This window comes from Stomoxys calcitrans, chromosome 2, assembly GCF_963082655.1.
Source record: "Stomoxys calcitrans chromosome 2, idStoCalc2.1, whole genome shotgun sequence".
NCBI lineage: Eukaryota > Metazoa > Arthropoda > Insecta > Diptera > Muscidae > Stomoxys > Stomoxys calcitrans.
The window spans coordinates 136,671,372-136,815,550 of NC_081553.1; the positions used below are offsets into that span (position 1 = coordinate 136,671,372).

At 39.4% G+C, this 144,179-nt stretch overlaps 3 protein-coding genes across 10 annotated transcripts; 2 read left to right on the forward strand and 1 right to left on the reverse strand.

Moving 5' to 3' along the window:
- Nucleotides 1-5,759: 5,759 nt before the first annotated feature.
- Nucleotides 5,760-57,031, reverse strand: LOC106093444 (protein phosphatase Slingshot). Its single transcript, XM_059362257.1, has 9 exons — nt 56,339-57,031; nt 30,742-30,785; nt 26,750-26,939; nt 26,074-26,663; nt 15,125-15,190; nt 14,864-15,058; nt 14,525-14,794; nt 9,438-12,215; nt 5,760-5,997 (listed from the first exon to the last, which is right to left on the reverse strand). The coding sequence occupies exons 1-9, from the start codon at nt 56,399-56,401 to the stop codon at nt 5,907-5,909; spliced, it is 4,287 nt and encodes a 1,428-aa protein (XP_059218240.1). The 5' UTR covers nt 56,402-57,031; the 3' UTR covers nt 5,760-5,906.
- A 3,871-nt stretch (nt 57,032-60,902) lies between these two features.
- Nucleotides 60,903-70,975, forward strand: LOC106093445 (nicotinamide/nicotinic acid mononucleotide adenylyltransferase 1). Of its 8 annotated transcripts, none has more exons than XR_009397136.1 (7): nt 60,903-61,064; nt 61,168-61,380; nt 61,440-61,846; nt 65,691-65,792; nt 65,956-66,107; nt 66,430-66,659; nt 70,506-70,586. XR_009397136.1 is itself a non-coding variant. In XM_013260494.2 (7 exons), exons 2-7 carry the CDS (start codon nt 61,275-61,277, stop codon nt 70,775-70,777), a joined length of 1,188 nt encoding a protein of 395 aa, XP_013115948.1. In that variant the 5' UTR covers nt 60,903-61,064; nt 61,168-61,274; the 3' UTR covers nt 70,778-70,975. The 8 variants fall into 8 exon arrangements, 5 of the variants coding, with proteins under 5 accessions (XP_013115948.1, XP_013115950.1, XP_059218917.1 ...); XR_009397137.1 differs by having other exon boundaries at nt 70,495-70,513; XR_009397138.1 differs by lacking the exon at nt 70,506-70,586 and adding an exon at nt 70,288-70,356.
- A 41,101-nt stretch (nt 70,976-112,076) lies between these two features.
- LOC106093442 (uncharacterized) lies at nt 112,077-124,123 on the forward strand. The gene is made up of 6 exons (XM_013260492.2): nt 112,077-112,501; nt 112,569-112,814; nt 112,871-112,980; nt 113,045-113,185; nt 123,269-123,475; nt 123,540-124,123. The coding sequence occupies exons 1-6, from the start codon at nt 112,143-112,145 to the stop codon at nt 124,025-124,027; spliced, it is 1,551 nt and encodes a 516-aa protein (XP_013115946.1). The 5' UTR covers nt 112,077-112,142; the 3' UTR covers nt 124,028-124,123.
- The last annotated feature ends 20,056 nt before the right edge of the window (nt 124,124-144,179 follow it).

The following is a 144,179-nucleotide window of genomic DNA, read 5'->3' on the forward strand; positions in this document are numbered from 1 at the left end:
ACTATCTTTTAAATTCCTCTTTAAAATGTCAATGTAATACTTATGATCCATTACTCCATTAATAATTTCAAGATTTCCCGCTCCTGAAGCCGCCATACACCCCCAAACCATTAAACCACCTCCACCATGTTTTACAGTAGCAACTGTGTTTCGTTCTTCAAGCTCTGTATTTGGTTTTCTGTACACTATGACCTTTCCATCGCACCCAAAAAGATTAAACTTGCTCTCGTCTGCAAAAATGACTGTTTTCCAAAATGATTCGGGCTGTTTTACATACATTTTTGCGAAGTTTAGCCTTTTCACTCGGTTTATTTTATTTATAAAGGGCTTCTTACGTGCAGTTCTTCCTCTGTAACTATGCCTTTTGAGTGTATTTCGAATTGTTTGTGTAGTAACTTCCTTCCCTAAATATTCCATAGTGTTTTTACGAAGAATGGTCGCATTTGTCTTCGGAGTTTTCTGAACTTGCCGCACTAGCCAACGCACATCTCCAACTGAATGTGCTTTTGGTCGACCAGATCTTGGTTTATTGTCAACAGTTTTCGTTTCTGTCCACTTTCTGATGATGGATTGTATAGTAGATCGTGGTCTATTTAATATTTCACTGATAGTTTTTTGAGTTAAACCATTCCTGTGGTGTTTTATTATCAAAACTTTTACCTCATCAGAAACCTCGTTTTGCTTACGACCCATTTTGACAAAAACTATATTTTCAATAAAATTAAATATTTGCTGTCAAGGGCAAAGCCTCCTTTACTAAATAAAACAGAAAAGGGGGATTCCCAAATAATATTTGAATTTGACTTTGATGATAGCACATCAATGATGAATACTTTTTTTGTTCTGTTTTTGGTGTTATTATATAAAATTGCATTTTTTGCGCTAATTAAATTTATTTTTTGAATTTATTTTAAAACATATTACGAAAAATAAACTATTGCATAAAACTGCATTATTTGTTTACTTTAAATTTTCTTCAATTACCCAAAATAAGTGAATTTATTATCAATTTTGCTAATGATGAATACTTTTTTTGACCGCTGTAGGTAGTGGCAGTTGCCCAACAACAAAATATTGAGTACACTATCTGTCGAAATCAGTGATTAGTGCAACTCTGATTTTGTGTATGTCGCGCCATTATGTTTGTGTGTGTTATGGTTCTTAACTAGAATGCACACAATCGTTATTACTTCGTACAGATTTATTGCAAAAGGTTGCTATTAAAGAAACATTTTTTTATTTTTTTATTTATTTTGGAAGTATACTTTTTATATTTATATACAAATTCTTTCTTATTTATGCATCCACAAATGACAAATTGTTTTCCATTTGACTTAGTTACACTTAGTTACAATTGAAGTTTGGCGACTTATTTATTTTACGGGTTTATTTTACGTAAGAAAACGGCTTGGTGCGCAGCGACTGTGTTTGTGCTCTTTTTGGGCATCGAGAAATGTAAAAATTCCCTTGATGAAAAAACAAGTTATAGCGAAATGAAAACTTGTCATCAATATTTTCCACAAATTTTTTTATAAACGAATGTAGTACCAACGTTTATTTAAAAAAAACCTTTTGTAGCCCTCTTATTGAAAACCTTAATATATAGTATTTGTGTTTTTATTGCTGTTTTTGTGAAATTTGAAACTTAAGGCCTGGTTATGCTCTCGTAAACATACAGTAAATGTAGAAAAAATGTATCGTAAATGTAAAGAGGCAATTATTCTTATTACAAACATTTGACGTTTCAAATAAACAAAGTATAAATTTATCAATATTATGAAAAATAAGGACGCGAGACCGATTCCGGAGAACTTTAATGGCGCAACAACTGCATACCTCAAGGGCAAGTAGGAGGAGCACGCGATGACCCGGATATTGATGGAGCATTTTACAACGTAGAGTTGGGTCGATAGTTACCACTTTAGACCGCTGGATGTTCAACCGAGTTCCTCTGCTACGTGGCAGGATTATCAACCAGGACTTCGGAGATAGTATGGTCAGAAAGCGGATGAAAAGGTAGGTATATTCTCGCCAATTATCTGGAACCTAGTGATAAACCAAATTTTGAGAGAGATGGTGTGAATATGATCGCATCAGCGGGAGACGTCGAACTGCGAAGCAACTTTCTGTCGACTATAAGCGATATTATGGAAAGTTCACTAAGAAGACTATCGAGATGGACTAAGGCATGAGTTGAGAATGGCTCCAGGAAATATAGAGTTGGCCCTCTTAACTCCGAGATATGAGTTATCGGATTTTAGACTCCAGTCTCGACGGGTTCAACATTCAGTTGTCGAAGAAGGCGAAATATCCGTGCCTAGTAGTCTATTCGAGAATACGGATGAATCAGGCACTTGTATGGTGGAACACTGTGAGACCTCGGTTTTCACAGATTGCTCAAAGATGGAGTTAAAGACTTGGATTCTTTCAGGCAGAGGTCTGTGCCGTAACGATAGCCGCAAAATACATTCTGATTGAAAGATAGTCTCTTGCGCCCGATCCTCTTCTTGTACTTTCTTCTTATATTCTCACATATATCTCACTTTTTCTTTTCTTTTTCATCCACACTTCGTTTTCTTACTAGGGCATCAATTGGCCAGACTGCCCTCGGAGAAAACTAACGCTTTCATTATGGTCTACACATTCAACCTTTACCATTAACAATTATTGAAAAGGACTAGTTGTTTTGAAAATAAAAATTTTTGGTTTTGAAATTTGTTCAAACTTTAAATTTTAACAGCTGGCACGTAAACGGAACATAGAATTTTATTTTTAATAAATTCTAGTTTCCGGTTGCGGTTGACAGACGTTCGCTAATCGTTTGCATGTATATTCATAAGGCAAAACAAAACAGCTGACACGTTTTTCTACATTTACGGTATGTTTACGGGAGTATAACCAGACCTTTAAATTTGTTTTTTTGTTTATTAATAAGCATTTGCTGTTAACTTTGTAACATAGCTCTGTTAGTATGACAGCATTACGCTTAAAGTTGAATGGGTTTGTGTGCCTACTAGTTAAGCAAGGCGAATTTACTAAGGTGGTCTCAAGTGAACAGCTGTTAACAGTCAGCCAGGGTTGACGGTATTGAGATGACAGATTTTTGTTTGCATTCTCTTTGTTCTTATCTTGATTCTCGCATATTCTCTGCTCATGTACGCACACGTATACACAAATTTCTTTGGTGTGTTAGCAAAAAGGTCGCTCAGCTTGATGGTGCTATATGATTGTGGTTGTTGTACTAATGAGACCACCTTAAATTGCTTCGCCATGCTAGTTAAACCTAGTACTGACTTCATTCACAGCAAAAAGGCATATTAAATTATTGCGAAATGGGACGGACCCTTTTCTTTTTCAGAACATAAACAAAAGGAAAACAACAACTTACAGCAAAGGCAACAGAATTGATTGGACCCATTTCGTGAGCTTTAATTTAATTTGCAATTAAAATTGTGCGAAATTGATATGATGCAGCGTCTTGTCGCTACTATTTTGCTCTTAGAACTCAATACCACCAATATATATTTCTATATATATATATATGTATATATATATATATATATATATATATATATATTTGTATATTTATATATATATTGTATATATATATATATATATATATATATATATATATATATATATATATATATATATATATATATATATATATATATATATATATATATATATATATATTTGTATATATATATATATATATATATATATATATATATATATATATATATATATACATATATATATATATATATATTTATATATATATATAAATATATATATATATATATATATATATATATATATATATATATATATATATATATATATATATATGTAGAAATATATATTGGTGGTATTGAGTTCTAAGAGCAAAATAGTAGCGACAAGACGCTATATATATGTATATATATATATATATATATATATATATATATATATATATATATATATATATATATATATATATATATATATATATATTTATTTATATATATATATATATATCTGATAACTGACAGAAGAAAGAATGCAATTACAGAGTCACAAGCTTTGAAAAAATTTGTCAACGCCGACTAAATGAAAAATCCGCAATTACTTTTTGGGCAACCCAATATATATATATATATATATATATATATATATATATATATATATATATATATATATATATATATACATATATATATATATATATATATACATATATATATATATATATATATATATATATATATATACATATATATATATATATATATATATATATATATATCCTTTCATCACAAAATTCTTCTCAGGATAAATGATAAAACTCATATATAAATATATAAAATAATTAGGGCCTTAAAATAGGTTTATTTGACAGTTCTACAATGAAAATCTTTCAAATAAGCCTATTTTAAATCTACATTAGGATTTGTGAATAGCGGTTTTAACATTTAGTTATTTTGCTCCCAAAAAAATTATTCATTTCTTTGTAATTTGCTTCACAAAAATTTCTTGGAGGCCACCATCGCGCAGAGTTTTGCATACCCGCCTATGAAATCCTGGCGAGAATATAAAAAAAAATCAGCGGTGGTTATCTCCTAATACAAGCGACATTTGTGAGGTAATTTGCCATGTAAAAACTCCTCCCCAAAGAGGTGTCGCACTGCGGCACGCCGTTCGGACTCGGCTATAGAATGGAGGACCCTCATCATTGAACTTATACTAGAATTGGACAGCATTCATTGATAAGTGAAGTTTACCCTGTTTCTAATGGAATGTATGTCTAAGCCTACAAAACTACCGAGGAAAAAAACCTATTAAATTTTGTAGAACCTTCGTGGAGAGCCCTCTCAACCGATCTACCCTTTTTGTCCCTCCCTCATTTTCAGGTCTATTAGTGTTTTAAGTAAAAACGATGACAGAAAGATTGGCTTTTATCTAGTGTTGATAAAACTTTATTCGATACGTCAGCCTACTCGATAACGCATGCGATAATTAGGATACAAAGGAATCCACAGGTTGAAACTTTCAGCACCAATCTGTGTGGTGTTCTTCGTTGCAGGCGCAGGCAATCAGCGGGTGGCACGGCTATTGCTTAAATACTGAGTGCCTTCGATGCTCGATACGACAAGGTGTTGTTAGTGGCGCTTTTAAAAGACCAATGGCCACTGTCTTCCCGCGGCGATGGATCCATTGGACCGGAACGAGGTTGCTCACCTACAGGAGCTTGACGAGGATCGCCATCTCCACACGCAAGTGGATACAAAAGAAAATACACTTATTAAAAATTTTAATTTTATATAATTTATTTTTTTATTTTTTAAAAACCATTGGTTTCATACAAACATAAAAATAGAAAATCTTACAATATTTACAAAAAAATTATTGATTTTGTTTAATTATTTAGAGCTAAAATAGAGTACTTTTGTATAGTTTGCTGTTGTATTCTCTTTCTTTTGTTTTTTTTTATCATTTTTTTCAATATTAAACTAAAAATATAATAATAAATCATTTAGTGTGGTATAATTTACTTGTATCGTATGCAACTCAGTAGACAAAAGAAATAGCTTTTTGTTTAATACGTATGTATGTATTTAGTTGTTGTTGTTTGTTTGTTTGTTAAATAGAATCTGTTTACAAAATTGTTTTTCCGATTTATAAATGTCCTATAAAAAGTACAATCCAAAAAAGGTTAAATGTAAATGTAAAAAAAAAAAAAATAAGCATAAGCATAGTAAAATATAGGGTAAAGATAATGGATAAATAGTTGTGGGAATTGTAAAAGAAGGGTGAAGGGTTTGGAAAGTTCAAAATGAATTCGAACAGAATTGATCTGAACTTACTAGCCGAGGTTAATAATAATTTTTGAACATATTATAAAAAAAACATATTTTTTGGTGCTATTGTTGGCTGTTGGTGTGGTCGTTGCAATAGCATATGATGTTGGTGTAATCAAAGGAATACTTGACGGAGCGCAACATGCGAAAAAATCTGCAAAAAATAGTTGATTTCTTGTGTATAGAAAAATAGACGTGTGGTTCAATTTTTGTTTCTTTTTAAGACAATAAATACAAAATTAAATGTTTTGCGGTTAATGTGTAAACAAAATGCATTTTGGAAAAAGGCGATCTATGTTGGTGACGGAAGTTCCAATCATCAAAGTTTAATGGAATGATTAGAGTCAGCATTTTTATGCAAAATCGAAATTATATTATTTGGAAAATGCGTTGATATTTTGCAATAAGTTTTAATTTTGTTAACATATAATGACTTATGAACTTCGAAAGGCTAAATATTATGACACAATATCACCGTATTTGCCAAATAATAGATTGTAAAATTAAGATTTTGCATAAAAATCCGGACTCTAGAAATGATGGGAAGATATTGACTGGTACATATATTTCCATTGAATATACGCGATACATTCAGAGTAAAAGGTCTTTGGAGGACATCACGCACACGTATAAGAATGTTGTATATCTATCCAATAAATCCAAGTTTGAAGTCTTAGTGCAAACGAATTTTGTCAGTTCTTTTTATTCCGTATGGTAAAATTCACAAGAGATTGTTCTTTTTTAAAGTAATGTTTATATATAATATAAATTTTTCCGATTTTTTTTTGGAAAAAGAGATGCCTCTCTCATATTGTCCGATTGAAGTTTTAGCTCAATGATAACGGACCTCCGTTTTATGGCAAACGGCGTGCCACATAGTAACACCATTTCGTAGAGATTCACTTCAGATCGGCAGGAACTAATGGCTGTTATTTTAGGTTAGACAAAGACCAGTCCCGATAACGTATTCCAAACATTTGTTGAAGTCTATTGCCGTTAAATAAGTTAAAGCTTTATTTTCTGCTGCATATGCCTATGGAGAACAATCGTATGCCTCTTTAAAAAACATTCTTAATAGCGGAAACTATTGCACAAAGCATATAGTTGGGTCATAAATAAATGCATACTCCATGCCAAATAGATTCTGTGAAATTTCGATACTAGACAACAAATGACCGTAAACTATGGCATAAAATAGCCCATTTCTTCAAATTAATAAAAAGCCAATTCTTATGGCTTCAAATGCTTTACGAGAACTATAAATGACGGCTGGGGGATAATAGAAGAATTTATCAATCCCAGTAGTGGCATTAACCAAAACGCGATAATATCCCTTAAGAGATAAAAAGAAGTCCAAGTAATCAATTTTCGATTTAGGCAGTCTCTCGACAAATAAACCTCATGTTGTTGTTGTTGTTGTAGCAGTGTGCTGTGTTCTATCTTCCGTTGGGTATCCAGATCCAAATCTCTGCGACTAAGATGGGGTGCGTCCACAGGGATCTGAGTCTGAGACAAGTGGGTCTGGCTGGGCTGTTAAACAGCTGACGTGTGTCGTGTGCTCCCTGGTCACAATTGGGACATGCATCCTGCATGTTGGCATCAATCCTTGCTCTGTAGGAATTGAAGCGGCGGCATTTGCCGGATCGTAATTAAGCCAGAACTACTCTGGATTGCCGGGGAGGTCAATTTCTTCAGGTGCAATGGGAGGTGGTCGTTCTCCAAGAACCACATTCACCTTGTAGATATTCACCGCATGTGCTATCGTATCTGCATGAATGTTGTCTAGGCCCGCTTGATCTAGAGGTTCTCTCTTGTAGCGCTGGACCTCAAGGTCTAGATCATATAGATCTACCTTAAGGTTTCTGGGCGGTGGAATGGAGGATGGGTAGAGCTTAAACTGTGCCGAAGATATCACCCCGCCTTGGGGAACTCCAAGTTTAACTCTACGGTGTTTCGATTTCTTATCCCAAAATTTTACAAATGACTGGCGACCACACGGATAATTCGCACCCCAACTTTTAATGGCTGCGAGGACGTATTGGCGATGTCAATTCGATTGTGCGTTGATGGCATGCAAAGCAATTGTTGCGGTATGCAGTCTTCGAAATCCATACTGATGCTCGGTGAATGGAAATTCTCCAACAAGGCTCGAGAGGCGTGGTCCCTCAAGCGTCTTCGCTATTGGTGAGAAAAGGGAGATCGGTCTGTATGGCTCCCCCTTACTCTGGTCCTTTCCAGGCTTCAGTAGCTTTGTCAGGAGATAAACCCATGAAATAAAAATTAGTATAAAGTGGGAAATTGTTGTCAGTTTCATTCAATGCCAGTGGGTTGTAGTTCCGCTACTAAATAAATTGCAAACATGTTGGCAATTCAATACAGATATGGAAATTTCTATAACAAATTTGCCTTTGGCAGCGCAACCGAAGTTGGGTTGCAATCCATAATCGACCCATTCATCGGAGCGTTCGTTGATAGGCGAGTTCACCTGCAGTTCCTTAATAAACAGTTCATGAGCGAATTTGGGTTTGCATTTTCATTTCTGATAACTCTATGTAAAATGCATTATATGACATTGGTTGTATCCTTTAATCTTCCATAGTTCATTTCACCAACGCAACTGAAAGAGGATATGGTACAGAATAACCAAAGAAATAGGAAACCTGAACAAAAATTCTGAAAAACTTAAAACCTAGTATATTCAATTCTTTTCAGCAATGATTACTATGGGCGCACTTATGCAGAATTGTACATTTCGTCCACAAATAGTATTTGGTGGTCCAGATTTAAAAAGAAGTGTGGGACAGCAAGAGCCCTCATTGAAAATTTCGAAATTACAGTTCGTTTAACAAAGGAATGTAAATGCTACGTTGTGTTAAATTTCTGAAGAAACGTCTATAAAGTGATTGCCAAAAGGATTGCCAAAACGAAAAAATGGATGAGGAGAATTTTATAAGAGCTGTAGCTTCCATTAGTTTAAATTTATATCACAAACGCATCTTCTAAAATTTCTCCAAATGAGATTGTATGCATGAATACATTGTGACAATTCACTTTCCTTAACACAAACACCATTATGATCACAACCAATGGCCAGAAGGAACAATATAAACAATTCAAAACAGATTGAGACAGCACAGACAGACAACGGGTAGAGGGTTGGTAGGGAGGAAGTTGCAGGAAGATAAATTATATAGCAATATTAATAATACAATAAATTTTCATTTTGTGAATGTAATACGATGAGAACAAAATAGGACAATATATAAATAATAACACATAACACTTGTTTATAATTACGATGATGAATGGTGGTTGTGGTGGTGATACGTACGTAGCGAAAGAAGTAAGCGTTATTTTCTGAAATTATGAAATGCGTCATGATATTGTTTGTCTGAATTGTGGGACTGTGTGGGTGTAGTTGTGTTCAATATTTGATAAACGTTTGATGCTTTCTAGTGATTGTGGGTGGTTCAATTGAAAAAATGACGATCAATGAGTATGTGGTGATTTGTTTGAAAATGTGTTTGTTTTTTCTTTGAGAATTTGATTTGATTCGATATTGGTTTGTTGCTTGTTTAATAAGATGATGATTACATGGTATTGTAAGCGGCTGCATTGAAGCTTTGCTTTGGTAGACTTAGCCTAGCGAGTGGATGAGTTTTCCCATGCTGTTGCAAACGTCTTTGCTGTGGTGGTTGTTGTTGTTGTTGCGTTAGTATGCCCTCTGTCAGATGATGGGAGGCATTTAATGTTGCGACTTTTTGCGGCGCTGGCGGTGGTCGGCTTTCGCTGAATTCATGGGGTTTGCCGGACATCGACCTCTGTTGTTCGTAGTACGACCGTGGTCTGGGTTTATATATTGCAGAGTTCGCAGTGGTTGAACTTGGTGGCTGGTGTTGGATAGTTAACTTAGTCGGCATATTTGCACTTGTCGAAGATGACGTTTGATATTTATGTACCAAGCCTTTTACATTTCTATCTGTTTGATCAGATGATAAGGAGGTTGTCATGTTGGCATGGGCTTGGTTTGATGTTAGGCTTTGTTCTAGAAATTGTGGTTTCATGTGAATTTGTTGATTATGTTGATGATCGACATGATGCTGAGCCACTGGCGATGATGGCAGTGATTGATGACCTTTGGATGGCTTATTTGTAGCAAGATTTCCCGTTGTTGGGTTAACAGGTGTCTGATTAGAAATACCCGAGTGGGATCCTGGAATTGCCGCGCCACCTGCTTTAGCTTCAAAATTCTTCTTAAGAATTTGAACATTGCCAGAAACTCTTTGATCTTCTGTGGTGGCCATCACTGCTGCTTGAATGTCACTTCTTAAAATAACATTTTCCTCGTCACTACCGCTTCCCGATACCGTGTTTTTATTTTCAATATCCGACATAGTATAGGCTTCGGGCGCTGATACCGAAAATAAATCGGATGTTGCGCAGCGGCTACCTTCACTGCGCCTTCCTGGAGACAACTGTGTTGTTTGAAACATTACACCACCGCTACAAACGCCTATTCCGCCCCCACTACTCGGTACAATTTCTTCACTATTACATCGCTGAGCAAATCGTGTACGCGTTCCAGCTGCAGCGGACGCAGACCGAAACAAGTTGGAACTGCGTTTGGGATGAAACGATTCTAAGCCTTCATCCGCAGCGTTAATAGTAGTGGGGCTTTCCGCTTCGGTGCCATTCTCTTGACAGAGCTTTTTGAGGTTCGTGGATTCTTCAAGCTTTTGTTTGGTCCGCTTAACGGTGCCGAAATGATGTGGAAGCTGTTGTTGAGTTGTTCGGAATTCGGCGGAAACAGTCTTATCACTCGTAGATAGCTCATGAATCTGACCTTCAAAAATGGCATTAGCATTTGCATGTTGATTAAAGTTGTACTGGCAACTGTTGCGGTTTGTATCAAACGCTCCCCAGGAGCTGTTACGTATTGGCATACCGCAGCGATTATCGCCGGACCCCCAGGAAGCATGTCGAGAAGGCAGTTCTCTTTGGCGGGAACGTGTTTTCACAATACTTTCGTATGCGGGAGCTGTTGAAATTGCCGCAGGTGCAGAAGTTTGAGTTGATATTGAATCGATGCTGCTGTTGGAGCCCAAAGCAGAAGTATCCATAATAATACCGCCACTAGTTGCAGCCCATGATTGAGTTTTGCGGTTATGTTGGCGTTTCTGAATGGCCTCTTCTCGATTAAGAGACGTACTAGAATTAATGTTAGAAGTTTGAGTTATTAACTTCGAGGATGATGTCCACACAGGACTACCCATTTTTGTAACAGTAGTAGTTTCACTTCCTGATCCTGATCCTGATGCTGATGATTGTGGTACTTCAGCAATTTTTGCATAATCATCGTCCTCCGCGGTTTTTCCAAATGGCAAACTTAAAGATTTCCTATCCTCTGTAACTTTTCGGTTTGGATCATTTATTTGGTGGTTTTCCAAATCGTGCACGATTGTTCGCACTGATGTGGCGGCCGGTGGCGATGTATGCATCTTTTGCACTTCATTTACTAAGACCATAGTTTTACGTTGTGTCATCGACGCAGCGTCTGACGGTGGTGTGTGCTTTTGTATGTGTAATACTTGATTTTGTGTTACGCTATAATTTTCTCCATTGCTCCCAGGAAAGCGCATGTTTTTTGGTTCTTCTGCTATGCTACGATCCGGAGTTAAATTCTCCAAACTCTGTGACTGTTGTTTCATAACAATAATGGATGATATTGGCGTCTGGATTGTACGTGGGGAAGTGCTACTTGATCTCCTTAATAGACGTCTATTTTTATGTTCCCCACGTACGGTCGGTCGAGCTAGTGTTACCATGGCTGGCACTGCCATAGGATCCAAGGCGGCGACACTCACATTCACTTCGACATCATTGCTATCCCCTCCGGACTTAGATTTCGACTGGTTCAGGGCCTGTATCAAGGGTGTTGGCTCACTGCCCGGCAAAAGTCGGGCATCTTTTGTGCTCTTCAAATTAGTTTCACTTTTACTGCGCTGCAGTTTCTCTTTGTTTTTCATGGCATCTAACATTCCCCTATAAGTTTCCAATTGATTCAAGAAATTCTTATTGGGTTTTATACAGCTTCGTCTTTCCTTTACATGTTGCAAGGCTTTTTGAAATTCCCAATTGTAGGCTTTCATTGCATACGCTATTACTACAGACGCCGAACGACTGACACCCATTTTGCAGTGAACTAAGACTTTGGAACCCTCAGCTTTTGCTCTGGTTATATAACGGAACGTGTTGTCCCAGTGTTTAAGTAAGTTGGTTTTTTCATCGTCGTACACGCGAATATTCAAATAATCGAACATTCCCGGAAAAAAGTTGTCTATCTCACGGGTCACATTTAAAATATGGCGTACACTGTAAAAAGAAATAATTAATAGCAATGTGCACATTACATTTTTAAACTAATGTATAGAAATATGATGTAAATAAAAATAATAAATATAAAATATATATATATGAATCAATTCTAATTACTATTACTAAATTTCCCATGAACATTCTATATCTGAACCGAATTTTACCAAAATTGATAACGTTCGTCTCTGAGGGCTAAAAAAAAGTTGGCGATGATCGGCTTTCGCCCGAACAACTGCAAAACGCATTTTAAAAAATGCATGCAAAAATGCCACTACATTCCCCAAAGGTGGTACCGAGTTCTATAAGCAAATAGTAGCGACATGTTACTGCGCCAACACAAATTTCGTTTCAATTAATTGCCAATGTAATTAAATGCTCACGAAAGGGGCACCAATCAATTCTGTTTATTTATCATTGAATGATGTTGTCTTTATTGTGTGTTATTGTTTGACTTTTTTTTGTGCTCTGTCAAAGATTAGAGCCCGTCGGTTTCCCAATAATTTAATGAGCATTTACGCTGCGAGTGAAATCAGCACTAGGCTTTAATAAAAAAAACAATAGATGGACTATCAGCACAGAAAGGATATGCGAAGAGACGGAGATTGCTAAGCCGCCGAATTAGCCAACTGGCACCAACTACACATTGGATCACTGCCACCACTGCCAGTGGTGCAGGGTAGCTACAGTTTGTACTTTTGTAGCAGTTGCAGCTACTCTGTATATGGAGTTCGGTAGCTCCCAGCTGAGCTTCTCGTGAGGGCGATGAATACCACCCAATTCCAACACACGTGGTGCTCATAGTCCAACACACGTGTTTTACATTACTGAAACAAGCTTTCTTTTATCTAGAAATCGAAGCAGTTTTTTCTACACGGATGTAACATGGCTAACGATGAAAAACAGTTTCCATGGCAGATCCCATGACAGCCGGTTGTACGTATCGGATTGACCCGATGAAGTTATTCATCGGCAAGGGCTGCTACAAAAACAACAGTTTAAATGAGGTATAAATTCATTTTGTTATTATAATGATAAATAAATTATTGACTATGGCCATGAAGCGTTTAAAGGTTTTTCCAACAAGAGGTGTTATTTTAACATTTGACAAATTGAAACTACGCCGTTATTAAACACATAACTATGGCTCTTTGACAACGCATTCAAATTATAAAAATTGTGAAAAACTTGCAGTCACAGTTCGCATTGAAACACCCAGAAGCCTTCTTCAACGTGCGGTAAATGGCCTCGAAAATGAGGATGGATCAACAGTTATGGTGAATGGATTGCACTATCAAGAAATAATTAATGAATTTTTATGGTCGGAATTGGTATTTATCTGGACAATGTTTAATTTTCATATATAAATAATAAAAAAATGACCATCGAAGTCTTGTGATTTAACACCTTGCGCCTTCTACCTTTGGAGCCACATACAAGATAAGATGTACGCCAACAGCCCAACTCCGATTCAAGAATTCAAAGATAAAAATGTCATGAAAAGGATATGGTACTGAAAGTGTGATCGTGGTGTCCATTTGACTGATGTCCTTTTTCCTCTTTAAGGGCATAAATAACTTGCTCTTTTTTGTTAAATAAACATCCGATAATTTATCTCAAAAAATTTAATTTTCTTCGAATACCAAAATAACATCTCTTATTGGAAATCCCTATATATTTAAATGAAATGAATAAAAAATACGTAAATAAATAGCCTATATACTGGACAATTTTAAAAAGTACTTTCAGGGGTCGAATAACAGGATACGTGATCCAGCACGCTTTCGTATCGAATGAAAGTTCATTTCGTATTTAGTGGATGTTATACCACTTTTTTATGAATATGGTCGATTTAAATGTTTGCGTTTTTTAATATCAAAAATTCGCTTTCAATAAAGAAATCAAAATTCACAATAGAGAGATTTCGAACGGTTTTACTCATACACGTGTGCGGTAATTTGACCACAGTATATTGCATAGAACTATAAATTTATACAGAAGGAAAATACTTTTGATATTACTATTATTCTAAATATTGGGTTGCCCAAAAAGTAATTGCGGATTTTTCATATAGTCGGCGTTGACAAATTTTTTCACAGCTTGTGACTCTGTAATTGCATTCTTTCTTCTGTCAGTTATCAGCTGTTACTTTTAGCTTGCTTTAGAAAAAAAGTGTAAAAAAAGTATATTTGATTAAAGTTCATTCTAAGTTTTATTAAAAATGCATTTACTTTCTTTTAAAAAATCCGCAATTACTTTATGGGCAACCCAATATATAGATAAATATTAGAGTTATTTAAATTTTATACCCATTCTTTTGCAATTCCTCCAAATTACTAGCATTCCATTCTGAGCCCAAATAGACGTGGTCAAATATTTCGGTGGGAGCATCCATCTGTCCTAATATCATAAGCATTTCTTCGTCAATAAATGATTTGTATTCACCCAAATCCATATCCAAGTGTTCCTCTAATCGACTGCGTATGTATTTTGAGGTAACTTCATCTAAATCCACGGACATCATTATTTCTTTCAGTTTCATTTTAATGACTCCCTCCGTCTCTTCTTTTGCAGTGGGTCTGGAAACAAAATAAGTTATAAAAGGGAAGCTGGTTGATGTTAATTTGTGCATGCGATTGGGAACTAACTTGTTTCGTATGGCATCTGGTGAAGGGGGTCGACGACTCTCCAGTGAATCCATAGCATTCCATTCGTTCAAACATGATTGCTCCGATTCTATGCGACTTTCGTAAAAAGACAACCAATCATGCGATGGGCCACCAGGATAAAAATTATTCTCACGAGCCTTTTGGGAGACTTTATGTAAAGTTTGCAACGCCGACCTACAAAAAAACACAAAAAAGTGTTAAAACACAAAAGTTTTATGTATGATTTCAAATTAGACCTACCACATTGCTTGCACTGAAACTGGCTTAAAAATATGAGTCTTGCCGTAAACAGACACGCTGAATCCACTGTGGTTAGAAGAAAACAATTAGTTTATCTCTAAGCTTAGTTAGAGTGATTAACAAAATTTACAAATAAATAGCAATATTAGATTTTTTCATAATCTGAAATACAGTAATATCTCGATTTACGTCATCTCTGTAAAGTGTTTCAAACGACGCTAAAGTTGAAAAAAAATTTAGAAGAGGACATAGGCTATCCGAAAAATGTTGGTCTATTTCTTTAACCCGAATGACTCAGTTCAATTTAAACGATTTTTCGAATATAAATGAATCCAAAAACGACATACGGTTATTTGTTTGATGGACACACTTCCCACCTTCAAAAACATGCAGATCAGAGTTACTTCATAATGTCAAACCGTTGCAATTTCAAACTAAAAAAAATATAAAAACTCATAAAAAGTTTTCCGTTGCTATATGGCAACACCAGTGAGATTGACCACTATCCCATCTTTTAAGGGCTTTTGATCTTACAACACAATTTAATTTAGATTTTAAGACAGCAGTAAGTCTCAGTTGTTTCAAAGCAAACACCGGTCGATGCGTTTTTTAGTTGTTCTCGATGTTTATTTGTTTGCGAACGTCCGGAATCGCAATTTTACACGACTTTTTTTTTGTTCATTTTTGTGAATTCGTGTTAAAAATCATTTCAACGAGGTAAAGAAGTGTCGAAAAGTCGGAAAATCTTTGTTGATTTGACCGTTGTGGGATAGATTGCTTTTGATATTGCCCAATACGTTGGGCTCGACACAGAAAACAATATAAAAAATTTGGAATAAAATTGTTCTAAGAAACTTAGCAATATGAATACTTAATTGGTTGTTGTAGCGGTGTGTTGCACACTGTGGCAGCAGCCCTTGCCAATGGAGAACTTCATCGGGTCACTCCGGTGCGTACAACCGGCTGCCATGGGATTGAAGACTTAAATTGTATTTGCAAAATACAAATACATAGACGAATAGCATTGTAGAAAAATTGCCATCCAGATATTAGGAGACGATGGCGTATTGATACAACTACGAGACTTTGGCTAGATCTATCAACAGTAAGTTTGTTGTGAAGATTTTCAAGAGCTCTGTTATACACTGCTTTATGCATCATTAAAAGTGTTCTAATGTTAAGTTGATCTCCAAAAGCTATAGCATGCAAATTTTTTGTGAATCAAGCGACACGTTTATATCTTTGTAGTCCTTAGACGTATCTTATTATTGCGTAATATGCTATTTCTAGTTGAGTTTTGCTCTTCGTCATATAGGATTACAGGCACTAGATACGATCTCGCTAGAAGTGATCTGATATTCTGTGGTGTGTATAATTGCGTTTTATACAATACCCTTAGCATTCCAAAAATTTTACCAGTTAACGATATGATATGATCCTTCCACGTTATGTTTTGATTAATAATTATTACAGGATTTTTTGCTTTGATACCTGTTTGATGTTATTATTGCCAATCTGTACGGGGTATTCCCAAATTACTTTCTGGAACCGGTTTGTAAAAAGAATAAAACTAGTTTTGTTCGGATTTACGAGCACCTTGTTTTCAACAATGAAATCATTCCCTCATCTAAGCTCGCTCATATTCCCTTGGTTACTTCAATCAATACAGTTGTCGGCTATGCTTTAGTGGAAAACCAGACTGTCTATTTGAAAGAATATCGTGTGAATTTAAATATTCATATATTTGCTGATTATTCGTTCAAAGACCTTGAATAGGAAAGGTGAGAATCGTTTGTAGACTTAGGAATTGGAATAATTTTGCCATATTTCCCAGGATATTGGCTTGTTGTTAGTATTGCATGAAAAATGTGCGTTACAAATGGTAACATGTAATTTAATATACTTTTAACAAACTTTGGGTGTATGGTATCTAGTCCCACTGCATCCGACTTTACAGACACGCAACATTTTGCTACATCACTGGGTAGGACACATGAAAATTCGAATGAGGAGAACTGTGGAAATGTATTAGATATGGAGGTCGCTGGATTTTCTATGTTACTGGTAATCAATGATGAATTTTACGTATATAAATTAGATGACGTTCTTATAAAGGCTTCATTAATTTTGTCGGGATTATCAATTATTATTGGAGGAGTTTTGTCGCCAATTTCTATTTCCCGAATAGTTTTCCATTTCTTTTTCGAATTGGTAGCATCTCGAAAAGTATTGCCGCAGTAGACTCTTTTAGTCCTCTGTATCGCTCTGCTGTGAGCGAAATTCTTCGTGCAAGTGAGTAATTTTAAACATTTTCCATCTTTTAAAAGCAATATCTCTTTTATTTATCAATTCGTGTATTGCAAGGATAAACCAAGAATTATTTTGTCTATTGCTGGCACAATTTTGAAGATATCATATTTTATCGCTTAAGAATTCAAGTTGGTCATCAAATGACACCATGACGAAAATTTCGTTCCAATTTTTTTCGTAAAACTCTCTTGCAAAGGTTTCGTAACACATATCTTTAAAATGTAATATCTTGTTGGTCCTTCTTCTTGTATGGGTAAGCATCACAAATTAAGAAAATGAGTTCATGTTTTGAAAAACATGGTTCGCAGAGCTGATCGTAAACTAAAGCTTTTTCAGTATTGCCGACGAGGAAAAAATCTAGGAGACTGTTTGTTGTTGCAGTGAACTGGTGTTGTGTTGACTGATTGCAGTCCTATTGCATTAAATGAGTCCATGAGAGTAGTTTCTCGGACAATGTTCGAATTTAGATCACCGCCAAGTACAACATCATCATATTCTAATGACATATCAAGCAACATATTTATTTTTGAATTGTACGATATAGATTTATTTTTTCTATTAATGCATCCGAGTAGCAATTTATATGTGTTTACTACCGCTTCCATAAATATCGACTCAACTTTATCATCTCTGTACGATTTTAGTATGACCTTACATGGGATAATGTTCTTCACGTAGATAGCTACTCATCCTCCTAGGGAACATCTATCGTTTCTAAAGGCCTTATATCCATGTGCACTAATTATGCTATCCGCAACGGAGACGTTAAACCAAATTTCAGACACAAATAATGTCGGCTCCTGACATTTCATCAATTTTTTTGAGTAAGCTCTGCGCATTTATGTGGCAAAAGTTTAGACCATTATTTAGCTTGACGAGAATGCGAATCATGTTCCTCAATCCGTCTCTGGAACTGTCTATTTCATTTATAGATAATATTTAAATAGATTTGGGCAAGGCAAGATATTTTAGATAGAGTATGAGCATGAATTTCTATAAAAAAATTTGTAGTAATAATATAAATAGTGGCAGGAACTAAGTGATCATTTAGAATAAATGTGTACTGTACCGCGATTCAGTGTTTGAACGAAAAAAAATTTTCCAGTTGAGAAATGCTTTCAACTAGTATAGACTCTCCATTGGTTGTAGCTTTTACATAGATAAAGCCACGATACGAATAGGTAAATGCAATCACGTTTCGCTTTCTCAGTTTTATGGGAGATTGTAGTATTTTAAAATTCATCAACGTGAGATTCTCTTTTATTTGTATTGGATGGTGTGATGGGTAACCAAAATGGTGTAAAAGTAATGGACCATTGTTGTTTCTTTTGAATTGAGACAACGCCCCAAGTACATTATTCCTCATATAAGGTATAAGTATTTGTATTATAATAGTGGTATCCTTTAGATTTCTTTGCAGATATCATCGAATATTTTGCACAAGTTTTTGGATTCAGATCGCATGCAACAGATAAATTATCCTGTCTCTGTATTATTTCCTCTCCCATCTTTTTTATTTATTTTTTGCATTCCCTCTCTACCACAGACATTCTTTCACACAAAGTTTTTATTGTTTCTTCACTTGTAGTTGACGTCTTGCATGCTTACCAAATAAGCTTCAATTTCATCAACTCTCTTGTTGATGTGTGAGACAACTCTCTCCTCGCTTTCCTTTAGCATTATTTTTATCAGTTGAATGTGTTCTGAATGTGTGTTGAAGCGGGTGTCGACAACTTTGGTGTTTTTGGGATATTCTCCGACAGACGTGAATCTTCTCTCGCCCTTTTGGCCGAAGCCGTTAGTTTCTCCATGATTTCTTCATGTAGCTTGTTGTTTCTCTCATTAATTTCAGGGAGTATTTGGCTGTGCATCTGATTTATAGGAGAGTGATGCTTTATTTAAATTGGGTGTGTTTGTGTTACTTAGATAACAGCAGATTTGTTAACAAAAGCCGCCTGCGCCTTGAAGTAACTTTTCAGCTTTTAATCAGAAAAACAAGTGTATTAAAAAAGATATTGCTTGCAGCGATGCAAAGATGGATAGTTTTAAAATAGTTCCAAAAGTTTGCGATAAACTTTTAAAGGGTGATTTTTTAAGAGCTATAGTAGAGTTAAAAAAACACATAAAATTCAGAAAAACGCATGAAATCTTCATTTGAATCGATAGTACGGTGCATATAATTTAATGTTTGAAAGTTTGACTGTACCTCAAATGGTCCATCCGCTTAGTCCAATTTTGGCATACTCTTTCTAACATTTCGAACGGTATCTAACGAATAAATGCTTCAATGTTGTCGTACAATGCGTCAATTGAAGCGGACTTGTCTGTATAGACATGAGCTTTAACATATCCCCACAAAAAAATTGTCTAAAGGTGTTAAAGCGCATGATCTAGGTAATTTGAAGACGCCAATAACCTGCCTTGTCATATCGAGTATCATAGGCACTCAGTATTTGTGCAAGAGCTGGTGCCGCCCGGTCTCTCACTGAAACTCTCCACTCGATACCGCTGGTTGTCCGCGACTGCCGTTGCAGCTACTCCGTATGGAGCATTCAACTACCCGCAACGTGTGGACGCGCCCGGTAACTCGCAGCTAATCTTCTCGTGACAGCAATGAACACCACACAGATCGGATGTCAATGTTTCAGCTTGTGAGATGCTCATAACTATCCCGGCACGGGTGATTTAGGTGGGTGATTAAAATACGAAAGTTTTGATTGTTAGCAGTTCTTCTATTGTCAGATCTATGTGTGCTGGTTTGGGGCTTTCTCCTTTACAGCTCAAATAAATCTCTGTCTACTCATACTCATTGGCATACCTTTCACAATTTATTTATTTAATAAATCCGAACCCCAACATCCAACCCGTATGTTGATAGAAATTTAAACAAAATAGTAATTTTTAAGTATAAAGTTTATATGAAACAAAAAGAAAAGAAAAATTAAGATCTAAGACCCTAAACAATTGAAATAAAAAAAAAACAACAAAATTAAATTAAAACTTAAACCTTAAGACCCTAACGCACATCCTTTTAACAATAATAAAATATATGTTTATGAACCGTAAAGGTGATGTGGTAATTGTCAATGAATGAATAAAAATAGGTTCTTTGATTAGATTAATTATTTAATATTTAGTTATTATGAAATATTTAATATCAGCAGATAGATTATTCCAGAGCCTTTCAATGCGAATTACGAAAGCTTTTTCGGAAATATTGTGGGTAAAATGCTCCAAAAGAAGTTGAGAGTTTCTAGTAGTACAATATTTAAAAAATTAAAGTGCGATAAAAGATAGAAGGGCTGGCGGCGTTTAATAACGTTAATAAAGAAGCAGAGACATCTAGTGTCCAAAAACTGTTCAAAGGTACAACCGATAAATTCCTTTGTAAAATAAAGGTAGTTACGTCTACAGCTTTTTCCATAAACAAACTGGGGAATACTGTGAAAACAGGATTGTAATCTGGTGAAGTTAGAACGATTTGATCCCATGTAAACTTCGGCACCATATAAAATATGAGGCATGAGCAAGGATTGTGATAACATACATATATTTAATTTGAGTTGGCAGTATAACATTTAGACTGTAAGGTTTCTTAAGAATTAAATTCAGTTTGGGTTAAGTGATCAAGTTTTGATGTTAATATGTCAAGAGCTTTCCATACTTTTTCATCGTCATGAAATATACTGAAGGAACAGTTTTTACGATGAAACCAGTTGCAGCATATATAACAGGAGACACCGCCAGATGTTTTAGTGACGATACAGGGCAAACAGTATGTGTTGGCGCCATTTGAGGCTCTCACTTACGAATGTAAACAAAGCAAGAACGCAAAAAAACACAGCAAACATGCAAAACAGCAGCTCCAAAAATTAAACTTAAAATAAGTTTGTTAGTTTCGCTGGGAAAAGATGAACTTCTATTTCCTCAGATAGTGCGCAGAGTTTAGAATGTTGCAAACACAAACCGGTTGTGACAAACTTGTTAAATTATTTGAAAAAACTCAGAAAAGTCAGCAGTTGCGAAAATTTTACTCTTGCATATAGAGAGTTGCCGAGTTGCCAGAAAAAATTCTACATCGTTGATTAATTTTTTTTGTGTTGCTGATCCATGTAAGGTTAAATTCTCCGGCCAACCGTCTGTTCAATCTTTATCCCATCATGCGTTGATTTATGGATCTTGTTCATTTTCTACGATTCATAGTGATGTATATGTTGAATATGGGTACTACAAAAGGGTTGATATGGATGCTACTTTGATACATTTTGATTTTTATACCCTCCACCATAAGATGGGGGGTATAATAATTTCGTCATTCTGTTTGTAACTACTCGAAATTTTCGTCTGAGACCCCATAAAGTATATATATTCTTGATCGTCGTGACATTTTATGTCGATCTAGTCTGTCCGTCTGTCCGTCCGTTTGTCCGTCCGTCTGTCTGTCGAAAGCACGCTAACTTCCGAAGGAGCAAAGCTAGCCGCTTGAAATTTTGCACAAATACTTCTTATTAGTGTAGGCTATAGGTATTGTAAATGGGCCATATCGGTCCATGTTTTGATATAGCTGCCATATAAACCGATCTTGGGTCTTGACTTCTTGAGCCTGTAAAGTGCGCAATTCTTATCCGATTGGAATGAAATTTTGCATGACGTGCTTTGCTATGATATCCAAAAACTGTGCCAAATATGGTTCAAATCGGTCCATAACCTGATATAGCTGCCATATAAACTGATCTTGGGTCTTGACTTCTTGAGCCTCTAGAGTGCGCAATTCTTATCCGATTGAAATGAAATTTTGCACGACGTGTTTTCTTATTATATCCAACAACAGTGCCAAGTATGGTTCAAATCGATCCATAACCTGATATAGCTACCATATAAACCGATCTTGGGTCTTGACTTCTTGACCCTCTAGAGGCCGCAATTCTTATCCGATTGGAATGGAATTTCGCACGACGTGTTTTGTTATGATACCCAACAACTGTGCCAAGTATGGTTCAAATCGGTCCATAACCTGATATAGCTACCATATAAACCGATCTTGGGTCTTGACTTCTTGACCCTCTAGAGGGCACAATTCTTATCCGATTTGAATGAATTTTTGCACGAAGTATTTCGTTATGATATCCAACAACTGTGCCAAGTATGGTTCAAATCGGTTCATAACCTGATATAGCTGTCATATAAACAGATCTGGGTATTTGACTTCTTGAGCTTCTAGAGGGCGCAATTCCTATCCGATTTGGCTGAAATTTTGCATGACGTATTTTATTTTTACTTTCAACAACTGTGCCAAATAAAGTTCAAATCGGTTCATAACCTGATATAGCTGCCATACAAACCGATCTGGGATCTTGACTTCTTGATCCCTAGAAGTCGCAATTATTATTACCGATATGCCTGAAATTTTGTACGACGGATCCTCTCATGACCATCAACAAACGTGTTTATTATGGTCTGAATCGGTCTATAGCCCGATACAGATCCCATATAAATCGTTCTCTCTATTTTACTTCGTGAGCCCCAATGGGCGCAATTCTTATACGAATTGGCTGAAATTTTATACAGGTCTCTAACATATAATTTAATTGTGGTCCGAACCGGACCATATCTTGATATCGTTTTAATAGCAGAGCAACTCTTTTCATATATCCTTTTTTGCCTAAGAAGAGATGTCGGGAAAAGAACTCGACAAATGCGATCCATGGTGGAGGGTATATAAGATTCGGCCCGGCCGAACTTAGCACGCTTTTACTTGTTCTTACTACTTTCACTAATAATGTCAATGATAAAATTGAAATATTGACCTCATTAATTGGGGCCTTGTGTGATTATGTTCCTCTTATGAAATTTAAAGTAAATCCTAAAAGGGACCCAAGGATATGCAGACATGGGGTAGTAAATGCTAGATGGCTTCGTGATCGGAACTTTTTCGTGATAATCCTACTGTGCTTAATAGAGTGACATATTGTACAACTCGTAACAAGTTGAAGGGGCTTATTAGGAAGTTTAAAAGGCAACATTACTATAAATTGTTTAATGGCGCTGATCAAAAGAGTGTGTGAACAGAAAACATGTTGATAAAAGCAATGAATGTAAGTATTATATTTAATTTAATTTAATTTGCTCATTTATTAGTCAAGTCGTTAGACCATTAGTGTTATAGATGGCACTAAAGGCGATGGAGGATTTTCTTTCAATTGTATTGAATTGCACGAGTTATGTGTTGCTTAGTTTAAGGTAATATCAAATGCATTAGGGATTGATGGTTTCCCCATTAAGTTTTTTAAATTAAAATTTCCTTACATTTCTGACTGTGTTCTTCATCTCTGCAATATGATCATAACTACATCATTATATCCTGAATGTTGGAAATTTGTGCATGTTGTCCCTATACTTAAGAAAAGTAAATCTTATGACTGTGGAAATCTACGTCCCATAAGTGTACTGCATTCTCTTTCTAACATTATGGAACATATACTTAAAATTCAAATATTGGAATATATTTTTTCACAAGTTTTATTAAAGAAGTTTCAGTTTGCTTATAGGAAAATTTATAATACTTCGTCCATGCTCTTATGTTTAACTCAATGTGAGGGAAAATTTGAATGCAGGTAATAATTGTACTATGGTGTCCTTGAATCTGTCTAAGGCTTTTGATCCGCTGGACCATACGATGCTTATTCGGAAATTAAGAAATAACTTTCATTTCTCTGGAATATCATGTAAATTGATCTTTTCTTACTTGCATAATCGTTCTCAGTTCGTTGGTTTCCAAGGTTGTAATTCAAGTAAGGCGTCTTTGTCTTGTAGTGTGCCCCAGGGCTCTGCACTAGGCCCTCTTCTTTTAATTATGTTTCTAAACTATTTCGTTGACTGTCTTTATTTGAGTCAACGAGCTTAAGCTCAAATATAAGCGGGCTTCTTTTTTATGCCGAGTCCGAACGGTGTGCCACTTAACGAGACCACTTGGTAGAGAAATTTTAATATGATAGGATACCTTACAAATGTTGCCGGCATTAGTAAGATGAAAACTCTCTTTCTCTAACATGACTTTTGGGCAAAAAAAAAAAAACTTGACAATTTTGGTATGTATTTGCCTCAGGGTGTACGGCGCATGTTTGCGTATGCATTTTTGATGTCCCAAGTTAACTATTGTTTTTATTCTTGTACTAGGCTTATAACATAAGCCGAGATCGTTTCGTAGTTAATAGAATTATACGTTTCGTTTATAATTTAGGCTTTCTGTTCCTATTTCAGATAAAGTTACGGAGTGTTTTGGCTGCATATTTGAGAACTATATATTTTTACGCAGATTAACGTTATTCTCCAGATCGAATCACTGAAGCTCTAAAGAGTATTTTCTTTTTGTAGCGCAACAAGTAAGAAAACAACTTCTCCATATATATTTCTGCCAAAAGAAAACATCCAAACTATTACAACAAAACACACTTGCCCAACCGCTACCCTAAACAACTATCGGTTGCTGAAGAGTAAGTTCCCAAAGTAGGCATATTGCAGACTCCACAGTTTGCGGAGTGTCTTTCCGTTCATTCACACTTTTTGCGCTACATTTATTCGATGTTGTAATAATTCATACAATCGGATAATGTACTGCTGCAGCCTGTAGGGTTCTCTGTTTCCATTACAATATCCGATTGTAGGAATAACATTTATTTAACTGCATCTGCAGTTGGATCTAGTTTTTTCAAAAATATAATACACTTACATTTTCAACTTTACAAAGAACTACATCGTCGTTTTTATAGAGGATCTGGACATACCCGTCTGTTTGTTTGCTGACATTACTCTACAGCTTTAAGTTCTAAAATGGTCTATACCTTGATATAAGACCCTTTATACCGATCTCCCGACGAGAAATCCTGAGTACATGAAGTCGTATTTCGGCCCCAATTTCAATGAACAACCGTGCCGAGGTTGGAAAAATCGATCAACGGATTAAAGTGTTTGAGTCCAGAAAGGCGCCATTTTCGCCGTTACACCGAGTTGATTGGAACATGAGTATGGACCAGATTTTGCCATATTTGTATGCAGTTGCCACATATTCCTGTTTTCTGACTGAAGGTAATGAATGCACAAAACTCTCATTTTCTACACAGATTTACGAAATTTAGAAGAGATCCCCTAACACTCGTACCAGTTATAGTCAATATCAAAACTTATGCCCTTTTCCTGAAATGTTAACCAGTGAGACCCCTTGTGACAGTAACATCCATGAATTTATTCTGCACTCCTAACGAATACACAGAAACGACATGAAGTGAATTCGTTTTGAGTTATTCCCGGCGATTTTTGTCATTTACTTTACGTAGGTCAGCCTACCATCCTACCAATTTTGGTAGGAACCTACCATAGAGCTACACTGCTCATGATCACACAACAACAACAATTGTTGTAGCCACATTTTCATGTGGATCGATCGCCCTTGTATAATGTTTAACGTATGATTCATATGAATTTCGATTTACGGCGTTTTGATTTATATCGCAATTATTCCGAACCAATCACGATGTAAATCGAGGTATTACTGTATCTGCATTAACTGTTATACCACCATTTATTTGTAAATATGTGAAAAACTATTATATAAAATAAATAAATAAAAAAAATCCACTAACCCATCGCCATCCAGGTGAATGGTAGTATCTGCTAAAATAGGCACAACCAAACCAATGGTTGCGCGCTCGTTATAGTCAATACCAAGCAAACAGGATTCCTCAACACCTACATAATCTTGATTAGAAACGTTCTCTTGTGTGGCCGAATTTAAAGAAATCATTATATTTGTATTGGCAGTTGAGTTTTGTGTTAGGGCATTACTATTTTTACTATCACCAGAAGCACACAACTTTGCGGAAACATCACATTTCAGACTTTGACGATTCGTAGTTGTACTATTCGACAAACGTTTATTACGCATCTCCACCCAGCTATCGTCTATCTGCTGCAGTTGTTGTTGTGTCGAGACTCTGCTACTGTCCATTGACAGCTGGCGGGCTGTTCCCAAGCCCCCCGCCGTTGACGCAGCGCTTACCGTTGATGCAGTTCCTGTGGCTGAGGATAATAGGCATGATGACGATGACATTCTAGCTGAATTGTGACGCGTTATTTTATTGCGTCTTTCGGTGGTTGTCGAACGATAGCAACATCGTGATGCAATTACAATATAACGTGTGCGATTTGCACGTTGTGATTCAAGCTTTACAGCCTTTTTTTATCAAAAGAATTTGGTACGGTTAGAAAAATAATACATATAGTTAAATTTCTGGAAATTCTCATTATGTTATACCTTACCATTTTAAGTGTTTCCTCATGACGCAGCAAGTAAAACATGGACTGCAAATGGTGTTGTATATCGGAATTATTACTTTGTGTGCTATTTGTTGATCTTATTGAATCCGTGCTCAGGCGACGTTCAGAATATTGTGGAATATCTTTAAGCGCTAATACTAATGCGGTACCTTTGCCAGCAAAGAAACATTCACTGTAATCCGGAAGAACATACAAATCAATCAAATAAAATTAAATAAGATTGGAATTAAAGTTAATAACATTTTAGAAGAAGCTTCATCGATAGATATAGGATTTTTATGTCATATAATATTTATATTTTGTCACTAAAACATAATTAATAATATTAAAAACAAATAAAAACTTATTTGATACCCACCACTATGGATATATTGATCATACTATTTTATTATAACTCTACATACTATTTTATATAACTCTCTGGTCTGAATCATATTTGAGTCAGGTCCCGACACTCTTATACAAGTCACAGTTTCAGCGAAGATCAGTCTATATGGCAGCTATATCTAAATATAGTCTGATCTGGATCATATTCTGGTCGGTCTTTTACGGGATCTAGACACAATATCGGCAGATCGGTCTATATGGGTTTTATATCTATATATCGTCGGATATAAACCATATTTGGGTCGGTTATGTGGAGTCTTAAAACAACTCACTATTTCAAATTTCAGCGAAATCGGGCAATAAATGCAGCTTTTATGGGTTTCCGACTCTAAATCGGCAGATCGGTCTATATGGCTGCTAACATCATATTTGAGTCAGTTGTCGGTAGGCTTAAAAAAACTTGCTGATTAAAATCGGGTAATAAATCCAGCTTTTGTGGATTTCAAACCATTAGTCGGCAGATCGGTCTATATGGCAACTAAATTAATTTCAATATTCATCAAGTCAATCCCATGGCAGCCGGTTGTACGCACCGGATTGACCCGATGGAATCCTTTATCGGCCAGGACTGCCGCCTTAGTGTCATAATTTTTCATGGCATTCTCCCCTAGGTAACGAACAGCTTTGTCAGAGCAGATTGAAGGCTCCACGTTTTGCAGGGTGAATGAGGATGCCACTACTAGGATTACGAGGAGTTGCTGCAGCTCGCCGGATATTTCCATTTCCTCCCCTGAGTGACAGACCACCTCCCCATAATTTTCACCATCGACCGGCCACCCAAGTTCATAACACCTGAGCGCCGGATGTTTATCAATCAAAAGAAGGCCGATTGGGTCGGCATCAGAGTACACCAATCGCCGCTGAACTGGCACCCGCCTCGAATGTGCTAATTGCCGAGAGGAAATTCTGAGACATCATTAACGCAGCCGTTCGAATACCTCAAGTGCGGCCCAATTTCCCGGCACATGCAGTGGTAAATAATAGGGTAGTCCTGAAATTAATAGGATAGTCAACGAACATAAGCGGAATTTGTAGCCGGAACACTTGGAGCAATGTTACTTCGGTACCGGTTTAGGTAAGCTGTGGTCTACTGTTAAGTCACTCTCGAACCCCGGCAGACCGTGTACGACAATCCCATGGCAGCCGGTTATACGCACCGGATTGACCCGATGGAATCCTTATCGGCAAGGGCTGCCGCCTTAGTGTACGTGTTCGTCTTTTTTCGTCATGGGAGAGGCACATCCCGAAGTGCCTTCTCCGTACGCTTCTGGTCCGTGCCGAGATTGAAAAGAACCCCGGACCCTGGTTCTGTTTGGTTTGCCAGAACCGCCTTCATCATCGGTCGGTGTCGGTGAGTTGTAACCGGTGCTTGGAGTGGGTACATTTCCGTTCTTGCTCTGGCCTAACTTCGCTACGGGAGTATAGTCATACTGGCTATGTCGCTAGGTGCTGTGCGAACATAGCCAGCAGTGGGTCACAAGCGTCGCCGTCGTCGGACTATGTGACCCCCCGACCTCTCCCGTACGGCAATTTATGCAACGACAGCACCCTAGCCCTAGACAAAGAAACCTTGTTGACCACGTACAAAGCAATTGGCCGGTCTGTGGTAAGTTATGCAGCGCCAGTGTGCCCACGTCAACTTTGTGACACGCAGTGGAATAATATTCAGATTTGTCAGAATGCCGCCCTCCGAACTGCGACGGGCTGTCTCCTTAGTTCTCATGTGGACCACCTCCATCAGGAGACAAAGATCCTACCAGTGCGAAGACATAACTACATGCTGTCTAAGCAATACCTTTTGGGCTGTTATCGCAGAAATCATCCAAATCATCATCTTGTGGATAGATACCCACCGCCCAGAAGCCTTAAGGTAGATCTACACGATCTAGAGCGTGAGGTTCAGCGCTACAAGAGAGAACCTCTAGATCAAGCGGCATATCAAGCGGGTCTGAACAACATTCATGCAGACACGGTAGCAGACGCGTTAATTGGCTACCGGGTGAATGTAGTCCTTGGAGAACCACCGCCACCCATTGCACCCGAAGAAATCGACCTCCCCCGGCAAACCAGAGTGGTTCTGGCTCAATTACGTTCCGGCAGATGCAGCCGCCTCAATTCCCACAGAGCTAGGATTGATGCCGACGTGCAAGATGTATGTCCCGATTGTAACCAGGGACCGCACGATACACGTCGATACAGACCCAGATCCCTGTGTGAACCCCATCTTAGTCGCGGGGTTCCTGGGTCTTGACACTCAACAGAATCAAGCAGACGAAAGATAGTACACAATAAACTGCTACTACAACAACAACCGTGTACGAAGTTACGAATGACATCCAAGGTATTGGGCCCCGACGAAATCTCTACACTAATACTAAAGAATCTGGATCTACCTGGAGTTGAGTACCTTACAACTGCCCGACGTCCGGAAAATGGGCAGAGTGAAACTTGGAAAAGACCCGAGTAAGGGGGAGTCGTACAGACCGATCTTCCTTCTCTCACCAGTAGCATAGACACTTGAGGGACTGCTCGTCCCGAGTCTCGTTGAAGAATTTCCATTCGCCAGGCATCAGCATGGATTTCGAAGAATGCACTGGAGACAAAGATCTTACCCGTGCGAAGACATAACTACATTCTGGGCAGTTATCGCAGAGACCATACAAATCATCATCTTGGAGATAGGTATCCACCGCCAAGAAGCCTTAAGGTAGATCCACATGATCTAGAGCGTGATGTCCAGCGCTATAAGAGAAAATCTCTAGATCAAGCGGGTATAGACATCTTTCATGCACACACGGTAGCAGATGCGTTGAATAGCTACCGGGAGCACATCCATGTGGTCCTTGGAGTACGACCGCCTCCTATTGCACCTGAAGAGCTACAGCCGCCCCAATTCCTACAGAACAAGGATTGATGCCAACGTGCAGGATATACGTTCCGATTGTGATCAGGGACCACACGACACGCGTCACCAGATCCCTCTGGACGCACCCCATTTTAGTCGGAGTGTTCCTGGATCTGGATACTCAACAGAATCAAGCAGACGAAAGACACAACACAACACACTGCTACAACAACAACATGACTCGACTTGGCCCGTTCAAGAACTTAACCTGCGTGCAACAAAAAAAGTATCTGTGACAAATTTCAGTTCAATAAATCAAGTTTTGAAGGCTGTAGCGTGATTACAACAGATGGACGCACAGACATTCGCACATCCTTAAATCTCTTTATAATTTCACCACGATTCGAAATGTTTTTTGTAGGGTCGGAAATGGATGTTTCAATGTGTTGCAAACTGAATGACTGAATAAATATAACCGCTTTCTACCCTATGGTGGTGGATATAAAAAGCGATATACATACAAAATCGAGATTCTCAAGAGGTTATATGAATACCAAATAAATTTTTATTATAAAAATCCATCGCTTTCCCACAAAAAAAAAAACTGTTGGCCAAGTCTATTACTGAAATCTCTGATAAATATGCTAAATTAGAATTAACAACTAAATTTCCACAGATAAACCTAGACGTGTATAGTTTGTCCGCTATATATATTTAGTTAAAATTTTGCTATTTAAATTACCTTTTTTCTTGTTTGCTACCCTCCTCTTCATCTGCTTCGCTGTCCTGCAAAAAAAAAAAATAATATGTGGAAGATTACAAAAATGTTACCAAAAATTTATCGAGTAGCATTCATTTAAATACAGAATACAGACATTTACATACAGAAGTAAAATAAAAACAAGTAAAAGCGTGCTAAGTTCGGCCGGGCCGAATCTTATATACCCTCCACCATGGATCGCATTTGTCGAGTTCTTTTCCCGGCATCTCTTCTTAGGCAAAAAAGGACATAAGAAAAGAGTTGCTCTGCTATTAAAACGATATCAAGATATGGTCCGGTTCGGACCACAATTAAATTATATGTTGGAGACCTGTGTAAAATTTCAGCCAATTCGTATAAGAATTGCGCCCATTGGGGCTCACGAAGTAAAATAGAGAGAACGATTTATATGGGATCTGTATCGGTCTATAGACCGATTCAGACCATAACAAACACGTTTGTTGATGGTCATGAGAGGATCCATCGTACAAAATTTCAGGCATATCGGATAATAATTGCGACCTCTAAGGGTCAAGAAGTCAAGATCCCAGATCGGTTTATATGGCAGCTATATCAGGTTATGAACCGATTTGAACCTTATTTTACACAGTTGTTGAAAGTAAAAATAAAATACGTCATGCAAAATTTCAGCCAAATCGGATAGGAATTGCGCCCTCTAGAAGCTCAAGAAATCAAATCCCCAGATTTGTTTATATGACAGCTATATCAGGTTATGGACCGATTTCAACCATACTTGGCACAGTTGTTGGATATCATAACGAAATACTTCGTGCAAAAATTCATTCAAATCGGATAAGAATTGTGCCCTCTAGAGGGTCAAGAAGTCAAGACCCAAGATCGGTTTATATGGTAGCTATATCAGGTTATGGACCGATTTGAACCATACTTGGCACTGTTGTTGGATATAATAAGAAAACACGTCGTGCAAAATTTCATTTCAATCGTAAAAGAATTGCGCACTCTAGAGGCTCAAGAAGTCAAGACCCAAGATCGGTTTATATGGCAGCTATATCAGGTTATGGACCGATTCAACCCATACTTGGCACAGTTGTTGGATATCTTAACAAAACACGTCGTGCAAAATTTCATTCTGATCGGATAAGAATTGCGCACGCTAGAGGCTCAAGAAGTCAAGACCCAAGATCGGTTTATATGGCAGCTATATCAGGTTATGGACCGATTTGAACCATACTTGGCACAGTTGTTGGATATCATAGCAAAACACGTCATGCAAAATTTCATTCCAATCGGATAAGAATTGCGCACTCTAGAGGCTCAAGAAGTCAAGACCCAAGATCGGTTTATATGGCAGCTATATCAAAACATGGACCGATATGGCCCATTTACAATACCAACCGACCTACACTAATAAGAAGTATTTGTGCAAAATTTCAAGCGGCTAGCTTTACTCCTTCGGAAGTTAGCGTGCTTTCGACAGACAGACGGACGGACGGACGGACGGACAGACGGACGGACATGGCTAGATCGACATAAAATGTCACGACGATCAAGAATATATATACTTTATGGGGTCTCAGACGAATATTTCGAGTAGTTACAAACAGAATGACGAAATTAGTATACCCCCCATCTTATGGTGGAGGGTATAACAATACGTTTAAGGAAAAAATGAGAAAAATCGTTGCATAAAAATCAAACATTTGGTAACAGCCACTTTCAATGTAAAATTAAATTAAAACAATCAGCTTTGAATATAATTTGAAACCCTCTTCTATAAAATCAGATTTAACTGAAAAATTAATAGAATCTCCAAAACAAACGTGATCGTTGATATAATGCGCACATAAACAAAGTTTTAAAAAAACTGTAGGATTTATGGCGGTGGGTTCAAGCTTCCCCTCTGCCATCATTCCCGTTTTTAATTTGTAAAAACGAGGCAAATATTATTGTTTGTTGTTGTTGTAATCACATTTCTATGTGAAGGTGGCGATCCTCGACAAGCTCCATGGGTGAGCAAGCTCTTTCCAGTCCATAGGACCGATCGCCGCGGGAACATCATAGCCATTGGTTATTTAAAGGCGCCAATAACTCACCTTGTCATATCGAGTATCAAAGGCACTCAATATTTAAGCAAGAGCTGGCGTCACCCGACCTCACTCTCCACTGATTGTCCTCGACTGCATTTGCAGATACTTCGTATATGGAGCATCCCACTACCCGCAAACCGTGGACGTGCCCGGTAGCTCTCAGCTGAGCTTCTCGTAATGACTATGAACATAACACAAGTCGGAGCTGAGAGCTCCAACCTGTGTGGTACACATAGTCATCCCATGGCCGGAGTATTATTGTTTAATAAGTGTTAGTGCTTTTTCATTATTGTAAGTATAAAAGCTAGCACCGCAAAATTGCATACCCTCTACCATAGCATGGGGGGTAAACTAATTTCGTCATTCCGTTTGTAACACCTCAAAATATGCGTCTAAGATCCTCGCTAACTTTCGAAGGAGTAAAGCTAGACGCTTGAAATTTTGCACAAATACTTCTTATTAGTGTAAAACATGGGCCAAATCGGTCCATGTTTTGATATAGCTGCCATATAAATCGATCTTGGGTCTCGCCTTCTTCAGCTTCTAGAGGGCGCATTTCTAGTCCGATTTAGCTGAAATTGTGTGAAGTATTGTCTAAATCAGTCCATATTCTGATATAGCCGCCATATAAACCTATCTCCCGATTAGACTTCCTGGGCTTCTAGAGGGCACAATTCTTATCCAATATGGTTGAAATTTTGTATATGTCGTTCTGGTATGACTTCCAACAATTGTTCCATGTATGGTCTAAATCAATATATAACCTGATATAGCTGCCATATAAAACGATCTCCCATTTTAATTTTTTGAGCCTGAACTGAAATTTGGAGGTAGTATTTTTCTATGACTGGTGTTTTTCTATTTGAAAAAATAGTTCAAAGAACTTGAGAAATGCGATCCATTGTGGCCGAACTTAGCACGCTTTTACTTGTTTTTTTCTGATTTTCTCGTCTGGACCCGGATACTAAAACTTGGTACAGACATTAATAAGTCATTTGGATTACATCTACTTAACTTAGCTATGGCATAATATTTGCCCCATTAGCCAAACTTAGAATAGCTTTCCAATCGCCACGACCTTGTGCGCTTCTTCCAAAATCTCCGACACCAAATCTCTGAGACTGGTCAGCAAGGGCTTTTAACGAAGACAACTGGTTCGAGTCTTAAGGACAAGGCCCAATCTATGTTATCTTCGCATGCCTATAATTTGCTTAAATCATCGGCATTCTCTGGCAAACCAATATGCGCGTTAAGAGGTTGGAATAATAAAAGGCAAAATGTTCTCAGGTTTATTGAGAGGCTTGGCACGAATGATTTTAACACTCTCTCCGATAAGGAGAGAAGCTCTCTTAATTGAGCTCGGAGATTCGCTGAACTGGTAACCCCTTATGCTACACGTCTAAATTCGGAAACGACACTGCAGTCCGCCAAAAGGGTGCGATCCCCTGTAGGGGACCATGACCAATAGAACTAGGCGAACAATAGTAATCTGGGTCCGAGGACCTTTGCTAATGTCGCTAAGGACAGCTTGGTGATGGTAGTTGTCAACAATGGAGATGAACAGGGCTGTATACCAACAATAAGAGTGGGAGAGTTAATGGACTAAATGACTGCCTGGGTCCCCTCCAGTTTGTGACGATGCAAGCTGGTATCGGGGCGATGAAAAGTAATTGCTTTTGGGGAACAACGCAACAATTGAAATGTATCGTTGCGTCCATAGAAATATTAGCGAGATGTGGCCAGGCGCAGCACGGGATTTAGTCCAAAACGAAGATATTCCTTCTCGACCAATGGTACACGCCTGGATACCAAGGATTCCCTCAGATCCTGAATCCATGCTTGGGAGGCTAAGGGAGTGTAATCCCAATCTTTCAATCAACGACTGATAGATTCGTAGATTGGAAGAGGTTGATGGTGACCGGAGACGTGCAGTATTCGTACTAAATTCCGACTGCCTCACAAACCTTAAAAAGTCTGAAGAAGTTGTATCCTGGAGATTCAACAAGTTAAAACTGAAGGTGTATGGAAGCGGTGGGATTGAGGAATCAGGAGACGACTGAGCAGTTGTAGCTGAACACTTGCCTGAGGAACTATTGACCACATCTCTTAAGTCCCCCTGTCACGATCAAAACAGGAGGCGAAGGCTTCGAATCGGGACCTGACAAGCCCTGTGTGGGTGGGTCATCCCATTGGATTGGGCTGAAGGCGTACGCCGGCTGGGAAGGATGGAACTCAAAACGTACTTCGACAGAATCAGCTAGTGGAGCATCTAAGGAGGAATCGTCCACAACGCAAATATCCAGTGTCCTGAGGAAGAGTGTTTCCATACCTTTCTCAACTGCCGTTGGATGCGTAAGAAGGCTCATCATGACAATATCGAATGAATATTGTGAGGATGAATTCCTGGCGAACTCAGAAGACAAGGCTAACGCAACAGTGGTGAAAGTTCTGAAACCTGGCTATGGTCCGGTTTCTGAAGATAAATCTTCACCATTGTAAGGCAGGAGGTTTTGATGTGGTTCTTATCCAGGAACTATGGGTGTGTGAGAGAATGGCTCGTGGACTAAGTATTCCTGAATTCACACTACTCAAGGGTACGGGGAATGAGAGACACAGAGCCTGTATTCTTGCAAAGAGTAGTTTAAATGCTGTAAAGCAATGTAGATTCAGTAGTAGCCAGCCTTGAAATAAATAAGTCTCATTATTGGCGGGCGATTCAGAGATGCAGCCTTCAAGCCTTAAGTTGCTGGTTTAAGTTCGGATATCAACGAAAGGGGTGAACTGCTTATCGAATATATTATAGATTGCAATCTGGCGATTTGTAATAAAGGGAATAAACCGAACTTTATTTCAAAGAACAGGTAGGAGGTACTAGATGTTAACATTGTATCGGAGGATATAAGCGGAAGGATGTGTGACTGGGAAGTGTTCTCTGATCGTGTATACTGATGACGTGAATATTGCGGTTTTACGTGGGTAATGCGTATACTGATGACGTGGGTATTGCGGTTAGGGGAAAGTTTCCAAGCTCTCTTAGAGATTTACTTCAGAAAGCTCTACGAACGACGGCGGAGTGGGCTACTGAACGTCGTCTTGGCGTAAATCAATCCAAGACGGAAATTGTCCCGTCTCCTTGGGAGGAATGTTCCATTTACTGAAAGCACAAAATGCCTGGGTGTTTTGCTGGACAGAAAATCTAATTTTAAATCAAACATTTTGGAAAGGGCATGAATGGTGTGGATTACACTTCCCTGAACTGCTTTGTAATAAAAAGTACTGTAACACTATTCCTGATGGAACCGATTGGAACTACGATATCCCTGGTAATAGAAGTTACATAGACTTCTATATGGAAGTTTCCAAGCTAGACGACCAGGTGGGCTTTGGGGTGTTCTCTAAAGATCTAGAACTCATATCGAAAAGGTTACCCGACCACTGCAGTGTGTATCAAGCGGATATCCTTGTAATTAAGGGAGTGAAGGAATGGCTAAGATATAATATCATAACGACGATTGGCATAAATATCTTCTCAGACAGCCAGGCAGCCATTAAATAACCTGGAGAACGTATTTCTTAACACAAAAACCGCTCTCGACTGTTGCAGATCTCTCAACGAATGACTGAATAGTTCAAAATTCACCTATACTGGGTGTCGGGCCACAGAGATATTCCAGGGAATTGTAAAGCGGACGAGCTTGCGAGACATGGAAATACCTTTCCAGGGAAACTGGAATCTGTGGGTATGCCTCTAGCGACATCTTCCTTCTTCTGTTCCTTTGGTATCACAATGGACGAAAACGTCTAAATGAGTGTAATGGAAGACTGTGTCAGATATTATAAAATGAGCGCAGAAGTTCGCTCATGTTCTGTTATAGCTAATTAAAGTAAGTATTTTTCCACGTTTATCGGGTTATGGCGCAATTTGATCCATAATTGGCACATGTGTTGAAAGTCATAACAGAAATAGGCGTGCAAAATTTTACCTACTTGGGTTAAAAATTGCCCCCTCCATCAACGTGTATGTGTATAGTGCACAATCACAGGATTTTGATGACCCGTGTTCTTTAAGACAGAACATGATTTGCACGTATTAATTTTTCAAATAAAAGTAGATAGAGTAAATTTTTAAAAAATTCAATGTTTGATATGATTTCTTTTTTATTTTGTTTCTTTAAAAATTTTTTGTTTTTTTGGTATCAAATTTCTGGAAAACATAAGTTGTCCAACACGAGTAAAAAAATTGATATGGTCAGATTTAATTATATCTGATCCGTAAAGTCTATTATATAAAAATGTTTGTTAGTTTGTTTGCCTGTTTCGTATAGACTAAAAACGACTGACCCGATTTTCAAGAACATTTTTACATTTTTTGATGTCCGAAGGGGGGAGGAGAGTCCCCTTACCATCATTTTCAAAAACTCCAGATCTCGGATATGGGTGCACCGATTTAAGCTAAATTTTGTATGCCATCTTATGGTAACCCAATAAAAAAACGAAATTGGTATACATTTTTGGGGTAAAATAACCTGGGGGGACGCCCCCTCCCAAAACCCACCCGAACGGACATGTTTACCGACTGGGACAATATGGGTATCAAATGAAAGGTATTTAAGAGTAGAGTACGAACTTGGCATAGAAATGTCGCACAATACGTCGGGGGTTCCCCAACCTCCAAAAATACCATCCAAGAGAACACTTTTACCGCTTTGCGCAATATGGGTATCAAATGAGAGGTATTTACGAATTTGGCATAAAAATGTCACCCTTAGTGTCGGAGGGTTCCCCACCTCCAAGAGCAACACCCAACAGGACACTTGTACCGCTTTGGGCACTATTGGTATCAATTGAGATGTATTTATAAGTAAAGTACGAACTTGGCATAGAAATTTCACCTTAAATGTCGAGGGGTTCCGCACCCCCCAAAAACACCAGCAAACAGAATTATTTTACAGTTTTCTTATACAAAATGGGTATCAAATGAAAGGTATTTAAAGTAGAGTACAAATCTGACTTAAAATGTATTCCTTGGTGCCTGAGGGGCCTCCCCACCCCCAAAAACCCCCAGCACGACATATTCACCAATTGGGACAATATGAATATCAAATGTAAGGTAATTAAAAGTATAGAAAAAAGTTGATACAAAAATTTATTCTTCGGTGTCTAAAGCGCCCTCCAAACCCCAAAACCCGCTCAACAGGACATATTTACCGATTGGGATAATATGGGTATCAAATGAAATGTGTTTGGAAGTTGAGTACACATATGTTATAAGAATTTGGTCCAAGGTATCTACGTAGCCTTTCCAGCCCCAAAAAACCCCCCGACCGAGAATATATTGTATTCGAATGAAAGGACGTGTCAGAGGTCAATCAACCCCCTCCCATCCGACCCAAAAAAAAGGAATAAAAATAATAAATGAAGGCCGATCAGGATAGAATTTGATAGCAATAAAAGGTCTTTGGTAGAAGAGTACACTTTATACCCTCAAATTGGGATATACACAGGAGGACCTACGGATCTTTAAAAAAGTGGTTTCCCATGTGGTAGCTTTGAAATATTACTTTGAATCTAGGTAACCTATAAAAAAAATTAATTAGTATGGATCTCGAGGACACCTATAGCCCTGAATATCTTGATTGGTACTTTCAAAATGCTTGACATTATGAGCCTCAACAAAGTCGTGCTCCAGCACGATGGTGCTATTATTTCAGAGTCCCTTCAAACCGGCCATGTTTATCTACTATGGTAATAAAAGGCCCACATAATAGGTATTTGACAGCAGAAAACGAATTTGAAATCGAATTTTGAGGCCAAGTGTTTGGGTGTAGTCTCACCACATAAACCCTCCTAAACCAATGGCAATTGCAGCTCAAATAAAAGTAATTTAACAGTAGAGAACGATGCAGATATTTTTTAGGGCTAAGTGCGTGAGTGGCCGCCCACCCTATATACCCCTCAAATAGACATATTTGGGCTCAAATCTGATATCTGTTTTATGGCCAAGTGTTTCATAGACGACTCATCTCTTAAACTCGCGCTGAACCACACATATATGCCGACTATAGCAATAAATAGCTCAAATGTGTTTTTTGGAGAAGAGTATAAATATGATATCCACTTTTGGGGCAAAGGGTTTGTCTACTCCAATCCATCACCGAAACCAGGAGAATGGGCGGACCGTCTGAGATGGTTGGGGCGATTTAACCGAACTTTTTGTTTGTTTAAAATAACTCACAAACAGAAAATTGGTATACCTATTCAAGGTGGGATGTCTAGGTCGGCCGCCCCACCTCCAAATCTCGCCAAATGCGAATTTAAATTAATAATGGCAATATTAGGCTCAAATGAAAGGAATTTGAGAGTATAGCTCGAATCTGATACATGGGTGTCAACCTCACCCCCACTTCGGACATGTTTACCCACCATAGCAATATAAAGCTCAAATGAAAGGAATTCGGGAGTAAAGCACCAATATGATATCTCTATTGTGCCGAAATATCTGAAAGGCCGAACCAGCACCCCCAAACAGGAATTATTTCCTGACCGTGTCTACATAGAGCTCAGATAAAATAAGAGAGTGAAAGAAGGCGCAGCGAAGCGGGCCCTGTATCCAGTTTGATACAATCTGACACAATTAGACACAATTTTACCCCAAAATTTTTCCGTATACAATCTGATCCAATGATATATAACAATATCTAACAGAATCAGATTATTTATAATTTCATATTAATTGGATCTTGGGGCTATATATATGGTATATAACCATTAAAAGCAGAAAAATATTAAGAATCATTTTTAATATATAAAGCTTCGAAAACATAAAACAAAAACTAACAACAATAAATTTAGGAAAGGTGCAAATGTAATTTACTAAAAAAAATTCAAAAATATTTTTTATGTTTTGCATTGTGAAACCATATACATTTCGAAAGTAAAACTCCCATAGACCTAAGCAACACAAAGTTTTGCCAGTTAGACAAATTGCTGCGACCACTGCCGAGAGGTTAAGGGAGCTTTCTCATTAGTCTTGTGGCGGCTACGGACACTGTGTTATCCTTGCTACAATATCCGATGTTCCAGGCAGCGTGGATTACACCCTACCTGGCCGCTTTTTGATAAAAAGTACTCTACTACTATTCCTGATAGAACCGATTGGAACTAAGATATCCCTGGTAACAGAAGTTACATAGACTTCCATACGGATGGTTCGAAACTAAACGACCAGTTGGTCTTGGAGTGTACTCTATATTTATAGAACTGGTCATATCGAAAAGGTTATCGGACCACTGCAGTGTGTATCAAGCGGAGATCCTTGCAATTAAGGAAGTGATGGAATGGCTAGATATAATGTCATTACGACGATTGGCGTAAATATCTTCTCAGACAGCCAGGCAACCATTAAATACCTGGAGAACGTATTTCTGAACACAAAAACCGCCCTCGACTGTCACAGATATCTGAACGAGATGGCTGAACAGTTCAAAATTCACCTGTTCTGGGTGCCGGTCCACAAAGATATCCCAGGGAATTGTTGTTGTTGTTGTAGTAGCAGTGTGTGGTACACTGAGGCGGCAGCCCTTGCCGATGAAGGAATTCATCGGGTCAATCCGGTACATACAACCGACTGCCAGTGAATTGTAAAGCGGATGAGTTTGCGAGACTAGGAACTACCCTACATATTCCAGGGATACTGGAATATGTGGGTAAGCCTCTAGCGACATGTATGCTAAGTTTTCAGGACCAGACACGAAGAACAACGAATGATAGATGATCACAAAGAGGGGACTGTGAGTATTCCAAAACTATGTGGCCTAATCTAGACTTGAAGAGGTCTACCGCATTGCTGTCATTGGCTAGAACAGACGTCTCAGTCATTGACAAGTCACTGTCTAATCGGAAAACATGCTGACAGACCGAAGGCAACGTCTTCCTTCTTCTGTTCCTGTGGTATCACAATGGACGAAAACGTTTAAGTGAGTTTGATGGCAGACTGCCACTTAAACCTAACCTAAGCCAACCTAATCTAGTCATTCTGTTTGTAACACCTCGAAATATTCAACTAAGACCCCATAAAGTATATATATATATATATATATATATATATATATATATATATATATATATATATGTATATATATATATATATATATATATATATATATATATATATATATATATATATATATATATATATATATATATATATATTCTTGATCGTCTGGACGTCCTGAGTCTACCTATCGCAACCATGGGCTAAACCTCATTGATTTGAAACTTTCCTTATGGTTTTTATTTGTTTTGTCTTTTATTCCCACCAACATAGGATGCGGGTATACTAATCTAGTCATTTCTTCCTTCCAACACCTTGAAATATTCGTCTAAGACCCTATAAAGTATATAAATTCTTGATCGTCTCGACGTCCTGAGTCGATCTTGCCATGTCCGTCCGTCCGTCTGTCGAAATCACGAAAGCGGTCGAACGCCTACAGCTAACCGCTTGAAATTTTGCAGAAATTTAATATTGATTTAGGTCGTTGACGATTGCAAATAGGTCATATTGCTTCAGATTTAGAAATAGCTCCCATATAAACCGATCTTCCGATTTGACTTCTTGAGCCCCTGGAAGTCGCATTTTTTCCGATTTGGCTGAAGTTTTGCATGGAGTGTTCTGTTATGACTTCCAACAACTGTGCCAAGTACGGTTGACATCGGTCTATAACCTGATATTGCAAATTGCAAATTTTGCCCATGAACATTTCACTAAGCAACAGGGGCAAACTTTTCACATAACAATGAGTGCAGTCCGATTAAAATTAAAGCTCCTAGATAAGGGACCCCCTTTTTATAGCCGAGTCCGAACGGCGTGCGACACCGCTTTGGAGATAAGTTTTACATGGTATAGTACCTCACAAGTTTTACATGGCATTGTACCTCATTTTTTCTGATGGTCTAGCCAGGATTCGAACTCAGGCGTTCAGCGTCATAGGCGGAAATACTAACCTCTGCGATACGGTGGCCTTCTGATATAGCTCCCATATAAACCGTTCTCATGATTTGACTAGAGCCCTTGACTTCTGTTATGACTTCAAACAACTGTGCCAAGTACGGTCCAAATCGGTTTATAACCTGATATAGCTCCCATATAAACCAATTTCCCGATTTGACTTCTTGAGCCCTTACAAGCCCTAATTTGTGTCCGATTTGGCTGAAATTTTGCATTTAGTGTTCTTTTATGACTTCTAATAGCTGTGTCTAGTACAGTCCAAATCGGTCAATAAACGATCTCCCGATTTGATTTCTTGAGTCTTTACAAGCTGCAATTTTTGTCCGATTTAGCTGAAATTTTGCATGCGGTGTTCTGTTACGACTTCCAACAACTGTGCCAAATACGGCACAAATCAGTCTTTAACCTGATAAAGCTCCCATGTAAACCGGTCTCTTGATCATCCTTGTTCGGTTCTTAGGTGCTTCAATTTCTGTTGGTTTGACAAAGTTAAATTATGCCCTTCAACTAAATTTATTTTTTATAAATTTGTAGCATGATCCATGGTGGTGGGTTCCCAAGATTCGGCCCGGCTGAACTTAACATGATTTTACTTGTTTAATTCTCTAACCGCTTTTTTTCTCTTCTTCAGTTGTGTGAACTCCGCGAACCGTTTTCAGGTGCTTGCCTTAATTTACGAAATGAATATTGCAATAATGCATGTGAATGAGTGGTAACGTTGTGGCTTTCTCTCCTTTTACATTTTAAAAGTGTCCCTATTATTTTTTCCGAGTTAGTTCACCGAAAAAATCACCAAAAAGAGTATCGGTGATTTATATGAAATTTAATATCAAATTCAAATTAAAATTCAAGTTCACCGGTCAAAGCCCAAAATGTTTGCGAATATTCAGATTCAGCCTTATGCAAAAGTAATGATTTTATCTTACACTTGTTATGTAATAATATTCAAAGTAACTGTTGTCCATATCTTTTTTCACCACTGTATATCTGGTCCCATACATAATTATATATTATATTATATATATATATATATATATATATATATATATATATATATATATATATATATATATATATATATATATATATATATATATATATATATATATATATATATATATATATATATATATATATTATAATATCTACTACCAAATATAATTGTGTATACATCAGATATAATCATATATTGCTGGTATGTCAGATCCATTTAGATCTGATTAGATCTAATTTTATCTGGTCCCCGACATCTTTGGATATAACTATATCAATTTTTTTACTCGGGTATATACAAAATACCTGGATTATCTATTCCAAGAAATGGTAGAAACTAGAGCCCTAGGATCTTAAAATTTCAGTTTCGTTATCAACTTCTAATAGGTATTGTTGTTGTTGTAGCCACATTTTCATGTGAAGCATGGTAGAACCTAGAGCCCTAGGATCTTAAAATTTCAGTTTCGTTATCAACTTCTAATAGGTATTTTTGTTGTTGTAGCCACATTTTCATGTGAAGTTAGGGATCCTCGTCAAGCTCCTGTTGGTGAGCAAGCTCGTTCCGGTCCAAAGACCGATCGCCGCGGGAACAAGATGGCCATTGGTTAATTAAAAGCTCCAATAACTCGCCTTGTCATATCGCCATCATAGGCACTCAGTATTTGGGTAAGAGCCGATGCCGCCCGGTCTCTTACTGAGGCTATCCGCTCGATACCGCTGATGTTGTTGTTGTAGCAGTTTGTTATGTTCTATCTTTCGTCTGATTGATTCTGTTAAGTGTCAAGATCCAGGAACTCTGTGAATAAGATGGGGTGCGTCCAGAGGGATCTGGGTCTGAGTAATTGAGCCAGAACTACTCTGGTTTGCCGGGGGATGTCAAATTATTCAGGTACAATGGGAGGCGATCGTTCTCCAAGGACTACATTTACCCGGTAGCTATTTACAGCATCTGCTACCGTGTCTGCATAAATGTTGTCTAGACCCGCTTGATAAGCCGGTTGATCTAGAGGTTCTTTCTTGTAGCGCGGAACCTCACGCCCTTGATCTATCTTAAGGCTTCTGGGCGGTAGATATCTAACCACAAGATGATGATTTGGATGGTCTCTGCGATAACAGCCCAAAAGGTTTTGCTTAGACAGCATGTAGTTATGTCTTCGAACTGGTGGGATCTTTGTGATGGAGGTCTCACACGTGAGAGTGATACCGTGAGTAGTCGGCAGCCATTACATCTACTCCGTATGAAGCATTCCACTATCCGCAAACTGTGGACGCTCTCGGTAGCTCGCAGCTAAGCTTCTCTTGACAGCAATGAAAACCACACAGATCGGACCTTAATGTTCCAGCCATTGTGGCGCTCACAGCCGATTTTGAAACTCACGACCAAAAAGCGTTTTTCATCTAGTACACCAACTTTCTTTAAACTCTACTTTAATGTTAATTTTAGTAAACTGTAGTTTTGTATATGTGATTAAAAAATTTCAAAAACAAACAAAAATATATTATTGTGCAGGAAATTGTCTGCCATAGAAACTTAGCTTAACTCGCATAATTCATTTTTCTATCTACAAATAGGAGTTTATTCCTGCAGCTGTTTTTTTTTTTATTTGATTCCAATACAACTCCATTTTCATTCTAAGAAGTGGTAATCTGTTCCTCATTCTAGTGTAATATGATTGTAGTGGCATAAAAAAATTCTCTTAGATGTTGAAATAAAGATATTAAAATATTTAATTCTGAAAATTTTCATATTACTTCACCGGAAGTAATATGAAAAACAACTCAAAATAAAACATTGTGTAGCCCAATTACGCGCCTCACGTGCGAATATTTTAATTCAAAAAACACACAAACCTAAATCATGTGTGACATAAAAACCATTTTGCTTATACATATTTGCCCGCAGGCAATGACCTTAAACGATTTTCACGATGACTAATACGGTTTATAATAGAGAAATTTCCTTAAGGAAATAACAAAAAAAAAAAAAAAAAAAAAAAAAAAAAAAAAAAAAAAAAAAAAACAAACAAAGAACCACAGCAACAACTAAAACATGGAATCGTTCTGTATTAGCGTTATGGTATTTCTTTACTTTTAGGACAAAAGACAGCGGCTAATGATTAGAAATATATGTGGCGTGTTTAAGTTTTGCGGACAGATAGATATACCGGTTAGTATAAACAAACAACAAAATATTATACCGATGGCAATCAAGGTATAAACAAATCCAATTGAAATATTTGATATCGGCTGTTGCTGCTTACGCCTGCTCCGCCTTATCAACCGAATGTGTTTCCATTACCTAGAATAGTATAACAAAATTCACTGAAATACACAATACTGAGGAGAAATGACATTAATATTTAAAATTTAAAAAGGGGGCAGAGTTAATTTTCAATGAATCATTTGCCCACTGACATTGTTATGATTTATTCGATTACAAACAGGGCAAACAAACGATTCATAGAAACATTAAAGAGCCCACAAAAGCTAGCAATGATCTTTAGCGCTGATGTCAAATTCAGACAACTACCGCAAAACCTCAATCAAAGAAATGTATTGTTTTCTGAACTGATTATTCATTAAATTAATGTACTTAAATCACACAAAAAATCTATTTTTTTTTTCAAAAGGTCCCATTAAAGAAATTTTTGCAAAAATTAGACGCACAATTTTAATTTGACATTTTTGACAATAGATAATAATTGAAATTGTTAACAATTTTCGACAGATTTGTTCTTATTTGTCCAATCTATCGAGAATAAATCCAGCCCGGCATGGGATGGCTATGAGCACCACAAGTTTTGAAGAACTTCGAACTCCGATTTGTTTGGTTTTCATCATCACAATTAAAAGCCTAGCTGGGAGCTTCCGTGCGCGATCCACAGGTTGGGGTGCTTTGTATACGGTGAACAGACGGACGTGCATATGATACTCGGTACGACAAGGCGAGTTAGGGAAGTACCCTTTTAACCATTTTATATCGAACTTATTTAAGAGGAGGTACCTTGCAATGTAATTTAATATCTCTCCGGTCGGTTTTTGAATTTAGAAACACGTTCCCCAGAGATTTAATGACTACCTGGCTGTCTAATAAGACATTTGTTCCAATCTTTGTCGTGACATTATATCTTAGCCACTCAATCACTTGTTTTGTTGCAATAATTTGCACTTGATGCACACTACAGTATTCGGGTAACCTCCTTGATAAGACTAGTCCCAGTTCTTCAGTGTACTCCCCAAAGCCCACCGCGTCGTCAAATCTGAAATCGGGAGTCGGGAGGGAGTTTAAATTTTTAATTACAAATAAATAAAGAAATATTTGTAATTACTTCACCAAGTAGGTCACTGCTCAAATTTGTAACAGTGAGTTGTGTAAGGCCCTCGTGCGTTCGGCGGTGCCTTTTTACTTGTTTTTTATTTAGTTGTAAATCTGTCAGCTGTAGGCCAGATAAGAAGCAAGGCCTAAGTACGGCATTCGAATTCGAGACTTTTCATTTTTCAAATCACGAGAGTCAATATCGAGTACCGTTTGTTTGGAAGATTTGATTGCGCTTTGCTTTGCATAGTAGTTGGCTTCGCCTTTGTTAATATTCATTATAAAGAAAGATTTAAGAATGTTTAAGACAAAATTTTTATGTATAATTTAATTTACCCATGAACATTCCATTAAGTTACGGACTAAAGAGACAAGGAGACTGCAGGAACTTTATACCTCATATGATGGCCTTGGAGACAGAAGTATCCATTGCAGTCTCCAAGCGACCTTGGTTTCATCTTATGCGTCACTGTATTTCTGTCACTATTTTACAACTCTTGTTTTTTTGGAAGCTTCCACAGCCCATAAGATGAATTAAGTAAGCCAAACAATGATTTCGTAAAGTTGCCGTCGACAAATGGTCAAAAAACTATTTTTCTACACGTAAAAAAAAAAACTTCCTTATGGGTTTTTATCACTTTTTTTTTTTGTTGTTGTAGCCGCATTTTCATGAGGAGGTGGCGATCCTCGTCAAGCTCCTGCATTTTTTCTCCTCTTCAGTTTTGTGAACTTCGCGAAACGTTTTGAGACGCTAATGCTTTAATTTGCGAAGTGAATAATGCAATAAAGCATGTGAATGAGTGGTAACCATTTGTTTTTCGCTCCTCTCCGATTTTAAGATACAAAAAGAAGACAATTCATAAGAAATTAGATTAGGTAAGGTAGAAAAGAGGGTGCGGATATTAATCCGACCCATGCCACTGTGGACATACATAGTGGCATGGGGCGGCTTGTTGTGCGCTCTAAATACTTAAAAGTAACCTCAAAAAAGAATATCATGTCAGAAATTCTGTGCTACTTATAAAATCCATAATTGTTTTTCATACCACGTTGGTTCATGTCTGGTATTGTGTCCCCACTTAAGTGCTGATGTCTGTTAGCCCCGAAAGCCGGGTAATGATATAGAAAATGCTCCAACGTCTCATCATCTTCCCCACATGCTATCACTTGCCGCACCGATTTTGCTTAAGTGAGCTCGTTCAAAATTCAAAATTCACTTGTTCTGGGTGCCGGGCCACAGAGATATCCCAGAGAATTCTAAAGCAGACGGGGTTGCGAGACTAGAAACTACCTTACACACTCTAGGGACACTGGAATCTGTGGGTATGCGTCTAGCGACATGTAAGCTAAGTTTTCAGGACCAGGCCCGAAAGACAACGAATGATAGATGGTCACAAAGATGGGCTGTGAGCATTCCAAAACTATGTGGCCTCATCTAGACTTGAAGAGGTCTACTGCTTTGCTGTCATTGGCTAGAACAGACGTCTCAGTCATTGTGTCCGTCATGACAGTTCACTGTCTAATCGGAAAACTTGCTGACAGACTGAATGTTGCCGGCAACGACTTTTGCAGAAGCTGTAGGGACATCGAGGAAGAAGAGACTATAGAACACCTTCTGTGTGTGTGTCGCGCACTAGCAGTTAGAAGGAGTTCCACTTTAGGTTCTCATTTCTTTGATAACCTGTTTGATTTAGTGGATGTGAACATTCGCAAGTTATTGGGCTTTTTAAAGCGATCTGAATGGTTCAACGGTAGGAGCCAGAAGGCATCTTCCTTCTTCTGTTCCTGTGGTATCACAATGGGCGCAAACGTCTAAGTGAGTCTGATGGCAGACTGCCACTTAAACCTAACCTAACCTACTCCGCTATGGCCCGGTACACAAACGATGCGGATCGCGCCATCCTCCCAATACCATCGGTTTAAGTCTCATAACCGCACTGACTGCCTCACACTTAATCTGTATGTCTATGGGTCGGAAATATAGAATAGTCTCCAGTGCCCTAGTGGGCGTGGTCCTCATCGCTCCACCTTTAAGCCTCCCATCGGTTTAAGCCTCATAACCGCAGTGAATGCCTCACACTTAATCTGTATGTCTATGGGTCGCATATATAGAGTAGTCTCCAGTGCCCTAGTGGGCGTGGTCCTCATCGCTCCACCTATGCCAAGACAACATGTTCTCCGAACCTATTGTATGGTCATTATGTTGCACTTTTTCTCCATCGCAGTCCACCAAACTTCTGAGGCTTAAGTAAGTATTGGTTTAATCACGCTCATTTCTAGCCTACGGCCCGTCTACATAGTGCCCAACAACTGTGAGCCTTTTAGGTACGCTCCTGAATGTGACACTTCCAATGCAGTTTCCTGTCCAAGATCACTCCTAAGTTGTCTACATAGCAGGGACAATTTATCCATCTGTTCCTTAGCATATGGTTTATCCGCACATTGTTAAAACCGTTGCGGAAAAAGGCCACATCGGTTCAGATTTGGATATAGCTCCCATATAAACCGATCTTCCGATTTGACTTGTAGAGCCCCTGGAAGCCGCAATTTTCGTCAGATGTGGCTAAATTTGCACATAGTGTTTTGTTATGACTTCCAACAACTGTGCCATGTACGGTCCAAGTCGGTCTATAAGCTAATATAGCTCCCATATAATCCGATCTCTCGATTTGACTTCTTAAGCCCTTACAGGTCGAACATTTTCTTGTAGTGTTATGCTATGACTTTCAACAACAGTACTAAGTAACCGGTCTATAACCTGGTACAGCTCCCATATAAACCAATCTGCCGAATTGGCTTCTTGAGTCCTTAAAGCCTCAATTTTTGTCCGATTTGGCTGAAATTTTGCATGCGTTAGTTAAAGTTAACTTTATCTTCACGGACATTGCAACTACCATATTTTTCCGGAATATGAAAAACCATTTTAGCATAAGAGCATCGCATGGACAATTTGTTCGATAGAAAAACGAATATGTTATGGAATACCGTGATTAGGCGCCTGATCTTTTGATTTGCTTTCTAAGCACAAAAACATCTAATGTTACCATCGATTTTTGATAGCTGATTCAAAGCAGTTAATATTGAATGTTATAAACGGTTGTTATTAGCAGTGTGTTGTACACTGAGGTGGCAGCCCTTCCCGGTGAAGGATTCCATCGGATTCCGGGACGTACAACCGATTGCCATGGATTTTTCTATAAATGGTGTTTCAAAATGGTGGTTCGCATTTCACTTCAACATACATGATTTTGGTTTTACTTTTTCTCTTTTTAATTTTACCAATTTAAAACATTAAAAAAGGATGTCCCTATAAACAATAAATTTTTGGTTGTGCTAGTTATGTTCTATACAACATATAAAATTCCGGGCACAGGTTCTTTCCAATAAATTGTTATCTTTGTTAAAATAAGTGCGACAACAAATGAGTAATTAATTTAAAAATGAAAAACGACAACCATATCGCACTTCGTTGTTGCGACAGAGAAATGAGTGTCTATGTATGCAAGAAAATATAAACATTAGAATAGACCGCTTCCTTTACAATAAACATAAAAAAATGCTCGCTCCAATTGCTCATTTATAGAGATCGAATTCTTCTCGCCAAATTCCTGATGTGTGAGTTTTTCTTGAGTATTTACCCTGTAAATACCTCTTTGGGTTATAAATATTAATAATGAGAAATTTATGGCAAAGTTTTAAAAACACTAACAGCCGTATTTACAAAGAATCGGAACAGCTTTATAAACCGAAAATAGATAAAATGTTTTTGTTTTCATGTTCACTAACATATAATTGGAATTTGAACAAGAAAAAACGCGCTAAGTTCGTCCGGTACGAATCTTAAATACCCTCTACCACTATGGATCGCATGTGACAAGTTTTTTGAACGACTTTTTCGAATATATAAGAAAAAATAGCAAGTTATAGACCGATTTGGACCGTTAAAAGTCATGTTTGTTAGAATTAGAAAAATACCACCTCCAAAATTTCAGGCAAATCGAATAATACATAATTGCGCCCCTCCAGAAACCCAGGAAATCAAATCGGGAAATCGGTTAATATGGCAGTTATTTATTTCTTAATAGTAATACATAAGCCTCCTCGGCCAAAAAAAACGTATTACAAAGGCTGAAGCAATCAAATGGTAGGATCAGTTTTTTTGGGATTTATGTCTGTCCCGTGATTGATGTAGTGGTTTATGATCATAATTGTTCTCTGCGTATCGAATTTCAACCCATTTGCCAATTTTCAAGCTAATTATTCAGACTCAGAATTTACAAAGACTTGTCCTGTTTTCCAGTTTTAACAGTCACTCGATGTTAAAAAGATATAAACTTGGAATTCGAAGACAAGACCTTCCGAATGCAAAACAAGGAATAATATCAGTCCTCGAAGTCGCCGCCTTTTCCTGCTGGGAAGACTACACAGGTTCAGAGAACGTGTGATCTTAGCTTAAGCAAGACCATGAGATACAAGCCTACTACGGCACCTGGTCGAGTGTGTGACGCTTTTTATAACGGGACATTCTTCGATAGCCCAAAATCTGCTAGTTCATGCTACGTGGACGCCTATTTGAGGATCCAGATACGGTAAGGTATTAGTGCGAGATTCACGAGTTTGCACGACAACTTCTCGGACAGTAAACTGCCCATTAGAGCGATAAAAACCCATTCGGTATGAGACCCTAGGCAGTTGTGGGGTGCAAGGACGCCATTGACGTCTTCTCTGAACATGATATCGTATTTTTTACGAATAAATCTTGCAAACTAGAACCAATAAATTGCGATGGCGCAGAGTCAACGCAAGAACGTCGAGTGTGATCGTCGGAAATAAGGGAAGACACGCACTGTCTTGGAATTCTCGCCTTGTCTGAGTACGGTATAATCGTTACGATTTGGGGCCGGCCAATAGGGGAATAAGTGTGAACGAATGTCAAAGTATTGACATTTATATGTAATTAACTAAAAATATTTGAGAAGGTTGAATTAAATAAAAAAAAACCGCATGAAGAAAGTGGTTGAACGCAAAAAGTTATTACTTCTAAGAAAAACCCCTGAATACGTTATGATAATTAAGCGAATAGTCATATATTCGCTGAAATTTGGTATGTAGATGTGGTTTCATCCCGGGAACACGAATCTGAAGCTCTTTTTTGGGGCAAAGGAGACTAAATACACCCCTCCCCCACCTAAGGGGGAATGGTTCAACATACGCAACATGATTTTTTCCTAAACACTTCCGTATAAAATTAAAAATTAAAAATTTTTTCGCCTGCCACGCTAATCTTTTATTGTTTCCTATAAATTTCCATATGTAACTAAAAATGTAAAATTAAAAAAAAAAATTGCGCGAATAGAAACAATTCCCATCGTGGGTGTAAAGAGAGCTCACATTAAATATACTCCTCGAGGGGATTAAAATCTATCACCTCCACGCGGTAATCCCTGGGTTGGGCCAACGACAACTGTAACTCCTTGTAGGACCAAACCAATTTGACCATAATTTCTTCTATATTTGTAATCTACTCGACAATACCTTTTGTTTTAGCATATTTTTGCAAATCTTTATATGAATCGATAGTACGGTCCATATAATTTAATGTTTGAAGATTATTTCATGCAAATGTTGACCGTGACTGCGCCTCAAATGATCCATATGCTTAGTCCAATTTTGGCATATTCTTTCCAACATTTCGGCCTGTATCTCACGAATTAATGTTTCAATGTTGTCTACCAATACACCAATTGAAGCGGGCTTGTCTGTATAGACATGAGCTTTTACAAGTCCCAAAAAAATAGTCTAAAGGCGTTAAATCGCATGATCTAGGCGGCCAATTGACCGGTCCCGAACGTGAAATAAAATGTTCACCGAACCTCTCAATAAGTCCATTGTTACGCGTACTGTGTAGCATGTGGCACCGTCTTGTTAAAATCACATATCATGCAAGCCAAGCTCTTGCATTTTGGGCAAAAGGAAGTTGGATATCATCTCATGGTAGCGCTCACAATTCACAGTTACCTTACGTTTCGCATCATCTTTGAAGAAGTACGGTCCAATGATGCCACCAGCCCATAAACCGCACCAAACTGTGACTTTTCTTCACTCCAAAATCGACAATTCTGCTTATTTACGTACCCATCGAGCCAAACAATGATCTTCGTCCATAAAATGGAAGGAGTGCACGATAAATTTTCTTAACAGAGCACGCATTGCTGTTCGTTTTTAAGACGATTCATGATTAAATTATAGACCACACTGACAGTGAAACAAAACACGAAACGTCGGTGAGTTTTTTTGAACCAGTTTTGCCAAAAAATAACATTCCACTAAGGAACAGGGGTAAACTTCTCACATATCAATGAGTGCAGTCCGATTCAAATTTAAACTCAATGATAAGGTGCCTCCTTTTTATAGCCGAGTCTGAACGGCGTGCCGCAGTGCGACACCTCTTTGGAGAGAAGTTTTATATGGCATAGTACCTCACAAATCTTGCCAGCATTAGGAGGGGAAAACCACAGCTGAAAATTTTTTTTCTGATGGTCTCGCCAGGATTCGAACCCAGGCGTTCAGCGTCATAGACGGACATGCTAGCCTCTGCGCTACCGCTGCTGTGCTAACCTCAGCACAGCAGCAAACACAAAAACCGAATTTAATAAATTTTTATTTTGAAGTTTACATTTATGTTAGGTTTCGTTTGACATTTGCAATTCTATCAGCTGTACTGATGTGTGCACCAAAGGCGTATTTAATACGCTACAGCAAAGCATCTTTTTTGGGAACTTGATATGTCAAATTTGTAAATAGGGCGAAGAAAAACCGATATCTGTGGGATTTTCAGCTCGGTTGAAAAGGAGGGTTAATGTTTATAGGCAACGAGAATGACGTCGTTGTTGTAGCAGTTTGTTGTGTTCCATCTTTCGTCTGCTTGATTCTGTTGAGTGTCCAGATCTAAGAACTTTGCGACTAAGATGGGGTGTGTCCAGAGGGATCTGGGTCTGAGTCGAATGAGTCTGGCTGGGCAGTTAAACAGGTGATGTGTGTCGTGTGGTCCCTGGTCAGAATCGGAACATACATCTTGCACGTCGTCATCAATCCTTGCTTAGTAGGAATTGAGGCGGCTGCATCTGCCGGAAAGTAATTGAGCCAGAATTACTCTGGGTCGCACTTGGGTTATTCGACTGGCTGGTATAAAGCGAGTGGCTGCTGCGTTAATGAGTTCTCGGAATTTCCTCTCGGATGACGTTGTCATCATTGTGTGTGACCGTTCAGAGTGCCTAAGGTATGCTGCCAAAATTGGCCAATGGCCTTGGCGTAAACCCCCGAAAGATCAAATTGGTACTATTCACCAATACTAGGTAACTTAGTATGTTCAGAGGACTGCTCCTATACGCCCTCACTTACTAAAAGCCCTGAAAAGTCATTGCGACTTTGACCTTGCGCGGGACACATGCCGGACTTAAGTGTGATTTGTGGGGATGAGGAGGAGTCATAGACGGTTGAGCACCTATTATGGGATTGGCCTGAAATTGCGGGAGTAGGTGCAGGATTACGGCTACACAAACACCCATTTTCCTGTCTAAATCATCTTCATGCAATAGTCCTTTCACCATTCTTGAATGCTATAGCTTTAAATGGCATATTGGAGAGAACTTCTCCGGACCGCCTGGCCATTTTTCCTAACCTTCTTCAGTCCAATGTCTGGCATTGTACTGAGGCAAATTTTGTTAGTGTTCTTCTGCGCTTTTTGATTTTTTTTCTGGGGCGACACAATGGACCTAAGTTCCCAGAGTGAAGCTGATTGTGAATGAAGTTGTTAGACGCGTGTCATTATATTCCTTGAGTTTAAAAACCATAGCAGCAACAAGGCGTTGAATACGCCTTGATTGAAGTTTTTATTTTTGTGCGGCGAAATCAAAATTGAATTGACATATCAACTTCTTTCAAATGCATCCTATTTTTATATTGCAATAGAACATTTTGTGAGCGTACAATTACTTTTTCTCGGATAAATTGTTATGTCGTTTGTGTCTCGTACTTGAATATATGGGCAAATGTTTTACGGTTTCTTACTGACGAATATTAAACTATTTTTACTGACATACTGACGAATATTAAACTATTTTTATTTGGGAATGTAAATTTTTGGTCTCAATGATGAATTCAATTTGACGGAATTCAATCTTTTTATCGCGGCTCATGATTTTTTTTCAAAAGTAAGAAAACTAGTACATTTTCTGTAAACTCCTTGGTCAACAATCCCTATAACAAAATTTGTCCATAAAATTCCATTAAATTTCTAAATTTTGCTTTAGTTATATCAAAAGTATAGAGCGATACTTTTCTTTTGCACGCTAATTTTTGGACTTTTTGCACCATTTTTAAAGGTAAATGCCAACATAGCTACAAGGAAAAAAAATTTTATAGAGAGGCAAACTTCAATTGGTGCAGAAGTCCTCTAGTAATTTTTATTGATCTGTGTTAAGTACACGTTTAAAAATAATGATTTCATTTCAGATGTTAAAAGCGTTACATTGTTTTGCACGACACTGTATGTATAAGCAGAGGATGATTTCATGCAAATGTAAATTTGCCCATGAATATTCCCTTAAGGAACAGGTGGAACTTGTCACATATCGATGAATGTTGTCCGATTAAAGTTTTAAGCTAAAAGATTTATCAAGCATCTCTGAAAAAAAAAAATTTATTTCAAAGGCGGACATACTACACACTCGGTGGCCCCAAGGGCCAAAGAACTACTACCAATAAACTTGATAAATGTTAAATTAAGGGCGAGGACGTCGTACTCCTATTTAGCATAGTGGAACACATAGACAGAAATAGGATTCAATGATTAAGAGTGCACAGTAAACCGATTACTAGCATAGGTTGTTGTTGTTGCTGTAGGAGTGTGTTGTACACTGAGCTGCCACACTTGCCGATGAAGGACTCCATCGGGCCAATCCGCTACGTACAACCGGCTGCAATGGAATTGACTGGCATAGTTATATGTCTATAGGGCCTTAACAAGGTTTAAAATCTGCACCAACTACAAAAACCACAAACCCAACATAACCTACGAAAATCTTACAAAACAACGCCAATAGTTTGAGTCTTTAAATAACCAATGGTCATCATGTTCCCGGGGCTATCGGTCATATGGACTGGAACGAGTTTGCTCACCTTTAGGTTAGGAGCTTCTGTTACTGGATATTTCGCAGAACGCAGCAAGCAAATAAAGGTTGAATCCACAGTGTGGGGATTTTACCACGTTATACAAAAGGACCTATGGGATTTTTTGATAACAAAGAAATTAGCCTACTTGAAATCGGCCAAAGTTGGCGACATAAAATGGTGTTACATCATTCATTATACTTAGGTTGGGACATTAGATCGGCAAGAGACGAAAGAAAGAGCCTTTTCCAGAACAGTAAGAAAATATTTTTTGGAAACAAGGCGTAGAGTCTAGTTGAGATTATACACCATCTGTCAACATTTAATTACATGTGATGTTGTTTCAGTGTATGGTCTACGTAGGGTACTTGCGAAGTCGGCCCCGCCCCAACATTCAAATATTGCTCCCCAATTTTTTTAAATGCTATGACGATAACATCTATCCACAAAATATCAACGAACTCTTTTTCTTTAATTTTCTTAGCCATATTCAACCTTGCCAAACCTTTCCCTCTATTGACTAGCCCCTTCAATTCAGTGGGGAAAGAAAAGATTGAAACCAAAACAAAAACGAAAATAAAGCCTTACGCGACAAACACAATCAAGCACACACGGAAAGGAAAAGAGAAAAAAAAGAAATGCAAGAAATGAAATGAGTAATTTTTTGGTATTTGCGCAACTCGCACTTTTTGCCTTATTTGTGCACATACAAATCATGAAGAAAATTACAATGAAAACACTAAGAACTCATGAACAGTCCCACCGATGGTTGGATTGTTAGGGAACGAACAGACAGACAGACAGAAACACAGATGGAACAAATATATGTAACATTCGACCATATTATATCTGTATAAAACATCTACAATGTCGTTGTTGTTATTTAAAAAAAAATAGAAACGTGATTAATACACCATAGTTTTTACTCATTCTTATTTAAATATAGATAGGCCAAATCATAGTCATCCAATTCTTTGCGTCTTGTCTTATTGCAAGTCCATGACATTTAAGAAAAGGTCTTACCGAATTCGAACATTGGGGTGAACCAGTGACACTTGGCGAACGCTGCACTGTCACCAAAGCCATTTTCAATAGCCGTAGTAGCTCCTAAACTCCTTTGTCTCCAAATATTACTGCTCTGCTTCTTTTTTCTTCTCTATGGAACAACGTCGTTGGCCGTTGTCGCCCTGCCTGCGGATTTCCTTGTTTTATTTTTCCTTCTTGCAATATTTGCTTTTTGCCACAGCAACGGCTTCTATACACACAACACACTTTATTTCTCGTCTCGTTTCCTTCAATATATTTTGCACAGATTTTTTTTACACGGCACGACTCTACAACGTTTACCACATTTGTTGCACAAAATCATTTTTATTAATTTTCCCGCAGTTGCATAAACACTAGCTTTCCATAATTTGACAAATTTATTTAGTTATTGTTGGCAAATAGCATCGGTGACTTTTGTTTGTTTATTATATGTCAAAAAAATAATTTAATATGATTATTCCTTTATGAAAACTTCAGATAAATAAAACTGAGGAAAATGCACGAGTTTGTGGAAAAGATGTATAAACAGTGCACGTTGACACTTTGATGACCTTAATGCGCGTTATAAATAAGAAATTTTTAAAATGTTATTGCAATTATTATTCGTAAATTACTCGAGGTTTTACTTCTAATAAAAGAAAAATAGTTTTTTCTTCTCCACACACACACATACACTGACGACCATTTAAGACATTTAACACGACGCCATATTTAACAAATGTCATACCGATGATAACCTAAATCCAGCGTATCTCGTGACGTATCACAAAAAAAGTTTCGATTTATGGCTGGTACTATCGTTTTTCGCCACATTTTTTTCGCGATTACATTTTTTAGATAATAGTTTTGATGCAAAAAAAACTTTCTGATTTCATTCAGCAGGGTACTCCTCAGTACTTATGAAAAGGTTTCATAAAAGTATGATGTTTTCATTGAGATTTTTGTAGTTTTTTTAAAAAAGTAACCGTGAAATATGTGTATTTTCAACTGTGATAAACGAATATACAGCAGCCTTTAAGGATTGTATTCTCAAGATATATTCATTTACAGGTAGTGGCAGTTGCCCAACAACAAAATATTGAGTGCACTATCTGTCAAAATCAGTGATTAGTGCAACTCTGATTTTGTGCATGTTACTAGTTGTGTTATAGTTCTTAACTATAATACACACACAACCAAAACTCGTTGACAGATAGTGTACTCAGCGAGTAAAATTTGTACTCAGCTGTTTACGGAGCTCTATCTATCTGGTAATTATGTCATGGGTATTCTATTCTGCTTTCGGAAGAATGGCGGAAATCTTTAATTGTTGCGCGATCGGAATTTGACAGTTATGTTTTGTTTTTATTTTCATTCCAAAAGACGTTTTTTATCTGCACTTATGGTTTTATATTTTTTTCGCAAATAAATATAATAACAAAAAGAAAATACGAACCATTGAAACGAATAAAACAAAAATTATGGCGACAATGATGTAAAGTGTTGCCACTAAAATTTCTTTTTGCCATTTTCCTTACTACAAACAGATTACTACTTTTTCACCTATTTTCCTTTAGCGTTTCGCCGACGTTCCGCCTGAAAAGCTGAAAAAAAAGGTTTCGCGGTGAAAATTCATATAAAAAATGAGCGGAAAATATTGATGAAAAGTGTTCTATTCGCTACATGTCGTTAAAGGCACACCCACAGATTCCAGTGTCCCTGGAATGTGTAGGGTAGTTCCTAGTCTCGGAAGCTCATCCGCTTTACAATTCCCTGGGATATCTCTGTGGCCCGGCACCCACAAGAGGTGAATTTTGAACTGTTAAGCCATCTCGTAGAGAGCTCTGCGACAGTCGAGGGCGGTTTTTGTGTTTAGAAATACGTTTTCCAGGCATTTAATGCCTGCCTGACTGTATAAGAAGATATTTATGCCAATCGTCGTAATGACATTATAACTTAGCTATTCCACCACATCCTTAATTGCAAGGATATCTGCTTGATACACACTGCAGTGGTCGGGTAACCTTTTCGATATGACCAGTTTAGAGTACACCCCAAAGCCCACCTGGTCGTTTAATTTCCAACCATCCGTACAGAAGTCTATGTAACTTCTGTTATCAGGGATATCGTAGTTGAAGTCGGTTCTATCAGTAATAGTTGCACAGTAATTTTTATAAAAAATTATCTCACCAATCTTTTTTAGCGCACAACGATACATTCAAATTGAGCGTTGATCGCAGAAGCAATTAGTTTGTATCGGCCTCGTTACCAGCATGCATTGTCACAAACTAGAGGAGACCCAGCAAATTTCGCAAGGACATCGGAGTATACTGATGACAGTCCATTGACTATCCCACTCCAATTATTCCTAGGTATGCAGCCCTGTTCTTCTCCCTTATCGACAACTGCCATCACCAAACTCACTCTAGCGACATTAGCAAAGGTTCTTGGACCCATCTTACTGTTGTTCGCCATAGTTCTTTTAGGCATGAGATGCCCTCCAGGTGACCGCAGCCTTTTGGCTGACTGCGGTGCAGTTTCCGAATCTAGACGTGTAGTCTTTGGGGTAGTCTTTGCAGCGAATTCCCTAGTCCAATTTAGAAAATCTCTCTCTCTCTATCAGTGAGAGTCTTAGGATCATTCGCGCCAAGCCTCTCAATAAACCTGAGAACGATGCGTCTTCTATTATTCCAACCTCTTGAAGATCGTTTTGGTTTGCCGGGGATGGTCTAGTCAAATTATAAGCATGCGAAGAAGAATGTGTTCGGCCTTGTCCTTTAGACTAGAACCAGGTGTTTTTGTCAAAAGTCCCTGCTGACCCGTCGTCTGTCGGCTAGTGGAGCCTGGAGCAGCCGCTCCACCAGTTGAGGTTTCAGAAACAGACAACATGCTACGTCCTGATACCACCAACCGCCTAATGGATACCTCAATCGCAGCTATCCTTGAATGACTTAAAATTTTCTTCCCAAAATAATGACCTATTACGAGTTACAGGAAAATTCTTGCAGAGTGAAATAACAATACGTCCGATCCACTCAACGGTTCAAACAAGAACGTCCATGTACTTACTCGGGGTGGAAAACATTTTATTTGTGGATGCATAAATAACAGAGAAATTTGTATATAAATATAAAATATACTTCTGAAATAAATAAAAAACAAGACAAAAAAATTAAAATTCAGCAGAGCTCGGCCAGGATTCGAACCTGGGACCACGGAGCGACGTCGAGACCCAATGCCGTTGTCTTAGCGTTCGAAGCCATCAATACAACTTCCAACAGGTGCACAAAAATCATGTGTGGTACGGAAGAAATTGCAATTTACACAGACAGAATGTCTGCCATTACACAAAAATAAATGCATTGGAAAAAAGTACAGCTAATAAGCAGGGTTGTCGAGCTTGGTTAATGTGGTAATTGTACCATAGATGCGTTTTCGCAATTAATACGATTTAAATAAAACATACCAACGCACGGCCCTTGAAGCCATCACACCTAATATGGTTGAAAAGTCTTCTAACCAAAGACGAAACGCATCCCATAGTGGTTGGTGTGTGTTGCTACCTTTGGCTTTCCTTTTCCATTTGCATCTTCGATCATTCAGCTCGTCTCGAAAGAGAAACAAACAAAAATTGTAAAATTAAATGATCTCGCCCTAACGGGCAAAAAAACTTGAAAAGACAAATGTTTCTTTCGTAACAAGCTATTGCAAAAAATCTGCACGAAGTAATAAAGATTGCGAAAGTGTTGTGCTTTTGGCCTTATTATTTTTATACAAGTGCAGAGTTCACTGAATAGGGTTAAGCCAAGCTATCAGCCGGCATACAATTTTTTTTTTTAATTTTTGGCATTGAGGATGTTAACTTGTCTCTTTTTACATGCATACTTTGTTTACGCTTTCTCCTATTTTATGACAATTTCAATAGGCAGATATGACATCTTTAATGATGTTCATGGGGATTATCCACTTTATGTTTTCGCAAGTGACCTAACCTTCTGTTAGTGAATCCTGGCCGGTTGTCAAGGTGGATTTAAAGAGGTGGTCTCATGCGAACAGCTGTTAACAGACGGCCAGGTTTGACTGCATTGAGATGACAGATTTTTGTTTGCACTCTTTTTTTTTTCTTTCTCGCATATCCTCTGCTTATCTAAGGAAACTTTCTGCACATGTATACACACACGCACAAATTTCTTTGTGTGTGTTGGCAAAACGCCGATTAGCATGATGACAAGGTGGCGGATTGCACCATGTGATTTGTGGTTGTTGTACAAATGAGACCACCTTTAATTGATTTGCTGTTAACAACTTCGTTTGAGACAACCGTTAAATATTCAGCCATGCGAGAAATTGTTGAACAATTGAATGTGTTGATTGAAGCCGTTTTGTTGTTCACACAATCTTTATATGTGAACCTTCTTTATGGCGTTCCATTATTTATAAGTTTCCGTTTTGAATTGCAACGGACATGTGATATGTTCAGTGAATTACTTCATTATCAGCTGAGTTTCTGAGACTGAAGCTTTTGCATGGGTAGGGTTGTTTGATTGCAACATATGATTGCTATTTATTTCCTTGCGCTCTCTGAAGTCTACGAAAAAATGGCAATTAGTAATAAGATTATTTTTAATATATTCGTAGAATAAATGTATTGGACTTGTTTGGTTTTACAACAGCATTCATAAATTGGTCCACAATATTCTGGGACTAAAAGAGATTTAAAAACGTATTAATTTTTTTTATTGTTCATTAAAAATTTGTGAATTTGTATAAACAAATTACATATGTTTTGCGCAGTGGCAGAATTTCACCAGCTTGTTTTTTTTCAGAGGACGGAATTCATTGATACGGGACGCTGGTAGAAGCTGGAGAGAAAGATATATGATAGTTCATAACTTATTTATATAACAATAGCTAATAGGAATCCAAGTCCATTATGTCGGCTATATTGGAAGAGACCTCGAATCGTTTGTTACCTAGAATAGTGCTAATTGCGTGTGGTTCGTTTAGTCCACCAACTCCTATGCACCTGCGAATGTTTGGTAAGTAACGAATGAACTGATATGATGACTTTCTATGACTTTCTCATCTTTCCATGCAGAAATAGCTAAAGATCATTTTGAAATGCAGGGCACACACAAGGTCATTGGTGGCATTGTTTCGCCAACGCATGACGCCTACGGCAAAAAAGGATTGGCTCCGGGCAAACATCGTTGCGCCATGGTTAAATTGGCATTGCAGTCTTCTTCGTGGATACGTCTATCAGAGTGGGAAACCATGCAAGATGGTTGGTCTCGCACCCAAACTGTTCTACAGTATCATCAGAATTTCATGAATAATTATATAAATTCGCCTGACTTGGACAATATGAATGGCACCGATAAGCACATACCAGGATGGCTGCCGCCAGTCTTAAGAGAACGTCGTGATCCAGTACAATTGAGGCTATTGTGTGGTGCTGATTTGCTCGAGTCATTTGCTGTACCCGGGTTGTGGGCCGAAGACGACGTAAGTACATTTAATCATAGAAAAAACGTATTGATGACGAATTTGTTGCTGTAAATCGATCGAAAAATTATTTTTGTGCATGAACATTTCTCAAATTGGTTAGTGAAGATTCTTTCGATTTAAGCCAAATCGTATGTATTGAATAAGGATTTCTCTCTTCAAACGAATTTTTTGTGTTCGGCATATGTCCCATGTGACCATTTGATCCGATTACGATGGCGAATAATAGTGGCTCTCAGATAGGTAACTAAAACTTCCATACCAATTTTCGTGAAAATTTTAAGTAACAACAATGTATTAAGTAAAAATCGGGTGGTATATATATGGAAGCTATACCTAAATTTGAACCGATTTCATCAGAATTTATTGCATCCGTCATTGGGCTAAAAAAGTGACATGTTATATAAAAAATGCCATCTCCACCTTGATTAAACAAAATGACGGACCAACAGTAGAAATAATTTTTGAGTAGAATTGTTTTGACAATAAATAAATCTGGAAATAAACATTGTAGTCAACGAACGTAGGCGGAATTTGTGGCTGGAACACTTGGAGCAATGTAACTTAGGCACCGGTTTAGGCAAGCTGTGGTCTACTGTTAAGTCACTCTGGGATGACAGGACCTCAGTCACTTTTATCGACGTAACCGGGACTGATCCGAAGAGATGCGTGAGGTTTTTAAACCGTCTATTTATTGTGCAACCCGAGAGTGACGGCAAGGAGGAGAGCTATTCGCCATATCCGTGGTCTCCGCGCCGATGGACAGCCATTACAATTTACCGTGGGCGAAGGAACGAATGTCATACGTGGCGCCAAATCATCCAAGGCGTTGGGACCCGACGAAATCTCCACATTGATGTTGAAGAGTCTGGATTTACCTGGAGTTGAGTGCCTTACTACTCTCCTCAACCTGCTTTTGAACATTCTTATAGTCCATCCCATGGTAGCCGGTTGTACGTGCCGGATTGACCTGATAGAGTTCTTCATCGGCAAGGGCTACCGCTTCAGTGTATAACACACTGCTACAACAACAACTCTTATAGTTCCCGATGTCTGGAAAATGGAGTGATCCTGCTACTGAAGCGTGGAAAGGACCCGAGTTCGGGAGAGTCGTACAGCCCGATCTCCCTTCTCTCACCAGTAGCAAAGACGCTTGAGACAACTACCAATCCCATGGCACCCGGTTGTACGTACCGGATTGACCCGATGGAGTCATTCATAGGCAAGGGCTGCCGCATCAGTGTACAACACACTGCTACAACAACAACGCTTGAGGCATTACTCCTCCCGAGCCTCGTAGGAGGATTTCCATTGGCCGAGCATCATATGCGAACGTATCATATGCGAACGATTGTACGATCATGGCATCAGAACCCACACATTGTTTACCTCAATGAACTTGCCTCATATTTCGCTGCGAGAAATCTGAAGATATCTGCCACCAAATCTTCGGCAACATTATTCACCACAAATAATATCTCACTTTTGTTGCTTTTTCTTGGTGTTTGAACGGATAATTTTGCGTAAGACTATGTTACTATTTTTTTTTAAAACAATTTTTTTTTTTACATTTTAAAAATTTGTTAGTTATTTATTTTAGTGATAGTATTATATTAGATTTTAGTATTGATTTTTGTATTGTAAAAACCTGACAGTGTTCCAATCTATCAATGTTTGATTAATAAAAATGAATGAATGAATGAAAATACGCGTGAGGTGAATACTGAGCTGACTGTGATGGTCGATGGAGAAATGAGTCCGACCGTCAAGTGTCCCAAATTCTTGGCGTCACATTTGACAGCTCTTACACATTCTCCCCACATGCCACAGCAAATTGCGATAAAGTTAAAAGTAGAAACAAGGTCCTCAAATCACTTGCCGGCAGCACTTGGGGTGCTGACAAAGAAATCTTGTTGACCACGTAAGTAAGTAATTGGCCGGTCTGTGGTAAGCTATGCAGCGCCTGTGTGGTGTCATCAGCCCTGTGACATGCAGTGGAATAATATTCAGATCTGTCAGAATGCTGCCCTACGAACTGCGATGGGCTGTCTCCTCAGTTCTCATGTGGACCACCTCCATCAGGAGACAAAGATCCTACCAGTGCGAAGACATAACTACATGCTGTCTAAGCAGTACCTTTTGGGCTGTTATCGCAGAGACCATCCAAATCATCATCTTGTGGATAGATATCCACCGCCCAGAAGCCTTAATGTAGATCTACACGATCTAGAGCGTGAGGTTCAGCGCTACAAGAGAGAACCTCTAGATCAAGCGGCATATCAAGCAGGTCTAGACAAGATTCATACAGACACGGCAGCAGATGCGGTAAATGGCTACCAGAATATAGTCCTCGCCTCTCATTGCACCTGAAGAAATTGACCTCCCCTGGCAAACCAGAGTAACTCTAGCTCAATTACGTTCCGGCAGATGCAGCCGCCTCAACACCTACAGAGCAAGGATTGATGCCGACGTGCAAGATGTATGTCCCGATTGTATTCAGGGACCACACGATACACGTCACATGTTTAACTGCCTAGCCATACCCACTCGACTCAGACCCAGATCCCTGTGGACGCACCCCTTATTCGCAGAGTTCCTTGGGTCTTGACACTCAACACAATCAAGCAGACGAAAGATAGAACACAACCCACTACAACAACAACAACAACAAATTTCTATTCTAGGCCATATAATATTCAACTGAATGCCTTATAAAGTAAAGGGTGATTTTTTTGAGGTTAGGATTTTCATGCATTAGTATTTGACAGATCACGTGGGATTTCAGACATGGTGTCAAAGAGAAAGATGCTCAGTATGCTTTGACATTTCATCATGAATAGACTTACTAACGAGCAACGCTTGCAAATCATTGAATTTTATTACCAAAATCAGTGTTCGGTTCGAAATGTGTTCAAATTTTGACAAATTTTGTTCAGCGATGAGGCTCATTTCTGGTTGAATGGCTACGTAAATAAGCAAAATTGCCGCATTTGGAGTGAAGAGCAACCAGAAGCCGTTCAAGAACTGCCCATGCATGGTGTGGTTTGTACGCTGGTGGAATCATTGGACCGTATTTTTTCAAAGATGCTGTTGGACGCAACGTTACGGTGAATGAACACATTTCGAACCGAACACTGATTTTGGTAATAAAATTCAATGATTTGCAAGCGTTGCTCGTTAGTAAGTCTATTCATGATGAAATGTCAAAGCATACTGAGCATCTTTCTCTTTGACACCATGTCTGAAATCCCACGTGATCTGTCAAATACTAATGCATGAAAATCCTAACCTCAAAAAAATCACCCTTTACATCCAAGATCAAACATGTATTTACCCCCCAAATACCAAATTTGCTTTATTGACACAAGCAATAAGTGATAGGTATGCCATACCCCAAAATCGCAACTCTTTTGAGGTAATTAATTACCTTAGGTATTCAGCCATGTAAACTTCTCTGCTAATTGGTGTCGCTCTGAGCCAAGGCGTTCGGATTCGGCAATAAGAAGAAGGTCCCTTATCATTGAGCTTAAACTTGTATCGGGGAGAACGCATTGATATGAAAGAACAACGGGCGTACGTTGGTTAATGGAATGTTCATAAACAAATTTGAAATTTATTACATCCAATATTATTAACGTTCGGGGTCGGTTTTAAAAAGGAGGCTCCTTATCATTGAGCTTAAAATTGAATCGGACAGCATTCATTGATGTGTGAGAAGTTTGCTCCTGTTCCTTAATGAAATGTTCATGGGCAAATTTGCATTGGAAATATTATAAACACGTTTTCTTGGGATACCTTATATAACGCACATTTGCCAATAAATTTGCCTCATATTGTCTTGCAGATTGAGGACATCATAAGCAACCACGGTCTAGTTGTCATATCTCGAAGTGGCTCGGATGCAGAAAAATTCGTTTTTGAATCGGATATTCTAACAAAATACCAAGTAAGAACATATAACCAAAATTAAACTTTAACACCAGCGGCATGCACAAAACTTAATGAAGCTTTAAAATATGTTTATTTATTTTAAGGATTTAGTAAGTTTTGTGAATAAGGCAGTACATGCTTCGAGCCAATTCATATATTTTTCTCTAAAATTCTTGCAGCGGAATATAACTTTGGTCACTAATTGGGTTTCGAATGAAGTAAGCTCTACCATGATTCGGCGCTTACTCAGTCGAGGACAATCGGCCAAGTACTTAATCGACGACCTAGTTTTGGAGTACATCAAGCGGTTTGGCCTTTTCCAATCTAAAACGTATGTATAACAACATTTGTCATTAGCCTGCACTTTTTAGTTTTTACAGTCATTTTCACCCATCTCACCTAGCATTGCATCAATCGCATACTAACCATTGTCATGGCTGTATATACATTCATAAGTACATATAACATTATATTGCCGTCTTTGTAGTTTTATTAAAGTCTCAAACGTACACTGAACATCTTTCGTTTCGCCACTCAGTAAATTGCTGATGTTAAATGTTTTTATAATTTTCGTTACTACAAAATGCAAATGTTTATTATATTTTGCTTTTCTTTCTCTTTTGGGCAAAAACTAAAAACCAAAACCCATAAAGAAATTCTAGCTGACGACTATCCTCCTCTACTAGCACTGCTTATCTAAGTCAAGACAATCAAAATTCAAACAACAAAATGTTAACAGCACATTTAAGTAAAAGAAGCGTTTTGCAAACATCCTCCGTTAACACGGCGGCCACCTCACCAAATAAAAATTTCTCCCTTGATACCACAAACAACAGTAACTGCACCAATACCCTAGCCCCCAGCTGGAAATTGTTTATGGAGTGTGAGTTAAACAAATTTCATTGTGTTCGTCCAATTGCTTGGAAACCCATTTGGATGTGTATATGATTATTATTTACGAGTTTAGTTTTATCTCATTTAATAAAAACTTTTTTTCGATTCGAAATTAAATTTTAATTTGATGATTTCAGTGTACGTTTGTGCTTAAGTTTTCTCCCACCCAAAAATAATTTTTCGCCTAAATGTATGCATGTATTTTTATTTGCAAATTAGTTTCAACGCAACGGCTACTTTCTCAAATCGTATGTTAAATCATAATTGCTTCTCTCGTAGCAATTACTCTATTTTGGCCATGATGCTTTTTTGCGAAAAATAATTCGTAAGGGTAAGCTAAGCAAATGGGTCATATCGGTTCGGCTTTGGATATAGCTCCCATGAAAACCAAAAAGACTTAATTTTTCTCCGAGTGGGCCGAAATATGGTATGTAAAGTACGTTTATACCCTCCAGCACCCACGCCAAATGGATATGTCTTGCACCACTTGGCCTTTCCATCGGAGTTTTGGTCTACCGGTTCTGCGTCTACCATCAGGTCTATTTTCATAAGATTTCTTGGCGGGGGTTCCGCATTCATTCTGACAACGCAGCCGTTGTATTATTTTTATGATGCCAATGTCGTCCTATAGATCGCACAGCTCGTGTAGCAATAGTAGCAATCAATAGCCAATATTACTTAGGAGGCCGTTTCCGAACATTTATTCCACTAACCGAACGTAGAATAGATTTCCAATCGCCTCGAGTTTCCAGATATCTTTCTGTACTTAATCTTTTCATTGGTGTTTTGGTCTTGCCTTTTCTATTTTCCTTTATAGTGGTCTTCAAAAGATATCTTAGTTGGAGTTCTTCAATCATTCTGACAACATGTCCTATTCAGGCGTTTAGCTATGCTATCGTAGTCATCCAGCTCATACAGCAGGTGGTTCATACGACGCCTGCATTCTCCATCAACGCATACAGGTCCATATATTTTACGAAGGATCTTTTTCACAAAGACTCTAAGAACTCCCTCGTCTGATCCCATGCTTCGGATCAATACAACAGCACGAGCAGTATCTGTGTCTTTTATAGTGTGATTTATGTCTGTCTGTTAGCCACTATTATCTTTTGTTTTATTTCAAAACTGGTGTCATTTGTTTCGTTTACGGCGCTGCCGAGGTAACTGGTGTAGTTCGTTTCGGTTGTGGTGGTGCCTAATAAGATAAAGGTGTTGCCTTTCTCAACGTTGTTGTTCCCAACATTCGTTGTTTGCGCGGGTATACAGTGTATTTCGAGCTTTAATACTTTCAACACTCTGCCAGACCCATTTTAACAGATTCTTTCTCGGCGCGGGATAGCTGTGAGCACCACACAAGCTGCAACATTGAGGTTCGATCTGTGTAGTGTTCATTGTTGTCACGAGAAGCTTAGGTGGAGCTACCGCTCCTTGCTCCATACAGAGTAGCTGCAACGGCAGTCGCGGATAATCAGCGGTATCGAGCGCAGAGTCTCAGTGAGAGGCCGTGCGACACCGGCTCTTGCACAAATACTGATTGTCTATGTTGCAAGGCGAGTTGTTGGCGCTTTTAAATAATGGCAACCTGTTCCCACGGCGATCGGTCCTTTCGACCTGAATGAGCTTGCTTACCTACAAGAGCTTGGCGAGTACCGCCACCTCCATATGAATATGTGGCTACAACAACAGATTCCTTTTCGATCTTTTCAAACACAGACACTGCTGCAACAGCTACAGCTTTCGATTTGCCGACTCATAATATCGAACTACTCAGCATGGGCAACGTTTCCCTTTTTGCCCAAAGTCGAAGCGCACTTAGGGTAAAGGCTTAAAAGATGTAGGTATACATAGAGATACATGACTCTTCAAATCCCAAAATACATGTGGGTCTGGTAGAAGGGAAAACATGCAATAAGCAGCTATCACTGTATTGAGATTTAATATTGCAAGCTACAATTTCTTAAGATACCTCCATTCAGTTGTTGATGTTGTTGTTGTAGTAGCAGTGTGTGGTACACTGAGGCGGCAGCCCTTGCCGATGAAGGAATTCATCGGGTCAATCCGGTACATACAACCGGCTGCCATGGGATTGGTTGATGTTGTAGCAGTGTGTTGTATACTGAGGCGGCGTCCTTTGCCGATGAAGGTTTTTATCGGGTCACCGGCTGCCATGGGATTGATACCTTCATGTTCATGAAGTGTAGCAAAATGTGCACACGCTGTGTGCAGCTTCATTTCTATGGAAAATTGTCTTGTTGTTGTTGTAGCAGTGTATTGTGTTTTATCTTTTCTCTGCTTGGTTCTGTTGAATATTCAGATGTAGGAATTCTGTGACTATGTTAGGGTTTCGTCATTCTGACAGATCTGAATATTGTTCCACTGCGTATCACATAGTTGACGCTGGCGCTACATAATTTAGCACTGACTGGCCAATTGCTTTGCACCTGGTCGTCAAGACTTTGTCAGCACCCCAAGTGCTGCCGGCAAGTGACTTGATCACTTTCTATAGCTGACCTTATCGCAAATTGCTGTGGCATATAAGGAGAATGTGTAAGAGCTGTCAAGTGTGACACCAAATACTTTGGGAATCTTGATGTTCGGAATCGTTACCCACTCCAGCGACTACCACATTCAGCTCCTTACCCATCAAATGCGTGTATGTAGTGAACATTGTGGCTGACAATTTGGTAGCAGATATCATCAGATCTCTGGCAGCGAATTAAGCGGCAAGTTTGTTGAGGTAGATTATTAAACCTATCGCAGATGTCAACAATGGGTGGGGGACTGATGCCATTGTCCGCATATGATACGATATCTATGTCATCTGGAGGTGGTTGAATGGAGGATAGGTAGGCGTTATACTGTGCAGGAGATATCACCACGCCTTGGGGAACACCCTGTTTCACTCTACGGTGCTTCGACTTCTTATCCCTTAATTTTTCAAATGACTGGCGAACACACAGATAATTTGTGTTGGATGCTTTCGATAGGTCCATTGCCTCGAGGACCGTCCTATCACATGGGCTGCGCTGATTGAAGCCACGGCTAATGTGAGCGGCGATGGAATGCAAAGAAGTTGTCGTGCTATGCAGTCTTCTTCGAAATTCATGCAGATGCTAGGCGAATGGAAATTCTCTAACGAGGCTCTGAAGAGAAGTCCCTCAAGCGTTTTGGCTACTAGTAAGAGAAGGGAGCTCGGTATGGACGACTCTTTTACTCGGGTCCTTACCAGGCTTCAACCATATCAAATTAAAAAAAAAAAAATATTTTTGGCTCATACCTTGGAAATCCTTATAAATCATAAATTCGTCGTCAATATTGTGAGTATAAATTCAAGGATATGTCTAGCATATGGGGACCAGTATTCTCTGATATAAGAGCAGTTCTTTTTTGTTTCTTAATGGTACGTGGTAATGGCTATTAGTCTTTAGGCAGGATTAAGCTGCAGATCTGTTTCAACTACACCTTAATTTGTTTGCTTCAACACAATTGGTTTCGTTTTTTTTAATTATGTTTTGTGATGTGCATTTGAGGAGAAACATTATTAAATACTTTTGTAAATTCCCCTATTCCCTCAATCATATGCTCAATGCATGCTAATTGACCTGTGGAACCTGTAGTAAGTATATAACATCCTTAACAAGACCTCCCAAGCAGAATTTCCTTAATATCGCTTACAATAATCATCAAACGAATATGCAAACATCATCAAATGAGACCACACCCTCTGATGTGGATGATGACGATGATGATGGTGATGTTGTTACTAACAAAGAAGAATATATGGATGAGACAGATTTTTCTACAGCTAAAATTATAATGCCCAGAAATAATTTAGATAACCGTAAACCCAATGTCTTCTGTTGTGGCGATTCCAAAGGCAGTGGGGTAATCAATAAACTGTTGGGTGGTCATACCACTAAGAAGAAACCATCTGGTCCAGGGCAAGCAGTGCAAGTCGTAACCAATGAGTATGGTGTTACTGAGATTTTCGATGAAGATGAGGTAGGCAATATGAGATATGAGCCAACTATGCATGTTGGTTTAATGATTTTTTGATTTGTTTGTTTTCAGATGCAAAGCAAAAAATTTAAAATGGCTGATGTCTAAGATAGAAGGACAGCATTTGAAGGCTAGAAAGCATTCCAATAGTGGTCCAGAAGAAGAAACGCTATTCCATGTAAAGGAAACACAATACCTTAACTATTTATGATATAATCCATATTAAATGTGCACTTAACAAAATAATTTACAAACATTTATTGAGAATATATACAAATGACATTTATTTATTACTCTCCAATGCAATATTTGCGTGTTATTTTTCGACAAGCAAAGAAATTTCCTCAAAACAATTTGACACCAAAGCACTATGGATGCGGAAAAGAGCTATTGGGTTGCCCAAAAAGTAATTGCGGATTTTTCATATAGTCGGCGTTGACAATGTTTTTCACAGCTTGTGACCCTTCTTTCTTTCATCTGTCAGTTATCAGCTGTTACTTTTAGCTTGCTTTAGAAAAAAAGTGTAAAAAAAGTGTATTTGATTAAAGTTCATTCTAAGTTTTATTAAAAATGCATTAACTTTCTTTTAAAAAATCCGCAATTACTTTTTGGGCAACCCAATATTATGCCAGAGTATGTAAAAATTCTTTTTTTAGCTTAAGTTATTGTTTTCCTTCAGTTTACCATTTTAGCAAATTATTCTGTGGTTTATTGTTAAATTTAACTTTATATATGTCACTAGCTGAACCGGGCCCGTTCCGCTGCGCCTTCTATTACTTCATATGGAATACAAAATACCCTTTTAATATGTATTTTCGACATTTAAAGAGTGTTTAGCGAAATACCATGCTACGAAAATAGTATATGTATATCGCTTGACTAACAGTACTACAATATAGATGCCTTTGTCTGAATCCCATATGATTTTTATTGGTCTATGAATTCGCTTGGAGGGTTAGGGGCATTTAAGTTTGGATTTTAGATGTACTCCATTCTTAAAAAGAATTAGTCCCACATTTGGATATCAGATTCGTATTTTACACACAAATATCTTTTATTTGAGCCCATGTTGCCATTATCAGTAAATAAGTCTTATTTGGGGGAGGGGCGGCCCCACAAACACTTGGTCCCACATTTGGATATTAGATTCGTATTCTACTCGCAAATACCTTTCATTTCAGTCCCATATTGCCATGGTCGGTAAATATGTCTGATCTAGGGGTGTTTTGCAAGCTGCAAGCATATAATCGCACGGATGTCATCATTCTGTCTTATCAGTCGATTTCGATAAGGCTTTTGACCGGATCGGGATCCATACGGAAAATATGGGTAAAGGAAAACAACATATACTCTCCTATAAAGCCTTTGCACAACGACATTCACCAAGGATCTCCTTTGTCCGTAATATTATTTCAGATTGCAACTGAAAAACCAAACCGAATAATTTGCAACCAAAAGCATTTCAAACATGTCATCTATGCTGATGACCTGTATATCGTGGAGAAACATAAGAAAAACTTAAACTTAAACTTAAACAGATCGGGATTGACGAACATCAATTTCAGAACATCAATAGCTGGTGCGATGAAACTGAAAGCAAAATATCATTTTCCAAATCTAAATGCCTTCACATCTGCAGAAAGCACCACTGTGCCGGCAATCCCATGGCAGCCGGTTGTACGCACCGGATTGACCCGATGGAATCTTCATCGGCAAGGGCTGCCGCCTCAGTGTACGTGTTCGTCTTTTTTCGTCATGGGAGAGGCACATCCCGGAGTGCCTTCTCCGTATGCTTCTGGTCCGTGCCGAGATTGAAAAGAACCCCGGACCGTGGTTCTGTTCCGTTTGCCAGAACCGCCTTCATCATCGGTCAGTGTCGGTGAGGTGTAACCGGTGCTTGGAGTGGGTACATTTCCGTTCTTACTCTGGCCTAACTTCGCTACGGGAGTATAGTCATACTGGCTATGTCGCTAGGTGCTGTGCGAACATAGCCAGCAGTGGGTCACAAGCGTCGCCGTTGTTGTTGTTGTTGTAGCAGTTTATTGTGTACTATCTTTCGTCTGCTTGATTCTGTTGAGTGTCAAGACCCAGGAACTCCGTGACTAAGATGGGATGCGTCCACAGGGATCTGGGTCTGAGTCGAGTGGGTCTGGCCGGGCAGTTAAACAGGTGACGTGTATCGTGCGGTCCCTGGTTACAATCGGGACATACATCTTGCACGTCGGCATCAATCCTAGCTCTGTGGGAATTGAGGCGGCTGCATCTGCCGGAACGTAATTGAGCCAGAACCACTCTGGTTTGCCGGGGGAGGTCGATTTCTTCGGGTGCAATGGGTGTCGGTCGTTCTCCAAGGACTACATTCACCCGGTAGCCAATTAACGCGTCTGCTACCGTGTCTGCATGAATGTTGTTCAGACCCGCTTGATATGCCGCTTGATCTAGAGGTTCTCTCTTGTTGCGCTGGACCTCACGCTCTAGATCGTGTAGATCAACCTTAAGGCTTCTGGGCGGTGGGTATCTATCCACAAGATGATGATTTGGATGATTTCTGCGATAACAGCCCAAAAGGTATTGCTTAGACAGCATGTAGTTATGTCTTCGCACTGGTAGGATCTTTGTCTCCTGATGGAGGTGGTCCACATGAGAACTAAGGAGACAGCCCGTCGCAGTTCGGAGGGCGGCATTCTGACAGATCTGAATATTATTCCACTGCGTGTCACAAAGTTGACGTGACCACACTGGCGCTGCATAACTTACCACAGACCGGCCAATTGCTTTGTACGTGGTCAACAAGGTTTCTTTGTATGCACCCCAAGTGCTGCCAGCGAGTGACTTGAGGACCTTGTTTCTACTTTTGACTTTATTGCAGATTGCTGTGGCATGTGGGGAGAAAGTGTAGGAGCTGTCAAATGTGACGCCAAGTATTTTGGGACACTTGATGGTCGGAATCATTTCTCCATCGACCATCACAGTCAGCTCAGAATTCACCTCACGCGTATTTGTAGTGAACAGTGTGGCTGAAGATTTGGTGGCGGATATCTTCAGATTTCTTGCAGCGAAATATGAGGCAAGCTCGTTGAGGTAGACGTTCAACCTATCGCAGATGTCATCAATAGGTGGGGGGCCTGATGCCATGATCGTACAGTCGTCCGCATATGATACGATCTCTATGCCGTCTGGAGGAGGTGGGATGGAGGATAGGTAGAGGTTAAACAGAGCCGGAGATATCACCCCACCTTGGGGAACTCCCTGTTTCACTCTATGGTGTTTTGACTTCTTATCCCTAAATTCCACAAATGACTGGCGGCCACACAGATAATTCGCGACCCAACGTTTCAGGCCTGGCTGGAGGGACGTGTTGGCGATGTATTCAAATAATTTGGCATGGCTGACCGTGTCGAATGCCTTCGATAGGTCCAGTGCCACGAGGACCGTCCTATCACATGGCCTGGGTTGATTGAAGCCACGGCAAATGTGTGTGGTGATGGCATGCAAAGCTGTTGTTGTGCTGTGCAGTCTCCGAAATCCGTGTTGATGCTCGGCGAATGGAAATTCTCCTACGAGGCTCGGGAGGAGTAATGCCTCAAGCGTCTTAGCCACTGGTGAGAGAAGGGAGATCGGTCTGTACGACTCCCCTAAACTCGGGTCTTTACCAGGCTTCAGTAGCGGGATCACTCTGCCCATTTTCCAGACATCGGGAACTATAAGAGTGTTCAATGACAGGTTAAGGACAGTGTAAGGTACTCAACTCCAGGTAAATCCAGATTCTTCAGCATCAATGTAGAGATTCCGTCGGGGCCCAACGCCTTGGAAGATTTGGCGCCACGGATGACATTCCTAACTTCGCCCACGGTAAATTGTGATGGCTGTTCATCGGCTCGGAGACCACGAATACGGCGAATGGCTCTCCTCCTTGCCCTGTCTCTCTCGGGATGCACAGTAAATTGACGGTTGAACAACCTGGCGCATCTCTTCGGATCAGTCACGGTTATCTCGCCAAAGAGTGACTGAGGTCCTGTCGTCCCGTCTACCGGGGTTCGAGAGAGACTTAACAGTGGCCCACAGTTTGCCTGCACCGGTGCCTAAGTTACATTGCTCCAAGTGTTCCAGCCACAAATTCCGCTTATGTTCGTTGACTACCCTGTTTATTTCCAGATTCAGCTCGCTGATTCAGGGTTAGCGGGGTCCATAGCACGAATCCCATCACGCTCGTCTGCGAGTACCACTGCTTGCGCCGGGAAATTGGGTCGCACTTGCGGTATTCGACCGGCTGGTATAAAGCGAGCGGCTGCTGCGTTGATGATGTCTCGGAATTTCCTCTCGGCCACAAGCACATCAGAGGGGGGTGGCAGTTCATTGAAGCGGCGATTGGTATACTCTCTGAAGCCAGTCCAATTGGCCTTCTTGTAATTGATGAACGTCCGGCGCTCAGAGGTTATGAAGTCGGGTGGTCGGTCGATGGTGAGGATTATGGGGAGGTGGTCTGACCCCAAAGAGATGACGGCTTGCCAGGATACGTCACTCAGGAGATCAGGGGATGCGATTGAGATGTGTGGCGAGCTGCTGCACCTCCTCGTTATCCTAGTGGGGGCATCCTCATTCACCGTGCAAAACGTGGAGCTATCTATCTGCTCTGCCAAAGCTATGCCTTGTTTCAAAAGTAGAAACAAGGTCCTCAAGTCACTCGCTGGCAGCACTTGGGGTGCATACAAAGAAACCTTGTTGACCACGTACAAAGCAATTGGCCGGTCTGTGGTAAGTTATGCAGCGCCAGTGTGGTCACGTCAACTTTGTGACACGCAGTGGAATAATATTCAGATTTGTCAGAATGCCGCCCTCCGAACTGCGACGGGCTGTCTCCTTAGTTCTCATGTGGACCACCTCCATCAGGAGACAAAGATCCTACCAGTGCGAAGACATAACTACATGCTGTCTAAGCAATACCTTCTGGGCTGTTATCGCAGAAATCATCCAAATCATCATCTTGTGGATAGATACCCACCGCCCAGAAGCCTTAAGGTTGATCTACACGATCTAGAGCTTGAGGTCCAGCGCTACAAGAGAGAACCTCTAGATCAAGCGGCATATCAAGCGGGTCTGAACAACATTCATGCAGACACGGTAGCAGACGCGTTAATTGGCTACCGGGTGAATGTAGTCCTTGGAGAACGACCACCACCTATTGCACCCGAAGAAATCGACCTCCCTCGGCAAACCAGAGTGGTTCTGGCTCAATTACGTTCCGGCAGATGCAGCCGCCTCAATTCCCACAGAGCTAGGATTGATGCCGACGTGCAAGATGTATGTCCCGATTGTAACCAGGGACCGCACGATACACGTCACCTGTTTAACTGCCCGGCCAGACCCACTCGACTCAGACCCAGATCCCTGTGGACGCACCCCATCTTAGTCGCGGAGTTCCTGGGTCTTGACACTCAACAGAATCAAGCAGACGAAAGATAGTACACAATAAACTGCTACAACAACAACAACAACCACTGTGCCGGTGCCGGTGCCAGTATCACAATACAAGGACACCAATTAGAAAATGTTAAAGCTTTAAGAATTTTGAATAGCAGGTTCTCTTGGACCTCTCATGAAGACTATCTGAAATTGTCGCTTCAACCTCGACTCCCCCATACCCCAATTTTCAAAAACGCCAGATCCCGGAGGTGCATGCACCGATTTAAGCGAAATTTTATTGGGTTGCCCAAAAAGTAATTGCGGATTTTTTAAAAGAAAGTAAATGCATTTTTAATAATACTTAGAATGAACTTTAATCAAATATATAATTGCCATTTTGTTCGATAACCTTTTGCCATCTTCCTGGCAAATTTAGTATTCCACGCTCATAGAACTTCTGGCCTTTATCTGCAAAAAACTGAACCAAGTGCGATTTTATAGCCTCATCATTGCCGAAAGTTTTACCATTTAAGGAGTTCTGCAAAGATCGAAATAAATGGTAGTCTGATGGTGCAAGGTCAGGGCTATATGGTGGATGCATCAAAAGTTCCCAGCCAAGCTCACTCAGTTTTTGGCGAGTGACCAAAGATGTGTGCGGTCTAGCGTTGTCCTGGTGGAATATGACACCTTTACGATTGACCAATTCTGGTCGCTTCTCCTTGATGGCTGTATTCAATTTGTCCAATTGTTGACAGTAAACATCCGAATTAATCGTTTGGTTCCTTGGAAGCAGCTCAAAATATACCACACCCTTCCAATCCCAGCAAACAGACAGCATAACCTTCTTTTGGTGGGTATCAGCCTCTGAAGTGGTTTGAGCTGTTTCACCATGCTTGGACCATGATCGTTTTCGACTAACGTTGTTGTAAACAATCCATTTTTCATCTCCAGTTATGATTCGTTTTAAAAACGGATCGAATTCCTGGCGTTTAAGGTGCATATCACAAGCGTTGATTCGGTTTGTTAAATGAATTTCTTTCAATACATGTGGTACCCATATTAAAATGACGCCAAACAAACAAATGTAAACAAAATTTCGCGCACTTTTTTTCTAAAGCAAGCTAAAAGTAACAGCTGATAACTGACAGAAGAAAGAATGCAATTACAGAGTCACAAGCCGTTGAAAAAATTTGTCAACGCCGACTATATTACTACTGTATTACCGACAATAACTTTTTGGGCAACCCAATATATGCCACCTTACGGTACCCCAAAAACACGAAATTGGTATAACATTTTTGGGTCAAATGAAAGGTATTCAAATGAAAATTATTTAAGAGTAGAGTACGAATTTGGTACTCAAATCTCGCTCAAAGTGTTCGGGGAGTCCCCCAAACGGGACTCTTTCACCGCTTTGGGCTATATGGGCACCAAATGAAAGGTATTTACAGGTAGAGTGCAAATCTGACATAAAAATGTATTCCTTGCTGTGTGAGGGGCCTCCGCACCCCCCAAAACTCCCCCGCAGGGCATATTTACCAATAGGGACAATATGTATACCAAAGAAAGGTATTTAAGAGTAGAGTAAGAATCTGATATAAAATTTAATCCTTGGTATCTGAGGCGCCTCCACACCCCCCAAAGCGAACGAGATCCGTTGCCCTCAATACTTTTATAACCACATTCGTGCTCTAGCACGATGTTGATAATATTTAAAGGTCCGCCCCTTAAACTCCCTTCAAACGGGCCATATTTGCCTACTATGGCAATAAATAATAGGTTTTTGATAGTAGAAAACGAATTTGATATCCAATTTTGAGGCCAAGTGTTTGGCAGTCGTCTCACCCCATATGCCAATGGCTATTGGGCCTCAAATAAAGTGAATTTGAGAGTAGAGCACGATGCGGATATTTTCTAAGGGCTTAGTGCGTGGGTGGCCACCCCACCCTATATACCCCTTAAAGTGGACATATTTGTGAATTATGATAATAAGGTGCTCAAATCTGATATCTGAAGGCGCAGCTGAGCGGGCCCTGTCCAGCTAGTATTCTTATAAAAGTTAAAGTTTTGTGGATTTCCAGCCACATTGGGATTTTAGGAAACACTTTAGCTGATCAAGCTGCAAAATTTGCTAGTTATGCCCCAATTATTGATTATGCCTCAGTCAATAAAAACGATATTACTTGTCTTATATTTCTTAATCTATCTCTAGCCAAATATCTCGAATGGACTGGATACAATCATTACTACAAAAATATTAATCCTGAAAAGCGACCTTCCCAATAACCCTCCGGAAGTTCAGGGTCATCTATTCAAAAATATGTCCGGCTAAGACTTGGACATACTTACTTAACACACTGTTATATTTTCAACCAATGCAGTGCAGAGGAATGTCCACTATGTGAAGCTGGAACCATAAGCAAAAAACATATAGTTTTCAATTGTAGGTGTCTTTAAGCAGCCCAATTTGTACTTTTTTTTGTCTACCAGACAAACTTGGAAATATGAATGCAGAAAATATTTATGCAGTAGAAGCTCTCCTGAAATACTGTAACATTTGAACCATACTTTGCACAGTTGTTGAATATCATAACGAAACACGTCGTGCAAAGTTTCAGCCAAACCGGATAGGAATTGCGCCCTCTACAGGCTCAAGAAGTTAAGACTCCAGATCGGTTTATATGACAGCTATATCAGATTATGAACAGATTTCAACTATACTTAGCACATTTGTTGGAAATCATAAAAAAAACTCCTCATGCAAAATTTCCGCCAAATCGGATAAAAATTGCGCCATGTAGTGGCTCAAGAAATCAAGATCCAAGATCGGTTTATATGGCAGCTATATCAGGTTATAGACCGATTTGAACCATACTTGGCACAGTTGTTGGAAGTCTATGGCAGCTATATCAAAACTTGGACCGATATGATCCATTTACAATCCCAACCGACCTACACCCATAAGAAGTATTTGTGCAAAATTTCAAGCGGCTAACTTTACTCCTTCGAAAGTAAGCGTGCTTTCGACAGACAGACGGATTTTTGTACTTCAACCAGCAGATGTTGTTTGCTGATTCAGCCGACCGAAATTTGGTAATACAGCAGCCCTATGTGTGCTGAAACAGCATTAATGTCTGCTTTCCTATCTTCAGCAGCCAAAAACTGCTGTTTTGCAAACACTTTTGCTGTTTTGAAAGAAAGAAATTTGGTTTGGTTTTTTCAAAAATGACGTTTAAAATATAGTAATCGTAAAATTAAAGTACTGCGAACTGTCAACGGAACAGAATACGTCAACAAACGTTTTTCGAATTTTTTAAAACACAATGGTATCATTCATCAAGAAACATATCTTTACACTCCCGAGCAAAAAGGAGTGGCAGAGCTACTGAATAGAACTATTGTGGAACGTATTCGTTTTAGGATCTCTGAAAGTGAATTAGATAAACTTTTTTGGGTGGAGGCTTATCGGCTTATCTAATCAAGCATGTCCCATGTGGAGGACAGCAATGTTCTCCTGAAGAAATATGGTGAAGCAAGAACCAATCATTGAAGCACTTGCGCGTTTTTGGCTGTAAAGCCATGGTTCATGTTCCAAAATCAAAACGAACAAAGCTATTCATGAAGTCTATTGAATGTATTTTAGTTGGATATAACACACATTCAAAGGCTTATTTTTATACCCTCCACCATAGGATGGGGGTATACTAATTTCGTTATTCTGTTTGTATCTACTCGAAATATTCTGAGACCCCATAAAGTATATATATATATATTCTTGATCGTCGTGGCATGTTATGTCGATCTAGCCATGTCCGTCCGTCCGTCTGTCTGTCGAAAGCGAGTTAACTTTCGAAGGAGTAAAGCTAGCCGCTTGAAATGGGCAATATCGGTCCATGTTTTGATATAGCTGCCATATGAACCGATCTTGGGTCTTAATTTCTTGAGTCTCTAGAGGGCGCAATACTGGTCCCAATTGGCTGAAATTTTGCACGTGGTGTTTTGGTATCACTTCCAACAAGTGTGCTAAGTATTGTTAAAATCGGCTCACAACCTGATATAGCTGCCATATAAACCATATGCCATATTAAAAAGGTTTAATTTTGCACGTGGTGTTTTGGTATCACTTCCAACATTTGTGCGAACTATGGTCCAAATCGGTCCATAACCTGATATAGCTGCCATACAAACCATATGCCATATTAAAAAGGTTTAAATCGGTCCATAACCTGATATAGCTGCCATATAAACCGATCTTGGGTCTTGACTTCTTCAGCCGCTAGAGTGCGCAATTTTTATCCGATTGGAATGAAATTTTGCACGACGTTTTGTTTTGATATCCAACAACTGTGCCAAGTATGGTGCAAATCGGTCCATAACCTGATATAGCTGTCATATAAATCGATCTTGGGTCTTGACTTTTTGAGCCTCTAGAGGGCGCAATTCTTATCCGATTTGAATGAATTTTTGCACGAAGTATTTTGTTATGATATCCAACAACTGTGCCAAGTATGTTTGAAATCGGTTCATAGCCTGATATAGCTGCCATATAAACCGACCTGGGATCTTGACTTCTTGAGCCTCTAGAGGTCGCAATTATTATCCGATTTGCTTGAAATTTTGTACGACGAATCCTTTCATGATCATCAACATACGTGTTTATTATGGTCTGAATCGGTCTATGGCCCGATACTGCTCCCATCGATCTCTCTATTTCACTTCTTGAGCCCCAAAAGGGCGCAATTCTTATTCGAATTGGCTGATATTTTACACATGTCTCCAACATATAATTTAATTGTGGTCCAAACCGGACCATATCTTGATATCACTCTAATAGCAGAGCAAATCTTTTCTTATATCCTTTTTTGCCTAAGAAAAGATGCCGGGAAAAAACTCGACAAATGCGATCCATGGTGGAGGTTATAAAGGGTGATTTTTTTGAGGTTAGGATTTTCATGCATTAGTATTTGACAGATCACGTGGGATTTCAGACATGGTGTCAAAGAGAAAGATGCTCAGTATGCTTTGACATTTCATCATGAATAGACTTACTAACGAGCAACGCTTGCAAACCATTGAATTTTATTACCAAAATCAGTGTTCGGTTCGAAATGTGTTCAAATTTTGACAAATTTTGTTCAGCGATGAGGCTCATTTCTGGTTGAATGGCTACGTAAATAAGCAAAATTGCCGCATTTGGAGTGAAGAGCAACCAGAAGCCGTTCAAGAACTGCCCATGCATCCCGAAAAATGCACTGTTTGGTGTGGTTTGTACGCTGGTGGAATCATTGGACCGTATTTTTTCAAAGATGCTGTTGGACGCAACGTTACGGTGAATGAACACATTTCGAACCGAACACTGATTTTGGTAATAAAATTCAATGATTTGCAAGCGTTGCTCGTTAGTAAGTCTATTCATGATGAAATGTCAAACCATACTGAGCATCTTTCTCTTTGACACCATGTCTGAAATCCCACTTGATCTGTCAAATGCTAATGCATGAAAATCCTAACCTCAAAAAAATCACCCTTTATAAGATTCGGCCCGGCCGAACTAAACAAGTAAGAGCGTGCTAAATTCGGCCGGGCCGAATCATATATACCATCCCCCATGGATCGCATTTGTCGAGTTCTTTGCGCGGTATTTCTTTTTTGACAAACAAAAAATAATGAATAAGGACTTTAGGCTATTGTAGCCATATCATGTTATAGTCTGATTCGGACCATATATGAATTCAATGCTGAACATTGTAGAAGTCATTGTGTAATATTTCAGTTCATTCGGATAAGAATTGCACCTTGTAAGGACTCAAGAAGCAAAATCGGGAGATCGGTTTATATGGGAGCTATAGATCGATTCAGACCATATTGGACACGTATGTTGAAGGTCATGGGAGAAGCCGTTGTACAAAATTTCTGCCAAACCAGATGAGAATTGCGCCCTCTAGAGGCTCAAGAAGTTAAGATCTCAGATCGGTTTATATGGCAGCTATATCAGGTTATGTACCGATTTGCGCCATACTGAGTTATTGGAATTCATAACAAAACATCTTATGCAAAATTTCAGCCAGATCGGATGAGAATTGCGCCTCCAGCGGACCAAGAAGTCAGGATCCAAGATCAGTTTATATCGCAGCTATTCCAGGTTATGAACCGATTGGAATGGTACTATAGAAGTGATACCAAAACACCACGTGCAAAATAACAGCCAAATCGGATAAGAATTGCGCCCTCTAAAAGCTGAAGAAGTCAAGACCCCAGATCGGTTTATATGGCAGCTATATCAGGTTATGAACCGATTTCAACCATACATAACATAGTTTTTGGAAGTGATACCAAAACACCACGAGCAAAATTTCAGTCAAATCCGACGAGAATTGCGCCCTTTAGAGGCTCAAGAAGTCAATACCCAAGATCGGTTTATATGGCAGCTATATGAAAACATGTACCGATTCTGCCCATTTATAATCCCAACCGACCTACATTAATAAAAAGTATTTGTGCAAAATTTCAAGCGCCTAACTTTACTCCTTCAAAAGTTAGCATGCTTTCGACAGACAGACGGACGGACATGGCTAGATCGACTTAAAATGACATGACGATCAAGAATATATATACTTTATGGGGGTCATGACGAAATTAGTATACCCCCATCCTTTGGTGGAGGGCATAAAAAGATGCCTGTAATAAATTTGTACACAAATTAACATGAACAGACAGACACGCGTACATAACTAAATCGAATCAGAAAGTGATTCTGAGTCGATTGGTATGCTTGTTAAGAGGTCGATCGCTCCCTAGTACGACAGAAGTGGTGTAGGTTTTACAAAAATATTAAAATTTGCACCCGTTTTTTTCAGTATGCTTAATTTTTGAATAGTATGAAAGTCTATACTCAGAATTTAGGTACGAAACAATTTTTTAACTATTCTAAAATTTTTGTGTTAAATCAACCTGGACCTAATGACCCATTTGCAACAGCCAACGACCTACATCAATAAAAAGTATCTATAAATAAATTCATGGGGATAGCCTCATTCGTTCGACTGCTATCGTGATTTCGGTAATCTGTTGAACGGGTGGACGAATGTGGGTAGACTGACTTAACCCATTAACGACGAATGGGTAGAAAATTACCCAAGAATAGAACTGTCTTTAAATAAATTTTACCTCGAGTTAGGAAAGAGGAAATCTAATGAAACTTCCCAGCGGCGGAAAACAGTTGCACTTCTCTAAAAAATAATGAAAGTTGACCTTACAAGAGAGCTCACAGACATACACACTCAACTTCTAGTATCTTGGATTATAGAAGGCCTAAAAGACAGCATATTTCTAGCCAATAAAAATGCCACTAGTAATTACATGACAACTTCTCAGAATATGGCTAAATGAATGAGATGTTCTACATTTGTCTCTTTAGTTTGCTTCTTATACTCTGCAGCACCACTGTGGTACAGGGTATTATATAACTTTTTGCAATTGCTTGCAACGCTAAGAAGAAGAGCTACACCCATTGATAAGTTATCCGATCGACTTAGAACCATTTGCTGATTCGCTTGAGCTATGTCCGTCCGTACGTATATTGAAATCACGATAGCGTTCGAACGAATAAAGATATCCGCTTGAAATTTTGCACCCATAATTCTCATCGATGTTGGTCATTGGGGATTGTAAATGGGCTATATCGGTTCAGAATTGGTTATAGCCCCTATATAAACCGATTCTCAGTTTTGACTTCATGAGCCCTTAAAGGCCTCAATTTTCATCCGATTGGCTGAAATGTGGTACAAAGACTTCTGTTCTGACTTCCAACATATGATCCGAATAGGTCTGCATACTGATATAGCCCCTATATTAACCAACCCTCGGCTTCTTGAGGACCTAGATGACCCAATTTTCACGTGATTTGAAAATTAAATAATATATATCAACTTAAATGGGTGTTAATGAACTTACACATAGGCATTTTTTTAATTAAAAAAAATAGGAAAAACCCATCAATTTCTCAAAATGCAAAACCCAGACCCCCCATTTGGGTTACGTTGTTTTAGTTTGTATGTCCCCTAAACTCATGGAAAATATTATTGGGAGCCAAACAATATTTGTAGCCTCCATAATCAATCTACTTAAAAATGTCGATTTGGAAACTATCTTTGCCCAAAATGGGTATTTTGGGTTCTTTCTCTCTTTGTTTTTTTAGACTTTTTAATCTGCAAAAAGAAAACAACTAACAAAATTCAAAAGAGTCGAAATATATCTCTATTTGTTATTTTTATACCCTCCACCATAAGATGGGGGGTATACTAATTTCGTCATTCTGTTTGTAACTACTCGAAATATTCGTCTGAGACCCCATAAAGTATATATATTCTTGATCGTCGTGACATTTTATGTCGATCTAGCCATGTCCGTCCGTCTGTCCGTCCGTCTGTCCGTCCGTCCGTCCGTCTGTCTGTCTGTCGAAAGCACGCTAACTTCCGAAGGAGTAAAGCTAGCCGCTTGAAATTTTGCACAAATATTTCTTATTAGTGTAGGTCGGTTGGTATTGTAAATGGGCCATATCGGTCCATGTTTTGATATAGCTGCCATATAAACCGATCTTGGGTCTTGACTTCTTGAGCCTCTAGAGTGCGCAATTCTTATCCGATTGGAATGAAATTTTGCACGACGTGTTTTGTTATGACATCCAACAACTGTGCCAAGTATGGTTCAAATCGGTTCATAACCTGATATAGCTGCTATATAAACCGATCTTGGGTCTTGACTTCTTGAGCCTCTAGAGTGCGCAATTCTTATCCGATTGGAATGAAATTTTGCACGACGTGTTTTGTTACGATATGCAACAACTGTGCCAAGTATGGTTCAAATCGGTCCATAACCTTATATAGCTGTCATATAAACCGATCTTGGGTTTTGACTTCTTGAGCCTCTAGAGGGCGCAATTCTTATCCAATTTGAATGAATTTTGGCACGTAGTATTTTGTTATGATATCCAAAAATGTGCCAAATATGGTTCAAATCGGTTCATACCTGATATAGCTGTCATATAAACCGATCTGGGATCTTGACTTCTTGAGCCTCTAGAGGTCGCAATTATTATCCGATTTGCCTGAAATTTTGTACGACGGATTCTCTCATGACCATTAACATACGTGTTTATTATGGTCTGAATCGGTTTATAGCCTGATATAGCTCCCATATAAATCGATCTCTCTATTTTACTTCTTGAGCCCACAAAGGTCGCAATTCTTATTCGAATTGGCTGACATTTTACACAGGTCTCCAACATATAATTTAATTGTGGTCCAAACCGGACCATATCTTGATATCGCTCTAATAGCAGAGCAAATCTTTTCTTATATCCTTTTTTGCCTAAGAAGAGATGCCGGGAAAAGAACTCGACATATGCGATCCATGGTGGATGGTATATAAGATTCGGCCCGGCCGAACTTAGCACGCTTTTACTTGTTTTTTCCTATTTGTGTTTTTCTTTTTATACATTCGTTCCTCTGACACTCTTTCCAAAAATAGGGGAAAAATTGGATATTTTCTAAAAAAGAAAATTTAAAATGAACTCTACTGCTCTCAAACGGCAATATTTTTATACCCACCACCATAGGATGGGGTATACTAATCTAGTCATTCCGTTTGTAATACCTCAAAATATTGATGCAGGACCCCAAAAAGTATATATACTCATGATCGTCTTGAAATTCTGATTCGAACTAGCCATGTCGTCCGTTCGTCTATCTATCAAAATCACGATAGCGGTCGAACGCGTAGAGCAAGCCACTTGAAATTTTGCACAGATACTTTATATTGTTGTAGACCGATTTGACTTCTTGAGCCCATGGAAGCCACAATATTTGTCCGATTTGGCTGAAATTTTGCATATAGTGTTCTATTTTGACTTCCAGTAACTGTGCTAAGTACGGTTTAAATCTGTGTGTAACCTGATATAGATCCCATATTAATTTGAATTCTTGAGCCCTTACAAGCCTCGATTTTTTTCAGATTTGGCAGAAATTGTACATATATCGTTCTGTTATGACTCTCAACAACGAAGTGGACCGTACTCGCCAAGTACGGCTGCAACTTGTGTAATATGAACATGGAACGTCAGTACACTCTCACAATCATCGAGACGTTACCAAGTCCAGAACGAAATTTCAAACTACAACCTAGACTTCCTCGGTTTAAGTGAAATACGATGGCCGAAATCCGGATCTATGGATCTTCAAGGTGGCTACCACTTCATTTGTTCATGCAATGAAATCCACCGAATAAATGAGGTCGAACTTTTATTGTCAACAAAAGCATAGCGAGCTCTTCTTTGAAATAATGTCAATACGGTAAAATTCAATTTAAAAATCCGCAAAATATCTGTTGTACAATGCAACGCGCCATCTGAACCCGATAACGACGATCAATTCTATTCCCAACTCGATGACACGCTCTCTACCAAAAGGAGACATTAAACTTGTTATGGCGGAAGCAGAAAATTCCCCCATAAAAATATACACAAATAAAAAACCCCGAAACCACCCGAGAATACAAGACAACATTAACATTAACCGAGAAGCTACAAAATATCATTTAGACATGCATCGACAAACAGCAGCTTGTGCAGGTAACCTCTATCATTGGCATTGCTAGGCGATCCCAAAAACCCTTTATAAGCAACGAAACTATAGAGGAAATAAGACACTGGAAACGTCTACGTTGGACCGCCTCGCTGGTCCAACGCGAATATATTTTTATATGCTAGCAGAGCAAGGCGAAAATAAAGCTAATAATGGAAACATGCGTTGTCTTTACGGCAACAATATAATATAAGGGCAACAAGCGCAATAATAAAAGTTGAGTACGGATAGGAGTTAACAACGCCTGAACAGCTATTAGAGCAATGACGCGGATTTTTCAGCTCCGAAGGACCAACAACCGAGGTCGTAAGCTCCGACCCTCTTTTTCCCCCAGTGCGCCGAAACCCACGCAGGGATATATCTACATCTTTGCCACTCAAAAACTGCAAATCAATCGGTCCTAATAACGTACCGCAGCTGTATCAACCTATAGACCGTTTCAGACCATATTGAAGTTCATGGGAGAAGCCGGTGTACAAAATTTCAGCCAAATCGTATAAGAAGTACGCCCTCTTGGTGCTTAAAAAGTATAATTGTTAGATCGGTTTATATGCGAGCTATATCGGGTTATGAACCAATTAAGACCATACTTGTCATAGTTGTTGCGAGATAAAACAGAACATATTATGCAAAATTTCTGCCAGATCGTCAATAAGAAGTATTTGTGCAAAATTTCAAGCCCATAGCTTTACTCATTCGAATGTAAGCGTGCTTTTGGAAGACAGACAAACGGACGGTCATGGCTAGATCGACTTAAGATGTCGTGACGATCAAGAATAAATATGCTTTATGGGGTCTTAGACGAATATTTCGAGGTGTTCAAACGGAATGACGAAATTAGAAGAAGTCACAAATTTTCTGGTCAAATCCTATTTCAAATGAAAACCTGCAATTGAGAACAAGCACTCACCCTGTCGCTGTAGAAATCCGGAAAAGCAAATGGACCCGGTTGGGTTATATCCAACGCCGACCGCGCAATGATATAATCCGTTAGGACAGTGAAGGAGGGGACGCCCAAGAAACGCATGCGTCCGCTGTACAAAAAGAGAGTTTGGGTGACACTTGGTCCATTTATTGAGGTGAGGCTCAAGAAGTCAAGACCCAAGATCGGTTTATAAGGCAGCTATATCAAAACATGAACCGATTTTAACCATACTTAGCGCAGTTGTTGCAAGTGATACCAAAACACCATGTGCAGAATTGCGCCCTCTAGAGACTCAAGAAGTCAAGACTCAAGATCGGTTAAATGGCAGCTATATAAAAACATGGTCCGATATGGCCCATTTACAATCCCAACCGACACTACACTAATAATTGTGCAAAATTTCAAGCAGCTAGCTTTACTCCTTCGAAAGTAAGCATGCTTTCGACAGACAGACGGACGGACGGGCATGGCTAGATCAATATAAAATGTCACGACGATCAAGAATATATATACATTATGGGGTCTCAGACGAATATTTCGAGGAGTTACAGAATGACGAAATTAGTATACCCCCATCCTATGGTGGAGGGTATAATGACTTCCTTTTTTAGATTTGTTGATATTTGATTATTTTGGATGTATGTTAGTGTTGCCAACGTTAAAATATAAAAAAAGTAGCGGGATTAAATATAAAGCATAGAGCGTATTACTTATCGATAAGGTTGCGAATTCGCTAGACTGGAAAATAAAACAACCCGATTGCTCCGGCCGACCTTCATGTCAGTGTTGGGGTTCATGCGGCTCCGCTACTAATGACCTTTTATTTGAGCTACATATTATCTCGATTGGCCCATATTTTCGGAGGTCAATTGGCGGATCTTGACTCTTGCCCGATTTTGGAAACCAAATTTTTACTCTAGACTACTCATCTTTTTGGGAGACTTTAAGGAGAGGGGGATTATTAGGGGAGGGAGGATTCTGGTGTTAAATCCCGGATATCTGTTGCCAAACTTTCATATCAAATTCGTATTCTTATATCAAATACCTTGCCTTTGAGTGCTATATGGTTCCTATCGGTCTACTTTTTCGTTTGGTGGGCTTATGGGGGCATTTTGGCCTTCCTAAGGGGTGGCGGCAAATTTTAGCCTAGGCATGTTAGGTTAGGCTGAAAAGATGGTGTGGAAATTAATCCGCCCCATGTCACTAAGGACATAAATCTAAGCCAACAATCGGCTTGTAGTGCGCTCTTAATACTAAAAGTAACTTCGAAAATCGATGTTAGGAATTGAGTGCTACTTACATGCTACCTTAATTGTTAATGCATAATATCCCCACCTAAGGGCTAGTGTCTTTTAGCCGCTAAGGCCGGGCAGTGACATAGGAAATGCTCCAATGCACAGTGGGATGCAAAAAATTTGTGGAAATAAATCTGAAATTTTTGAACGAATAAAAATATCTTCATAAAATTTTGCATGATTTTAGCTGAGGTGTAAACCAACTTATATTTTAGGGCCCTAGGGCACCCACGGTGGCGCAGAGTTTAGCATGTCCGTCTGTGACGCCGAACATCAAAAAAAAATGTCAACGGTGGTTATCCCCTTACTTATGCTGGCTACATTTGTGAGGTATTCTGCTATGTTAAAACTTCTCTACCAAGTGATGTCGCTATGCCGCACGCCGTTAGGACTTGGCATAAAAAAGGAGGCCCCTTATCATTGAGCTTAAACTTTAATCGGACTGCACTCGTTGATATCAGAGAAGTATCCCCAGTTCCTTTTTGGAATGTTTATGGGAAATTTAATTTTTAGTAGAGGACCCATTAGTAGGCTTTATCGGTCTTCATGTCCTTTTGAGGGGGTTTAAGGGTGGTTTTTGGGGTTGGGCGGGACGGCCGCCCTGAGACCTTGCACCATATTTTGATACGTGTTTCGTACTTTTCCGTTTCTTATATTTCGTGCCGTTTCGTATCTACTCTAATATACCTTTCTTTTGCGTACCATATTGTCCCCATCGGTCCACTTTAAATTTTGGGATAAGGGAGTGGGTCCGCCCCCTTCCAATATCAAAAATTATATATCCTATTATTCCTTCCAGACCATCCTACAAAAAACAAATTGAAGAAATCCTGTGCAGCCGTTTTCGTGTCTATTCGGAACAAACAAACAGACAGACACACAAATACACTTTGAATTTTATATAACAACAAAGGTTGATTTTTTAGTTATTATCTTTTTGGCAACATTGGTTTAAACAGCTCACGCACGTTTCGTGTTTTGTTTCACTGTCAAACATCTTGAATTTGGACTATAATTTTACCATGAATCGTCTTACAAACGAACAACGCTTGCAAATTATTATATTTTATTATCAAAATGCGTGCTCTGTTAAGAAGGTGTTCAGCGAACGAAGCTCTTTTTTGGCTCAATGGGTACGAAAATAAGCGGAATTGCCGATTTTGGAGTGAAGATCAGCCAGAAGCATTGCAGGAGGTACCAATGCACCCAGAAAAAGTAACAGTTTAGTGCGGTTTATGGGCTGGTGGCATCATTGGACCGTACTTCTTCAAAGATGATGCAAGCCGTAACGTAAGTGTGAATGGTGAGCGCTATCGTGAGATGATATCCAACTTTTTTTTTGCCCAAATGTAAGAGCTTGACTTGCATGAGGTGTGGTTTCAACAAGAAGGTGCCACATGCCACCAGCACACGTATCAATGGATTTACTGAGAGGCGAGTTCGATGAATATTTTATTTCACGTTCGGGACGCTTTTGGGCTATTTTTTGTGGGGCTTTGTTAAAGCTCATGGCTATACAGGCAGGCTCGTTTCAACATTAAAGCGGATGAACCATTTTAGGCGCAGTCACGGTTAACATTTGAATGAAATAATCTTCAAACATTAAACAATATGGGCCGTACTATCGATTCAAATAAAGATTTCACTAATTTTTCTGGATTTTATATGCTTTTTTGAAAAACTTTCCTATGGCTCTTAAAAAATCGCCCTTTAGTTATTGGGAGATGTATGTCGTATATTATTTTAGTTTTATCAGTGTAAGTAACTTATAAACATACTATGTATAACAAGTAAAAAGGCGGCTGGAACGAACTTTGGATACCCACCATCTGGGGTATATATGTAAACCACCTTTCATCAAAATCCGGTGAAAATTGTCCCATAGCAGTTGTATCGAAATATGATCCGATTTGGACCAAATACTAATAAGTACGAGTCATTGTTCAGTTGTGTATAAAAAATATAGGTCTTTCTTGTGGCTATATCTATATATATATCTGAACCATATGCAACATGGATACATGCCTAACATAAGTCAATGTGTCAAATTTCAGTTTAATCGGATTATAAATGAGCCATTTTTGGGGCCAAGACTTTGAATCGAGATATCGGTCTATATGGTAGCTATATGCAATTCTTGATCGATTTAGACCAAATTGCAGTAATATGTGGAGGGGCTTAACTTAACTCTCTGTCCCAAATTTCAGCAAAATCGGATAATAAATGTGGCTTTTATGGCCCCAAAACCTTAAATCGAGAGATCGGTCTATATGGCAGCTATACCCAAATCTCTACCGATCCGGTCCAAATTAATAAAGGATTTCGAAAGTGCGAGCACAACTCACTGTCCCAAATTTCAGCAAAATCGGATAAAAAATGTGGCTTTAATGGGCCTAAGACCCTAAATCGGAGGATCGGTCAATATGGCAGCTATATCCAAATCTGGACCAATCTGGGCCAAATTGACGAAGGATGTCGAAGGGCCTAACACAACTCAGTGGTCCCAAATTTCAGCAAAATCGGATAATAAATGTAGCTTTTATTTGCCTAAGACCCTAATCGGCGGATCGGTCTATATGGGGGCTATATCGATATATAGTCGGATATAGGCCATCTTCGAACTTAACCTGCTTATGGACAAAAAGAAGAATCTGTGCAAAGCTCAATATCTCTATTTTTGAAGACTGTAGCGTGATTTAAACAAACAGACGGACGGACATGTCTAGATCGTCTTAGATTTTTACGCTAATCAAGATATATATATTTTGGATCAGCTTTATAGGGTCGGAAATGGATGTTGCAAAAGGCAATGACAAAATGAATATACCCCCATCCTTCGGTGGTGTGTATAAAAGCATAGACTGATTATCAAATAAGTATTTGCGTATAATTTTCATAGACAGGCGAACTATAGAGCTATGAAAAGTATTAATTTCCATACCACTATTTTTTACGACATTTAATAATATTTGTATCTATTCATATAGTCGGCGTTGAAGATTCATATAGTCGGCGTTGACAAATTTTTTCACAGCTTGTGACTCTGTAATTGCATTCTTTCTTCTGTCAGTTATCAGCTGTTACTTTTAGCTTGCTTTAGAAAAAAAGTGTAAAAAAGTATATTTGATTAAAGTTCATTCTAAGTTTTATCAAAAATGCATTTACTTTCTTTTAAAAAATCCGCAATTACTTTTTGGGCAACCCAATATTTCTTCTCTTAAAACTGATGAATTTATGCATTTCCCCTTCTCATGTCATATGCGAGGTTTTTGCATCAACATACTCTTTTTTATCAGAAAAGGGATTTCAAAGATAAATGTATAACACGAACAGATGCTTAATAATCGGAAACGTGGTTCTAATTAAATTAAATTAAGATTTTATTTGCCTTTCACTGATGACAGAGTTTGGGCCAGTGTGTAGTGACTGACTGACCGACTGCGTTTGCAAGCCTTTCGGTGTATTTGTAACCATGTGCGAGTGATTTCCAAGAACATACCAATTTTTCTAAAGTTAGGTAACAAAAAAGTTCTCACCCGCCAATCAAAGAGAGATTTAAATCCAAGTCATTCGAAGAGCCAATGAACTTTAGTGTTTTGTTTTCAGCAACAACAATATATTTGAAGTTTATGGAATAAAAACAAATAATGAAGTCGATGAGATGTTATCGTTATCTGTGAAAATTGTAGCCACTGCCCATTTTTAGTTGAAAAAGTGAGTGATTCCAGGCACTGTGGAGGAAAATTGTATGTCTCAAAACATTTATGTCAGTATCTAAGGTTATGCTTTAGCTATAATATTTCCGAAGGGCATTTAAAAATGTATGCAGCACGGAAACAAGTACAAATGTTGTATTTTCCATGATAAGCATGAGTGTAACTGGAGGAGCCAACATTCTGAATGTTGGATATAATCTCACGGTAGCGCTCACTATTCACACTTACGTTACGATTCGCATCATCTTTGGAGAAGTACAGACCAATGATGCCACCAGCCCACAAACCGCACCAAACTGTGACTTTTTCTGGATGTATTGGTAGCTCTTGCAAGGCTTCTGGCTGATCTTCACTCCAAAATCGACAATTCTGCTTATCAACGCCCATAAAATGGAAGAAGCGCGCGAAGAACGTATTTTGATAATAAAATTCAATAATTTGCAACGTTGTTCCTTTGTAAGACGATTTATGGGTAAATTATAGACCGAACTGAAGATGTTTGACAATGAAACAATACACCAAACGTGCGTGAGCTGTTTAAACCACTGTTGCAAAAAAGATAATTGCTAATAAATCACCCTTTATATCAAGATATGAACCATCTTTTAACTATGCATATGTTTATAGACTGCATAGATTGATTTCAACAGACAGACGGACGGACATGAATAGATCGTCTAGTATGAAAACTTTGTAAGGCTGAACATTTTTAACATGATGTGGTGAAAATGGAATGACAAAATGGAAAACTCTTCGGTTTACAGCACTTTGGGATTATAGAACACTAGCCGAACAGGGCGCGCTCCGCTACGCCTTCTTTAACTCTCTAATGTCTTTTTAGGGTGGGGACACTTCGCCCTGAATGTGGATATCGAATTCGTGCCACTGTAGCCCATGTCCGCTTATGAAGCTGAACAACCGGCGAGAACATCGAAAAAAAAATTAAAGCGTGGTTATCCCTTCTTTAAGCCGGCGAAATTTGCAAAGTAGCAAGCCATGCATGGTAATGTAAATTCTCCCCAATGAGCTGTCGCACTGGTGCACGCCGTGCGGACTTGGCTATAAAAAAGTCCCTTATCATTGCGTTTAAACTTGAATCGGAAAGCACTCATTGAGTCTTTGAGTTCTATATTACCACTTTTGAAATATTTCCTGTTACGGGTAAAGGTGGCCACCCATACACTTGTCCCTTAAAGTAAATATAAGCTTCGTGCTCCACTTTCAAATACATTTTATATGAGCCCCATATTGGCATAAGCGTTAAATAAGTTCTGTTGGAGGGTGGTGCGGACCCCAGGCTCTTCGCCCCAAAAACGAGTACCATTTTCGTACTCTTTTCCCAAATAGCTACGTCCGATGTATTTATTTTGGGGTGAGGTGGCCCCCAAACACATGGCTCTTCAATTGGATATTAAATTCGTTTTTTTTTTCTCTTAAGCAACTTTCGTTTGAGCCCTATATTGTCGCGATTGGTCTATATATCCCTTTGCTGGGTTTTGGTTGGCCCCCGAGGCACCCGACTCCAATAATAGAAACCATGTTTTGTTTTAGGTGTCTATAAGAGTGCAAAAAAAAATCGAATGAATCGCATTACCAATCTCCGAGATCTGTTTTTTTTTTTTTAATCAGGGTGCTTTTTAGGGCAGGGATGACACCTCAGTCATTTCGACTCAAATATCGATATTAAATTTGTGCTTCACCTCCAAATCCATTTAATTTGAGCCCTATATTGTCATGGTCGGTAAACGTGAACCGTTTGAGGGTGTTTTGGGGCTGCGGCGGGCACCGGTACTTTGCCCTGAAAATATATATCAAATACGTTCTTTACTCCTAAAAACCGTTGATTTGAGCTCCATGTTGCCATAGTTGGAAATGAAGTACAGTTTAGGGGGTGCTTTAGGGCGTATCCCCAAACACTTGGCTCCAGAATTGGATATCAAATTCGTTTTCTACTCTTAAATGCCGTTCATTTGAGTCCCCTAATGTCATAATGGGTCAATGAACCTGATTGACGTATTTTTAGGAGAAAAATCGCTACCTAGACCTGAATGCAAATTTTAATGTCATTCGTAATCTACTCCCAAATACCTTTCATTTGAGTCCCATGTAGTCATGGTCGGCTAATGGAACTTGGAATTAATTTTATATGCAATATTTGTAATCTACAGCCAAATGCTTTTTATTTGAGTCATATATGAGTTTTGGGGTTGGGGCGGCCCTGTGGGTACTTGGACCCAACATTTTAATACGTTATTCGTTTTGTAGTCTATAATACCTTTCATTTTATACCCATATTGTGCCTATAGGCCAACTTTTGATTTTGGATGATGTTCTTGGTGTATGGGGGCGGGTCGCTCCCCATCCGATATCAAAAAATTATATAGCGAATGTGTCCTTCCAGACCCAGACTACACAATCTGTGAAAATTTTAAGAAAATCGGTTTAGCCATTTTATTCATAATTGGTTAATATGCCCGTTTGGGACGTTTTCGGGGGGTTGGTGTGACCCCCTATACTTCAAACTGATTTTGTATTCCAGATTCGCAATCTACTCCCGAATACCTTTCATTTGAGCCCTATATTGATATGAACGTTCAATTTGTCTGCTTGAAGGAGTTTTGGGGTTAGGCCGACTTCCTGGGTACTTGAACCCAATTTTTATTATCATATATGCATTCTACTCTCCAATACCTTTCATTTGATACCCATATTATCATATCGGCCCACTTTTGATCTTTGGCGGTACTTTTGGGGTAACGGTGGAGGGTCCGCCCCTTCCAACATCAACAAATTATAAAGTCTGTTCCTCACTCCTGCCCATGTCCGCAATCTATTCCCGAATACCTTTCATTTGAGTCCCATATTGTCATGATCGTCCAATAAACCCAGCGATGCCCAAATTGAAAATGTGACTGTATGTGTGAAATGCAAATGCAAATTTTGCCCATGGAACACTAAGGAACAGGGGCAAACTTCTCACATATCAATGAGTGCAGTCCGATTCAAGTTTTATGCTCAATGATAAGGGGCCTCCTTTTTATAGCCGAGTCCGAACGGCGTGCCGCAAATTTTTTTCTGATGGTCTCGCCAGGATACGATCCCAGGCTTTCAGCGTCATAGGCGAACATGCTAACCTCTGCGCTACGGTGTGTGAAATACATTCCTTAATTATTTTTATACCCTCCACCATAGGATGGGGGTATACTTATTTCGTCATGCCGTTTGTAACACCTCGAAATATTTGTCTAAGACCCTATAAAGTATATATATTCTTGATCGACATGACAAGCACGCTTACTTTCGGAGGAGTAAAGCTAGGCGCTTTATATTTGCGTACAACCAATATATAAACCGATCTTTGATGTTGACTTCTTGATTCAGCTGAATTGGCTGAAATTTTGCCTGAGGTGTTTTGTTATGATTTCCAACAACTGTGCTTAGTATGGTTAAAATCGGTACATAACCTGATACAGCTGCCATATAAACCGATCTCGGATGTTGTTTTCTTCAGCCGCTAGAGGGCGCAATTATTACCCGAATTGTTTGATATTTGGCATTTTGTGTTTTGTTATGACTTCCAACAACAGTGCCAAGTATGGTATACATCGGTTCATTACCAGATTAGGTCCCACACTCATAGAAATTTGTTAGTCAAAATATCAATATTGTTTGCTAAAACAGCAAACATTTTCTGCTGTTTTCAAATTTTGAAAACCTCAAAAATGTCATAAAAATTTAAAAAAGGTTATATTACATCTTATTTTTCAATTTTACAAGCATATAACTTATTTTTTTTTTTTAATTTTATGCAATTTTCTAATTTTCGATCGAATTTAATAACAGCAGACAAAATAACTACTACATTTTAATATATGCTTTTTAACAAAAAATTAACGTCCAAAATTGGACAATTTTTTTTACTGATATATAACTTCAATTGTTATTTCGAAGTTCAAAAATTTTGAATAGATTTATTCAAACTTAAAAAATTTCCAATTTAATATCAGCAGATAGTGTTTGCTCATATCGGCAAACTAATTTTTCCAGGTGCATATAAACCGATCTCCAAATTATACTTCTTAAGCCTATAGGGGCGCAATTCTTATCCGATTATGCACAATACCTTTGGTCTCCAACAGCCAAACTAAGTATGACTGCAGCAACTTTATAAATTTGTATAGCTCCAATATCATACACTCAAAAAAAAAGTTTGCTGAAAATAGCAAGTACTGTTTGCTGAACATTAGTAGTTAAGTTTTCTATTATTATAACTCTAGTTCTGCTATTATAGCAGTAGTTCTGCAATTTCAGAGCAATGACTACTGCTTAATTGTGAAGGGGATGTTAGAAGAAAAATAAAATTCAAATGTAAATGTGTGTCTCAGTGTTTAAAACTTACACAGAATGTATGCTTTCCATAATCTTTTTTCTTGAAATTTAGATAAAGAAGGCCATGCCAGTCACGTACAAATTAGTAGAGCAATAACACAAAATGCGAGCAGGCTCAGTCACATTTCGAAATGAATACCATTGGAGGGATTAGGTAGCTTCTTTACAGTAATATTTCACAAATTGAAATCAAATTTACCAACAACATTTCTTAAAAAATGCCTAAAGTTATCAAAACAATTAACAGACAAATATAAGAAGTAACACAAAAACATTTTTTAATCAGATTTTTGCACGCATTGCTGAAATAGCAATTTTCAACCATTTTCAGCAGACAAAAACTGCTGTTTAAGCAAACATTTTTGCTGTTTTGAATAACAAATTTGGTTGAGTGTAAAGAACTATTTTTTATTCAAAACAGCAAAAATGTTTGCTATAACAGCAGTTTTTGTCTGCTGAAAATGGGAAAGCAGACATTACTGCTGTTTCAGCAAACATAGGGCTGCTGTATTAGCAAACATTTTTTGTCAGTTAAATCAGCAAACCAAATCTAAAGTTTTAAGTACAAAGATCAGCTAAAAAAATTTTAAGCTATTTTTTATGTTTGCCTGTTACTTGTTTTGATTACTTTAGGCATTTTTTTTAGAAATTTTAATGGAAGAGATGATTTCAATTTGTGGAATATGACTGTAAAGAATCTACCTGATCCATCCATTGGTATACATTTCGAAATGTGGCTGAGATCTCTCGCATTTTTTGTCATTGCTCTACTAATGTTATTAACTACTAATATTCAGCAGACAGTATTTGCTGTTTTCAGCAAACTTTTTACTATGAGTGCATCAATGGATGGATCAGGTAACTCCTTTAAAGTAATATTCCACAAATTAAAATCATCTTTTTCAACAATATTTCTAAAAAAGTGCTTAAAGTAATTAAAACAAGTAAAAGCGTGCTAAATTCGGCCGGGCCGAATCTTATATACCCTCCACCATGGATCGCATTTGTCGAGTTCTTTTCCCGGCATCTCTTCTTTGGCAAAACAGGATATAAGATAAGATTTGCTCTGCCATTAGAGCCATATCAAGATATGGTCTGGTTTGGACCACAATTAAATTATATGTTGGAGACCTGTGTAAAATGGCAGCCAATACGCAAAAGAATTGCGCACTTTGGGGCCTCAAGTAGTAAAATAGAGAGATCGATTTATATGGGAGCTGTATCGGGCTATAGACCGATTCAGGCCATAAAAAACACGTATGTTGATGGTCATGAGTATCCAAATTGACCAGAAGAATGGTAAAACCGAGTCGAAGGATAGAAACAATGGTTTAAATGGTAAAATGGCAGCGTATGTTGATAAACACGTTTGTTGATGGTCATGAGAGGATCCGTCGTACAAAATTTCAGACAAATCGGATAATAATTGCGATCGCTAGAGGCTCAAGAAGTCAAGATCCCAGATCGGTTTATATGACAGCTATATCAGGTTATGAACCGATTTAAACCATACTTGGCACAATTGTTGGATATCATAACAAAACACGTCGTGCAAAATATCATTCCAATCGAATGAGAATTGCGCACTCTAGAGGCTCAAGAAGTCAAGACCCAAGATCGGTTTATATGGCAGCTATATCAAAACATGGACCGATATGGCCCATTTACAATACCAACCGACCTACCCTAATAAGAAGTTTTTGTTCAAAATTTCAAGCGGCTAGCTTTACTCCTTCGGAAGTTAGCGTGCTTTCGACAGACAGACGGACGGACGGACAGACGGACGGAAATGGCTAGATCGACATAAAATATCGCGACGATCAAAAATATATATACTTTATGGGGTCTCAGACGAATATTTCGAGTAGTAACAAACAGAATGACGAAATTAGTATACCCCCCATCCTATGGTATAACAAGTAACAGGCAAACCTAAAAAATGCCATAACATTTTTTTCGACAGATTTTTGTATTGAAAACAGTAGATTTTGTTTGCTGATTTAACTGACCGAAATGTTTGCCGAAACAGCAATATTGTCTGCATTCCTATTTCAGCAGACAAAAACAGCTGTTTTAGCAAACAACTATGTTAGATTCGGCCCGGTCGAACTTGGCACATTCTTATTTGTTATACCCTCCACCATAGGATGGGGGGTATACTAATTTCGTCATTCTGTTTGTAACTACTCGAAATTTTCGTCTGAGACCCCATAAAGTATAGATATTCTTGATCGTCGCGACATTTTATGTCGATCTAGCCATGTCCGTCCGTCTGTCTGTCGAAAGCACGCTAACTTCCGAAGGAGTAAAGCTAGCCGCTTGAAATTTTGCACAAATACTTCTTATTAGTGTAGGTCGGTTATTGTATTGTAAATGGGCCATATCGGTTCATGTTTTGATATAGCTGCCATATAAATCGATCTTGGGTCTTGACTTCTTGAGCCTCTAAAGACCGCAATTTCCGATTTGAATGAAATTTTGCACGACGTGTTTTGTTATGATATCCAACAACTGTGCCAAGTATGGTTCAAATCGGTCCATAACCTGATATAGTTGTCATATAAACCGATCTTGGGTCTTGACTTCTTGAGCCTCTAGAGTGCGCAATTCTTATCCGATTGGAATGAAATTTTGCACGGCGTGTTTTGCTATGATATCCAACAACTGTGCCAAGCATGGTTTAAATCGGTTCATAACCTGATATAGCTGTCATATAAACAGATCTGGGGACTTGGTTTCTTGAGCTCCTAGAGGGCGCAATTCCTATCCGATTTGGCTGAAATTTAGCATATTTTATTCTCACTTTCAACAACTGTGTCAAATAAGGTTCAAATCGGTTCATAACTTGATATAGCTGCCATATAAACAGATCTGGTATCTTGACTTCTTGAGCCTCTAGCGGTCGCAATTATTATCCGATTTGCCGATTTGTACGACGGATCCTCTCATGACCATCAACATACGTGTTTATTATGGTCTGAATCGGTCTATGGCCCGATACTGCTCCCATCGATCTCTCTATTTCACTTCTTGAGCCCCAAAAGGGCGCAATTCTCATTCGAATTGGCTGACATTTTACACAGGTCTCCAACATATAATTTAATTGTGGTCCAAACCGGACCATATCTTGATATCGCTCTAATAGCAGAGCAAATCTTTTCTTATATCCGTTTTTGCCTAAGAAGAGATGCCGAGGAAAGGAACTCGACAAATGCGATCCAAGGTGGAGGGTATATAAGATTCGGCCCGGCCGAACTTAGCACGCTTTTACTTGTTTTTACTTAAGGTAGAGCATCGGAGCATCCGTATAAGAAATATAATTAGAATGAACTTCAGTAATGGGACAATCTTCCACTGTGTCGCCTCTATTTAATTGTTGTCGTTAAACACAGTCTGTGTTGCCGATGGTCTTGTTGCTAAATGTTTGGACAGAACAAGAACAAATGGAAACAATGAAAACAAAAACAGAAACAAAACTTAACCTAAAGCAACAAACTAAATTATTTTCTCATTTTTATATCTTCCACCATAGGATGAGGGTATCCTCATTTCGTCATATCGTTTGTAACTTATCGAAACATTGATTTGAGACCCAACAAAGTATGTGTGTATATTCTTGATCGTCTTGACATTCTAAGCCGCATCCATCCGTCTGTATGTCGAAAGCACGCTAATTTTCGAAGGAGTAACGCTAGGCTATGTGTACATCAGTTGGGATGGTAAATGGGCCAAATCGGCTTAGGTTTAGATATTACTGTGATATAAACCGATTTTCCGATGCCACTTCTTGAGCCGCTAGAGGGAGCAATTCTTAATTCTTATCCGATTCGGTTGAAATTTCTGATATATATTTTGTTACGATTTTTAACAACTGTGCCAAGTATAGTTCAGATGGGAACATAACCTGATATATTTCCGATATAAGCTGATTTCATGATTTGACCTTTTGCGTGACTTCCGGCTTGCCCGAAATTTTGAAGGTGGTATTTGTTTATGACTTCTAACAGTCAACACAGACAAGTAAGGCCCAAATCTGCCCATAACATCATAACGCTTTTATATACCTATTTGAAATTCATTAAAAGAATTTGTCACCTGCGATGCATGGTGTAGGGAACATAAGATACGGCCCGGCCGAACTTAACCAGCTTTTACTTATTTCTGTTTTTTAGTTATATATAATCTCGGATTTGTTGCCTTCTCCCACCTCTACCCATGCGGAGTTGTGAGTTTTGGCGCTGTCATTGTTTATTTTTTGTTTTATAAATTGTTTAGTAATTGTTGTAATATTTCTGAGATTGTCAGCTCATTTCCTTACGGCGACTGCCACTGTCTTCGTCGTCCTCCAACGTGCGAATCACAACGTTCTTGCATTCATACAGCCGTCCACAACTTCTGGTTTTGAAAAGTTCACCGGGTTTATTGACATTGTCAGTGTTTGTGGCCCCTTCATCATTGTCCGTCCTTAGGTTGGATGGGGGGATAATGGCAAATAAAACTGAGGCAGTAGTGACATATAGCCACATCTCCGTTTGTTGTTGTTGTTGATGTTCTTGTTGTTTCTTTAGGCCCATTTTGCCACATGCAAATCAAGGGCTTCCCTTCTACTTTACTTGCTAACGATGGCTTTTTCCACATTTAGGTCTCTTTGTCTAACTGCTACCATTTGAGATACATTGTGAGACTCTCCACGACATATCTTAAATTACATGGCAGTTTCAGTACAAATGGCAGCAAGAACTTCTTGCAATTCCAGATGTTTTTGTATCCACGTTTCCATCTACCAAACTGACCACAATATGCTGCCACAATCAGCCGAGAGGATGAATACCTCGGCTAATCTGTATTGTATGTGGCTTTTCCAATATTACATTTAATAAAGAAAAAAAAAAAACAAAACAAATGGGTTTTCCTTGTATTGGTATTCAGTTTTAGAAAACCGTAAAGCAAGAGTGTAGCAATGAAGAAGGAAATTTCCGTACCCTATAACAATACACAGTGGTCCAAATCGAAAAAACATTATCACAACATGCATCTGTTCAACTAGTTGGCTTGCAAGGTTTTAGATAATCTTAAGAGCAATTATATTTCACGCACGCTCACGCATGTATGATTCACGCATTGCCGATGAAACTCAAAATAATATCATGAGTAAAACCGTATATATCCACTTGATTTCAGGTAAAATCCAAAACCCATTTAAACTACGATTCAAGTGACTTGTATTTGTCAAAAGGGATGTTTTTGACAACGTTTTTACTGAGATTAGTGTTTTAATTGTGTGAAAAGATTTATTTCAATTTAACTACAAAGCTTTAGGACTTCATTAAGAAATAACAAGTAAAAGCGTGCTAAGTTCGTCCGGGCCGAATCTTATATACCCTCCACCATGGATCGCATTTGTCGAGTTCTTTTCCCGGCATCCCTTCTTAAGCAAAAAAAGAATAAAAGAAAAGATTTGTCCTGCTATTAGACCGATATCAAGATATGGCCCGGTTCGGACCACAATTAAATTATATGTTGGAGACCTGTGTAAAATGTCAGCCAATTCGAATAAGAATTGCGCCCTTTGGGGCCCCAAGAAGTGAAATAGAAACAAGTAAAAGCGTGCTAAGTTCGGCCGGACCGAATCTTATATACCCTCCACCATGGATCGCATTTGTCGAGTTCTTTTCCCGGCATCTCTTCTTAGGCAAAAAAGGATATAAGAAAAGAGTTGCTCTGCTATTAAAACGATATCAAGATATGGTCCGGTTCGGACCACAATTAAATTATATGTTGGAGACCTGTGTAAAATTTCAGCCAATTCGTATAAGAATTGCGCCCATTGGGGCTCACGAAGTAAAATAGAGAGAACGATTTATATGGGATCTGTATCGGGCTATAGATCGATTCAGACCATAATAAACACGTTTGTTGATGGTCATGAGAGGATCCATCGTACAAAATTTCAGGCATATCGGATAATAATTGCGACCTCTAGGGGTCAAGAAGTCAAGATCCCAGATCGGTTTTATGACAGCTATATCAGGTTATGAACCGATTTGAACCATACTTGGCACAGTTGTTGGATATCATAACGAAATACTTCGTGCGAAATTCCATTCCAATCGGATAAGAACTGCGCCCTCTAGAGGGTCAAGAAGTCAAGACCCAAGATCGGTTTATATGGTAGCTATATCAGGTTATGGACCGATTTGAACCATACTTGGCACAGTTGTTGGGTATCATAACAAAACACGTCGTGCGAAATTCCATTCCAATCGGATAAGAATTGCGCCCTCTAGAGGGTCAAGAAGTCAAGACCCAAGATCGGTTTATATGGTAGCTATATCAGGTTATGGACCGATTTGAACCATACTTGGCACAGTTGTTGGATATCATAACAAAACACGTCGTGCAAAATTTCATCCCAATCGGATGAGAATTGCGCACTCTAGAGGCTCAAGAAGTCAAGACCCAAGATCGGTTTATATGGCAGCTATATCAAAACATGGACCGATATGGCCCATTTACAATACCAACCGACCTACACTAATAAGAAGTATTTGTGCAAAATTTCAAGCGGCTAGCTTTACTCCTTCGGAAGTTAGCGTGCTTTCGACAGACAGACGGACGGACGGACGGACGGACAGACGGACGGACATGGCTAGATCGACATAAAATGTCACGACGATCAAGAATATATATACTTTATGGGGTCTCAGACGAATATTTCGAGTAGTTACAAACAGAATGACGAAATTAGTATACCCCCCATCTTATGGTGGAGGGTATAAAAACGATTTATATGGGAGCCGTATCAGGCTATAGACCGATTCAGACCATAATAAACACGTATGTTGATGGTCATTAAAGGATCCGTCGTACAAAATTTCAGGCAAATCGGATAATAATTGCGACCTCTAGAGGCTCAAGAAGTCAAGATCCCAGATCGGCTTATATGGCAGCTATATCAGGTTATGAACCGAATTGAACCTTATTTAGCACAGTTGATGAAAGTCATAATAATAAATACGTCATGCAATTTCAGCCAAATCGGATAGGAATTGCGCCCTCTAGAAGCTCAAGAAGTCAAGTCCCTAGATCGGTTTATATGATAACTATATCAGGTTATTGACAGATTTAAACCATACTTAGCACAGTTGTTGGATATCATAACAAAAAACTTCGTGCAAAATTTCATTTCAATCGGATAAGAATTGCGCCTTCTGGAGGCTTAAGAAGTCAATCCCCAAGATCGGTATCAGGCTATGGACCGATTTGAGCCATACTTGGCACAGTTGTTGGATATTATAACAAAACACGTCGTGCAAAATGTCATTCCAAAGGGATAAGAATTGCGCCCTCTAGTGGCTCAAGAAGTCAAGATTCAAGATCGGTTTACATGGCAGCTATATCAGGTTATTGACCAATTTGAACAACACAGTTATTGGAAGTCATAGCGAAACACGTCGTGCAAAATGTCATTCCAATGGGATACGAATTGCGCCCTCTAGAGGCTCAAGAAGTCAAGACCCAAGATCGGTTTATATGGCAGCTATATCAAAACATGAACTGATATAGCCCATTTACAATCCCAACCAATATAGCCCATTTACAATCCCAACCGACCTACACTAATAAGAAGTTTTTGTGCAAAATTTCAACTCCTTCGAAAGTTAACGTGCTTTCGACGGACGGACGGACATGGCTAGGTCGACATAAAATGTCACGACGTCAAGAATATATATACTTTATGAAAGGGAAGTGGGTCTCAGACGAAATATTCGTCTGAGACCCACCCTTCCTAAGGTGGAGGGTATAATAACTGGTATTCAATACAAAGGCAGTGTTGCAATTGAATTTCTAAGGAGATTTGCTGCAAATCTCCTCAAATAAGTAGATTTAAGAAGAAACTATTTTTTTTTTAAATCAAGTCAACAATTAATAGGCTTCGTCTCTAGGCCCAAAAAAATATCTGGGCCACATTTGAAGATGGTCGAATTCAAATTAACATGAACAGATAAGGGCACCACACGACTAGTACGTTTATAAGAGTGAACTAAGATATGAAGATTCTATCCTCGAAACTTGTTACCGTATGTAGGGACGATGTCTAGTGAGGGAACACTACACTCACAGAAAAAAATCTGCTGAAAATAGCAAACACTGTCTGCTGTTAGTTGTAAACTTTATTGTCATTACAGTAGTAGTTCTGCTATCACAGCTGTAGTTCTGCGATTTCAGAATAGCAGACCTACTGCTGAAAAGTCTGTTGTTTGCGGAAAATGACTGCTGCTTATTTTATCATGGGTTTATTAAAAGATATAAAATGAAAAAGACATTTCTTGGAAAATGAGAAATAACTGGTTTTGGTTGCACACCCACACTGATGTTATGCTTTTGTTGTTGTTTTTTTTGTAGCACATGCGCATGTGCGCTGCGTTTTAGGACATAGCATAAAGGGTCATCGTTATTGTAAACCATATCCAGCACTCGTGCTTTGCAAGCGTTAAATAGATATGAAACATTTGTGCGGCATTTCCCTGTTTAAAATACAATTGTACTGTTGCTGTTCTACTTTACGGCACACGAGTGATGGATTGTTGTTGTGTTAAAAATATCAGAAAACAAGTAAAAGCGTGCTAAGTTCGGCCGGGCCGAATCTTATATACCCTCCACCATGGATCGCATATGTCGAGTTCTTTTCCCGGCATCTCTTCTTAGGCAAAAAAAGGATATAAGAAAAGATTTGCTCTGCTATTAGAGCGATATCAAGATATGGTCCGGTTTGGACCACAATTAAATTATATGTTGGAGACCTGTGTAAAATGTCAGCCAATTCGAATAAGAATTGCGACCTTTGTGGGCTCAAGAAGTAAAATAGAGAGATCGATTTATATGGGAGCTATATCAGGCTATAAACCGATTCAGACCATAATAAACACGTATGTTAATGGTCATGAGAGAAACCGTCGTACAAAATTTCAGGCAAATCGGATAATAATTGCGACCTCTAGAGGCTCAAGAAGTCAAGATCCCAGATCGGTTTATATGGCAGCTATATCAGGTTATGAACCGATTTGAACCATGTTTGGCACATTTTTGGATATCATAACAAAATACTACGTGCCAAAATTCATTCAAATTGGATAAGAATTGCGCCCTCTAGAGGCTCAAGAAGTCAAAACCCAAGATCGGTTTATATGACAGCTATATAAGGTTATGGACCGATTTGAACCCTACTTGGCACAGTTGTTGGATATCGTAACAAAACACGTCGTGCAAAATTTCATTCCAATCGGATAAGAATTGCGCACTATAGAGGCTCAAGAAGTCAAGACCCAAGATCGGTTTATATGGCAGCTATATCAGGTTATGAACCGATTTGAACCATACTTGGCACAGTTGTTGGATGTCATAACAAAACACGTCGTGCAAAATTTCATCCCAATCGGATAAGAATTGCGCACTCTAGAGGCTCAAGAAGTCAAGACCCCAGATCGGTGTATATGGCAGCTATATCAGGTTATGGACCGATTTGAACCATACTTGGCACAGTTGTTGGATATAATAACAAAACACGTCGTGCAAAATTTCATTCCAATCGGATAAGAATTGCGCACTCTAGAGGCTCAAGAAATCAAGACCCAAGATCGGTTTATATGGCAGCTATATCAAAACATGGACCGATATGGCCCATTTACAATTCCAACCGACCTACACTAATAAGAAATATTTGTGCAAAATTTCAAGCGGCTAGCTTTACTCCTTCGGAAGTTAGCGTGCTTTCGACAGACAGACGGACGGACATGGCTAGATCGACATAAAATGTCGCGACGATCAAGAATATATATACTTTATGGGGTCTCAGACGAATATTTCGAGTAGTTACAAACAGAATGACGAAATTAGTATACCCCCCATCTTATGGTGGAGGGTATAAAAAATCAAATAGGCCTAAAAATATATTGGCACAGGCAGATTTAAGGAAGTTTGTTAAATGAGATATTTATTGACCTATAGGCAAATGGAGATATGTATCTCAGTGGCTGATTGCATTCCATATGTTTTTATACCCTCCACCATAGGATGGAGGTGTACTTATTTCGTCATTCTATTTGTAACTCCTCGAAATATTCCTTTAAGACCCCATTAAGTATATATATTCTTGAACGTCATGTCATTTTAAGTCGATCTAGCCATGTCCGTCTGTCTGTGACTTCCTGAGTCACTAGAGGGTGCAATTCTTCTCCGATTTGGCTGAAAATTTGCATGAGGTGTTTTGTTATGATTTCCAACCAACAGGATAAAGGAATACAATAAAATTACCAGATCGGCAAAACGTGCCTGCTGGAAGCTTTTCCGCGAACGGGTCGATAGCGTTAACGACGCCGCCAATATGAAAAAGTTTCTCTCAAAAACCCAAGTCCAAACTGAAACGTTAGTAGACGACATGGCAGTGAGAGCCAAGACATCGGAGGACATGTTGAGGCTTTTGATGAAAAGCCCAGATTACACATGCATGTAGTAAGGGAAAGTTCACTGAAATAGCCCTTCATGCTACATAGAAGGTTCACTCGCTGTCAAGGCAATTCTTGTTTTGGGGGCCTTTTCAATGCTGTAAATCTGACGCCAATCGTTGGGGAACTAGAATTTCTAGTCGTCAATAATACCATAAGAAAGTTTATTAATAAGTTTCGTAATGAAAGATGCATTACGGCAGGCTTGGGATCTGTAGATCTGAAAAGATGAGCCAGCAAAGAAAGACGTCAAGGAGGTGTACTGTCACCTCCAATTTGGAATATAGCCCCAACAGTATATTTGCTGTGTTTTATTTAGTGCATCGACAAACCGTGAAGGGCAAAAATAAAACGTAAAAAAGTTTCCAGTGCAATTCTGTTTGTTTGCAATGAGGTGATTACCCCATTTGCCAACCGGGCACAGTACACTCATAGAAAAAAGTTTGCTGAAAATAGCAAACACTGTCTGCTGAATATTAGTAGTTAATTTTGCTGCTATTGTAGCAATACTTCTGTTATAACAGCAGTAGTACTGCAATTTCAGAGTAGCAGGCTTACTACTGAAAAGTCTGTTAAAAGTCTGGGATAATCAACACTGAATGTATACTTATCCATAACCTTTTTTCTTTAAATTTAGATACAAAAGGCCATGTCAGTCGTGTGCACATTAGTACAGCAATAACAAAAAATGTATACCAATGGATGGACCAGGTAGCTTCCTTACAGTAATATTCCACAAATCAAAATCACCTCTTCCAATAAAATTTCTAAAAAATGCCTAAAGTAATCAAAACAAGTAACAGGCAATCAAAAAAAGTAAAATTCAATTTTTTTCAGCAGACTTGTGTACTCAAAACAGCAGATTTTGTTAATTGAAATAGCAGTAAGAAATGTTTGCTAAACAGCAGCCCTATGTTTCCTGAAAAAGCAGTAATGTCTGCTTTCCAATTTTCAGCAGGCAAAAACTGCTGTTTTAGCAAATATTTTTGCGGTTTTGAATAACAAGTTTGGTTGAGTGTAGGACTGGTCATATCGAGAAGGTTACCCGATTACTATACTTTGGCGGAGATCTTGCATTTAAAGAAGTGGTTCATTGGCTAAGATATAATGTCATAACGACGACTGTCATAAATATATTCTCAGATAGCCAAGCAACCATTAAATCTCTGTGGAACATATTTCTGAATCCGAAAATCGCCCTCGACTGTTGCAGATGATTCAACGAGATGGCTGGACTGTTCAAAATTCACCAGAATGACATCCCTGGGGACTGTAGAGCAGAACTGGAATCTCCGGGTATGTCTCTGGGGACTTGAAAGCTAGGTCTTTAGGATCGGGATCAGGAAGGACCACGAATAAAAGATGGTCACAAAGTCCGGGTTGTGAGCATTCCATAATTACTATGTGGCCCAATCTAGACCTTAAGAGGTCCTCCGCTTTGCTATCGCTGGCTAGGATAGGCGTCTCGGTCATTATGTCCGTAATTACAGTCGATCCGCATACTTATCAATGGGTCTGATAATATTCCTAACAGTGATATTATACAAATTAATTTTTTTTCTCTTGTCTTATCTTATGGATCGCAATCTAATTTACTTGAAAAGCATAGCACATGGCACATGGCAGGAAAATCCATAGAATAATAAAGGTAAACCGTCCTACAAAAAAACATTGAAATATTAGAGAAACGCTGGAACGATTGTGTCGAAGGAAACCATGTTGATGACTAAAGGAACTTTTTGATGAACAATTTGTTTTTTATTAGTTACCCCACGGACTTTCCATCCTATGTGATATAAAGGGTGATTTTTAAACCTCACGCACGTTTTGTGTTTTGTTTCCCTGTCAAACATCATCAGTTTGGTCAATAATTCAACCATGAATCGTTTTACAAACGAACAACGCTTGCAAATTATTGAATTTTATTATCAAAATGCGTGCTCTGTTAAGAAAGTTCAACGCGCGCTTTTTCCATTCCATCGACGAAGCTCATTTTTGGGTACGCAAATAAGCAGAATTGTCGATTTTGAAGTGAAGATCAGCCAGAAGCATTGCAAGAACTACCAATGCATCCAGAAAAAGTCACAGTTTGGTGCGGTTTATAGGCTGGTGGCATCATTGGATGATGCGAATCGTAACGTAAGTGTGAATGGTGAATGTTACCGTCAGATGATATCCAATTTTTTCCCAAAAATTCAACAGCTTGACTTGCATGAGATGTGGTTTAAACAAGACGGTGTCACATGCCACACCGCACGGGTAACAATGGACTTATTGAGAGGTGAGTTCGATGAACATTTTATTTCACGTTCGGGACCGCTCAAAGCCTATGTTAAAGCTCACGTCTATACAGATAAGCTCACTTCAATTGACGCATTGGAAGACCAAATTGAAGCATACCGGTCGAATTGTATGCCAAAATTGGACTAAGCGGATGGACCCTTTAAGACGCAGTCACGGTCAACATTTTCATGATATAATCTTCATTATTGGACCGTACTATCGGTTCAAATAAAGATTTTATGCATTTTTCTGAATTTTATGTGTTTTTTATACCCTCCACCATAAGATGGGGGGTATACTAATTTCGTCATTCTGTTTGTAACTACTCGAAATATTCGTCTGAGACCCCATAAAGTATATATATTCTTGATCGTCGTGACATTTTATGTCGATCTAGCCATGTCCGTCCGTCTGTCCGTCCGTCCGTCCGTCCGTCCGTCCGTCTGTCTGTCGAAAGCACGCTAACTTCCGAAGGAGTAAAGCTAGCCGCTTGAAATTTTGCACAAATATTTCTTATTAGTGTAGGTCGGTTGGTATTGTAAATGGGCCATATCGGTCCATGTTTTGATATAGCTGCCATATAAACCGATCTTGGGTCTTGACTTCTTGAGCCTCTAGAGTGCGCAATTCTTATCCGATTGGAATGAAATTTTGCAAGACGTGTTTTGTTATTATATCCAACAACTGTGCCAAGTATGGTTCAAATCGGTCCATAACCTGATATAGCTGCCATATACACCGATCTGGGGTCTTGACTTCTTGAGCCTCTAGAGTGCGCAATTCTTATCCAATTTGAATGAATTTTGGCACGTAGTATTTTGTTATGATATCCAACAACTGTGCCAAATATGGTTCAAATCGGTTCATAACCTGATATAGCTGGCATATAAACCGATCTTGGGTCTTGACTTCTTGAGCCTCTAGAGTGCGCAATTCTTATCCGATTGGAATGAAATTTTGCACGACGTGTTTTGTTACGATATGCAACAACTGTGCCAAGTATGGTTCAAATCGGTCCATAACCTTATATAGCTGTCATATAAACCGATCTTGGGTTTTGACTTCTTGAGCCTCTAGAGGGCGCAATTCTTATCCAATTTGAATGAATTTTGGCACGTAGTATTTTGTTATGATATCCAACAACTGTGCCAAATATGGTTCAAATCGGTTCATAACCTGATATAGCTGCCATATAAACCGATCTGGGATCTTGACTTCTTGAGCCTCTAGAGGTCGCAATTATTATCCGATTTGCCTGAAATTTTGTACGACGGATTCTCTCATGACCATTAACATACGTGTTTATTATGGTCTGAATCGGTTTATAGCCTGATATAGCTCCCATATAAATCGATCTCTCTATTTTACTTCTTGACCCTTAGAGGTCGCAATTCTTATTCGAATTGGCTGACATTTTACACAGGTCTCCAACATATAATTTAATTGTGGTCCAAACCGGACCATATCTTGATATCGCTCTAATAGCAGATCAAATCTTTTCTTATATCCTTTTTTTGCCTAAGAAGAGATGCCGGGAAAAGAACTCGACATATGCGATCCATGGTGGAGGGTATATAAGATTCGGCCCGGCCGAACTTAGCACGCTTTTACTTGTTTCTGAATAACTTTCTTATAGCTTTAAAAAAAATCACCCTTTACTTGGAGTATGCGAAAGGAAAATTTCTTATAAAATATTTATACCGATATTCGTTTACGAAGAATATCGGTGTTGTATACTTACCGGGATCGAACCAGGATCGTTTCAGCTCAAGTAATGTCTTCATTTAAGCAAATTAGCTTCTACAACAAGCAACAATAACAATCGAAACATCATTGGAAAGATTAAGTAAAGCTAGACATCAAAAACTTTGAGCTCGAAATTCATATCGGTGTACTCGAAGCTGCAAACTGTCGACTCTCCATTGAGAGAAGCGTTACACTTAGCTTTGTGTCTGAAATTGTCGGAGACTTGTTAAATGTTTACTTTTAAGAAAATCTTTCCACTGTAACAATTGCGCCCAGTCTATTGCTGTTGCATATCTAATGCAAACCTTAGAAATAGAAACATTAGGAATCAACATGCTCAACAAACGGAAAATAACATAAAATAGGTGCAACAAAAGATAGTTAAAGGAAAATAGAAATATGGCACATTGCCTCACGCAACAGCACTAGTTGCTGCCGCAGTAGCTGCACCATGGCTTCAGTTCATTACTTCAATTCAAAGTGCAATGTTGTGGCAGTCGCTAAATTCGCGTAGCATAGTCTTAGTCTAGTTTGCCCATTGGCTTTATGGAAAAAAATACTAAAGGGAAAAATGTTCAAAACTCGGTCATCATGGTTGAGACCTTCGAAAGCCTATCAACGTCAACCGGAGGCCCACGATCAATTGCCCTTCCTATCGCGTACGCGGTTTAGTGCTTTGCCGCATTTTCGAGCGACAAAGCCCCACGATTCAGACGAAAATTTATCTTTGTTCGTTGCCATTTTATATGTCATTGATATGTTTGGAGTGCTTCCCTTTGTTACACTTCCGGCGTTGCTGGTGCAGTTGGGGTTTTTCGGTATACCATTGGTCATATCCGTGGTGGTTTTGCAAATCTACACCTCATTCTTACTAAGCGAATGTTGGACAATGGCCGAATCACTAGACTCTTCCATAGTACATAAGAGCAGGCAAGTGGAAAAACATTGAGGTATAAAAGGAAGTCGTTTTAAACAATGCGGAAGTTGACTATTACAGGTATCCCTATGTGGCCATCGCCAACATGGCCTATGGGCGATATTGTGGATTTTTCGTCACTATTCTCCTCAATTTGAGCATTTTCGCAGTTGGCATTCCCAATGTGGTAATGGCAGCCCAGAATCTAGAGTTGGTTGGAGATCGTATAACCGATGGCGAATTTAAATTTTCCTTTTGCTATTGGACCATTATTGTGGGTGTGTTCATGAGCCCATTGGTCTGGTTGGGGAGTCCGAAACGCATGAGGTTTGTGAAATCATAGTAAATGTTTAATCGCGTTTCAAATTGCTCAATGTTTCCAGAGGATTGGCTATATTCTCAGTTTGTGTCATGATTGTCATTGTGATTCTGTTATGGTTTTGCCTTTTTACAGTCTCTCCAATGGGTAAACGCTTCGAGGATGTCAGTTTAGGTAGGTGTTAATTTCTGATGATGGAATTATATATAAATAAAATTTATTATAAATATTATTGCAGAACTTCCCCCATTCTTGACCATTTTAAGCGGCTATAGTATTTTGGCTTTTCAATTTGATATCCATCCAATGCTGTTAACTCTACAAATCGATATGCAACAGAAACATCAAGTGGCCTGGGCAGCGTTCAGCGGAATTACAAGTAAGTGGGGGCAGTTTCAAGGAACATAATTCAATTGGTGACATTGTATGCAGTGGTAGGTCAATCTATGCATAAAATACCTGGCTTAAATCCTGGTGCCCAATTCTCTTTCTATGAAATCACAAAATGATAGGTTTTTTACTTTTCCATAGCATTCTGCTTCTTGTTTTGGGTAAACACAAAAAAAACAAGTAAAAGCGTGCTACGTGTGGCCGGGCCGAATCTTGGGAACCCACCACCACGGATTCTGTTAAAATATGGGAGATATATCAAGTTATAGAACCGAACTCGGCACAGTTGGTAGCAAAATTTTAGCCAAATTGGATGAAAATTGCGACTTCCAGGGACTTCTTAAATCGGGAGATCGGTTTATATGGGATCTTATCGGGTTATACACAGATTTAAACCGTACTTGGCACAGTTGTTGGAAGTCAAAATAGAGCACTATGTGCAAAACTTACGCCAAATCGGACAAAAATTGCGGCTTCTAGGGGCTCAGGAATTTATATCGGGAGATCGGTTTATATAGGAGCTATATCCAAATCTGAACCGATAAAACCCATTTGCAACCCCAATGTCCTACATCTATATAAAGTATCTATGCAAAATTTCAAGTGGCTAGATCTACGCGTTCGACCGCTATCGTGATTTCGCTATCGTGACGGACGGACGGACATGGTTAGTTCAAATCAGAATTTCGAGACGATCAAGAATAGCTATACTTTATGGGGTCCTAGATCAATATTTCGAGGTGTTACAAACGGAATGACTCGATTAGTATACCCCATCCTATGTAGGTGGATATCAAAAGGCGTTTTGTCATCATGCTTTCATATGAAAACATAAACAACAAGGATCAATCTGTGCCACAACACCAACTCATCGATATGAAAAAGATATATAAAACAAGTAAAAGCGTGCTAAGTTCGGCCGGGCCGAATCTTTTATACCCTCCACCATGGATCGCATATGTCGAGTTCTTTTCCCGGCATCTCTTCTTAGGCAAAAAAAGGATATAAGAAAAGATTTGCTCTGCTATTAGAGCGATATCAAGATATGGTCCGGTTTGGACCACAATTAAATTATATGTTGGAGACCTGTGTAAAATGTCAGCCAATTCGAATAAGAATTGCGACCTTTGTGGGCTCAAGAAGTAAAATAGAGAGATCGATTTTTATGGGAGCTATATCAGGCTATAAACCGATTCAGATCATAATAAACACGTATGTTATTGGTCATGAGAGAATCCGTCGTACAAAATTTCAGGCAAATCGGATAATAATTGCGACCTCTAGAGGCTCAAGGAGTCAAGATCCCAGATCGGTTTATATGGCTGCTATATCAGGTCATGAACCGATTTGAACCATATTTGGCACAGTTGTTGGATATCATAACAAAATACTACGTGCCAAAATTCATTCAAATTGGATAAGAATTGCGCCCTCTAGAGGCTCAAGAAGTCAAAACCCAAGATCGGTTTATATGACAGCTATATAAGGTTATGGACCGATTTGAACCATACTTGGCACAGTTGTTGCATATCATAACAAAACACGTCGTGCAAAATTTCATTCCAATCGGATAAGAATTGCGCACTCTAGAGGCTCAAGAAGTCAAGACCCAAGATCGGTTTATATGGCAGCTATATCAGGTTATGAACCGATTTGAACCATACTTGGCACAGTTGTTGGATGTCACAACAAAACACGTCGTGCAAAATTTCGTCCCAATCGGATAAGAATTGCGCACTCTAGAGGCTCAAGAAGTCAAGACCCCAGATCGGTGTATATGGCAGCTATATCAGGTTATGGACCGATTTGAACCATACTTGGCACAGTTGTTGGATATAATAACAATACACGTCGTGCAAAATTTCATTCCAATCGGATAAGAATTGCGCACTCTAGAGGCTCAAGAAGTCAAGAAGTCAAGACCCAAGATCGGTTTATATGGCACCTATATCAGGTTATGGACCGATTTGAACCATACTTATCACAGTTGTTGGATGTCATAACAAAACACGTCGTGCAAAATTTCATCCCAATCGGATAAGAATTGCGCACTCTAGAGGCTCAAGAAGTCAAGACCCAAGATCGGTTTATATGGCAGCTATATCAAAACATGGACCGATATGGCCCATTTACAATACCAACCGACCTACACTAATAAGAAATATTTGTGCAAAATTTCAAGCGGCTAGCTTTACTCCTTCGGAAGTTAGCGTGATTTCGACAGACAGACGGACGGACGGACGGACGGACATGGCTAGATCGACATAAAATGTCACGACGATCAAGAATATATATACTTTATGGGGTCTCAGACAAATATTTCGAGTAGTTACAAACAGAATGACGAAATTAGTATACCCCCCATCTTATGGTGGAGGGTATAAAAAGGATGGGGGTATACAATTTTCGTCATTCTCTTTGTAGCTCCTCGAAATATGCGATTCAGACCCCACAAAGTATACATATTCTTAATCGTCTTAACATTTAATTCGATCGAGCCATGTCCGTCCGTCTGTTTGTCGAAACTTTCGAAGGAGTAAAGCTAGCCGCTTGAAATTTTGCACAAATACCTATTATTAATGTAGGTCAGTTGGGATTGTAAATGGGCCATATCGGTCCAATTTTTTGATATAGCTCCCATATAAACCGATCTTGAATCTTGACTTCTTGAGTCTTTAGAGGGCGCAATTCTTATTCGAATTGGCTGAAATGAGAAAAAACACAAAAACAAATACCAAACATCGAAAACTGCTTTATTGTTTTTCAAAGTATTCCCCATTAAGATCTATACACCTTTGCATGCGAATGAACCAATTGTCGTTGCACTTTTGACACTCTGATTGAGGTATTTCCAAAACATGCATTCTGAACCCATCAACCGCTTCTTCAGGTGGTGGAAAACGTTGACCTCTCATTTTATTTTTTACGTACGGGAAAAAAAGAAGTCATTCGGTGCCAAGTCAGGACTATACGGCGGATGACTCATCAAATCGTTGTTCTGAGGTCAAATATTCATCCATATTGAATGTATGCTGGTGCCACTAATGCGTAAGGTTGTCTCAATCTCACCATACCGCCAGTATGTACGTTTTGGCATCGAAGGATTCTTCTATTTTATGCACAAGCTCGCGCAGGGTAGTCTCCATCGACCTTCCCTTGACATAGCCATGCTGTTTGTATTTGAGCAGTTCGCTGGATGTCCTACTCTTTATGATGTTGTCCGCAATACTTTCCATGGTTTTGAGTAGAAGAGGCCAAGGCTAATGGATCTGTAGGCCTTTGGTGTCGCATAACTTGCCTTGTCAGGCGTTGGTATAAATCATATCGTATTCGGCGCTGGTCGTGCCATTCTAAACCTATTGTAGCGATGATCAGAGAAAGAGTGTTCCATGGAGACCCTCCAATCTTGAACCACATGGATTAGATTTTCGGAACATATTGTCACATCTAATATCTCCTCCCTAATCCCTGTCTTACCAATTTAAGTGTTTTTAGGTTGTTAGTATTCAAGAACTCTGCCAGGGCTTAGCCCCGCTTTTTAGTGTTGGTACTACCCCACGAAATGTGGTGAGAGTTCGCATAGCACTCTAATAGTACCTCATTTCCTGTCTGTTTCAAAGGTCTAGTTTATAGGTCCGTCGTGGGTGGCGGCGTCGGAGAGTCGAAAGGCAGATAAAGTGAAGCCAGGTATGCTCCGCCGTCTCCCTGTCACACCACTGTTGCATCCGACGTTGACAACTCTGGGAAAAATATATAATTCAAATTTTTATGACAAATAACGCAGATCCTCTACCGAGTGCCAATGTTTGCATAGAATAATTTGCAGTTGATATGATTCAGTCCAGAAACTTTGTTCCGGGTCGTCCATGGTTCCTGAATTAAGGCAATATGAATCTTGTCCTTGCTGATTTTCTCCATCATAGCGTGAGTGAATTTGGCTTTCGTGATACACCATTCCGCAGTATAGACCTATCTCGCCTGCGCCTTGCGTTGGTGACCTCTACGTGGAATGTATAGCGCAAGCAGTCAGGTCCGGTACTGAAAAGATGGAGCTATACAACGTGTACATTGGTTGTTGTGTCGCAATTAAAGGTCTAGTTTACAGGTCCGACATAAGTGGCCTACTGTCTGGCCATAATCGTCTGGCTCTAAGAGATTTTAATGCGCATCATATTTTATGGCATTCTCCCCTAGGTAATAACGAGCGGGGCATAGATTTGGCAGCTCAGATCCACGTTCAGCACGGTGAATGAGGATTCTTCCCTTAGGATTACGAGGAGGTGCACCAGCTAGCCAGACATTTTCATAGCATCCTCTGTTATCATCTGTGATGTATCGTTTCAAGCTGTAATTTCTTTGGTATCAGACCACCTCCCCATAATATTCACCATCAACCGACCACCCGACTTCATAACCTCTGAACGTCAGAAGAAGACCGATTGGGTTGGCTTCAGAGAGTACGCCCATGATCGCTAGAGTGAGTTTACACCCCTCAAAGCTGACAGTTGCTGAGAGAAAATTCCGAGACGTCTTTAACGTAGCAGCCGCTCGCTTTCGAATATCCCAAGTGCGGCCCGATTTCCCGGCACAGGCAGTAGCACTCGCAGACGAGCATGATGGGATTCGTTGCACGGACCCCATTGTCCCCAGAATCAGTAAGCTGAATCTTGAAATAAACAGGATAGTCAACGAACATAAGCGGAATTTGTGGCTGGAACATTTGGAGCAATGTAACTTAGTTAATGGTGTAGGCAAGCTATGATCTACTGTTCAGTCACTCTCTAGCTTCGGTTGAAGGGATGGCAGGACCTCAATAACTTTTTGAAGGTTGTTGGTAGTTCAACCACCAATTTATTGAGTATCCAGAGAGTGACAAGGCTAGGAGGAGAGCCTTTGGTCTTCAAGCATAAGGACAGTCATCACAATTTACCGTGGATGAAGTAATGAGTGTCATCCGTGGCGCCAAGCCATACAAGGCGTTGGGCCCCGACGGAATCTCTGCACTGATGCTAAAGAATCTGAACTTACCTGTAGTCGAGTACCTTACAACTGTCCTCAACTTGTCTTTGAACACTCTTATAGTACCCGATGTCTGGAAGATGGATATAGTGATCTCGCTGCAGAAGCCTGGAAAGGACCCGAGTTTGAGGTAGTTGTACAGACCGATCTCCTATCTCTTACCAGCAGCCAAGACGCTTAAGGGACTACTCTTCCCTAGCCTCTTTGGAGAAAGCGTTGGACAAATTCAGCCTTGCCAAACTATTTGAGGACATCGCCAACACGACCCTCCAGCTAGGATTTAAACGCTGGGTCGCGAATTATTTGTGAGGTCGCCAGTCATTTGTGGAAATTAGGGAAAAGAAGTCGAAATATCGTAGAGTGAAACAAGGATTTCCCCAAGGTGGGGTGATATTTCCGGCACTGTTTAACCTCTACCTACCATATGCGGACGATTATACCAAAACGGCATCAGCCTGCAATCAAATCTTCAGCCACATTTTCACTACTCTTACGCATGAGGTGAATGTGAATGTCGATGAACGATTCCGACCATCCAATGTCTCAAAATCCTTTGTGCCACATTTGACAGCTTGATACATTCTCCCCACAAACAACAATCTAGTCACTTGCCGGCAGCACTTTGGGTGCCGAAAAAGAAACCTTGTTGACCACATACAAAGCAATTGGCCGGTATGTGGCAAGTTATGCAGCACCAGTGTGGTTGATTTCGTCAGATATGTGATACGCAGAGGAATAATATTCAGATCTGTCAAATGGGGACATAACGCCCAGTTTTTTTTGCTCTCTTATATTTTCAAATATATTTTGAATTTACATGGCAATTGTTGGAATCTTTGGTGCTACGAAATAACTCCCAATAAAACAACCGCCAACGCAAATAAAGTAGTCAGTAAAAGGTTTTGGAATAATATCTCTGCATATTATTACCAATCCAATGTCATTGTGCAAAATTTCAGTAAAATCGGATAATAATTGCGCCCTGTAGAGGCTCAAGAAGTAAACTCAGGAGATCGGTTTATATGGGAGCTACATCAGGTAATGAACCGATTTAGATCATACTTGGCACAGTCATTTGAAGTCATAACGAAACACTTCATGCTAAATTTCACCCAAATCGGGTAATAATTGCGCCCTCAAGCAGCTTAAGAAGTCAAGATCCGAGATCGGTTTATATGGGAGCTATATCAGGTTATGATCCGATTTGAACCATACATGGAATAGTTGTTGGAAGTTAATACAAAACGCTTAATGCAAAATTTCAGCCAAATCGGATGATAATTGACCCTCTAGCGGCTTAAGAATTCAAGATGAAGGATCAGTTTATATGTCAGCTATATCAAATGATGGACCGATATAGCCCATTCAAAATCCATACCAACCTGTACTAATAGGAAGTATTCGTGCAAAATTTTAAGCGCCTAGCTTTATTCCTTCGAAAGTTAGCGTGCTTTCGACATTGCTAAATCGATAAAGAACGCTAAGACGATCAAGAATATATATACTTTGTTGGGTCTCAGATCAATAATTCGATGTGTTACAAATGGAATGACAAAATTAGTATACCCCCATCCTATGGTGGAGGAAATAAAAAAGAAATTAGTTATTATCATTCAGATAGTAAAGGGTGCATGAGAGAAAATTTAGAATCAGCGTGTTTAAAATTATTTTATGTTTTCTATCTGCATAGTTTTAAATTTTCTATCTGCACAGTTTTTATACCCCCACCATAGGATTTGGGTATACTAATCTAGTCATTCCATTTGTAACACCTCGCAATATTGATCAAGGATCCCGATAAAATAGATATATTCTTGATCGTCTCGAAATTCCAATTCGACCTAGCCATGTCCGTCCGTTCGTCACGGTAGCGGCCGTACGCGTAGAAATAGCCACTTGAAATTTTGCACAGATACTCTATATTGATGTAGATCGTTGGGGATTGAAAATGGGTCATATCGGTTCAGATTTGGATATAGCTCCCATATAAACCGATCTCCCGATTTGATTTCGTGAGCCCATGGAAGCCACAATTTTTGTCCGATTTGGTTGAAATTTTGCACATAGGGTTTTGTAATGACTCCCAACAACTGTGCTAAGCACGGTCCAAATCCGTCAAGAACCTGATATAGCTCCCATATAAACCGAACATCCGTTTTGACTTCTTGAGCCCCTGGAAGCGTCAATTTTCATCGGATTTGGGTGAAATTCTGCGCAAAGTATTTTGTTATGACTCCCAACAAGTACAAGTACGTGCTAAGTACGGTCCAAATCGGTCTATATCCTGATATAGCTCCCATATAAACAGATGTCACGATTTGACTTCCTGAGCCCCTGGAAGCCGCAATTTTTGTCCGATTTGGCTTACATTTTGCACATATTGTTCTATTTTGACTTCCTATGAGGCTCAAATAAAAGGTCTTTCGGAGTAAAGCACGATTTTGATATCAATATTCGGGAAGAGTGTCTATGGGGCCACCCCACCCCCACAACACCACCCCAATAGTAAGTATTTTCTGACTTTTGCAATATGAGGCTCAAATAAGAGGGTTTTTAAAGTGGAACACGAATCCGATATATATTTTCAAGGCCAACTCACTGAGTGGCCGCCCATCCCCCAAAATACCCCCCAAGCCGGTCAGGTTTGCCGACTATGGAAAAATGGGGCTCAAGTTAAAGGTATGTGGGAGTAGACCACGTATCTGATATCAACATTAGGGACCAACTGTCTAGCGGACGTCCCACCACCATAACAACCCCCAAATAGGACGTATTTGCTCACCAAGACAATTTGGGTCTTAAAGAGAGTGGTACTAAATATTCATAGTTTTTAGGGCCAATACCCCAAACCGGACATATTTGCTGACGTTTGCAATAAGGAGTTAAAATGAGATTAGAAAACGAATTTGATATCCAATTTTGAGGGCAACGGCAATATGGGGTTCAATAAATGATATATAGATATATGAGAATAGAGTACGTTGCTGATATATTTTCCCGGCTTTGTGTTTGGGGGGACCACCCCAATTGCCAAAACACCCCCAAATTGAGCATATTTACCCACCATGTCAATGTGGAGCTTAAGTGAAAGGTATTGGGGGGTAGAGCAAGAATTGATACCCATTTTCGCAAGAATTGATACCCACAAACAGCAATTTTTTAGTGACCATTGCAATATGGGGCTCAAATAAAGGTATTTGGGAGTAGAACACGTATTTTAAGCATGGAGTACACCTTACATCCAAACTTAAATTCGTAGATCAATAAAGATCATATGGGATTCAGATAAAGGTACTAATATTGTTAAACTGTTAGTCAAGTTTGCATGGTATTTCACTAAAAGATCTTTAATTGTCGAAAATAAATATTCCAAGAAAACTTTTGTCCCATATAAAGTAAAAGAAGGCGCAGCGGAGCGGGCCCGAATCAGCTAGTGCTTAATAAAAGTGAGTGGTTTCATTCCGTTCGCTGCTTTTGATCGAAAATCAATTTGGATACAGGTGCTTTAAAAATCGAATTTCCAGTTGAATTTTCTAAGCTCATGGGAACAGAGCTTTGCTTGATTGCAGATCGGATTATATTTAGACAAGGAAAGCTCCCTTTTATGATGACTTTTAAAATGTTGCCTCATATAAATCGATCTCTTGATTTGAAAGCCCCTAGCTGACCCAAATCATATCCGATTAAGCTGATATGGTCCAAATCGGTTCATAACCTGACACAGCTCCCATATAAACTTAACAACCGATGCACCTTCTTGAGTTGTTGGAAGCCTTAAATCGGTTCATAAACTGAACTACCGATGTAACTTCTTGACTCATTGGAAGGCTTAAATCTTAGCCCATTTTTATACCCTCCACCATAGGATGGGGGTATACTAATTTCGTCATTCGTCATTGTTTGTAACTCCTCGAAATATTCGTCTAAGACCCCATAAAGTATATATATTCTTGATCGTCATAATATTTTAAGTCGAACTAGCCATGTCCGTCCGTCCGTCCATCTGTCTGTCGAAGGCACGCTAACTTTCGAAGGAGTAAAGCTAGCCGCTTGAAAGTTTGCACAAATAATTCTTATTAGTGTAGGTCGTTTGGGATTGTAAATGGGCTATATCGGTCCACGTTTTGATATAGCTGCCATATAAACCGACCTGTGATCTTGACTTCTTGAGCCGCTAGAGGGCCCAATTCTTATTCGATTTGGCTGAAATTTTGCATGAGGTGTTTTATAATGACTTCTAACAACTGTGCTGATTATGGTTGAAATCGGTCCATAACTTGATATAGCTGTCATATAAACCTATCTGGGGTTTTGACTTCTTGAGCCGTTGGAGGGCACAATTCTTATCAGATTTGGCTGAAATTTTGCGTGAGGTATTTTATTTTATTGACTACCAACAACTGTGCCGAGTATGGTTGAAATCGGTCCTATCTGGGGTCTTGACTTCTTGAGCGTCAAGAGTGCGCAATTCCTATCTGATGTGGCTGAAATTTAGCGTGATGTGTTTTATTATGACTTCCAACAACTGTGTTAAGAATAGTTCAAATCGGTCTATAACCTGATATAGATGCCATATAAACCGATATATGATCTTGACTTCTTGAGCCTCTAAATGGAGCAAGTATTACCCAATTTGGTTAAAATTTTGTACAACCGCTTCTCTCATGACCTTTAACATACGTGTTGAATATGGTATGAAACGGTTTATAGCCTAATACAGCTCCCCTATAAACTGATCTTCCTATTTTACTTCTACAGCCTCTAAAGCGCGCAATTCTTACTAGATTTGGCTGAAATTTGACACAATGACTTCTACTGTGGTCTCCAATATTCAGTTCAATTATGTTCCGAAAATAAACATTACATGATATTGTTCCAATAACATAGCAATTCTTTTCTTTTATCCTTTGTTTTCCTAAAAAGAGTTACCGGGAATAGGGTTTTACATAAATACAGATCAATGTTATGCATCAGTCTTCATTTCTTTCTTTCATATCTACTTTCAATGAACATTAAAAATATACATCACAAAAAAAATCTAAAATTTTTGCAGTTACCTGTACTATGGCAATTGTCGGGTCCGTTATTGCGGCCTACAAATTTGGAACAATGATTGCAGAGAATGTTTTGGAAACTTTACCCAGCAGTATTCCACTTTATATTCTATTGATATTGATGGCATTGCAGTTATGCTTCTCGACAACGGCGGCGAGTTCAGCTCTGTATTTACAAATTGAAAACTACTTCCAAATATCAGAGGGTAAGCCTATAAAAAACTAAACAAATTCCTTTTATACCATAACACCTATTTTTTCGTCAAACAGATTTTTCAGTGAAACGTGTATTGATACGAACTACAGTGGTTGCCTTACAAGTTGGTATTTCCGAATTTTTACCAAGCTTTGATGCTTTAATGGATATTGTAGGTGGGACCATAACTGGACCTTTGGTCTTCATTCTGCCGCCATTGTTGTATAGACGGATGGTGCATTTGGAACGCTATCACCAGCGTATTGCCACAGAAGCAGCCTATGGAAGTTTGCCTTTGGATTTGAACTATCAGCCGGTGGAGGGACCGCCACCCAATCTAGATCGGAGTACACGTTTGACATTGGCCGCCATGGTGGAGATCTGTTGGTTGCGAACTGTGTATGCATTTAATCGCCTGCAATGCGATTTATCCTTGTCCATGGGGGTTCTAATCTTTGGCATATTGGCCACATTCTTTTCGACGTATTTGAATTTGTTCCAGTTGACCGAATTATTCCAAAATAATTCACCTTGTTTTGGCAATTTGACGAGTAGAAATTAAAACTAAATTAGTGTGACATAATTAATAAAAGTACGAAACATCTTCTATGACTTCATGAATAAACTGCCCGAACGATTCAGTTAAATGTAGAGTAAATGTTATTTTTTATATCTTTCTCATATCGATGAGTTGGTGTTGTGGCACAGAATGATCCTTGTCATAAAAAGTGTGTAATTGACCGCTCTTACGAATTGTCATTGGTAATTCAATTTGGCTCATAACCTGCATAACAAGTGAGTCCATTTTCAGTTATGCCTTTTAAGCCACATTTTTATACCCTCCACCATAAGATGGAGGGTATACTAATTTCGTCATTCTGTTTGTAACTACTCGAAATATTCATCTGAGACCCCATAAAGTATATATATTCTTGATCGTCGCGACATTTTATGTCGATCTAGCCATGTCCGTCCGTCCGTCTGTCTGTCGAAAGCACGCTAACTTCCGAAGGAGTAAAGCTAGCCACTTGAAATTTTGCACAAATACTTCTTATTAGTGTAGGTCGGTTGGTATTGCAAATGGACCATATCGGTCCATGTTTTGATATAGCTGCCATATAAACCGATCTTGGGTCTTGACTTCTTGAGCCTCTAGAGTGCGCAATTCTTATCCGATTGGAATGAAATTTTGCACGACGTGTTTTGTTATGATATCCAACAACTGTGTCAAGTATGGTTCAAATCGGTTTATAACCTGATATAGCTGCCATATACACCGATCTTGGGTCTTGACTTCTTGAGCCTCTAGAGGGCGCAATTCTTATCCGATTTGAATGAATTTTTGCACGACGTGTTTTGTTATGATACCCAACAACTGTGCCACGTATGGTTCAAATAGGTCTATAACCTGATATAGCTGTCATATAAACCGATCTTGGGTCTTGACTTCTTGAGCCTCTAGAGGTCACAATTCTTATCCGATTTGAATGAATTTTTCCATGACGTATTTTGTTCTTACTTTCAACAACTGTGTCAAATAACGTTCAAATCGGTCCATACCCTGATATAGCTGCCATATAAACCGATCTGGGATCTTGACTTCTTGATTAGGGATCAAGGTCGCAATTATTATCCGATATGCCTGAAATTTTGTACGACGGATCCTCTCATGACCATCAACAAACGTGTTTATTATGGTCTGAATCGGTCTATTGCCCGATACAGCTCCCATATAAATCGTTCTCTCTATTTTACTTCTTGAGCCCCCAATGGGCGCAATTCTTATTCGAATTGGCTGAAATTTTACACAGGTCTCCAACATATAATTTAATTGTGGTCCAAACCGGACCATATCTTGATATCGCTCTAATAGCAGAGCAAATCTTTTCTTATATCCTTTTTTGCCTAAGAAGAGATGCCGGGAAAAGAACTCGACAAATGCTATCCATGGTGGAGGGTATATAAGATTCGGCCCGGCCGAACTTAGCACGCTTTTACTGTTATATATATCTAAATATAGCGTTATCTGATATAATTTTTAGTTGCAGGAAACGGATGATTTATATCTTAAAAACCTTCTCAAGCCGATGTTTGAAAACGCATTCTAGTTAAATTTCTATATAGTTGGAGAAACGTCAGTCGATTTCAAATCCTTACTTTTACTTTAATTGTTTTCTCTCCAAAGTGGAGTCGAGCTTAATGACCATGAGAATTATGGTAGGCGGAAAGATTTGATATTTATTCAACATACTATGAAATTGGCATATGTGATGCACAGGGACAACATCCCCGTTTACATGCATGTCAATATCTCATTCGTAAAACGTAAAACAACAATAATGGCAATGGATTTTCATCCATTGATGAGGTGGACGTTTTGTTATTGTCATGAAACCGCGTGCTTTATTTATTTTGTCATATTTTCTTATGCTCTGTTGTTGGCATGTTTCAAAGGAAAAGGAAATACGATACTCTCATTTTACGAATAATCTTTCTATCAAACACTCAAAGCACTGCCTTGTCTGCTTTTACAAGTACGCATGTCTCGGAAGCCTAAACAACACGGGTAGTATCAATGTCTTGTCTAGTGTAATCTTCGTCTGCCGAGAGGTGGCCTTGTTTCTAAACTGCTTACTCAATCCAAATTTTGCCAGTATTATTCTTCGCTTTATTTCAAAGCTGGTGTCATTTGTTTCAGTTACGGCGTTGCCGAGGTAGATAAAGTTGCTGACTATCTCAAAGTTGTGTTTCCCAACTTTATCCATTTCCTTTACCTGCTCAGGTGCAGAAGGCGTTGTGGCAGTTCATACCATCCACTTTGTCGTATCTCTATTTACTGCCTGATCCATTTTTAATACTCTCTTTCGATTTTTCAAAGGCTGCAGTTAATACTTCCGGCGATCGACCTATGATATCGATGTCGTCGGCATAGGCGAGTAGCATGTGTTCTCTTGTGTGTAGTGTAATATATCTACTCACGTCTGCATCTCGTATAATCTTCTCCAGCAGGATATTAAAGAGATCGCACGATAAGTTGTTTTCTTGTCTGGAACCTCGTTTGGTATTAAATGGTTCGGAAAATGTTTTCCTATTCTTACTGAGGAACGTGTTTTAGGAAGTGTCATCCTGCAGAGTCTAATTAATTTTGCAGGGATTCCCGAATCAGCCATGGCTTCAAATACCTTTGAACGTATAGGACTGTCGAAAGCGGTTTTGTAGTCAACTAAGAGATGGTAATAGTTGGCCTATCCTTCTCGAATGTTTTCCAGGATTTGGCATAGACCAGGTCTAAAGCCGCATTAGTAGGGCCCAATTATCTCATCTCAAATTTAGGTTTCAATCATTCACACCGTATGCTCGATAGTGGGGAGGAGACTTATTCCTTTGTAGTTGCCACATTACGTTGAGTCTCCTTTCTTGTGTACCGGACATAGTGTGCCGAGGTTCCAATCATTTGGTTTGCTTTCTTCTAGCCAGATCGCTCTGATGAGCTGATGCATACGCTTTATCAACGTGTCGCCTCCAGTCTCAAATAGTTCAGAGAGCCACCCATCCAGGAGCCTTGTTGTTCTTCAGTCGGGTCATTGCTACTTGGATCTCGTACTGACTAGAAGGTAAACATTCTTTACTATCATCATGGATTGGTTCTGCGGTATCTTCATCACCGCCATCGTCGGACACTATTAGCTGGGAAAAATGGTCTATCCATATCCCAAGCATACTATCTATATGAGTTACCAGATTTTCTTCTTTGTCTCTGCAGGAGGATGTATCTGCCTGCACCAAAGCCATAGGTTTGATCCTTTGGTAATATTTCCGGACTTTCTGTCTCCTGCGCATCCCAATTCGCTCATACTCTCCTCTTTCCACTTCCCTTTCTTTCTGTAGAATAGACGTTTCTCCTCTCTCCTTTTCTCCTGATACCTCCCCTTCATCTGGCATATTGCTTCTGATTGCAGGTTTTTGACATTCTTGGTCGTACCATGGGTTTCTTGAAGGAGGCTTCTGGTACACAAGTACGGATTTCGCGGCATTTTCCATGGAGTGGGCAATGATTTGCCACTGCGCCATTATATCATCGGAGCAAGGAGTGCTTTTATCAAGCAGTTGGGTCAGTCGAGTGGAGTTTGCCGTTGCCATCTGTTGTGTTCACAGCTTTTCATTTCAATATCTAGCTTCTGAAAAGTGTCAGATAGTACTTTTCTGGCCACGCTCAAACTGGTTTGCACCCTTTGGATGAATATCTTTCATCTATTTCAACGTGATCAATTCAGGTCGGATGAATATTTGGATGAATATCTTTCATCTATTTCAACGTGATCAATTCAGTTCGTTACTTCTTGATCTGGCACCTTGTGATTTTTTTTAATGTTGAATCTGGTGCTAATAATTATCATGTTTTTGCAATCCAATGGCAGCCGGTTGTACGCACCAGATTGACCTGATGGAACCCTTTCATCGGCAAGGGCTGCCGCCTCAGTGTACGTGTTCGTCCTTTTTTCGTCATGGGGAAGCATATCATGGAGTGCCTTCTCCGCACACTTCTGGTCCGTGCCGGCATGGAAATGAACCCCGTTCCCTGTTTCGGTTCGGTTTGCCAGAACCGCCTCCGTCTTCGGTCGGTGTCCGTGAGGTGTAACCGGTGCATGGAGCGGGTAAATTTTCGATCTTGCTTTAGCCTTACGTCACTACGGGAGAATAGTCACACTGAAAATGTTGCAAGGTGCTGCAAGAACATAGACAGCAGTGGGTCTCAAGCGTCGTCGTCGTCTTCTGCGCCCTCGTCGTCGGACTATGTGAAACCTCCGACCTCTCCCATGCGACAATATACGCAACAGCAGCATTCCAGTCCTAATATTCCCAGACCAGTACCGAGCCTAATATTGCAACGGTCTCCGAGGTAAGATCGACGAGATAGTGGATTTTAGGGGTCGGTAGATCATATTGGTTACTGCGATCTAGGAGACAAAGCTGACCAAAACCTACAGCTTAAACAGTTGGCACGAATACAATGTGCTACATAAGGATAGCTTAAGGAATGGAGGTGGGAGATCGCCCTTTGTAATACAACATTCCGTGCAGTATAGACCCATCTCGCCTGCGCCTGGCGCTAGTGACCCCTATATGCAGTGCATGGGGATAGTAGTCAGGTCCGGTACTGCCGAGAAAGAGCTTTACAACGTGTACATTCCGCTGGATGGTGGCAGCGTCCCAATTAACGGCCAGACTTACAAGCCCGACATAAGTGGGCTACTATCTGGCTATAATCGTCTGGTTCTAGTTCATATTTTATGGCATTCTCCCCTAGGTAACGACCAGCGGGGCATAGCTTTGGCAGAGCAGATTGAAGGCTACACGTTTTGCACTGTAAATGAGGATGCCCCCACTAGGATTACGAGGAGGTGTAGCAGCTCGCTAGAACATTTTCATTGCATCCCCTGATCTCCTGAGTGACGTATTCTGGCAAGTCGTCGTTTCGACGACCGACCACCCGACTTCAAAACCTCTGAGCGCCGGACATTTAAAAATCAGTAGAAAGCCGATTTGGCCAGCTTTAGAGGGAATACCAATCGCCACTTCAGCGAACAGACACCCCCCCTGAATTTACTAAATAGTTGCCGAGAGGAAATTCCGAGACATCATTAACGCAGCAGCCACTCGCTTTATACCAGCTGGTCGAATACTCCAAGTGCCGCCCAATTTCCCAGCACAGGCAGTGATACTCGCAGACGAGCGTGATGGGATTCGTTGTACGGGCCCCATTACATGGTAGGGTGGTCCGTAGTCTACGAACATAAGCGGAATTTGTGGTTGGAACTCTTGGAGCAATGTAACTTAGGCACGGGCTTTGGCAAGCTGTGGTCTACTGTTAAGTCACACTCGAACCCCTGTAGAAGGGATGACAGGACATCAGTCAATGTTGGCGAAGTAACCGTGACTGATCCGAAGAAATGCGCCAGGTAAATCAACCGTCAATTTCGTCGTATTCGTGGTCTCGAAACCGATGGACAGCCATGACAATTTACCGTGGGCGAAGTCATCTGTGGCGCCAAATCATTCGAGGCGTTGGGCCTCGAAGAAATCTGATGCTGAAAAATCTGTATCTATCTGGAGTTGATTACCTTACTACTGTCCTCAAGCTGTCTTTGAACACTCTTATAGTTCCCGATGTGTGGAAGATGGGCAGAGTGATACCGCTACTGAAGCCTGGAAAGGACCGGAGTTTAGGGGAGTCGTACAAACCGATCTCCCTTTTCTCACCATCATGGATTTCGAAGATTGCATAGCACAACAACTGCTTTGCATGCCGCACACATTTGCCTTGGCCATGTGATGGGACGGTCCTCGTGGCGCTGGACCTATCGAAGGCATTCGACACGGTCAACCATGCCAAAGTATTTGAGGACATCGCCAAAACGTCGCTCCATCCAGGCCTTAAATGCTGGTTTGCGAATTATCTGTGTGGTCGCCAGTCATTTGTGGAATCTAGGGATAAGAGTCGAATCACCGTAGAGTGAAACAGGGAGTTCCCCTTATGCGGGGTGATATCTCCGGCACTGTTTAACCTCTACCTACCCTCCATTACAACACCCTCCCTCCCCCCAGATGGCATGGAGATCGTGTTATATGCGGACGATTGTATGATCATGGCATCAGTCCCCCCCACCCATTGATGGTCAATGGAGAAATGATTCCGACCATCAAATGCTGACAAAGAAACCTTGTTGACCACCTACAAAGCAATTGACCGGTCTGTGATAAGTTATACAGTACCGGTGTGGTCTCGTCAGCTTTGTGACACGCAGTGGAATAATATTCAGATCTGTCAGAATGTCGTCTTCCGTACTGCGATGGGCTGTCTCCTCAGTTCTCATGTGAACCACCTCCGACTGGAGACAAGATCCTACAAGTGCGAAGACATAACAACATGCTGTCCAAGCAATACCTTTTGGGCTGTTATCGCAGTTACCATCCAAATCATCATCTTGTGGATAGGTATCCACCGCCCAGAGGCCTTAAGTTAGATCTACATGATCTAGAGCGTGAGGTTCAGCGCTACAAAAGAGAACCTATAGATCAAGCGACATATCAAGCATCAAGCTAGACAAAATTCATGCAGACACGGTAGCCGATGCGGTAAATAGTTACCGGGTGAATGTAGTTCTAGAAGAACGACCGCCTCCCGTTGCAACTGAAGAAATTGACCTCCCCTGGCAAACCAGAGTGGTACTGGCTCAATTATGTTCCGGCAGATGCAGCCGCCTCAACTCCTACAGAGCAAGGATTGATGTCAACGTGCAATACGTATGTCCCGATTGTGTCCAGGGACCACACGACACACGTCACCAAATGGATAGAAATGAGTGTGGGCGAATTGAGATGCGTATAAATCAGAATCAAGTCTGGAAATCTAACCAAAGAATCACTGAAAGACATCTCGAAACTTGTTATTGGCGCTTGGAACGCTATTCTGAGTTCGTCTAATGGGACAAATCTTCTGTTATAGCCAATCAAAGTTAAGTAAATAACTCGCCTTGTCATTTCGAGTATCATTGGCACTCAGTTTTTAAGAAAGAGTCAGTACCATCTGACCCCTCACTGAGACAGACTCTCGTCATGAAGTCTCTGACTGCTTGCGGCCACATTCGCAAGCTACACCGCGTAAATACGAAGCTTTATATTATCCGCAACCTGTGGACGCGTCCGATAACTTTCAGCTTAGCTTCCCGTGATAACTATGCCAGCCTGTCTGGTGCTCACAACAACCGCTCACTATGATCACTCTACATAACATAAAGTTCACAAAATGAAGCCCAAACCTAAGATAATTCCCTCTAAATAATTGGAAAATATTGCGTGACAATCTTTATACTCAAAAACTTCTTCCATGTAGAAAATTAGGTTAAGGTAGGCACTCAACCACATGACCAACACCTTTATGGTCGTAACAAGTGCATGCGTTAAAATTTATTGCATTTGCTTTTCTTCGGACTTTGGGGAAGACAATTAAGGAGGAATTCGTTTTTAAAGTTTAACTGTTACTTGTATTTTCAGTTTTGTTTGCACTTTTTCATTCCCCGGGAGAATAGGGAAAGGAAGTGTGATAGTATTTTTTATGGTCGCCACCAGAGACCAAATGTCTAAAGCGGTCATTAGAAAATGACAGAGACAATGGAGAGTTAGCGTGTTCATTAATTCGTACGAAGGTGGTTCATTAACAGCCAATTTTGAGAAAAGATAAGATGCCATATTTAACACATTTTGGGATGAATTAGAAATTAAACCATTTATGTGTTCTCTTGAAATTAAAAGATGCATGGAAAGTGGTTAGTATTTTAACGACTTTTCGTAAGTGACGTTCATTCCCGATTTTAGGCCCATTTTGAGTTAACTCTCGATTTATCACAATTGAATCACTACAAATTTGATTGGGTTTTTATGTATCATGATCACCAAGAAACGAGTAAAATCAGTTAATTAAGTTAGGTCTGTTTCGAAGCCTATAAATTACAATCGCGTGTGCATTGCATTTGGCAGGCGTGTCAAGAGCTGTAATAAAATTCATTGTTCCAAGTTCCATGAAAATTAATTTTCTCTTTTTTGAGCCGAGATGTCGAGAGTTTACAGCACTTTTGAAGCAAAACAGTTAATAGGGATTTTACAGGCCCCAAAAAGTTTTCTTGAAGAGTTAAAAAAATGGAAAACTTAAAAGATGGCCCATAATCGAGTTTGATTTTTAGTTTTAATGAACTCAAGTAAAAAGATTTTAAGTTCGGCCGGACCGAACTTAGGATACCTTCCACCTAAGATATATATTAACCAAAATGCAAATTTGCCTGTGAACATTCCATTAAGGATCAGAGGCGAACTTTTCACATTTTAATGAGTGCGGTAGGATTCAAGTTTAAGGGCAATGATAAGGGGCCTCCTTTTTATAGTCGATTCCGAACAGCGTGCCGCAAAACAAAAAGTTTTTACATGGCCTATTACTTCACAAATATTGCCAGCATTAGGAGGGGAAAACCACCGCTGATAATTTTTTTCTGCCGTTCTCACCAGGATTCCAACCCAGGCGTTCAGTGTTATAGGCGGCCACGCTAACCTCTGCGCTACGGTGGCCTCCGACTACACTTCGGTAAAACGGTAACGATGAGAAATGTGCCATTTATGAACCCATAGCAGCTATATCGAAATATGGTTTGATTCGGATTCATCAACACAATTAACTGCACAAGGTCATATAACGGGAGATATGGCAAATATAGTCCAATCTGGACTATATTTGCCATATGGCTCTAGCGGCATGAAAGCTAAGTTTTCAAGACCAGGCCCGAAGGACAACGAACGATACATGGTCACAAAGAGGGGGCTGTGAGCATTCCAAAACTATGTGGCCTTATCTGGACTTGAAGAGGTCTACTGCTTTGCTGTCATTGGCTAGAACAGAGGTCTCAGTTTGTGTCCGCCATTACAGGTCACTGTCTAATCGGAAAACACGCTGACTGACTGAAGGTTGCCAGCAACGACTTTCGCAGAAGCTGTGAGGACATCGAAGAAGAGGAGACTATAGAACACCTTCTGTGTGTGTGTCCCGTACTAGCAGTCAGAAGGAGTTCCACGTTAGGTTCTCATTCCTTTGATAACCTGTCTTATTTTTGGGCTATTTAAAGCGATGTGGATGGTTCAACCATCTTCCATCTTCTGTTCCTGTGGTATCACAATCGACAAACCCGTCTAAGTGAGTGATACTGCAACTTAAACTTAACCTAATATAGTCCGATCTGCATCATAATCGGGACAGATGTGTAGTGGTCAAATATAACTCACTGTACCGAAATTCAGTGAAAGAATTTTAATCGGAAATCGGTCTTTAAATTTGATAAAATTTCAGCGAAATCGGCTAATAATTGAGGCTCTTATAGGCCTTAGATCTTAAATCGGCGGATCGGTCCGTATGCGGGTCATTTCAAGAAATATTCCGATATAGCCCATCTTCGAGCTTAGGCAGCTATGGACCAAAAAAAGAAAAGAAAGTTTCAGCTCAATATCTCCATTTTTAAAGACTGTAACGTGATTTCGACACACGGATAAATGGGCAAACATCGTTTTAGGAAATTTTGTAGTGCTGAAAATGGATCGTTTGTAACACCCAGAGGGAAGATTGGTAAGTATACGGATCGAATAAGAATCACTTCCTGATTCGATTGTAATCAAAGTATCAAAGTACAGATCACATCTTTTATCCGATCATCTTGAAATTTAGCATTGACTTTGTTTTTGGCCTTAAGACGAAACCTACTGCGAATGGAAACAAGAAAAAATAGGCCACCACCATGGATTCTGCAAAAAAAAAAAATCACAAAAGAGCTCAGTTGAACACATATGTTTACTTTACGTACTAAGTTTCTGGAAATCAGGCAAATTGAAGTTTCTAAGCGTCGTAGAAGACTAATCGGGAGATCGGTCTACATCAGGTTATTGATAGATTTAAACCGTACTTGGCTGAGTGGTTGGTAGTCATAACAAAACACTTCGTGCAAAATTTCAACCAAATCCACCAAATGTTCTTCGAGAAAGGAAATCGGCATTTTAAGAATTTTCTATCTATGCACAAATCATTGTTAGCCAAATTCGACGCAATTGGGGTAGACTCAAATATGAATGCATTGTAGGTATCGATAAGCTCAGTAAATAAATCGCTTAATCAGAATTTTGAAAATTTAATTTTTGAAGTTTTCAAATGTTATATTACTTCCTTCCTTCCTTCCTAATTGATGCGGCGCCTTTCTGTGTGGTGCTCTAATGATAAAAAAATAGACAAGAATCTAAGGTAAGCAAAGAAACCGAAATTAATCGAATGGACGCCGCAAATCAATTATCATTGTGGCGAAATGATGGCCAATGCGGTGACGTTTATGACAATGTGATCACATTGTGTGCACGGAGTAGTCAGTGATCAGTGGCTTTTGGTCATTGGTCACAACGTAATCATCGATAATGAGTCTCAAAAATTATTCGACAATAATTTGATAGGTTGATGGGCAGGTACCATCTTCCATTAAACAAGACGAATAATGGAGAAGGCAAAGATGCCAAAGCTGTGGAGGGGCTGGCAAATTTTATTTTGTCTCTTTTTATAGTCACAGCATTAGGATGAAGGGTATACTAATCGCATCATTCCGTTTGTACAAATTGAATAATTGATATGTGACTCCATTAAGCATCAATGTAACTTGAACATGTTGAAATTCTTAGTATGTCGGTCTGTTTGCCGAAATATTTATTGCATCTGATCAATAAACCTACCAGTCTTTTCACAAATATATTATTATATAAATACAGATAATTATTATTTAATGATTTAGCCTTAATTGAAATGGGTGACGACTTCGAAATGACAAAATGAATATACCCCCTATCCTAAGGTGGTGGGTAAATAAACGATTCATATTTCCAAAAAAAAAATTTGTTCTTAAAAAATCGAGCTAAGTTCGGCCGGGCCGAATCTTACATACCCTCCACCATGGATCGCATTTGTCAAGTTCTTTGAATGACTTTTTCAAATATATATAATTTATTTTAAGTTTGAAATCATAGAAAAAAACCACCTCCGAAATTTCAGGCAAATCAAGTAATAATTGCGCCCTCCACAGTTGGGAGATCGGTTCATATCGCAGCTATATCAGGTTAGTAACCTATTTAGACCGTACTTTGCACAGTTGTTGGAAGCCATACCAAAACGACATGGGAAAATTTTCAACCAAAATGGATGCGCGCTCTTGACGATCAAGAAGTCTAATTGGGAAATTGTCTTATATGGCAGTTATATCAGATTAAGAACCGACTTGGACCATACTTGGCACAGTTGTTGGTTATAGTTATAACAAAATTCTACATGCAAAGTTTCAGCCAAATCGGATACGAATTGCGCCCTCTAGAGGCCCTAGAAGTCAAGATTCAAGATTGGTTTATATGACAGCTATACTAAAACATGGAGCGATTTGGCTCATTCCAACCGGCCAGCACTAATAACAAGCATTTGTGAAAAATTTCAAGTGCCTAGCTTTACTCCTTCGAAAGTTAGCGTGCTTTCGACAGACAGACTGACGGACGGACAATTGCTAAATCGACTTTGAACGTAAAGACGATCAGATCAACGGAATGACGAAATGGGAATACCCCCAGCCTATGGTATAACAACTTGTGAAATATGGATGGCGTTTGATTGTGTGAGGACAGTTTATTTTGATAATTCAGGCGGACTTTAATGGCTTAGAGGTGAGTTTGGCGGCAGTCTTTGGGGCCATGATATGTCGTTATTTAAGCTTCCATGAAGATAATCAAAATTTTTCGTAGATGGGCCCGACGAAAGAATCAATGTTCGGCATACACCATAACTAACCCTGACTTCTAAATGATCATAATTGAAGTTGATCTTGGGTAAGAAAAATATCCATCCCAAAACGGAAATAACCCCAGACAGCCAATACGGTAGAAGACAGGCCAAACAATAAATGCCACATATACATTTTGTCGTACCTTACCAAAATAACAATAAAAACCCGACAATAATAATAAAATTGCGAATTAAAATTATTAACAGAGCGGCAGCAGCAGCAGAGTAACAAAACACTAACAATTGGCTGGCATATACTATGAACATAATAGCAAATATAGTTGTGAGGTCATTAACGAACCTCACAAATTGAAGATGAGTTGAGAGGGTTCATATCTGGATGCAGCCAAAGTCACCGCATTCACACCATCTCACAGCACATTGGTATCATTCAAATATGATCGGACAGACGGATGGGAATATCAACGCCTTTGTCAGTGATTCAATGCTTCAAGAATCTTCAGCTGATTCAGGTTGTAGATGATACCTGCTTCTCGATAATTGAAGTGTTCGCATTGAATGCCAATCTCACTGGCCATAAGTGCTTCCACTTTGGTACTTTGCAGCAATGATGACTGGATAGATGGATGAATGAGCCGTCGACCGGCCGACCAAATGATGTTGATGCGATATGTATGCCAGGAGGCCATCAAGTTAATAGGAAATATTTCATAAAATATTCCACATGAACATGTGCGCATGCGCGCCAACAACTTTTTATACACAATAACCAATGTATTTATACTCCATAGAGTTTGTACAAAACATGAATAGCGCTTCAAAATAACATACCACCAATTCAAGTTGGGGAAGTTTTTAATAACCAACGAATATGACTAAGAATCGCAAAATAACACCAGCAGCAGGCAGCAGTAATGTAATGCGACAACACGTAGATATAATTGAACAGGGCTAGGGATAGAGGGAATTTTAATGCTAAGCAAAAAATTCGGAATATTTAACTACGATGCTGGTGATTTATTGTTGCATTTTGTAAAACAAAAAATAAACACATATTAAAATAAGCATTAGTACGTCATACTTTTAAATTGAATTGAGGTAGGACTATGTTTAAGGCCAGACATTGAGACGTGTATGAAAGTGGTTTAAATGGTCTTGGAGATTGCAATATTCTTTACTTTTCGATTAAAAATGGAAATAAAACTCCATTCCATTTAAACAGATTTTACATATGGATATATGAATTGAAATGATCCAAAAGTTTTAAATAAGGTACATGTACTCTGTAAAAATGTGTTTATTCTTATTCGATTCAAGATTCAAGACAAATATAATGCAAATGCGAATTTGCCCATGAATGAGGGACAAACTTCTCACACATAAATGAGTGCTGTCCGATTCAAGTTTAAGCTCAATGATAAGGACTTCCTTTTTATAGCCGAGTCCGAACGGCGTGCCGTAGTGGGACACCTTTTGGGGAGATGTGTTTACATGGCTTCTATGCATGGCATAGTACCTCACCAGCATTAGAAGGGGAAAACCACCGCTGAATATTTTTTTCGGATGTTCTTGCCAGAATTCGAACTCAGGCGTTCAGCGTCTTCCTGTGATTCGAAAACGAAAAATTTTCAAAATCCTTCTGTAACTGTGAAATGGATACAAATATTGCAATTTTTTTTTGGAAAATTTGGAATGCTTTTTATTCTCATAAAATACGACACTCAACCAAATTTGTTATTCAAAACAGCAAAAATGTTTGCTAAAACAGCAGTTTTAGTCTGATGAAAATAGGAAAGCAGACATTACTGCTGTTTTGGCAAACATAGGGCTGCTGTATTAGCAAACATTTCTTACTGCTATTTCAACTAACAAAATCTGCGGTTTTGAGTACACAAGTCTGCTAAACAAATTTTAAAAATTTTCTTGGAAGAGATGATTTTATTTTGTGGAATATTACTGTATAGAAGCTACCTGATACCTGGTATACATTTCGAAATGTGGCTGTGCACATGAGTGGCATGGCTTTTTGTATCTAAATTTAAAGAAAAAAGGTTATGGATAGTATACATTCAGTTGTGATTATACTCATCATCTGAGACACACATTTACAAATGTGTTCTATTTTTATACCGACCACCATATGATGGGGGTATACGAATCTAAACATCTCGAAATATTCGTCTAAGATCCTCATAAAGTATTTTTGATCGTCTCGAACTTCTGAGTCGATCTAGCCATGTCCGTCCGTCTGTCGAATTCACGATAGAGTTCGAGTCGATGTTTCGAGAGGAGAGCCTCAATGAGGAGTCAGTTGGCACTGGCTCTTAATTAAATACTGAGTGCCAATAATACTCGAGATGACAAGGCGAGTTATTGGCATCTTCAAATAACTAATGGCCAACATGAGCGTCTGTTCCCAGTTTAGGGGAGACTGGAGGCGAGCGGCTCGCCACAACGAGGGATACAAGTGCAATCCCACAAAACCGCGTTGGCGGTTTGGGCGCTGGGCCAGTAACCCGCCCCCGGAAAACTATGAGATCCAAAGGAATAGTAACAAGTAAAAGCGTGCTAAGTTCGGCCGGGCCGAATCTTATATACCCTCCACCATGGGGGAGGGTTTATATGGTTTATCGGTTTATATGGCAGCTATATCAGGTTAAGGACCGATTCGAATAATACCTGGCACAGCTGTTGGATATCATAACAAAACACGTCGTGCAATATTTTATTCCAATCGGATGAGAATTGCGCCCTCTAGAAGCTCAAGAAGTCAAGTCCCCAGATTTGTTTATATGACAGCTATATCAGGTTACAAACCGATTTGAACCACACTTGGCACTGTTGTTAGATATCATAACATAACACTTCGTGCAAAAATGCATTCAAATCGGATAACAATTGCGCACTCTAGAGGCTCAAGAAGTCAAGACCCAAGATCGGTTTATATGGCAGCTATATCAGGTTATGGACCGATTTGAACCATACTTCGCACAGTTATTGGATATCATAACAAAACACGTCGTGCAAAATTTCATTCCAATCGGACAAGAATTGCGCACTCTAGAGGCTCAAGAAATCAAGACCCAAGATCGGTTTATATGGCAGCTATATCAGGTTAAGGACCGATTTGAACAATACTTGGCACAGTTGTTGGATATCATAACAAAACACGTCGTGCAAAATTTCATTCCAATCGCACTCTAGAGGCTCAAGAAGTCAAGACCCAAAATCGGTTTATATGGCAGCTATATCAGGTTATGGACCGATTTAAACCATACTTGGCACAGTTGTTGGATATCATAACGAAACACGTCGTGCGAAATTTCATTCAAATCGGGTAAGAATAGCGCACTCTAGAGGCTCAAGAATTCAAGACCCAAGATCGGTTTATATGGCAGCTATATCAAAACATGGACCGATATGGCCCATTTACAATACCAACCGATCTACACTAATAAGAAATATTTGTGCAAAATTTCAAGCGGCTAGCTTTACTCCTTCGGAAGTTCGCGTGCTTTCGACAGACAGACGGACGGAAGGACGGACGGACGGACGGACAGACGGACGAACATGGCTAGATCGACATAAAATGTCGCGACGATCAAGAATATATATACTTTATGGGGCCTCAGACGAATATTTCGAGTAGTTACAAACAGAATGACGAAATTAGTATACCCCCCATCTTATGGTGGAGGGTATAAAAACGGACCCCCAACGTTGACGACACATGCAAACGAAAAAAGGACCATGATTTGCAGATCTGCACCTTGAATGTCCGCACTCTCTATAGAGAAGGTGCAGTATACGGTCTTGGGGAAGTACAATGCAGATACTACCGCCTTACAGGAAGTACGATGGGACGGCGTCACTACAACACCAAACGGTGACGAACTATACTATAGCTGCTATGGCACGAGGCATGGATTTGGCTGTGGATTTGTGGTTAGTCGGAGAATGAAACACCTTGTCTCCAGCTTTACTTCGGTGGATGTGAGGCTAGCCACAATCCGTATAAAAGCCAAATTCTTCAACATCAGCCTTATTTGTGCCTATGCCCCGAAGGAAGACAAGGACGAGCAGACCAAGGATATTTTCTACGAGCGCCTAGCAAGAGAAAATGACCGCTGCCCCGCCCATGATATTAAAATTATTCTAGGAGATTTTAATGCGAAGATAGAGAAGCAGCGGCATACTCCAATTGACTGGCCCAACTGCTTGATGAAAGTACTCCTTGTTCCGATGATATAATGGCATAGTGGCGAACCATTGCCCACTCTATGAAAAATGCCGCGAAATCCGTACTTGGGTACCGGAAGCCTCTTCCAAGAAACCCATGGTTCGACCAAGGGTGTCGAGATGCTACTTTAACCAAGAATGCGGCATATAGCGGAACCCTGCAATCAGTAGCAATGCGCCAGAAGGAGAGGTATCGGGAGAAAAGGAGAGAGGAAAAACTTCTATTCCGCAGAAAGAAGAAGGAAATGGAAAGACGTGAGTGTGAGCGCATTGAGATATACAGGAGTGAGAATGAAGTCCGGAAATTCTACCAAAGAATTAAACATCAAATCGATGGCTTTGGGGCAGGCACATCCTCTTGCAGAGACAAAGAAGGAAATCTGGTAACTGACACAGATAACATCCTGAGGATATGGAAAGAACATTTTACCTAACTACTAGTGTCCAACGATGACGGCGAAGAGGATACCGCAATACCAATCAATGATGATGGTATGGAATTTTTACCTCCTATTCAGAATGAGGTCGAAGTCGCAGTGACCCGACTGAAGAATAACAAGGGAGCAGGAGCCGATGGGTTCCCCGCTGAACTATTTAAAACCGGAGGCGACACGCTGATAAGGCGTATGCATCATTACTGCTGTTTCGGTAAACCCGATGGAAAGATAAAGTGGTGCGAGACATCTCGAAACTTGGTGTCAGAGATTTTAGAATGAGCGCAGAAGATTGCGGCGCTTGGAACGCTATTCTACGTTCGGCTATTATTCAGCAGGCAGTGTTTGCTATTTTCAGCAAACTTTTGTTTATGAGTGTATATTTAAAAAAAAAAATACCAATTTTTTTAAAGAAAATTGTCTTTTGAGCATGACATGCAAATTCAAATGACTCGCTTAATTTCTCCTTCGAATATCATTAAAATCGACCGAACATCCTTTTCTATGGATATCCAACAATTGCTCAAGATGCCTATTTCTCCTATACTTTTTTGTCAACATTTTGGGAATTGACTGGTCAATTTCACCACCGAGAAATTTTTGTTTAATGTTTGTCTTTCGAGAAAATTTCTATATACACTTTTTTCTTTAAGGAAATTTATATTGCACTCTGGTCTTTAGAGAAAACTTCTTAATAATGTTGTTTTTATATCTGCCTTGTACTTCTCTAATACATCCGCCAGCGCGTATACTGCACCTTCTCTATAAAGAGTGCGGACATTCCAGGTGCAGATCCGCAAATCATGATCCTTTTTTCGTTTGCGTGGGTCGTCAACGTTGGGGGGGTCCGTTATTACTATTCCTTTGTTTTTCATAGTAGTTCTATGTTTTCCGGGGGCGGGTTACTTTCCCAGCGCCCCAGCCGCATGGGTTTGTGGGATTGCATGTATCCCTCGTTGTGGCGAGCCGCTTGCTCCAAGATCCGACGCTTGCCGCCAGCCGCCCCCAACCTGGGAACAGACGCTGATGTTGGCCATTGGTTATTTGAAGGCAGATATAACCGCCTTACAGGAAGTGCGATGGACTGGGAATGGCGTCACTAGAACACCAAACGGTGACGAACTATACTATAGCTGCCATAACACGAGGCATGAATTTGGCTGCGGATTTGTGGTTAGTCGAAGACTGAAACACCTAGTCTCCAGCTTTACTCCGGTGGATGAGAGGCTAGCCACAATCCGCATAAAAGCCAAATTCTTCAACATCAGTCTTATTTGTGCCCAAGCCCTGACGGAAGACAAAGACGAGCAGGCCAGGGATATTTTCTACGAGCGCCTAGAGAGAGAATATGACCGCTGCCCCGCCCATGATATTAAAATCGTTCTGGGAGATTTTAATGCGAAAATAGGGAAGGAAGACATTTTTGTCCAACAGTCGGAAAGTTAAGCCTTCACGAGATAACGTCCAGTAATGGGTTGAGGCTGATAGATTTCGCCGAGGCAAAATGAATGGTAGTTAGTAGCACAAGATTTCAATATAAAAATATCCACAAAGCCATGGCTGTCACCCGATCAAAACACGAGAAACCAAATTGATCACGTGATAGATGGAAGGCATTCATCCAGCGTGTTAGATGTACAATCGATCCGTGGAGCGAATATAGATTCGGATCATTACCTTGTTGCAGCAAAGGTTCGCACCCGTTTGAACATGGCGAGGAAAGTACGATCTGACACTGCACGGAAGCTGGACATTGAAAAGCTGCAGACGCAACAAATGGCAGCGGCATACTCCACTCGACTGACCCAACTGCTTGATGAAAGCACTCCTTGTTCCGATGATAAAATGGCGCAGTGGCAAACTATTGCCCACTCCATGGAAAATGCCGCGAAATCCATACTTGGGTACCGAAAGCCTACTCCAAAAAACCCATGGTACGACCAAGAGTGTCGAGATGCTACTGAAGCCAAGAATGCGGCATATAGAAGAGGCATCGGGAGAAAAGGAGAGAGGAGAAACGTCTATTCCGCAGAAAGAAAAAGGAAATGGAAAGACGTGAGTGCGAGCGAATTGAGATGTACAGGAGTCAGAATGAAGTCCGGAAATTCTACCAAAGAATTAAACACCAAACCGATGGCTTTGGTGCAGGCACATCCTCCTGCAAAGACAAAGAAGGAAATCTGGTAACTGACATAGACAACATGCTGAGGATATGGAAGGAACATTTTACCCAACTGCTAGTGTCCGATGTTGGCGGCGAAGAGGATACCGCAGAACCAATCCCTGATGATGGTATAGCATGTTTACCTCCTAGTCAGAATGAGGTCCAAGTAGCAGTAACCCGACTAAAGAACAACAAGGCAGCAGGAGCCGATGGGTTACCCGCTGAACTATTTAAGACCGGAGGCGACACGCTGATAAGACGTATGCATCAGCTTATTTGCACAATCTAGAAGAACGCATACCCGATGATTGGAACCTCAGCATACTATGTCCCGTACACAAGAAAGGAGACAAGACGGAATGTGCCAACCACAGAGGAACCCCATCGCATACAAGATACTCTCGAGCGTACTGTGTGAAAGATTAAAACCTAAAGTCAATGAGATAATTGGGCCCTATCAATGTGGCTTTAGACCAGGTAAATCCACCCTAGACCAGATATTCACACTGCGCCAAATCCTGGAAATGACCCGAGAAGGACAAATCAACACCTACCACCTCTTTGTTGACTACAAAGCCGCCTTCGATTCTCCTTTACGATCAAAGGTATTTCAAGCCATGTTTGAGTTTGGTATCCCTGCAAAATTAATAAGACTCTGCAGGATGACACTTGCTGATACGCTTTCCTCAGTAAGAATAGGAAAGAATCTCTCCGAACCATTTAATACCAAACGATGTTTCAGACAAGGAGACAGCCTCTCGTGTGATCTCTTTAATATCCTGCTGGAGAAGATTATACGAGATCCAGAAGTGAATAGATATGGCACACTAATCACAAGAGAGCACATGCTACTCGCCTATGCCGACGATATCGATATTATAGGTCGGTCACCGGAAGTATTAACTGCAGCCTTTGAAAGAAATGAAAGAGAGTCAGTGAAAATGGAGATAAAACGAAAAGGATGGTTTCCACTCCCAAAAAGCCTTGTACAACCGAGCAGATAAAGAACATGGAGAAAGTTGGGAACCACAACTTTGAGATAGTCAGTAACTTTATCTACCTCGGCACCGCCGTAACCGAAACGAATGACATCAGTTTCGAGATAAAGCGAAGAATAATACTGGCAAACAGATGCTACTTTGGATTAAGTAAGCAGTTTAGAAACAAGGCCACCTCTCGACAGACGAAGACTACACTTTACAAGACACTGATACTACCCGTGCTGTTATATGGTTCTGAAGCATGGGTACTTGTGAAAGCAGATGAGGCAGTGCTTGGAGTATTTGAGAGAAAGATTCTTCGTAAAATATATGGACCGGTTTGCGTTAACGGAGAATATAGGCGACGTATGAACCACGAGCTATATGACGACGATAGCATAGTTACACGCATCAAAATACAACGGCTGCATTGGCTAGGTCATGTTGTCAGAATGGATGAAGAAGCTCCAGCAAAGAAGTCTTTTGAAGGCATACACGGTGGTACACGCAAACCGGGAAGACCAAAAGCCCGATGGAAA

Coding starts and splice junctions, on each gene's coding strand:
- LOC106093442 (XM_013260492.2), top strand. CDS start 112,143: ATGTTCAAAACTCGGTCATCATGGTTGAGACCTTCGAAAGCCTATCAA. Junction 112,502..112,568: donor TCCATAGTACATAAGAGCAG/GCAAGTGGAAAA, acceptor TGACTATTACAG/GTATCCCTATGTGGCCATCG. Junction 112,815..112,870: donor GGGAGTCCGAAACGCATGAG/GTTTGTGAAATC, acceptor CAATGTTTCCAG/AGGATTGGCTATATTCTCAG.
- LOC106093444 (XM_059362257.1), bottom strand. CDS start 56,401: ATGGCTTTGGTGACAGTGCAGCGTTCGCCAAGTGTCACTGGTTCACCC. Junction 26,940..30,741: donor GGTAGCAAACAAGAAAAAAG/GTAATTTAAATA, acceptor TCCGGATTACAG/TGAATGTTTCTTTGCTGGCA. Junction 14,795..14,863: donor CCAGATGCCATACGAAACAA/GTTAGTTCCCAA, acceptor TTTTGTTTCCAG/ACCCACTGCAAAAGAAGAGA.
- LOC106093445 (XM_013260494.2), top strand. CDS start 61,275: ATGTCGGCTATATTGGAAGAGACCTCGAATCGTTTGTTACCTAGAATA. Junction 66,108..70,287: donor GGCCTTTTCCAATCTAAAAC/GTATGTATAACA, acceptor TGGAACCTGTAG/TAAGTATATAACATCCTTAA. Junction 70,673..70,741: donor AGATTTTCGATGAAGATGAG/GTAGGCAATATG, acceptor GTTTGTTTTCAG/ATGCAAAGCAAAAAATTTAA.